This window comes from Myxine glutinosa, chromosome 12 (assembly GCF_964187855.1).
Source record: "Myxine glutinosa chromosome 12, kmMyxGlut1.1, whole genome shotgun sequence".
Taxonomy (NCBI): Eukaryota; Metazoa; Chordata; class Myxini; order Myxiniformes; family Myxinidae; genus Myxine; species Myxine glutinosa.
The window spans coordinates 27,843,985-27,972,150 of NC_136272.1; the positions used below are offsets into that span (position 1 = coordinate 27,843,985).

At 48.0% G+C, this 128,166-nt stretch overlaps 1 protein-coding gene and 1 long non-coding RNA gene across 2 annotated transcripts; one reads left to right on the forward strand and one right to left on the reverse strand.

Annotated features, from left to right (window-relative positions):
* Window positions 1–59,199: 59,199 nt before the first annotated feature.
* Window positions 59,200–98,662, reverse strand: LOC137438050 (transforming growth factor beta-2 proprotein). Its single transcript, XM_068132926.2, has 7 exons — window positions 97,615–98,662; window positions 82,765–82,928; window positions 74,247–74,379; window positions 68,650–68,760; window positions 66,030–66,186; window positions 65,595–65,748; window positions 59,200–61,352 (listed from the first exon to the last, which is right to left on the reverse strand). Exons 1-7 carry the CDS (start codon window positions 97,952–97,954, stop codon window positions 61,194–61,196), a joined length of 1,218 nt encoding a protein of 405 aa, XP_067989027.1. The 5' UTR covers window positions 97,955–98,662; the 3' UTR covers window positions 59,200–61,193.
* Window positions 98,426–107,622, forward strand: LOC137438051 (uncharacterized). The gene is made up of 3 exons (XR_010986636.2): window positions 98,426–98,515; window positions 105,580–105,747; window positions 105,900–107,622. It is a non-coding gene; the product is annotated as an uncharacterized LOC137438051 (long non-coding RNA).
* The last annotated feature ends 20,544 nt before the right edge of the window (window positions 107,623–128,166 follow it).

Below are 128,166 nucleotides of genomic sequence, written 5' to 3' on the forward strand. Positions count from 1 at the left end.
CTAAATTGGGAAACCAACTAGTTTTTGAGGTCAAAGCTCAACTCAAGGTCAAACTTATATAATCATCAATTTTCATCTGAAAAATCATCAATTTTCATCCGATTGACCTGATATTTTATTAAGATTGTCAATTTTAATCTTAATGAAATGGACAATTTGATGTATCCACGGCAACTTTTTATTTTGGGGAGGGGTAGATTTTGCAAGTGCAGTATCGTGCTCTGCATGACGTCTTCTTTGTTTCTTTGTCTGTCTGTCTGTTTGTCCGCATAGAATGTGAGTCTGATTTTCTCTGCAACCATTGGCCCAATTGCCAATAAATTTTCACCATAGGAGCGCTCCTACTGTAGAGTTTTAAAGTGATAACTATGACGTTATAGGTCATGTGGTATGGGCGCCATCTTGGAAAAACTGAGAAAATTTCCACCTCTATATCTCTGAAACGACTCCATGGAAAAAAATGGAACGTGGCTCATTGTCAAGTACTCCCCACGGGGAACAATATATATGTATATATATATATATATATATATATATGTATGTATATATATATATATATATATATATATATATATATATATTGTAACGGATTTGGGAAACCATGCACTTTGTGTAATTTATTGTAAATATACCCCCTTTGTGTAATGTAATGATTCGTGTAAATACCTCCATTCGTTGTGTAAAGATCAAAGGTCGTCCCCTAGTTAGTCCATCGCACCACGTAGCAAATCATAGGACATCTCCATAGTTATATCGTTATTCTGTGTTTCAGTTAAGGCCATGTGTCCAATAGTCGATCTTATTTTGCATCAAATAAGATAGAGCCCCTTTTCCATAGCGTTTGCCTCCATTACCAACTGCATTCGCCGCCATTGCCCATGTGCTCCAACTCGGAGAAGAAGGGCGTGGCCCGCCCATCGTCATCAAGAGGTGGAGTCAGGAAGCCCTTACGACCAACCAGGAATCGGTGGGCATGGCTTGGTAGGGCGTGGCTATATAACCCGTCACGGGAAGCCCCCACCGCCAGATGAGCGAGGGGCCAGATGAGAGAGTTCTGAGGAGTCCTGTGGAGAGGTGCTTGCGCAAGTGGCGGTTCTTCTGAGAGAGCTTCGGAGACGCATGAGAAAGAGAGCACAGGAGGCGGAGGACGCCTGAGAAAGCTGCCGGTGTGAAGCCGAATACGTCGAGCTGCCGCCCTGCTCGCTTCCAGCCCGGAGCGGACCTGCTTGCTGTGTTTTCCCGCCGCACCTTCCAGCCCTGTCGTTCTGCACGGACCCTTCTCTCCATCCAGCCAATCCAACCTGCAATTCCCCATTCGTGTGAGTCTGCCCGTCTGTCATTTGTGTTGTCTGGGGTATAAGTAAGCCTGTATAAGCTAAGGATTGCCCTGTGTATCTGCTTCTTCCTCTTCACTGTAAATTACCTTCGTTCCTCCTCTTTCTTTGGGTTCGTGTACATAATAATAAATCCTGTTATTTCTTACCTTTGGCTTCTTCTTTCTCATCCGATTGCTTTCGTCCTGTCCCCTATTGAGTATACATGGCACGATTTCGGCCGACGCTTTATAATCGGGTTAGTCATTGCTAACGGCTCGAACTTCGGACTGCTAACCCGCTCGGCAAATACCATCTTGTCCGTGGTTTCGAGCAGTACTTGTCTCCCTGTTTTGCGGAGGGATTGGTGAAGGTATTCGAGAGAACACCTTGACCAATAACCCTGATCAATCCCACCTCGCAAAGGAGCGTTACAGGTACCAGGAACGGAGACGGCCAGCTTAACAAGACGAGGGGATTAAACCCCCCTCGGTAAGGGGAGTGCCGTCGTCAGATTCCGTAACGATATATATATATATATATATATATATATATATATATATATATATTTATGATGATGTCATCGGTGCCTTCATTTATGACGTCATAATTAGGCAAGTAGAATGCCTGATCCGATGAGTTTGAATCTTGAGCGCGATCTACAAAAAATTGTATGGGAAATTTTTTTTTTTTTTTTTTTTTTTTGTATACTGAATCGAGGCTCGTGAAAGAGCTTACGACGTCATTAATCTCGTGGTTCGGCAGCCATATTGGATTGAACATAAATCTACGTCGTCAATAAACCACACAAATACAGCAGTGCTACACACTACACAAAATACACCACACAAACACGTCCTGGCGAGGGTCTGCAATCTCTGATTGCTCTTTCTTGTTTATTTGTTTTTCTTTGAAGCATCAATGTTTACGTCAGGCAAACACTGGATGAACATTTCCAGAAGTTCAGACATTTTTTTTATTGTATCAGTGCCATTGATGATGTTTGTATTTACTTTCTGTGCTATAATACTCGTATTAAAAACATGATAATATTCATGACTTAGAGTGAACTTGAGTCCGTAATTTTTTGGCGACATTCTAGCAAAATCACGCTATTTGGCATGACGTATATTGGCGAGTTATTGTACTAAATTACATAAACACCAAAGTACCAGGACACTAACGCTCCTTATTTTAAAAACTTTTGTTTATTTTGTTATGCATGTATTTTTCCTTGAAAACAAATACATAATAACTATTTTAATGTGTTCTGTTGTCTGTATTTATTTGGAACTCTTGGGGTCAAACTTTGAGTTAGGGACAGGGGATCCTATGTAGTGGAGTCTCCCATAATTACTTGATTTACTCATATACAGCAACCAATTGTGCATAGCGTTGGGATATGCACACAGACTGAGTGTTTGGTTTATCATCAGGTTTAATTATATTTTACATTGTCTGTAAATATTCATTATTAAATTTATGATTATCATGCTTTTGACAAGTCCTTAAGAAATCTGAAATTGATTGGTGCAATTTTGGGGATTTGGCTCATGGACTACATTGAGGGTTAGGGGTAATTGCTGCTGAGGAGTTGAGGGATGGGCGGAGAGGGGGAGGTAGCGGGATGGGGCTGTCCAAATGGATTGTTTGACCACTTTGTGCCAGGGAATGTGCAAGAAACTTGGACACATGGCTGTCCATTTAGCTCATCATGCCTGTGCTCTATTAACACCTATTTATTTGATCTATCAGTTTATTTACTGAGCTTTGAATGGGAGGAGAAGGAGAAGTGGTGAGAAGAACATTAGGGTAGGTCGGCACATTCAGGCACAGGGATATCACTAGGGTGTTTTTATTGTTATATATTTTATTTGTTGGGCTTACATGTCAGAATGCATTGTCACAATATATACACAAACCACCGGTCCTTCCCTCGAATGTTGGACAACATTGGATGATCCTCATCGTGCCATCAGACACATAAGGTTGCTGAGGAACTTTCATTGGCTAGGGGGCACAATCCTGGACGGATCACCACTCCGACACATGATCCTTACCAGTCTCACTCCCCACTCCCAGAGGGTGGGAACTCATTTTTCCAACCTCGGAACAATGACAGGCTGAGTCAACCCCCCATGGTGTTAATTTGTTATGGCTGGGGATTGAACTCTCCTAAGTCAACCGTGTTAACTGTTAAGGCACTACCTAACTACAGAGGTTTTCACTTAAGGTAGCACATTGTTGGTACAGATTCTCAGGAAACAACTAACTTTGAGACAAGTCGCAAAGACAACACTGTTTGTCACAGACTCCTTAGTAGCACAGATTGTGTTTCAAATCTTGTTGCTTTTCATTAAACGTAACACTTCGGTTGCCATAGCACAGTGATGTCACAAAGGTTGGAAATTCAGAGCTTTTATTGATCAATCTGATATATCTATAAGAACAATAAATGTCAGTGTGTGTGTCAGTGCGTCTCCTCCAAAACTCCAAAACTATGAAACCTAGCGGCCCGAAACTCTGCTTTTATACGAAGGGAACTCCAAGGGAGTGCATGAATGAAAACTGGGTGTTTTGGGTAAATTTAAACACCTCTTTTGAAGATAATTAATGGGGTGCTCATCTTCAATTTTCTCATTTAGCTCATCCTCATCATGAGGAAAACAAAGGTACATTTTGATTACAACTCATAGAGGCAACAAGGTAATGCATGTTTTGTTGGCAGTGATCGTGTGGTCTCATATACAATGCCCAATGAAGGTTCATTCTCATAATGCAGAGGAAAGAAAATAGTGAAGTCTTTAATAAATAAAAATAATGATTTTTGCCCGACCTTTCAGGGCTGGAGCAAGTACAGGATATATAAACCGACTGATGGTCATGTAATTTACATATTACGTGAAGTAAATTGACATTAGAGGCGCCAGAAATCGGCTTGGTAGGGTGAGATGCCTGCATATTTGGGAAGTTCTTGAGATATATTTTTTCCTTGTTTCAGAAGTCATGTACAAGTAAAATTAAAGAAGTTATATACAGACTTGGCATTTAATATGGAATTTTTTTTTTTCTTGACTTGGGTTTACTTTCTGAACTCAGTATATCAATCTGGTGAGTTTCTTTTACCCTTCGGTGATGTCTTTGTTGAAAGAACCATGTCACTGATTGTCTTTCACAGCAAGAAGTCAATAACAGGATTATATCACAGGTGGCGTGACAAAATGTAAGGACAGGTACATTTGACGATTGGCTTCACAATCGGGTATATAAGGGTTGCTGCGTTCTGTATTAGTGGAAAACAACTGCTGCACGTCTACAAAAGTTATTGCCGCTTCCTCTGGAGATGGTCCGTCAACTTGACAAAGCTGTTTGTCATGGAGTGCTGGCTTTACGAAATTCTGGCATGAAACAGCGTGCTATTGCTCGGCAGTATGGCATCACTCAAGGTCAGGTGTCAAAGATCCTGAAACAAAATGCTCAGAGGGGTGTCCCTACTCCAATACCGAGGCCAGGATGTCCACGCAGAACCACAAGGAAAGATGATCGCCAGCTGCACCGGTTAGTCTGCAATGGCCGTACCAAGTCAGCTAATCGGCTTCGGGCTGAGTGGCAGCAACTGACAAATGTGCCGGTATCCAGAAGGCTAGTCAACCAACGACTGGTTCAAGCAGGCTATCGTGCCAGGCGTCCCCTGAGAAAGCCACGCCTGACCAGACAACACAGCCAGCGCCGATTGCAGTGGGCCAGAGAGCACCGTCAATGGCAGCCAGGACACTGGAATCACGTGACCTTCAGTGACGAGTCTAGATTTCTGGTCTATCATCAAGATGGCCGCGTCCGAGTGCGCAGACAAGTGCATGAAGCCCACAACGAAGATTGTATAGTGCCAAGAGTCCAAGCTGGAGGTGGCGGGGTGACCGTTTTGGCTGCTTTTCATGCAGGGGGCAAAACTGACCTGGTTGTTCTGAATGGAAACCTGAACCAGTTCAAGTACAGGGCCATTCTGGAAGAAACATTGCTTCCATTTGTTTGTGCAGCCTTTTGAGGAAACTTTGTCTTCCAAGATGACAATGCATGACCTCATCGTGCTCGCATGATCCAACACTTTCTTGCTGACCGTGGTATCGAGCATATGGAGTGGCCTACCATGTCCCCGGATATGAATTCGATAGAGAACTTGTGGGCAGAATTAACGCGTCAAATCGACAACTTGGACCAGCAAGGTCCAACTTGTACACGTGCACTTTAAAGAAGTTTTGTACACGTGCACTTTAAAGAAGTTTTGTACATGTGCACTTTAAAGAAGTTTTGTACACGTACACTTTAAGGAAGTTTTGTACATGTACACTTTGAAGAAGTTTTGTACATGTGCACTTCAAAGAAATTTTGGACACATGCACTTTAAATAAGTTTGAACACGTGCACTTTAAAGAAGTTTTGTACACGTGCACTTTAAAGAAGTTTTGTACATGTGCACTTTAAAGAAGTTTTGTACATGTACACTTTAAATAAGTTTTGAACACGTGCACTTTAAAGAAGTTTTGCACACGTGCACTTTAAAGAAGTTTTGTACACATACACTTTAAAGAAGTTTTGTACTTGTACACTTTAAACACCTTGAATCTAGGGTGACCACACACCTCAAGTCTTGTTCTTCACTTCTCTCGACCATGTAATCAACTGTCTGAGGATGTTCTCACCCACTTTGGTCTAGCGCTTACACCAGGCAGTGCACTCTCTCAACCCAAACCATACCCAACGATCTATTCTACCCCCAATCAACCCTATCTAGCCCAACCATCTTTCCTGCAGGTCATTGAGTTTACTCCACTGCTCTTTTCCTGTTTGTTCTTTCCCTCGTTTGTGGTGCCACACTTTCAGTACGTTGCTGTCTTATCATATGTCCATTCATACAAAATCAAAGTTGCAGCAGAAGTGTAGAAGGGTTGTTGGTTTCCTCGCCATCGTGGGCCATAGCCGACGTGTGCATGGGTTGAATGTTTTAGAGAATTCCAAGTGTTGTCGCTTAATTGGACTGCTTGCCTCCGTTGCTCACGAGACTTGCATTGCCCACCTGACCGCGATTGTTTCGAACCAATCGGATGTCATATTCCCCGAGTTGCTGATGCAAGACCAAAGTCACAAATATACCTGGGCTAGACTAGACCTGGGATCCTAACAAGCTGTTATTCATGCCCAACCGTGTTTATGAAAAACAAGCAGAGCAGAATCAACATAGCGGAAAGCACCTGCGTTTTACAGCTATGCCATGTGCAAACCACAGTCATATGACAGGTTTTGCAGGAGTGTGCCATAATCCTGAGAAAACGTCATCAGGATATGAAAATAAAATTGTGGTAATGAACAAAATATGAGCACTTCCATTAAAAAGACAATCCATAAAAGCATTTTCATCCTTGGAACAACCAGGTATCTTGCTTTAATGAGTTTAGCGTGGCACAATATGGACCTCTCCACCCCCTCTGATCCTAAAATGAATTCACTTCAGCATAAGAACTGGAACCATTAAACGTAGAGTCAACATTCTAATGTGTTCTGTGCAAGCGTGCGATTATGAGAGAACTGACTTCTTCATGTCGGCCGACTCAGCAAGACTGTTTCTCTTCCTGAGACCAACCGTTGAGCGAGCTGTTTGTACAGCACCCTGCCCTGGCCTATTCATCTCTGTAAGCTGCTCTATGAAATACTCACCCTCAAAATCATTTCCAGACATGCAGGTGTGAGCTGAGCCCTCCCAGAACATCCTTCTTTCCTCGATCCCTACGACCTTTCGTTGCCAGCAGTGGCAAATGGTCTATCAATTTGTTTCCAAATATACTACCCCTGTTCTCTGCCAATTTTGCTATGAATTGAGTCAGCTGTACGAGTTTCACCAGCTATTTATTACTTAGTTTCCACTTTGCTATGCAAAATACTACTAATATATAGATACACACATACACATATATATATTCGAGAAAAATCACAGACTGTCAGAAAACATCCATAAATGAAAATTTACGTAAAAAACCGTAACTCTATTCACGTAAAATTTATTGAATTAAAAACTATCGATATCTAGCAGGATGTTGGTGATGCTTGCCTATAATCATAAAGCTTCTATTTATTATGTACATTTGTATGAAGCACTGTTTGTTATTCAATGTGTAGGCATAACCCACAAGTATATACGTGTGTGTCTGCGTGCGTGTGTACTGTGTATGTATGTATATGTATATTGTATATACACCACATGACCAAACGTATGTGGACACCCGAACATCACACATCTCATTCCAAAATCATGGGCATTAATATGGAGTTGGTCCCCCCCTTTGCTGCTATAACAGCCTCCACTCTTCTGGGAAGGCTTTCCACTAGATGTTGGAACATTGCTGCGGGGATTTGCTTCCATTCAGCCACAAGAGCATTAGTGATGTCGGGCACTGATGTTGGGCGATTAAGCCTGGCTCGCAGTCGGCGTTCCAATTCATCCCAAAGGTGTTCGATGGGGCTGAGGTCAGGGCTCTGTGCAGGCCAGTCAAGTTCTTCCACACTGATCTTGACAAACCATTTCTGTATGGACCTCGCTTTGTGCACGGGGCATTGTCATTCTGAAACAGGAAAGGGCCTTCCCCAAACTATTGCCACAAAGTTGGAAGCTCACAATCATCTAGAATGTCATTGCATGTTGTAGCGTTAAGATTTCCTTTCACTGGAACTGAGGGTCCTATCCCAAACCACGAAAAACAGCCCCAGACCATTATTCCTCCTCCAACAAACTTTACAGTTGGCACTATGTATTAGGGCAGGTAGCGTTCTCCTGGCATCCGCCAAACCCAGATTCGTCCGTCGGACTGCCAGATGGTGAAGCGTGATTCATCACTCCAGAGAATGCGTTTCCACTGCTCTAGAGTCCAATGGTGGCGAGCTTTACACCACTCCAGCCGATGCTTGTCATTGCGCGTGGTGATCTTAGGCTTGTGTGTGGCTGCTCGGCCATGGAAACCCATTTCACGAAGCTCGTGACGAACAGCTGCTGTGCTGATGTTGCTTCCAGAGGCAGTTTAGAACTCGGTAGTGAGTGTTGCAACTGAGGACAGATGATTTTTATGCGCTACATGCTTCAGCACTCGGCGGTCCCGTTCTGTGGGCTTGTGTGGCCTACCACTTTATGGCTGAGCTGTTCTTGCTCCTAGACGTTTCCACTTCACAATAACAGCACTTACAGTTGACTGCGGCAGCTCTAACAGGGCAGAAATTTGATGAACTGACTTGTTGGAAAGGTGGCATCCTATGATGGTGCCATATGGAAAAGTCACTGAGCTCTTCAGTACGGCCCATTATACTGCCAATGTTTGTCTATGGAGATTGCATGGCTGTGTGCTTGATAATATATACCTGTCAGAAATGGGTGTGGCTGAAATAGCCGATTCCACTAATTATAAGGGATGTCCGCATACCTTTGGTCATGTAGTGTATATATATATATATATATATATATCAGTAAATGTGCGACTCCATACTGTGAGTGGAGAACTGCCAGTAAAGTGTCCCATCCAGCCCTTGCTGCATCCCTACCAGGAGCGATAAGCACTGCCTGCCACCTGGTACATTATCTCTTGTTTCAACCCACTACATGGAGTCGACCTGGATGCAGTTGGGAGTGGTGAAATTGAATGAATGAATGAATGATCGTTTTAAGGCCATTTTCCCCCACTAGCGCGTGGGATAGCCTTGCGGGTCCCATGACCTCATGGTTCCCTTTTTGAGGCAAAGTTTTTATGGCCAGATGCCCTTCCTGACGCCAACCCTTAGTCGCCTCTTATGATGCTCAGGGATAGGGTGTACCTATTCTAAATCGGGGTACACATTCATCCCAGCAAGCTGGTACGCAATTTGCCACCCGACTTCAGAAGGATGACAGGCTGAGTCAACCCCCCTGGCGTTAATTTAGCGATCGACTGGGATTCGAACTCAGGATCCTAGGATCCCAAGCCTGCACCCTAACCGCTAAGCCAACACCAGGTTAGTAGCGAAATTACTATATATAATTTGGTTTTCCAACCTAATGAGCGAACGCCGTGACGTCACCGCCACGTACGCCCTGTCTGCGAAGCTCGTACGTGGCGGTGACGTCACGGCGTTCGCTCAATAGATTGGAGCACTAAATTATATATAGTAATATATAGTAATATACAGTAATATACAGCAATATATATATATATATCTCCACACATACATACCAGGAAGAGTACACATCCCAAGTGACGAGAAAAGCTAGCGAAAGTATCCCCTCCTCTCTCTCCCTCCCCTTCTCCTCTCTCTCTCTCCTCCATCCCCAACTCCTTTGTTTCCCCACTCCCCTATCTTTCCCACTCCCCTCTCTCCATCCCCTTCTCCCGCTCTCTCTCTCCTCCCTTCCCCACTATATTTTTCACCCACTCCCTCCATCCCTCCATTCCCCTCTCCCTCCCCAATCCCTCCAATCCCCTCTCCCTCCACCACCCCGCTCTCTTTCCCACTGCCCTCCCTCCCCACCCTCTTCCCCTCTCTATTTGTCCATGCTCTATCCTTTTTAAACGGCTATAATCCCCTTGTAAGTTTTTTTTCCACTTTCGATATTCAGTTGTATTTATATTTGATATCTGATGTACCATAGTCGTTGCTGATTGTCTGTGTCACCAAAGCAGCCTCTTGAGCAATGGTTATACTGGGTGGTTTGCTGTTGCCTTCCCAGCAGTAGTTCGGGCAGGAAGTTGTAATTTGTTCAGGTTGCCAGCGGTAGCTCACCTACACTTCACGAAGGACACCATGGGGATCTTTAATGCCCATCAACTAATGTCGGAAGACGGGACATCCAGTTTAACGTCCATCGGAGGGACGGCACACACATTGATGATTCACCCAGTCTGTGAAACACCGGGATGATCGTTTATAGCTCGGTCGGGATTCAAACCCAGGCGAGACAGCTTGGAGGAGAGTGTGCGAAAAATGACGTCATCCTGTCTGGCGAGGTAGTACCTTAACATACTGTTCATAAACAAACTGTGATTCCATGTTGTATCTATTACTCTCCGTCAAAAATGTATAATAAAAATCGAATCCGAATAAATAAATAATAATCACAACCGATGTCCCTGGATGGTGTAAAATAAAATCAGACGTACAATAATTACCTTTAAAAGAGCGAACAAGTACAAAAAGTTTTAATTAAAACAAAAGCCGCGTCGATGTTACACAATGCCTAGATGCAGCTGTGCCTATAACGTCGATGTTATAGGCACAGGACATTCCTATTGATTCGATTACTTGATGTTATTTTTGTGCAAAGTGAAAATATATCTCGGAAATTTCCCGTGTGTGGCGACGAATTTTTAATATATCTCGGCATTTTCCCGTCTGTTATTTCGGGCGGTGTATGACTGACCATGCCGCGATTTAAAAAATATATATCTCGGCAATTTCCCGTGTGTGGCGACACGTGAACGAAGCTATGCTCCTCTCTCCACATTATTGTGACGATGTATAAATTAAATATTTCATCGTGACGATTGTCATCAAATGGACGAATTTTTAATATATCTCGGCATTTTCCCGTCTGTTATTTCAGGCGGTGTATGACTGACCATGCCGCGATTTAAAAAAAAAAATCTCGGCAATTTCCCGTGTGTGGCGACACGTGAACGAAGCTATGCTCCTCTCTCCACATTATTGTGACGATGTATAAATTAAATATTTCATCGTGACGATTGTCATCAAATGGACGAATTTTTAATATATCTCGGCATTTTCCCGTCTGTTATTTCAGGCGGTGTATGACTGACCATGCCGCGATTTAAAAAATATATATCTCGGCAATTTCCCGTGTGTGGCGACACGTGAACGAAGCTATGCTCCTCTCTCCACATTATTGTGACGATGTATAAATTAAATATTTCATCGTGACGATTGTCATCAAATGGACGAATTTTTAATATATCTCGGCATTTTCCCGTCTGTTATTTCAGGCGGTGTATGACTGACCATGCCGCGATTTAAAAAATATATATCTCGGCAATTTCCCGTGTGTGGCGACACGTGAACGAAGCTATGCTCCTCTCTCCACATTATTGTGACGATGTATAAATTAAATATTTCATCGTGACGATTGTCATCAAATGGACGAATTTTTAATATATCTCGGCATTTTCCCGTCTGTTATTTCAGGCGGTGTATGACTGACCATGCCGCGATTTAAAAAATATATATCTCGGCAATTTCCCGTGTGTGGCGACACGTGAACGAAGCTATGCTCCTCTCTCCACATTATTGTGACGATGTATAAATTAAATATTTCATCGTGACGATTGTCATCAAATGGACGAATTTTTAATATATCTCGGCATTTTCCCGTCTGTTATTTCGGGCGGTGTATGACTGACCATCCCGCGATTTAAAAAAATATATCTCAATGGACTTGAAGTTACAGGCCTTTGAGAATTCATTTCGTTCTATAAAGGGCAACTTTCATCGGATTTTCTTCCCGTTTTTTTTCAACCGAGTCTAAAACTATGTTAGCGACTGTGAAAAATGGAATGATATATCGAATTTGATTTGAAATAAAACTGTGTGAGAGAGGAAGACACCACGGGCCTACAAAACAGGCCTCAAAGCTATGCGAGTTAATAAAATGGTGGATATTTGTTTATATGAAGGCTCTCCCAGAATGGGTGGAGCTATGGTTCCCAGAATGGGTGGAGCTTTGAGGTTTTGTCTTCTCTGCAAGAACAAGAAGAAGAAGAACAACAACAACAACAACAACAACAGCAGAGGGCACTCTATGAGCAGCGTCTGCGACGCGGCTAAAAAAACATGTTTGGAGCCATTTTACCTCACGACTTGTGGAGCCTATTATGTACTTTTTTTATGGAGAAGAGATGTTTTAAAAGGTTTAAAAACTAACCGTAAAAGACTAATAAAAGAGCCTCACATTTCAGGTATAACCCCTTGTCAAAGTAAGGGAAAAACGAGGACGAAACGCTGTATTAAAGCGCGGCCTCCGCGACGGCGGCTGGGTCGACAGGCTCCCCTGGGTCCTGCTGGGCCTCCGGACGGCGCCCAAGGAGGACCTGCACGCATCCGCGGCCGAGTTGGTCTTCGGGCAACCGCTGCGGGTGCCGGGCGAGTTCCTCCCCGACTCCACAGCACCATGGTCCGCGGCACAGCAGCGCTCCGCTCTGCAAGAGACCGCCCAGAGGTTCGCCCCGGTGCCAACGGCATGCCACGGGCACCCACCGACGCACGTCGCCCCGGAGCTTCGCACGGCGGAGTACGTCTTCGTCCGCCACGATGCCCATCGGACACCACTGCGGCCCCCGTACGACGGGCCTTTCCACGTGCTGGAGACCGGGGCGAAGCACTTCACCCTGGACATCGGCGGTACTCCTGACCGCGTTTCAGTAGACCGCCTCAAGCCGGCCCACCTCGATGTGGACCATCCACCGCCAGTGGCCCGACCCCCACGTCGGGGCCGCCCTCCTGCGGGCGGACCCCCGGCACCGCCCAGCCCTGCCGCCACGCCGCCCCCCGGTCCTGCACCCATCCCAGGGGCAGCCAGGGGCATCCCACCTGGCATCCCTGCACCCCGGACGCCGCCGATCGCCAGGGGGCGCTTCGGCCGGGTCATTCGTCTGCCCCGCAAACTGGCCCTCCAGGTGCGCGGGAATTCTGGGGGGGCGCGTGTGGCGGACACAAAAGCCCACTGGCGTGGTGACAATATAGTTTCACTAATTAGTAAATGGTGTATAATTGTTATAAGATTTGACAATAATTAATGAGGTGACGTATTAGGATAAGAAAAAACCCAGAATGTAACGTTCATGCCTCGAGGGTGTACAGTATATAGTAGTAGTATCCAGCTGAAATATGACTTTCTCCTCCAAACACGATCTCTTTGTAGAGAAGGGGTTGATGGTGGGGGGGGGGGGGAAGGGGGGGAAGCACAGAAAGAGGAGATAATGCAAGAGCAGAAACAGAAAGGAGGTGGTAGAAGCAGAGCAGGAAATGGTGGTTGGTCAGGTCAGAATGGTAGAGGGGATTAGGGCCACACCCAGGGTTGCCAGAGGATTAATGAAAGTGGGCTAATTAGGAGTTGTTGTTTTTTTGTTTTTTTTTGTATACAAGATCGAGGCTCGTGTAAGAGCTAACATTAATCACAAAAAACAAACTGACGCTTAAAACATAAGATAAAGGGAGCGGGAGACAAGATGGGGAGAGAGCCGGAAGCACACAAGTACAATAGCAGAGAACTGGGACATCGGGGGGGGGGGGGGGGGGGAGATCTGTGGGAGGGAGAGGGCTTGGGGGGGAAGGAGGCATGGGAAGGGGGGGGGGGGAGGTGGGAGAGGTATAAAACACATGGACACTGCTAGAACTTCAAGGAAAGAAGTTGGTATTTCAAAAAGTGGATCTGGGGTGAAATTAACGGGGGTGGAAAAGATCAAGGTTTTCGATGGGGGAAGATAAGAGATGGTGGTGAACACCTGTTTTAAAGACCTGGAGGGTGGAGTGTGATTGAAGAGAGTGAGGGAGTTTGTTCCAGAGGCGGGAGAAAAGAGGAATGAAAGAGGGAAGGTGAGCAGAAAGTCTTGATTTTGGCAGTTTAACCATAAGAGGGTTGCAGGCAGATCTTGTGTGACTTGTAGGAATATTTGGGGGACAGAGCACAGAGAGAGCTGGGGGGGAGCAAGGCCGGAGAGGAGTCGGTAGAAGACAAAGACCACCTACCTGCCTGCGGTGAGTGAGTGAAAGGCCCTCGGAGTTAGTTTCATCGCGGGAGATTCCAATGATTCTGAAAGCTTTGGTTTTAACAGCGTGAAGCCGAGCTAGGTGTGAGTAATGGAAATAGCACTACTTTGGGTAATAAACTAACGTGGGCCATAAAGGACAGAAGACTAACATATGACGGCCAAATGGTTCCAAGCTTCATTTTCTCTGGTGTATTTGGCTACATGGGCCAGGAAGACTCACCTTTAGTTGAGGGGCCACATGAGCCCTTTGTGCATTCTTGGTGTGTCCTTCTAGGCCAACAACTCTAGTTGTGGAAAGGCCATTTGAGCCAAGGTGAGCACAGGATGCTGGAAAGTCCTGTGTTCACCAGGAACGCTTGTTGAGCCGGAACACAGGGCCCTGGTAGACAGCGTTGGCGAAGTGGTCTGTTATTAGGTACGAGGGGCCAGACAGCCATAAACTTCATAGACTCTAAAGAGGAAGAAGAAGAGGCCCTCCAGGTGCATCCATCTCTTTCCCAACCACACGTTGTTAACGCACAGGTTGTAAACCTGGTGCGTTATAGCGTTTGCCTGGGAATTTCTGTCTCTCCAAAAGTGAAGCTCCATTTCTGTCGCTCAGATGTGTAGCCAGTTTCTGTCGCTCAGATGTGTAAACATGACGTCATCAAATCTATATTTAGGCTAACCATGGGCTACCCCTTTGGCTGGTACGCGGCCGCTCGCTAGTACATAATATAGGATATATTTGTTATATGTTATGTTATAGGATATATAGGATATATGTTATATGATATAGGATATATATAGGATAGGTTATAGGATATATATGTTATAGGATAGGAATATAGGACCCAAATGACCCAGAGGACCCAAATGACCCAGAGGACCCAAATGACCCAGAGGACCCAAATGACCCAGAGGACCCAAATGAACCAGAGGACCCAAATGACCCAAATGACCCAAATGACCCAGAGGACCCAAATGACCCAGAGGACCCAAATGACCCAGAGGACCCAAATGACCCAGAGGACCCAAATGACCCAGAGGACCCAAATGACCCAGAGGACCCAAATGACCCAGAGGACCCAAATGACCCAAATGACCCAGAGGACCCAAATGACCCAGAGGACCCAAATGACCCAGAGGACCCAAATGACCCAGAGGACCCAAATGACCCAGAGGGCCCAAATGACCCAGAGGACCCAAATGACCCAGAGGACCCAAATGACCCAGAGGACCCAAATGACCCAGAGGACCCAAATGACCCAGAGGACCCAAATGACCCAGAGGACCCAAATGACCCAGAGGACCCAAATGACCCAGAGGACCCAGAGGACCCAGAGGACCCAAATGACCCAGAGGACCCAGAGGACCCAGAGGACCCAGAGGACCCAGAGGACCCAGAGGACCCAAATGACCCAGAGGACCCAGAGGACCCAAATGACCCAGAGGCCCCAAATGACCCAGAGGACCCAAATGACCCAGAGGACCCAAATGACCCAGAGGACCCAAATGACCCAGAGGACCCAAATGACCCAGAGGACCCAAATGACCCAGAGGACCCAAATGACCCAGAGGACCCAAATGACCCAGAGGACCCAAATGACCCAGAGGACCCAAATGACCCAAATGACCCAGAGGACCCAAATGACCCAGAGGACCCAAATGACCCAGAGGACCCAAATGACCCAGAGGACCCAAATGACCCAGAGGACCCAAATGACCCAGAGGACCCAAATGACCCAGAGGACCCAAATGACCCAGAGGACCCAAATGACCCAGAGGACCCAAATGACCCAGAGGACCCAAATGACCCAGAGGACCCAAATGACCCAGAGGACCCAAATGACCCAGAGGACCCAAATGACCCAGAGGACCCAAATGACCCAGAGGACCCAAATGACCCAGAGGACCCAAATGACCCAGAGGACCCAAATGACCCAGAGGACCCAAATGACCCAGAGGACCCAAATGACCCAGAGGACCCAGAGGACCCAGAGGACCCAGAGGACCCAGAGGACCCAAATGACCCAGAGGACCCAGAGGACCCAGAGGACCCAAATGACCCAGAGGACCCAAATGACCCAGAGGACCCAAATGACCCAGAGGACCCAAATGACCCAAATGACCCAGAGGACCCAAATGACCCAGAGGACCCAAATGACCCAGAGGACCCAAATGACCCAGAGGACCCAAATGACCCAGAGGACCCAAATGACCCAGAGGACCCAAATTCTATGTATGTTTCTATGATGATGTATGTTTTGGTGAAAGTACATAATGTGAATACTAGTAGCAATTTTACAAAAACCATGGCATAATTTCAAATCTTGACCCGAGATGATAATTATGCTACATCATAATTTCCATGTGCCAACCTGGGCGGAATCCAAGTGGATTCACTTGACTTGTTATTTACAGAAAATGCATCCGCATTTAGTGCTGTTAAGCTGCGTGTTTTAGTGGATGAATGAGTAGCCTTAGAGGAGTGACGCATTGGACTAGGAATTGAATATTTTGATTTTTGTTGTACATGTGGGGTTTTCAGACGAGGGTGGGGAGTAGTTCTGTATGGTAAATGGGGTCATACCTGGCATTGCTCCTCTTCGGAGCACAGCCTCGGAAAAGACTGAGGGAGGAAGGTGGGGGTAGTGTTGCAGAAATGCTTCCTCAGGGTTAATAAATGCTTAATGTAGCGTAGTTATTTCCTTATTCAGTGTTTAGCATAAGCGTAGAAGTAATTAAATGTAGCTTCAGATCCGCATCAGCAATTTGTGTTGTTAGAAATGTCAAACCCACCATGATGTCTGTATCTAAAAATCGCCATTCCTTCTGACCTTTTATTTATTGTATAAACCTTTGGAACCTGTCTTAAATGTGTATTTAGAGCGCTCACAAGGCCCCGAGTTTAGGCACCAAAACATCGACCCTGCCAGGGAACCATGACTTGAGGGGGAAAGGTGTACGCCCCACACACCAGCTGGGGTAAGAGCCAATGGTGAGGGGGAGGAGAGGGGAGCAAGTCCTCACCAGTGACATTGGTGGGCGAGGGCATAGGTATGCATACCCAAAATATGGGCGGAGAACTCGTCGAAAGTAATGCTGAAAGTTTGACAAAATCGAGCTTACAAAGCGGAAGTTGTACCTATCCAGCCGACGACATGCCTCAATCCGCTAACTCCACACCCACTCCGCCATGTCGTCCCTCCATCCTTCTGCCGCGGTGCCGGGACAATTTACACACTCAAGCAGGGTGACCCTGAAAACAACTTAACAGCTTTGAAACAACTCTCTCATTGTCTCGTGAATTCCCCCCAATCCATCTACTGCGGTATGCATGAAGACCTACAGTCACGTGAAAAAGTAAGTACACCCCATGTAAAGTTTTGACTTTTTCAACATATTTCAACATACAGCTATTTGATATTCATTTCAACAATATTGATAGATAAAGGTGATATAATATAACAAATATCATGAAACATTTACATTTTGTAGTCCATTGTATAATTTAAATAAACATAAATGCAAATTTCGCATGTGGAAAAAGTAAGTACACCCTTGGCTCTAATAGGTGGTATTGTCCCCTTTGGCAGAAACAACCTCAAGTAGGCGTTTCTTATAACTGTCCACCAGTCTCTGACATCGACTGGGAGAAATTTTTGCCCACTCCTCCATGCAGAATTCTTTCAGCTGTGCGATGGTTGAGGGGTTTCTTGCATGCACAGCTCGTTTCAAATCCCCCCACAACATCTCGATGGGATTTAGATCCGGGCTTTGACTTGGCCATTCCAGAACCCTCCATTTCTTTCTTTTCAGCCATTCCTTTGTGGATTTACTGGTATGCTTAGGGTCATTGTCATGTTGCAAGGTCCACCTTCGGTTGAGCTTCAACTTTCCGACAGATGGCCTCACATTATCCTTAAGCACCCTCTGGTACAATGAAGAATTCATAGTGGATTCTATGATGGTGAGCTGCCCAGGCCCTGATGCAGCAAAGCTGCCCCAAACCATAATATTTCCACCACCATGCTTTACAGCTGGTATCAGGTTCTTGTGGTCAAATGCTGTCTTTGGTTTTCGCCAAACATGTCTTCTGGTACTGTGGCCAAATAGCTCTACCTTTGACTCATCTGTCCAGGCACATTGTTCCAGAAGTGCTGGTCTTTGCCTCGGTGTTCATTGGCAAACATTAGTCTTGCCCTGACGTTCTTTCTGGACAGCAAAGGTTTCCTCCTGGCACACCTCCCATGTAGATCAAATTTGTGCAGCCTCTTTCTAATGGTAGACTCGTGCACTTTGACATCAACAGTGGCAAGAGCTACCTGTAGGTCCCGTGATGACATTCTGGGGTTCTTAAGGACTTCTTTCAGCATCTTGCGGTCTGCTATCGGGCTGAACTTGCTGGGGCGGCCTGGCCTGAACAAGTTGGCAGTTGTTTGGAATCTTCTTCACTTGTCAATGATCTTCCGGACACTCGAATGATTGATTTCAAATTGTTTGGAGATCTTTTTAAATCCCTTCCCAGACTCGCAGGCATCTATAACCTTCTTTCTGAAGGCCTCAGAGAGCTCTTTTGATCTCGGCATGGTGATGCCGCACACTTCAACAACAAAGAGCAAACCAAACTAAATGTCTGAGGTTTAAATAAGACAGCTTCCTCCAAGATCCTTTCTAACGATGTTCTAATCATTTGCACCTGAGCTGGTGCACCTGATTCTAATTTTAGGTATTTGAAGTAGTGAAAAAAGTCGGGGTGTACTTACTTTTTCCACATGCTAAATTTGCATTTATGTTTATTTAAATTATACAATGGACTACAAAATGTAAATGTTTCATGATATTTGTTATATTATATCACCTTTATCTATCAATAATGTTGAAATGAAGATCAAATAGCTGTATGTTGAAATATGTTGAAAAAGTCAAAACTTTACATGGGGTGTACTTACTTTTTCACGTGACTGTATTTAGGATTAATTAGTTATGAGTTATGACTCTTCGATCCTTCATCTAGTTAATGGGTGTATATGGGGGTTTGATCATTGTTAAACTATTTTGCTTGTTTTGTATTCCCGTCTCTTTTGATGTACAAATACACTTCACAACCATGACTTGGTCTTTGGGTCGATTCAGTTTGTTCTGGCAGTTTTGTTTGATGGTTAAATAATCCCGTTGAAGGCCGATTGAATGCGGTTAGTGATGTTCGTGTCACGTGACTCGATTGCTCGGCCAAAAATGAAGATCTGCCACGCGATCTCCTATCAGCACTACACTAGCCCGATTCAGGGACTTCAATCTGCATGGTAACATGGCTTCAGACGCAGGATCTGGCAGGAAGGACTTGAAATGGGTGACTGTCGTAGTCATTTTAACATGCCTCGCCGGACTCGAACCGGGAAACCGGAACGGTCTGGCGGCTGGTAAAATATATGTATGAAGAGGATGTGGAAAAGTATGGGATTTATTCTTCTTTTCCATTTAATGTAACTTTTCATGTGATTCATTCCTTTTTCTACTTTACTCAATTGCCTTTTATCTATTACTTCCTGGTCATCGTAATCTCTAAATCTGAGGTGCACAGCATACCACCAATGCTATGCTCACATGACGGTAAGAAAAGCTATCATTACAGGACAAAAGTTACACTTAATCTTTGAAATCTGCTTGCGCCCTCACAAAACATCTGACATAGAAAATAAAAAGCCGAGACAAAAAGGAATCTGACTTGCACCCGAGATGTCTAGTCTGAGTCGCAGATCCTGACCCAACTCCTGCCAGATCCTGCAGATCCTGACCCAACTCCTGCCAGATCCTGCAGATCCTGACCCAACTCCTGCCAGATCCTGACCCAACTCCTGCCAGATCCTGCAGATCCTGACCCAACTACATCTGTCGGATTGGTGCTTCACAGATGAGTTATCGCCAACACCCTGAACAAATGACAAATTCCTGCCCAAATCACCTCCAGTCAAATGTCCTGAAAGAATTGGACTAAAACTGTCCCCAGCCAACTCCACAAGAAGGTGGGATTAATTGTGACTATTAAAGAAGTAGTAGGAAGCAAAAAGCCTAAACACAGTCTTGCTGGCACGGTGGTTGTTCTTTTGCTTTTTCCAGAAAAACAACCAGTTTTTATTGGATATTCTCCACTTGGCATTCTCTTTCTGAGAGCACTGGGTTGAGCTAATTTAATTGGCACAACGAGTGTGATGGTCTACCGTGGAATGGAGCCTTTATGTCAGCCTTTTTTTCGATACAAATGTTCGTTTGAATTCCACCTGTGAAAACTTTCCTCTTATTAGCTTAGCCCAAAGGAGAGAAGTTATTGTAATCGGTCTGTGTGTCAGTCAGTGAGTGTGTGAGTCCACACGCAGATCCACTTTAATATAGATTGTACATTGTGAGATATAATGTAATCTCGAGACCCCGGCGACATTTGGTGTTGATGTGTCGCTAATGAGTCACATGTCTGCAAGAGCTTCTCATGGTTGTTGTTGTTGTGGCTCCTGTTGGGGGTAAATTTTTGAAATGTGCACCTATTTGGTCGGCAGCTGCCGGAGCCCACCCACATTTGTCGCTTGACTCCACCCACCATAGTACACAGACAGAATAATTTGGCCTCAATCTTCGTTTTTTGGTGGGCCTAAGAAATCAGGCCTGTAGGCTTCTGGGGAGCCATGATGGTACATGTTTCTTGGGGATCGCGGACCTTTGCTTCCCGGTGTGCCTATTGTGTTTGTCCTGCGCGATTTTTCATTTCTCCATCTTGTCTGGATGTTATTTTCCTTTCTTATCCTTGTTAGTCCTGTGTTTTCATTCTTCTCTCGCTTCCTCATTTCCCCTGCCCTTCCTCCTGTCTGGTGACCTCACCTCCAGGCAGGTAGGGAGCCTAGCACGTCCCTGCTACCACCTCCTTCCCTTCCCCCCTCATTCCTAGTGTTGTCCCATCCCAAGGCCACCGGCATGGTGAGCAGGTGCCATAACTGTGTCCAGTTTGTGTGTGCGTAGGAGAAACATATACCGTCAAGTGAGGTATTTGGTCAGGCGGTATTGTTGAGCGTGTTGAGGTTTTTTCTGCCTCATCTCCTTGTCCCATGGGTTTGATGTGTCCTTCCAGATCTCTGGAAGGCTTGTCAAGTTCTGGGTGCGGTGGACTGCCATGTGGTCAGCTGGGTCCTGGCTAATTGGGCATTCGAGCCCCTCTCTGATCATGAGAGTGTTGTGATGGTCCTCGCTTCTACAATGAGAGTGTATCTGAGTTGCATGTTAAGTTTTGGTTGGCTTGTTTTGTCAATATAAAGACCTCAAAACAGTTTATCCAAAATGGTCTGGGTATGTAGACTGGAGCTCGACAATATTGTGTCAACTTCTGGCTCAAGGTTGATAGCACAGTCACCCACATCCCTAATGGGATTGTCATTGGGTTGGACCATGGGCAGGTTTTTTATGCAAGTCAGCCCAAAGTGTGCTGCAGGTGTGGACAATTGTGTCACCTTGTGTCTGGGTGCAAAGAACAGTTTTGTACCCAGTGTGGCCAGTTGGGACATTTAAGGGAGTGCTGCAACGATCAGGTGCATTGCAACCTTTATGGTTCAGTGGGGGCATACCTCTTGCTCCTGTTCGCAGTGCTATATGAGCAGGATGTGTGTGTCGTTGGGTGGGGGTGATGGTGTTGCCCCGGAGATGAATATGGGTGCAGTGTCTCCCTTGCCTGGTTTGGTGTCCCTCTGCACAAAGGAAGTGGAGCTGAGGAAGGAGCAGAGGAAGGAGGAGAGGAAAATAAGAGAGAGGGGACATTAGAGGGGAGGTGAGCAAGGAGGAGGCCGCAGTCCCTTCACCCTCAGCAGCCAAGGACCTGGATGTGGTTACGTCGGGATCCGGGCCCACTGAGGTGGGAGGGGAGAACACCTTGGAAAAGGTTGTTATGCACCTCCATTGAAGAGATGCCGGGGACTGGAAGTGATGGCTCCTTCTCCGATGACGCCGGTAGAGACACTGGTGAATGGACAATGAACAAGTGCTGGAGGAGGAGGCGGCAGTGTCAAAGATCTCCTCCTCTGGGCAAGGCCTCACAGGAAATTTATCATCAACAAATGATAGTGAAGAAACCTGTGGGGAGTAGAGCCCCCCAGGCATTGGACAGCCCATTCAGGGCCAGAGTAATCCCGGGAAGGGACACGTCATACTGTGGGGAGGGGAGTTTCCCCAGACATTCCCCCACTGTTCCTTCCTGTTCCCGCTCCCTTCGGAGAAGCTCCCCCACCCCTGCCATGTATTCCCCCTCCAAGGGGCAGCGTAGGCCATGGGGAATGGGGATGGAGAGGGTAGGCAAATGAGTTTTTTTATTTCCTCGCTTTGTTCTCCGGTTTTGATTGCTCCTCAATTTGTTTTTGATTCACCTTTCTTGACTTTTGCTTCTGATTCTTGTTTTGATTTATTGTTATTGACTCGGATTTGATTATACGAGTACACCCGCTAACTATGGGAGGGGCAGAAAGGGTCATTCCTCTTTGGGGTACATAGATTACAGTCGATCTATGGTCTGGTCTCAAGAACATTGGGTGTGTGTTCATTTCCCAAGTTTCTTGTGGAGAGATCGCCAAGTGGTTTAAGCATTCGGGCAAGCACTCCATTCAAAACCGTTAATGAACGGCTGGCTTGGCAAGCGCTAGCTAACAGCTTGGTAAATGAGCACACCCCGGGCTTCCTCCCTTTCAGTTTCGTGTGAAACAGAAGGAGCGAGTTTCAAAAGTTCACTACGAAAAACGCCACTTTAGCGCCAGGGTGGGTCATGTTATTGACCGAACACTAATGGGGTACCTCGAGTACAGTAGATCTTCGCTCAGTTCTGTAAGTAAAACTTACCTTGAAGCGCGGTGCTACGCGCGCTTACTTGTACAACAAGAAGGAAGCGGACAACGCGGTAAGTTTAAGAGTCTTTATTATGAGAGCTCAACTATAGCACTGGAGCGCTCCGGGCTGCGCGCCCGGTGTATATCCCGCGGCCACGCCTACCCCTCGGGCGTGGCTGCCGCCCACTTGGTGCGTGGAATGATGCCCTCACACCAGTGAGCTTTCGTGTCCGCCACACGCGCCCCCCCCCCCAGAATTCCCGCGCACCTGGAGGGCCAGTTTGTAGGGCTAACGGATGACCCGGCCGAAGCGCCCTCTGGCGACCGGCGGCGTCCGGGGTGCAGGGATGCCAGCTGGGATGCCTCCGGCTGCACCCGGGATGGGTGCAGGACCGGGGGGCGGCGTGCCGGCGGGCCTGGGCGGTGCCGGGGGTCCGCCCGCAGGGGGGCGGCCCCGATGCAGGGGCCGAGCCACCGGCGGTGGGTGGTCCACGTCGAGGTGGGCCGGTTTGAGGCGATCCACCGAGACGCGGTCGGGAGTACCGCCGATGTCCAAGGTGAAATGTTTCACCCCAGTCTCCAGCACGTGGAAAGGCCCGTCGTACGGGGGGCCGCAGTGGTGTCCGGTGGGCGTCGTGTCGGACGAAGACGTACTCCGCGGTGCGAAGCTCCGGGGCGACGTGCGTAGGCGGGTGCCCGTGGTGCGCCGTCGGCACCGGGGCGAATCTCCGGGCTGTCTCCTGCAGCGCAGAGCGCACCTGCGCCGCGGACCATGGTGCCGTGGGGTCGGGGAGGAACTCGCCCGGCACCCGCAGTGGTTGTCCGAAGACCAACTCTGCCGCGGATGCGCGCAGGTCGTCCTTGGGCGCCGTCCGGAGGCCCAGCAGGACCCAGGGGAGCCTGTCGACCCAGCCGCCGTCGCGGAGGGTGGCCCGGAGCGCGGCCTTCAACGAGCGGTGGAACCGCTCGCACAGGCCGTTGGCCTGGGGGTGGTAGGCCGTGGTTCGGTGCAGCTGGACCCCGAGCCCCCGCGCGACCGCGCCCCAGAGCTCCGAGGTGAACTGGGGGCCGCGGTCGGACGAGACGTCCGCCGCCGTCGTCGCCGCCAAAGGCATGGCCTCCGGCCACCGGGTGGTGCGGTCCACCATTGTCAGGACGTGGGTGAAACCCCGCGAGGGGGGCAGAGGTCCCACCAGGTCCACGTGTACGTGGTCGAACCTTCGTTCCGGCACCGTGAACGGGGCCAATGGGGCCTGGGTGTGCCGGTGCACCTTCGCGCGCTGGCACACGAGGCACGTCCTGGTCCAGCCGCGGACAGCCTTCCGGAGGCCATGCCAGACAAACTTGTCGGCGACCAACCTCTGGGAGGCCTTTGTGCCCGGGTGGGACAGGCCGTGGATGGCGTCAAAAACCTGGCGCTGCCAGCCCGCGGGCACGATGGGGTGAGGCCGCCCGAGGGAGACGTCGCACAAGAGGGCCGCGCCGTCGAACGGCACCTCGGTGACGCAGAGGCCCGCGACGGCTGTCCGCAAGGCCTGGACGCCGGGATCGGCGGCCTGGTCCGCCGCCATCCGGGCATAGTCGATGCCAAGGTGGACTGCGTGGGCGACGGACCGGGAAAGGCAATCCGCCACCGGGTTGTCCTTCCCCGCGACGTGCCGGATGTCCGTTGTATATTCCGACACGGCCGAGAGGTGACGCTGCTGCCGGGCCGACCACGGCTCGGCGACCTTGCCCATCGCGAAGACCAGTGGCTTGTGGTCGACGAAGGCCGTGAACGCACGGCCCTCGAGCAGATGGCGGAAGTGCCTGACCGCCAGGTGAAGCCCGAGCAACTCGCGGTCGAAGGTACTATAGCGGCGTTCGGGCGGGGGAAGCTGCCGGCTGAAGAACGCCAGCGGTTGCCAAGCACCACGCACCCATTGCTCGTGCACCGCACCCACCGCATAGTCCTAGGCGTCGGTGGTGAGGGCGATCGGTGCATCGGGCGCCGGGTGCGCGAGCAGGGTGGCGTTAGCCAAGGCGAGCTTCGCGCCTGCGAACGCCGCATCCATCTGCTCGGTCCAGGTAATTTCACCTTTGCCCGGCTTCCCTCGGAGGGCCTCGTGCAAGGGGCGCAGGAGCTGGGCGATGCGGGGCAGGAACCGATGGTAAAAGTTTACCATGCCCAGGAACTCCTGGAGCCCCTTGATCGTGCGGGGGCGCGGAAACCCCTTCACCGCCTCCACCCTGGCCGGTAGGGGGACGGCCCCGTGCCTGGTGACGCGGTGCCCCAAAAAGTCGATGTCGGCGACGCCGAACCGGCACTTGGCGGGGTTCTCGATGAGGCCATGCTGGCCCAGACGTTCGAAAAGCGTGCGGAGGTGGTGTAGGTGCTCTTCGCGGGATGCGCTGGCGACGAGGATGTCGTCCAGGTACACGTAGACGAAATCCAAGTCGCGCAAGACGCTGTCCATTAGTCGCTGGAACGCCTGAGCCGCATTCTTCAACCCGAAGGGCATCCGAAGAAATTCGAAAAGTCCGAACGGCATGATGACCGCCGTCTTCAGGATGTCCTCCGGCCTGATGGGGACCTGATGGTAGCCGCGTATGAGGTCCACCTTCGAAAAGAAGGACATGCCCGCCAACCAGGCGGAGAAGTCCTAGATGTGTGGGACGGGGTAGCGGTCGGGGGTGGTGGCGTCGTTGAGGCGCCGGTAGTCCCCGCACGGTCACCATCCCCCGCCGGGCTTTGACATGATGTGAAGCGGCGACGCCCAAGCACTCTCGGAGCGCCGCACGATGCCGAGCTGCTCCAGCGTAGCGAACTCCGCTTTAGCTACCGCGAGCTACGTCGGCTCGAGGCAGCGTGCCCGGGCGTAGACCGGTGGCCCGGCGGTGGGGATGTTGTGTTCCACCCCATGCTTGACGGCCCCCGCCGAGAAGGTGGGCCGCGTAAGGGCCGGGAAGCTGGCAAGGAGGCGGGTGAAGTCGTCCGCTGCCGGAAGCGTACAAACTAACCTCGCCGGGACCGAACCGCTCAGCAAGCTGCTTGGCGAGCCGCTCGGTGAGCCGCTCAATGAGCCGCTCAACGAGCTGCTCAGCGCGCAAGCAAGTGAGCTGAACGTTTCAGCCTGGACGAGACATCTGTTCTTCACATCGACCAACAACCCGTGTGCACAGAGGAAGTCCGCACCGAGCAGTGCCATGGGGACACTAGCGGTTACGAACGTCCACGTGAAGCGTTGCCTTCCGAACCGCAGGGAGAGGCAGCGCTTCCCTCATGTGCGTATGGGTGTTCCGTTCGCGGCAAGCAACGCGGGGCCCCGGCCCGCGGTGTGCTTGTCGGACGTAGAGGCAGGGATAACGCTCACCTGTGCCCCCGTATTGCATAGGAAACGGTGCCCGGACAAGGTGTCCGTTATAAAAAGAAGGCTGCCGGAATGGCCGACGCTCAGGGCCGCTACCGAGCGCCGGCTTTGTAGTTTCCCGACTTGCCGAAGGAGCACGGCGGGCAACAATTCCTCGCCTTGTGGCGAAACCTGGCGTGGAAATGGCACCAGGTTTGCGGCGAAGGCGGCGGCCGCGGTTTTCGCGGTGGTGGTGGGCGTGGCGTGGCGGCGGCCACGCGGCGTGCATCAGCCTCGAGATCCCCAAGGTGTGGTGCATCAGCATCAGGGTCAGCCTCGGGATGCGCGACGGCCGCGCCAAAACTCGCCTGCGCGTCCAAAGCTGCGAAGAACCTGTTGGCCTCGGCAGCGAGAGCGCGGGGTTCCGTCGTCACAGAACCGGCCAACGCGAGGCGGACTCGTGCCGGCAGCTGGCCTCGAAATAACGCCCGGAAAAGAGCGTTCGGGGTTTCGTCGCCCATCAACGACAGCATATAGTCCATGCGGACCGACGGTCGCGTGTCACCGAGCTCGGGGAGGTCCAGGAGGCGGTCGGCCCGTGCGTCCACCGTGAGGCCGAACGTGGCGAGGAGGAGACGCTTGATCGCCTCGTACCTGCCGTCGGCCGGTGGGTTCCTCAGGACCGACACGACGCAGGCGGCCGTGCCGGGCCCGAGGGAGGCGACCACGTGGTAGTACCTGGTCTCGTCCACCGTGATGCCTCGAAGTCGGAACTGGGCTTCTGCCTGCAGGAACCAGACTTCGGCTTGCGTATCCCAGAACTCGGGGAGTTTCATTTGGATCGCGTTGGTTGCCATTGCTGTGGCGGGTTCGGGTGGTCAGCGACGGCTGACCAGAACGTCGGAGTGTCACCAATGAAGCGCGGTGCTACACGCGCTTACTTGTACAACAAGAAGGAAGCGGACAACGCGGTAAGTTTAAGAGTCTTTCTTATGAGAGCTCAACTGTAGCACTGGAACGCTCCGGGCTGCGAGCCCGGTGTCTATCCCGCGGCCACGCCTACCCCTCGGGCGTGGCCGCCGCCCACTTGGTGCGTGGAATGATGCCCTTAAAGCGCGGCGTTACGCGCGCTGCTTGTGAGCAAGGAGGAAGCGGACAAGCGGTAACATATAAACGCCTTTATTGTAAGACTACACTGTAACACTGAAATGCTCCGGGCTGGTCGCCCGGTGTATATCATGAGGCCACGCCTACCCCTCGGGCGTGGCCACCGCCCACTTGGTGCGTGGAATGATGTCACCACGCCAGTGGGCTTTTGTGGCCGCCACACGCGCCCCCCCAGAATTCCCGCACACCTGGAGGGCCAGTTTGCGGGGCAGACGAATGACCCGGCCGAAGCGCCCCCTGGCGATCGGCGGCGTCCGGGGTGCAGGGATGCCAGGTGGGATGCCCCTGGCTGCCCCTGGGATGGGTGCAGGACCGGGGGGCGGCGTGGCGGCGGGGCTGGGCGGTGCCGGGGTCCGCCCGCAGGAGGGCGGCCCCGACGTGGGGGTCGGGCCACTGGCGGTGGATGGTCCACATCGAGGTGGGCCGGCTTGAGGCGGTCTACCGAAACGCGGTCAGGAGTACCGCCGATGTCCAGGGTGAAGTGCTTCGCCCGGTCTCCAGCACGCGGAAAGGCCCGTCGTACGGGGGCCGCAGTGGTGTCCGATGGGCATCGTGGCGGACGAAGACGTACTCCGCCGTGCGAAGCTCCGGGGCGACGTGCGTCGGTGGGTGCCCGTGGCATGCCGTTGGCACCGGGGCGAACCTCTGGGCGGTCTCTTGCAGAGTGGAGCGCTGCTGTGCCGCGGACCATGGTGCTGTGGAGTCGGGGAGGAACTCGCCCGGCACCCGCAGCGGTTGCCCGAAGACCAACTCTGCCGCGGATGCGCGCAGGTCCTCCTTGGGCGCCGTCCGGAGGCCCAGCAGGACCCAGGGGAGCCTGTCGACCCAGCCGCCGTCGCGGAGGGTGGCCCGGAGCGCGGCCTTCAATGAGCGGTGAAATCGCTCACACAGGCCGTTAGCCTGGGGGTGGTAGGCCGTGGTTCGGTGCAGCCGGACCCCGAGCCCCTGCGCAACCGCCCCCCAGAGCTCCGAGGTGAACTGGGGGCCGCGGTCGGATGAGATGTCTGAGGGGGCGCCGAACCGGGCGACCCAGGTGGCGATGAAAGCCTGCGCGACATCGGCCGCCGTTGTCGACGCCAAGGGCACGGCCTCCGGCCACCGGGTGGTGCGGTCCACCATGGTGAGGACGTAGGTGAAAGCCCGCGAGGGGGGCAGAGGTCCCACCAGGTCCACGTGGACGTGGTCAAACCGGCGTTCCGGCACCGTGAACGGGGCCAACGGGGCCTGGGTGTGCCGGTGCACCTTGGCGCACTGGCACGCGAGGCACGTCCTGGCCCAGCCGCGGACGGCCTTCCGGAGGCCATGCCAGACGAACTTGTCGGCGATCAGCCTTTGGGAGGCCCTCGCGCCCGGGTGGGACAGGCCGTGGATGGCGTCAAACACCTGGCGCTGCCAGCCCGCGGGCACGATGGGGCGAGGACGCCCGAGGGAGACGTCGCACAAGAGGGCCACGCCCGCGCCGTCGAACGGCACCTCGGTGACGCGGAGGCCCGTGACGGCGGTCCACAAGGCCTGGACGTCGGGGTCAGCGGCCTGGTCTGCTGCCATCCGGGCATAGTCGATGCTGAGGTGGACTGCGTGGGCGACGGCCCGGGAAAGGCAATCCGCCACCGGGTTGTCCTTCCCCGCGACGTGCTGGATGTCCGTCGTGTACTCGGACACGGCCGAGAGGTGACGCTGCTGCCGGGCCGACCACGGCTCGGTGACCTTGCCCATCGCGAAGATCAGCGGCTTGTGGTCGACGAAGGCAGTGAACGCCCGGCCCTCGAGCAGATGGCGGAAGTGCCTGACCGCCAAGTGAAGTCCGAGCAACTCGCGGTCGAAGGTACTGTAACGGCGTTCGGGCGGGCGAAGCTGCCGGCTAAAGAACGCCAGCGGTTGCCAAGCTCCACGCACCCATTGCTCGTGCACCGCGCCCACCGTGTAGTCCGAGGCATCGGTGGTGAGGGCGATCGGTGCATCGGGCGCCGGGTGCGCGAGCATGGTGGCGTTAGCCAAGGCGAGCTTCGCGCCCGTGAACGCCGTGTCCATCTGCTCGGTCCAGGTAACGTCGCCTTTGCCCGGCTTACCTCGGAGAGCTTCGTGCAGGGGGCGCAGGAGCTGGGCGATACGGGGCAGGAACCGATGGTAAAAGTTCACCATGCCCAGGAACTCCTGCAGCCCTCTGATCGTGCGGGGGCGCGGAAACCCCTTCACCGCCTCTACCTTGGCCGGCAGGGGGACGGCTCCGTGCCTGGTGACACGGTGCCCCAGAAAATCGATTGTGGCGGCGCCGAACCGGCACTTTGCGGGGTTCACAATCAGGCCATGCTGGCCCAGGCGTTCGAAGAGCATGCGGAGGTGGCGTAGGTGCTCTTCGCGGGACGCGCTGGCGACGAGGATGTCGTCCAGGTAGACGTAGACAAAATCCAAGTCGCGCAGGACGCTGTCCATCAGTCGCTGGAACGCCTGAGCCGCATTCTTCAGACCGAAGGGCATGCGCAGGAACTCGAAGAGTCCGAATGGCGTGATGACCGCCGTCTTCGGGACGTCCTCCGGCCTGACGGGGACCTGATGGTAGCCACGTATGAGGTCCACCTTCGAGAAGAAGGACCTGCCCGCCAAACGGGCGGAAAAGTCCTGAATGTGGGGGACGGGGTAGCGGTCGGGAGTCGTGGCGTCATTGAGACGGCGATAGTCCCCGCACTGTCGCCATCCCCCGACGGGCTTCGGCACGATGTGCAGCGGCGACGCCCAAGCGCTCTCTGAGCGCCGAACGATGCCGAGTCGCTCCAGGGTAGCGAACACCGCTTTTGCCACCGCCAGCTTCGTCGGCTCGAGGCGGCGTGCCCGGGCGTAGACCGGTGGCCCGACGGTGGGGATGTGATGGGCCACCCCGTGCTTGACGGCCCCCGCCGAGAAGGTGGGCCGCGTGAGGGCCGGGAAGCCGGCGAGGAGGCGGGTGAATGCGTCCGCTGCCGGAAGCGTACAGACCAACGTGGCCGGAACCGAATCGTTCGGCAAGCCGCTTGGCAAGCCGCTCGTTGAGCTGGGCAACGCACAAGCGAGCGAGCTGAACGTCTCGGCCTGGACAAGCCGTCTGCGCTTGACGTCGACCAGGAGCCCATTAGCGCACAGGAAGTCCGCGCCAAGCAGTGCCATGGGCACGTCGGCGGTGACGAACGTCCATCGGAAAACCTGCCCTCCAAACCGCAGAGAGAGGCAGCGTTTTCCGTACGTACGGATGGGCGTCCCGTTCGCGGCAAGCAGCGCGGGGCCCCCACCCGCGGCGTGCTTGTCTGACGTGCCGGCGGGAATGACACTCACCTGCGCTCCCGTGTCGCACAGGTAACGGCGCCCGGAGAAGGTGTCCGTTATGAACAGCAGGCTGCTCGAACGGCCGGCGCTCATCGCCACTATTGAGTGCCGGCCCGGGCGTTTCCCGACCCGTTGAAGGAGCACGGCGGATGACACCGCCGAGCTTCGTGGCCGAACTTGGCGTGGAACCAGCACCAGGTGGTGGAGCTGGAGGAGCACGGCTGGCTCCGCCCGGCCGGTGGAGTTGGCGGGTTTCCCCGTGGTGGCGGTTTTCGCCGCGGCGGTGGGCGGGGTGTGGCGGCGTTCACGAGGTGCGTATCAGCATGCTGCTGAACATCAGCGCGCTGTAGAAGCTGATGCTGTGGAACATGCTGCTGAACATCAGCGTCGAGGGCCGTGACGGCCACGCCGACGCTCGCCCGCGTGTCCGAAGCGGCGAAGTACCTGTCCGCCTTGGCGGCCAATGCTCGGGGTTCCGTTAGCTCGGTCCCGGCCAACGCGAGGCGAACCTGCGCTGGAAGTTGGCGCCGGAAAAGCGCCCGGAATAGCGAACCGGGGGCTTCGTCGCCCAGCAGTGACATCATATGGTCCATTCGGACCGACGGGCGCGTCTCACCGAGCTCGGGGAGATCCAGGAGGCGATCGGCCCGTGCGTCGTCCGTGAGGCCGAACGTGGCTAGGAGTAGCCGCTTGAGTGCCTCGTACTTGTGGCCGTCCGGTGGGTGGCGAAGGACGGACACAACTCGAGCGGCCGTGCCGGGCCCGAGGGAGGCGACGACATGGCAGTAGCGCAGGTCGTCGTTGGTGAGGCGCCGAAGCTGAAATTGGGCTTCGGCTTGAACGAACCAGACTTCGGCCTGGGCCTCCCAAAATTCGGGAAGTTTAATCGCCATTGCCTTGTCGTTGGCCATTGCAATGGCGTCGTGTTCGGAAGGATCGCTACGGCAGATCCAACGTCGAGGGTCACCAGTAAAGCGCGGCGTTACGCGCGCTGCTTGTGAGCAAGGAGGAAGCGGACAAGCGGTAACATATAAACGCCTTTATTGTAAGACTACACTGTAACACTGAAATGCTCCGGGCTGGTCGCCCGGTGTATATCATGAGGCCACGCCTACCCCTCGGGCGTGGCCACCGCCCACTTGGTGCGTGGAATGATGTCACCACGCCAGTGGGCTTTTGTGTCCGCCACACCCTCACGCCAGTGAGCTTTCGTGTCCGCCACAACCTCATGGACGTCTGGATTCCTCCAAATTTCTTTGTTTAATGTTATAAACAGCATTAGTGACTGTTAAAAAAACTAATCATACGTGTTTGTGGTTCATAATATTCATTACTGTTCATTAATGATAATGTTCATTACTCCTGGCAGAGGCCGTTGCTCCCACGAAAACGCCATGATAAGCTATTTATGTACGTTGTCGTTGCCTCGCCGGAAAAACCCCTTGGGGAGGTGGGATATTATTGGTATTAATATTGTTTTGTAATAACATTAATATTACGCTAATATCGTTAGTTTTCTTATTCGAAGCGGCCTTGGAAAAACGCCACGATAAAGCGAACTTAATATGGCTATACACCTCAACACACAACCCATTGACGGCAATGGCAGGGAAAACCCGCCCGGGGGAGAAAACCCCCTTGGGGAGGGGGGCAAATGAATGCGCTACAACCTTCATTATGTAACCCTTGGTCATCCTGTCAAGTTTGGTTGAGATTGGATTATATTTATAAGTAACGACAATGTATTGGCGTCAAAAATTCATCAGACAGACAGACACAAATGGCGTATTTTAGTATGATGGCCTTTGTTTTCCTGCTTTGATCTTTTGTTTATGATTCCATGTTATTTTGTTTATCGTAGAGATTTTTTTACCTTAAAAATAGTTTTTTCCGCTGTGGCCATTAAGCTGATTATACACTGCCCAGGATTGTTATGATATTGATCCAAACCATGATTACCCTTGGAGATTAATTGTATAATACCTTCAACAGTAAAGATGAGGGAGTTTAGTCAGGTTCACTATGTTTTTTCGTTCAAAATTTTGGTAGATTAGCAAAACTATACATTTTTGGAATATTCAGAGCATGAGGAATCCAAAAATTAATGTTTACATTTGCGTAGACACCTTTGCGAAAATGACACTCAGGACAGTGATGAAGATCTGTAAAAGCATATTCCTGAACGGTATAGACCTCGTAGATCCTGTGTATTGGACTTATAGTTCAATCTGATACTACCTATAACTTCCTATAACAACCTATAACTTCAAAGGACTTGCAATATCATGTATTATGGAATACAGTTATATTGAAGGAGCTGTGCTCCAACGCGAGTCGAAAGGATTGACGCGACAAAAGACGGAAATTCGTCCGAGTTGCTTTATTGCACAAACCAAACTCGGGTACTCTGAAAAGCCCGTTTATCGGGCAGCAATATATATACACATCATGCCGGAGCGTTTGCCCGGGAAAGGCGAGACCGGGCGTGCCCGGGCGTTCTGGGCGAGCCCTGGAAAGGCGAGTCTGGACGTGCCCGGGCGTCCTGGGCGAGCCCTGGAAAGGCGAGAGCGGGCATGCCCGGGCGTCCTGGGCGAGCCCTGGAAAGGCGAGGCTGGGCGTGCCCGGGCGTCCTGGGCGAGCCCTGGAAAGGCGAGGCTGGGCGTGCCCGGGCGTCCTGGGCGAGCCCTGGAAAGGCGAGTCTGGACGTGCCCGGGCGTCCTGGGCAAGCCCTGGAAAGGCGAGAGCGGGCATGCCCGGGCGTCCTGGGCGAGCCCTGGAAAGGCGAGACTGGGCGTGCCCGGGCATCCTGGGCGAGCCTTGGAAAGGCGAGTCTGGGCATGCCCGGGAAAGACGAGACCGGGCGTGCCCGGACGGCTCAGGCGAGCCCAGGAAAGGCGAGTCCGGGCATGCCTGGGAGAGGCGCGTCTGGGCCTGTCCGGGCGGCCTGGGCGAGCCCGGGCATGGTGATCGCTCCCTGGCTGCGTCCTCGGCAGGTGCAAGGCGATTGTGTATACCCAGCGGTAACCGCTACACACGCCCCTCCAGAATCGACTTGCACCGGCAGGGTCAATTTAAGGGGGGTCCTGATGACCCGGCCGAAGCGACCCCTGGAGGGTCGTGGGGGGGGGGGGTCCGGTGTGGTGGTGGGTGGTCGAGTGGGGGGCACCGTGGATGGGGGGCGGCCTTGCCGCGGAGGAAGGGCCAACCGTGGTGGTTGGTCGACGTCCACGTGCGCCGGCTTGAGGCGGTCCACCGAAATCCGGTCCGACCTGCCGCCGATGTCGATGACGAACGACTTGTCGTCCCGTCGCAGGACCCGGAAGGGCCCGTCGTACGGCGGCTGGAGTGGCCCCCGGTGTGCGTCATGACGCACGAAAACGTACTCCGCTGTGCGAAGCGCTGGGGGACGTAGGACTGGGGGCCACTGTGGCGGGACGTTGGCACGGGGGCAAACCATCGGGCGGCCTCCTGGAGGTCCGAGCGCTGGCGAGCTGCGGACCAGGGACTGGTAGCGTTGGGCACGAACTCGCCCAGGACCCGTAGCGGCTGGCCGTAGACGAGCTCGGCGGTGGACGCCTGGAGGTCCTCCTTGGGGGCCGTGCGGAGGCCCAAAAGGACCCACGGCAGCCGGTCGGCCCAACCGTCGTCCTGAAGGCCGGCCATGAGCGCGGCCTTCATGGAGCGGTGAAAACGCTCGCACAACCCATTGGCTTGGGGGTGGTAGGCCGTGGTACGGTGGAGCTTGACTCCCAGGTTGCGGGCGACCGCGCCCCACAGCTCGGAAGGGAACTGCGGAACGCAGTCCGAAGAGATGTCCGCCGGTGCGCCGAAACGGGCGACCAAGGTGGCGATGAAAGCCTGCGCCACATCGGCGGTGGTGGTGGAAATGAGGGGAACGGCCTCCGGCCACCTGGTGGTCCTGTCCACCATGGTGAGCAGGTGTGTGAAACCCCGCGATGGGGGAAGGGGGCCCACCAGGTCCACGTTGACGTGGTCCAAACGCCGTTCGGGCATGGTGAAAGGTGCCAGCGGGGCCTGAGTGGTATAGGCCAGGCGGCCAGGCGAACGGCCAGGTATAGACCGAGGAGCTCGCGGTCAAACGTGCTGTATTTTAATTCGTTCGGTCGGAGTTGCCGGCTGAAAAAAGCGAGTGGCTGCCAAACCCCGTTCACCCATTGTTCATGTACGGCGCCCACCGTGTAGTCGGAGGCGTCCGTAGTGAGGGCGATGGGAGCATCGAGCACCGGGTGAGCCAGCAGCGTTGCGTCGGCGAGGGACCGCTTTGCGCTCGTGAATGCCGCGTCCATGGCCGCGGACCAGACGATGTCATGCTTGCCCGGCTTGCCCCGGAGGGCTTCGTAAAGGGGCCGCATGAGCTGAGCAGCGCGGGGCACGAAACGGTGATAAAAATTCACCATGCCGAGGAACTCCTGCAGGGCCTTGATGGAGCAGGGACGCGGGAACCTGGCGATGGCCTCGACCTTGGTCGGCAGCGGCACGGCCCCGTTATTGGTGATGTGGTGGCCCAAAAAGTCAACGGCCGTCGTGCCGAAGTGGCATTTGGCAGGGTTGACGATTAAGCTGTGCTCGCTGAGGCGCCCGAACAGTGTTCGGAGGTGGAGGAGGTGCCCAGCCCGGGATGTGCTGGCGACGAGGATGTCGTCCAGGTAGACGAAGAGGAATGGCAGGTCGTGCAGCACGCCGTCCATCAAGCGTTGGAACGCCTGGGCCGCATTCTTGAGGCCAAATGGCATCCTCAAGAATTCGAAAAGGCCGAACGGCGTGATGACGGCCGTTTTCGGGACGTCGGCCGGCCTGACAGGTACCTGGTGGTATCCCCGTATCAGGTCAATTTTCGAAAAAAATGACCCGCCCTGCCAACCGGGCGGAAAAGTCTTGGATGTGCGGGATCGGATACCTGTCGGGGGTGGTAACGTCTTTGAGGCGGCGGTAGTCGCCACACCGGCGCCATCCGCCCCCCGGCTTTGGCACGATGTGCAGTGGTGAGGCCCACGCGCTGTCGGAGCGCCGCACGATGCTGAGGCGCTCCAACACGTGGAACTCTGCTTTGGCCACGGCGAGATTGGCCGGGTTGAGGCGGCGGGCTCTGGCGTAGACCGGCGGGCCCGTAGTGGGTATGTGGTGCTCGATGCCATGTCTCACTGCGACGGCCGAAAACGTCGGCCGCATGAGGGCCGGGAATTCCGCGAGCAGGCAAGCGAACTCGTTCGCCGCCGGAGGGCGCATGCTAGTTCGGTCGGCGCGGAGCTGCTCATCGCACATGCCAGGGAGCTGAAGGTCTCGGCGTTGACAAGGCGACTCCGTTTGACGTCGACCAGCAGCTCGTGCACACAGAGGAAGTCGGCGCCCAGCAAAGCCATGGGCACGCTTGCGGTCACAAAGGTCCAATTAAAGCGCTGGCTGCCGAAGCAGAGGGTGACGTTGCGCGGGCCGAAGGTACGTATGGCCAATCCGTTGGTGGTGACCAAGGAGGGGCCGCAAACGGCAGTCTGCTTGTCCTGCTCGGAGGCGGGTATGACGCTCAGTTGGGCGCCGGTGTCACAAAGGAAACGCCGCCCGGATGCTTTGTCCTTGATAAAAAGCAAGTTGCCTGAGTGGCCGGCGCTCATGGCTGGTAATGAACGCCGGCCCGGCAGTTTCCCGACTTGCCGAAAGTGCACGGGGGTCGGCATGTCCGAGCCTTCTGTCCGAACCTGGCGTGGTAATAACACCACGCCTGGTCAGGTGGAGGCCCCGGCCGTCGTGTCGGAAGCGGTCGGCGTGGCGTGGCGGCCGCCAGTTGCACCGGCAGTTCGGCCTCCAACCGCGCAAGGCGCTCCGGTGCCATGGGCGTCGCCTCGGACGGCGGCGGGCTCCAGGTAGCCGCCCCGATGTGCTGGCCTGCTGAGGAGATCTTGTCGGCTTCCCTGGCGAGGGCACGGGGATCCACGATCTGCGTGCCTGCCAGGGCGAAGCGGACCTGGCTAGGCAGCTGGCGGAGGAACAGCTCCCGGAAAAGAAAATGCGACGAGTGCGTCCCGAGCAACGAGAGCATGTAATCCATTTGCTCGGATGGGCGTGTGTCGCCGAGCTCGGGCAGGTCGAGCAGGCATTGTGCGTGTTCCGCAGGCGGGAGGGCGAATGCGTCGAGGAGTAGCGTCTTGATCGCGCCATACTTGTCAGCGGCTGGCGGGCGCTGGAGGAGGCTCAGGGCGTGGGCCGCGGTGGCAGAGTCGAGAGCCGCTACCACATGGTGGAAGCGGGTGTCGTCGGCGGTGATGCCTCGCAGGGAAAACTGGGAGTCCGCCTGGGCGAACCAAACCGCTGCGCGAGCCTCCCAGAAGGTAGGCAGTTTAAGGGCAACTGCCTTGTCCATCACGTCGGGGTCACCAGTGAAGGAGCTGTGCTCTAACGCGAGTCGAAAGGATTGACGCGAGAAAAGACGGAAATTCGTCCGAGTTGCTTTTTTGCACAAACCAAACTCGGGTACTCTGTAAAGCTCGTTTATCGGGCAGCAATATATATACACATCATGCCGGAGCGTTTGCCCGGGAAAGGCGAGATCGGGCGTGCCCGGGCGAGCCCTGGAAAGGCGAGTCTGGACGTGCCCGGGCGTCCTGGCGAGCCCTGGAAAGGCGAGTCTGGACGTGCCCGGGCGTCCTGGGTGAGCCCTGGAAAGGCGAGAGCGGGCATGCCCGGGCGTCCTGGGCGAGCCCTGGAAAGGCGAGGCTGGGCGAGCCCTGGAAAGGCGAGGCTGGGCGAGCCCTGGAAAGGCGAGTCTGGACGTGCCCGGGAGAGGCGCGTCTGGGCCTGTCCGGGTGGCCTGGGCGAGCCCGGCATGGTGATCGCTCCCTGGCCGTGTCCTCGGCAGGTGCAAGGCGATTGTGTATACCCAGCGGTAACCGCTACAATATCACAAATATAAAGACAATGGTTTTCAACTACCTTTGTTTGTTGCTTTTCTATAATCCTGAGCACTATTTTGAGGCCTTTATTGGATTCCTTGTCCCAGAAAACATAGGATTAGCATCTTTAATTAAGTCTCTAGGTTGACTAGAAGCCGAGATCGCGCAAAATATGTATTTTATGGCGGCCATTTTCAAAATCCAAAATTGCGGCCATGCAGGTGTCTGTGCAAATGCCAACATTGATTTTCAGATTCTCCATGCTCTGAAGATTCCAAAAATGTACAGGTTTGCTAATCCCAAAATTTTGAAAGAAATTATATTTGTTAACATAGTGAACCTGACTATCTTCATCACTGTCCTGAGTGTCATTTTCGCAAAGGTATCTACGCAAATGTAAACATTAATTTTTGGATTCCTCATGCTCTGAATATTCCAAAAATGTATAGTTTTGCTAATCTACCAAAATTTTGAACGAAATTATATTTGTTAACATAGTGAACCTGACTAGTTGAGTGGACAGAGGAGGCAAAAAATATATATTTTGTGTCGCAGCCGCAGGTTGTAACCACAGTGTGGTCAAACTTGTTATGTCTAATATAACCACAAGTTGATTTTATACCTTGAATGTGGATTATGTCAAAGTTTTCTCTGCCTGTTCCTGAGGGTGTGTTTGGCTGCACCGAGATCGACTGCACTGACTATGTTTCATTCCATGCATTAAAAAGGATGACGTCACACACACACACACACACACACACACACACACACACACACACACACAGCTTTGTCCAATAATGAAACATGGTTGTATGTCTTGAATTACAAATATTCTAAAATTATACTTTTTATTTAAAAAAAAAATTTTAATCAATAAGGATGCCACCCATAGTCATTTGTGTGAAAAGGGTCACCCAAACAAAACCACTGTCCAAAGGGAGTGACTCCACACTGCTGTTCAGATTTACTGTAATGTAGAAACCCTGGTGAGTATTATTGAATGTTCTGACTTGTTGTTTATGGAAATCTGAAAAAAATGCTACAGCTAGTATAGTATGAAAATACAATATGCAAAATAAATACTAATTTGTGTAATCAAGTTATTTTACTGCCAGTTGTTGCATAACCCCAGACAGTTCTTTCAAAGAAGCCTATATATATACAGTGCGTATCAAAAAAAAGGTCATCCGAATTCAAGGGGTTAACATGCAAAGGTTATTTATTTTGACAATTTACATGTGGTTTACTAATTAAGAGATCCTCAGCTTTCCATTGATACCTTCCATGCATCATTGCTGTCACACATCACCGAGGACATGTTCATTGAAAATGACAAGTTCAAATCGCATTTTTACAAGTTTGGCTAATCGATGCAAGTCAGGATAATTGGTGCAAAATGAACGTCAGATGTGAACTTTTCTCAGGAATGATTGGCCTTTATGCACCCACACCTTCAACATGTCCACCTACCCTTTCAACACATAGCTCACAGCGGCGGAGCATGCCCTGAACTGCTTGTCTCATCATAGCTGGGTCATTGCGCAAAGCATTCACTTCATGTCGAATACGGCCCTGCAATTCGTCAAGATCACAGGGAGGAGTGACGAACACCTTGCTCTTTAAATGTACCCAAAGTAAATAATCACATGGTGTGAGGCCAGGTGATCTTGGCGGCCATTCCACTGCATGGTTGAGGGCGATGACTCGGTCTCCAAAGAGTTCCCTCAGTCGATCTTGGACAGCGATAAGACAATGTGCTGGGGCGCCGTCTTGGGCCCACCAGAGATATCTGAAGACACCACGAACCACGTCACTCAAAGTTCTCCTCCAGCTGCGGTAAAACTTCATCATTGATCATCTGCAGATACCTGTTACCATTGTTACGGATTCGTCACTTCCGCTGGGGGTGGTTTTCACCCACTGGACATGTTTCTGATATTATGTATTATTATTATTATTCTCAAAAGGTTTAGTATTCAGGAACAGCTATCTAAAGTTAAAAAAGGTTAACGTAAAATGAGACAGAAAATCGGATCGTGACCCGGAAGAAAAGGCGTTAAAGAAGAAGAAGTCGTGAGGAAAAGGTGGAAGACGAAACGTGTCTTGAAGCTCCGTTGCGAGTGTGGTCGAACGAACGGCGTCCAGGGAACTTTGAGTCCGGGAAAGGAATCTCAGGCGATTGGTGATATAGCCGGAGTATTGTGGAGCCTGCATAGTCGGGTATCGGCATTGAGATTCCGGAGAATCCTTGCCAAGAAGCTCCGGCTCGAGTGAGAGCCGTCCGCCATTTCGCCCCGCGCGCTTCCTTCATCGGAAAAGGTTTTTTGTCACGTCGGCTGGGCTTATCCTCCGGTGGTTTGCCGGGGACGGCTGTGCAATAAAGCGGCATTTGAGGAGTACACAGCGATTCGCTGATTGAACGGCAAACGTGTACGTCGGCGCGCATCTTTGGAGATTTTCCATTCTACCGCGAGTTTGCTGGGTGTTGGACCACGTGACTTCTGTGTCGCTTCGACCATCTACGCCTCGGTTGTTCTTGATCGGACATTGTTCCAACGATCGCCAGAGCGAATCAACTTCGCCTTGAAGGTTATAGAGACATTGAGAAGGGCTCGGTTTCAGTCCCTGGGGGGGTACCGTGAGTTTGAGCTAGGTTACCCTCTTAAGATCTTGATTGAATGGTTGATTGCCACCATTGTTGTATGGTTCTTCGGGTGTGCTTTTAAGATATTATTTGTTCATTGACAACCAAGGGTGTGGTTTCCTTATTGATTTGATTGTTTCATTTGATGGTTTCATGGATGGTTTTATTAGTGATTGATTTTGAAACTGAAAAACTATTCTTTCTGCCGGGGTTCCTCTCGGGGTTTGGAGGTTACCGAGACCAGGAGATTGTAGAGGACTCCGTAACACCATTGACATTCCTTTGAAAGAAAAATGGTCTGATCACCTGACCACTTCCACAAAGACCCAACCTTCCTTCCTTCCAAACCCAACCAAAGACCCAACCAAAGACCCAAAGACCTTCCACAATTCAAACAGTCCACTTTTGTCGATTCATGTTGGTGTCAAAATTAAATTCTGGGGGTTGTCCTGTCGGTGCATATTCAAGAACATTATGGATATTGACCTTGCGGTCCATGGCGAAAGCAGCTTCGTCCCCGGTAACGAGATACCGCAGGAAATTGACATCTGCTTCGCAACGTGCTATCAACCATCCGGCAAGCTCCAGGCTCCTGGCAAAATCCCCTGGCGTAAGTTGATGCCGGATGTGAATCCGATATGGATGTTGGTGGAGGTCCAGTCTTGTGATTCGGTGAATGTTGCCGAAGGCAATCCCATCCCATTTCGTCTTGCGCTGGTATCCCTAGGATGCTCCAAAACTTGCTGCCTTACTGCTGCAATGTTCATTCCCGATCGCCCAGTGCGCCTCCTACCAGAATTCTCCTTGTTGCGGTTGAGGCTAGTGCCGTGCTCTTGGTATTTTCTAACATTCGCACAGATGGTTCTGGCTGTTGGAGGCTCCCGTTCTGGGAAACGTTGCCTGAACGCATCACGAGTTCGCTGCAAACTTCCAGTTTGGTGAAAGGTTGTAACCACGAAGGTCAACTGTTCAGTCATAAGTTGAACCATCTTTTCAATGACTCAGACTGTCTCGAAACCCATACACTGTAGGCCCATCTTAAATACCCATCTTAAACAAAGGATGACGCGACCGATGATTACCAGACCAGCTTAACAATTTTACATAATCAACTTGGCAGTCGACAAGTAATGCGTTCATTTCAAACTGTCTTGCACCGATTAGCCAAACTTGTAAAAATGCGATTTGAACTTGTCATTTCCAATGAACATGTACTCGGTCATGTGTGACAGCATTGATGCATGAAAGGCATCAATGGAAAGCTGGGGATCTCCTCATAATTGGTAAACCACATGTAAATTGTCAAACTAAATAACCTTTGCATAATACCCCTTGAATTTGGATTACCTTTTATTTTGATATATATATATATATATATATATATATATATATATGTTTTGATATACAGTCACGTGAAAAAGTAAGTACACCCCATGTAAAGCTTTGGCTTTTTCAACATATTTCAACATACAGCTACTTGATCTTCATTTCAACAATATTGATAGATGAAGGTGATATAACATAACAAACATCATGAAACATTTACATTTTGTAGTCCATTGTATAATTTAAATAAACATAAATGCAAATTTCGCATGTGGAAAAAGTAAGAACACCCTTGGCTCTAATAGGTGGTATTGCCCCCTTTGGCAGAAACAACCTCAAGTAGGCATTTCTTATAACTGTCTACCAGTCTCTGACATCGACTGGGAGAAATTTTTGCCCACTCCTCCATGCAGAATTCTTTCAGCTGTGCGATGTTTGAGGTGTTTCTTGCATGCACAGCTCGTTTCAAATCCCCCACAACATCTCGATGGGATTTAGATCCGGGCTTTGACTTGGCCATTCCAGAACCCTCCATTTCTTTCTTTTCAGCCATTCCTTGGTGGATTTACTGGTATGTTTAGGGTCATTGTCATGTTGCAAGGTCCACCTTCGGTTGAGCTTCAACTTTCCGACAGATGGCCTCACATTTTCCTCAATCATCCTCTGGTACAATGAAGAATTCATAGTGGATTCTATGATGGTGAGCTGCCCAGGCCCTGATGCAGCAAAGCTGCCCCAAACCATAATATTTCCACCACCATGCTTTACAGTTGGTATCAGGTTCTTGTGGTCAAATGCTGTCTTTGGTTTTCACCAAACATGTCTTTTGGTGCTGTGGCCAAATATCTCTAACTTTGACTCATCTGTCCAGAGCACATTGCTCCAGAAGTGCTGGTCTTTGCCTAGGTGTTGTCAAGAGCAAACTTTAGTCTTGCCCTGATGTTCTTTCTGGACAGCAAAGGTTTCCTCCTGGCACACCTCCCATGTAGATCAAATTTGTGCAGCCTGTTTCTAATGGTAGACTCGTGCACTTTGACATCAACAGTGGCAAGAGCTACTTGTAGGTCCCGTGATGACATTCTGGGGTCCTTAGAGACTTCTTTCAGCATCTTGCGGTCTGCTCTTGGGTTGAACTTGCTGGGGCGGCCTGGCCTGAACAAGTTGGCGGCAGTTTAGAATCTTCTCCACTTGTAGATGATCTTCCGGACAGTGGAATGATTGATTTGAAATTGTTTGGAGATCTTTTTAAATCCTTTCCCAGACTCGTAGGCATCTATAACCTTCTTTCTGAAGGCCTCAGAGAGCTCTTTTGATCTAGGCATGGTGACGCCGCACACTTCAACAACAAAGAGCAAACCAAACTAAATGTCTGAGGTTTAAATAAGACAGGTTCTTCCAAGATCCTCTCCAACGATGTTCTAATCATTTGCACCTGAGCTGGTGCACCTCATTCTAATTTTAGGTATTTGAAGTAGTGATAAATGTAGGGGTGTACTCACTTTTTCCACATGAAAAACTCACTTTCCACGGGCCCGCGAAATTTGCATTTATGTTTATTTAAATTATACAATGGACTACAAAATGTAAATGTTTCATGATATTTGTTATATTAAATCACCTTCATCTATCAATATTGTTAAAATGAAGATCAAATAGCTGTATGTTGAAATATGTTGAAAAAGTCAAAACTTTACATGGGGTATACTTACTTTTTCACGTGACTGTATATATATATATATATATATATATATATTATTGCAGTTTTGAGAACCCACACTTCTTGTAAATATCACATCATTAAAGGTAGCACCCCATAGGTCGGCCACAAGCAACACGTAGGTCACCATAGGACATCAGTTATTTCTTAGTATGTGTTAGATAAGGCATTTTCCAATAGTTGAATCTGCGTTGCGTCAATCAAATAAGAAGTAGGCCCTTTCGTCCATTTTGCCAGCCTCCCCTTCCAAGCGACGCCATTAAGCGCTAGTCATCGCCCTCGCCCTTTAGGGCCAGCGGCGTTTGCAACCTCGCTGGGCTTCCGCCCAAACCAGCCTTCGCTGCCCTTGAGCTTGCTCAACACCGCCATAAGCCACGAGGTGAGGCCCGGAAAAAGGGGGCGGAGCACCAGGGATAAGGTGTGGCCACGTCACCCAGCCGTCAGGGCGGGGCCGGTAAGCAATAACCAGCCAACCAGGGCTGGAGTGACATCGCCTGACAGGGCATGGTTGGGGCTCGCGAAGCATTCGCTGGCTTAACCTATAAAAGTGCGAGCGCAAAGCCCTTCACGAGGACTTACAATGCACGCTTGTGCTGAGGACTTGGACAATTGGCAGCGTGATACAGGACTTACTCGCTGGCGCTGATTACAGAACTGTGCACAGAGGAAGCTTATGCGCTTGATCAAAGAGGGCTCGCTGGCATTGGTATTTCAAAGCAGGGCATTGGAGAGGGGGCGTTTGGCGCGATTCGTGCGCATATTACGTACGCAGTATACCAGCCTTCCCCCGTCATTATAACTGTCCGTTCGCGTTACGCTACACGAAGAGCTGCCTGCCGGGTTTCGTCCGCTGGACCGGAGCCGGACTGGAGCCTGGACGCGCTGGTGACCTTCCAGCCTGTTCATCTGCAACCCCCGTGTGAGTGTCTGTGTGTGTGAGACGAGCCCGTTTGTCCAGGGAATAAGTTAAGACTGTAATTAAGACTGCCCTGTGTACTTTTCCTTCCTCTTTCTTTCTTGTACATTCTTTCGTTTCCTCTTCTTTCTTTGTACATAATTAATAAACCCATCTGTTCCTCCTATTTTCCTGGTTTCCTCTCTATCCGATCGCATCAGTCTTTTCTCTAATTGGGTAAGTGTGGCACGATCGCAACCGCTTAGAATCGGGTCTAGTCACCTGTTAACAGCTCGGATCGCGGATTGCTATCCGCTCGGCATTTTCCATCCATATCCGTGATTCGAGCGGGAGTTATTCCCTCGTTTCTGGCCGGTGTTAGTACTTAGGTAGTAGCGAATCCCTAGGCCTAACAAACCCTACCTAACGCCGTGCCGGGAAGGACGTTATAATTTCCAGGACTCGCATCGGCCAGATAAAATGACAAGGGGATTAACCCCCACCCCTTTGATAAGGGGATAGCCGACGTTTGAGATCCGCAACAATTGGTGTCAGGAGTGGGATTTGGAACCTGGGACTAAATATTTTAGACCAAATTTTGGACACCAATTGTGCATATTGGCCGCAACAATTGGTGTCTGGGGGTGGGATCTGGACCCGAAGTGCGCCTAGCACACTCCAAATTACGAGCGGCCAAAATTTTATTTAGCATCTAAATTAAATCATGCCATGGATAGCCAAGGCGATCGGATGCCGGTGGGGGTAGATGAAGAGGAGTTAGGGTTAACCCAGGACCCCCGGGAAGAAGTGGGACAATTGGGAAGAATGGAAGAGGGAATTGGAGAGGATGCAGCAGTAGGACAACAACAACAAGTAGGGGTTGCAGGCGCACAAAATGGTGGCACCTCACACATGGCGGCGAGAGCCGAGCACGCGGTGCCAGCGGGTTGGGACCTGTATGTGCTCCTAGAACAACTACGAGCATCTATAGAAATGCAGAGAGACGAAGCAAGGGGTACCAGTGAGCAATTGAAAAATGAGATGGGAAACCAAATTGGGGGATTGAGAGACGGGTTAAGTAATTTTGAAAATAGAATGGGGGAGCAATTGGGAAGTCAAATTGGGGGGTTAGAAAGCAAATTGGGGGGATTCGGAAGCAAATTGTGGGGATTAGAAAGTAAATTGGGGGGATTCGAAAGCAATTTAGAGGGCCAATTGGAGGACGTGGGTAGCCAAATGAAGGAAATGAAGGACGGGTTAACGGGGGTGGAAAACAGGATGGCCACACAAGAGAACCAAATGGAGGGAATGAAGAATGGGTTAACGGGGTTAGAAGACAAGATGGTGGGCCAATTAAGGGAACTGGGGGATCAATCCGCCTGGGAAATAAAACAAATGGGGGATCAGATAGAGGAGGTAAAGAACGGGCTGGAAGGCAAAATGGACGCCCAAAATAATGAGTTGGAACAAATGAGGGCGGCATCAAAAAAAGAAATGGGAGAGATGGGGGAGGATATAAGGCGCGGGGTGAGCGAAGAGGTCGCGGGGGTACACGGTGAGGTAAAGCGGGGTGAGGAGTGTGTGGAGAAGGAGGTGAGAAAGAACACGGCTAGGTTACAGGGGGGTATAGAGGAGTTGACGCGGGAAGTAGAGAAGCTGACAGTGGGACAAAAGGAGTTAGGGGAGCAAGTGAGTAAGAACACGGATGCGATAGGGGTGCTGAAAGCAGCACAAAGGGAAATAAAGAAGGAAATAATAGCGACAAAGAAGGAATGTCAGATGGTACACGAGAGGCTGACAAAGAGGTTGGACGAGGTGGTAGAGACATTGGGGGCGAGAGAACGAGAAGTTAGGAAGCATATAGAGACGACCAAGGTGGCCTTAGAAGAAGAAATTGTGGGGGCGCACTGGGAAATAGAGGGGGTGAAATAAAAGTTGGAGGAGGTAGAAGAGGGGGTGAGTGAAATTAAAAAGAGACGGAGGGAAACTAAGAATGAAATAAAGGAGGAGGTGATGGAATTGGTACAAGGTCTGTGCTCACATCGTGATGACGTACTTGCAAACCAAATAAAGAGTTTGCAGGTGGCAGTGGAGGAGCGAAGAGGAAGAAGCGCCGAGGTGAGTGGCGATATGATCGGAAATGTATATGGTGTGAGGGGAGGTTCAGCGAGCTTTGGGGTTGGTATAGACCTGGGCGTTCATGAGAGGCCAATGGTAAGGTGCGCGACTGGTCCGGAGTGTGTGGAAAGAGAGTGTGCGCAGGGATGTCCGACCATGGGGAGTGTGAGAGGTGTTGGTGAGCCGGGGTGTGCGAGAATGGAGTGGGTAGCGGGTTGCGAGGAGGCGACCCAAGCATCGACACCGACAAGGGTAGTCTTTAGAGGGACGGGGGACGCATGCGAGCCCCCCGGGAATAGTGTACTGTGGGGGCCCGAACAGTTCGGCCCCGCGTTAATTCCACGGGGAGCGACGCACGGGGTCCGGCCTTCGGGCGGCCATAAGGTGCCACTCACGCCGTATGATGGCAAGAGCGATTTGAGGGCGTACCTGGCGCAGTTTGAACATGTGTGTAGGGGAAACGGTTGGAATCCGGACGAAGGTGGAGTACACCTCGTGGGGGCACCGCGCGGCGTGGTGGCGGAGGTTCTGACAGCCTTACCACCGGGTGCTATCATCTTGCCAGAACTCCGCGTGGCCTTAATTAATCGATTCAGCGTGGAACAGCAGAGCGAGCTTGTTAAAGCTCAGCTCGCGGTGCGAAAACGAAAGCCCCAGGAGACCATCGGGGAGCTTGTTTATGACATTCGCCGTGCAGTCGGGATTGCACACGCGGACATGGCGGCGGCCTCCCAGGAAAGCCTGGCGCTGGACCATTTCATCCAGGCCTTCCCGGACCCTGAGCTTCGGCAACAACTCGCCATGTGGCGCCCGTGGACTTTGAGCCAGGCGGCCGACGCTGTGGCCCGTTGGGAAGCAGCGAGGCCCCTGGCCCGGGGAAGCGAGCGCCATGCAGTGGCGGTGCGCCAGGTAGGGCCCGTGGCTGGTGGCGGCCCCCCGAGGGGGCCCGCCCCCGAAAGGGGCTCTGACCTGGAAAGCATGGTCCGAAGGCTGGTGGACCAGCGCCTGGCGGGACCTGGACCATGGCAGGCGGCTCCGGAGGTGGCCCCCGGTAGGCCACGGACAAATGCCCCAATTCGGACTTTTAGGGGGGGGAATTTGGAATTTAGGAGGCAAGCACCTTACCAGGTGAGGTGCTTTAACTGTAGGCGGCTGGGTCACCGTGCGTGGGAGTGCCGAGCTCCGCGCGGGTACGGACCTCGGCAGCCGAGACCATCAACTCCACCTCATACGGGTCAGACTAGCCGACCCCAGACACCCCCCCCCCCCCCCCCCCGCCAGGGCCCGGGAAACTAGAAGGTGCCGAGCATGGCAGGGCCGTGTTCGGTAGTAGGGGATGGTGAAGCGCCCTCATTGATGCGACAGATCATTCATTGTGGCCAAATTGGTACAGGTAGCTTGACAATTCGGTGCAAAATTGCCGGCGTGGGGGTAGACGCCATAGTGGACACAGGGGCTAGCGCTACGTTCATCAGCCCTGTGATCCTTAATTCGAGTGCAGACGGCTGGGATAAAATCCAGCGTCTCGAAAATTATAGTTTCCAGCTGGCTACCGGGGTAATGGCCCCCATCAATAATAATAATAATAATAATAATTCATTTATTTTGTATAGCGCTTTTCCAGAAGCCCAAAGGCGCTTTGACAGAGTGGCAAACATAATGCATAACAATACATGAAAACAACAATTGCAAAAAGACAAGAATCAATAGGGAAATATTTAAAGCAAAAGGAGGGAGAAGGAGAAGAGATAGTCAGGGGTTAAATGCTGTGGGTTGAATGTTGAATGCAGTGTTGAATAGGTGGGTCTTTAGTGATGTTTTGAATGTGGTGAGTGAGGAGGAGTCTCTGATGGTGTGAGGTAGTGAGTTCCAGAGGGTGGGAGCAGCGATGGAGAAGGCCCTGTCCCCCCAGGATCTGAATTTGGTCCGGATGGAGGGGGTCAGGAGGTTGGTACCAGCAGAGCGGAGGTTGCGGGTGGGAGTGTGTCTGGAGAGGAGGTCAGCCAGGTAGGATGGGGCCAGGTTATGGAGGGCTTTGTATGTCAAGAGGAGGATTTTGTACTGGATTCTCTGGGGGATGGGGAGCCAGTGGAGCTTGTAAAGGACGGGGGTGATGTGGTCACGGGTCCGGGAATGGGTGAGTAGACGGGCAGCGGAGTTCTGAATGTATTGGAGTTTATTGGTGATTTTTGAGGGTGAACCATAGAGGAGGCTATTGCAGTAGTCCAGACGGGAGGTGATGAAGGCGTGGATGAGGGTTTCTGCAGCCGTGGAGGAGAGGGATGAGCGGAGACGGGCAATGTTTTTCAGGTGAAAGAAGGCTGACTTTGTGATCTGTTTAGTGTATTTGTCGAAGGAAAGGGTTTGGTCAAAGATGACGCCAAGATTCCGGATGTGAGGGGAGGTGGATACTGGGATACCGTCGATGTTGAGGGCAAAGTTATGGGTGGATTTTGTGAGCGTTTTTGGGCCAATGATGATTATTTCAGATTTATCACAGTTAAGCTTGAGGAAGTTGATTTGAAGCCAGGATTTTATTTCAGTGATGCAGTTTGTCAGGATAGAGTGGGTGTCGGTGGAGACGGACTTGGTGGAGATGAAAAGCTGGATGTCATCGGCGAAGCAGTGGAATTGGAGACCATGACGGCGGATTAAGTGACCGAGCGGGGACAGGTAAAGGATGAAGAGGAGGGGGCCAAGAACTGAACCTTGGGGGACACCTTGGGGGAGGGGAGCAGTGGGGGATTTGCAGTTATTGATGGAGATGAACTGGCATCTGTCAGAGAGGTATGATTTAATCCAAGAGAGGGCAGTGCCGGTAACGTTAAAGGTGGATTCAAGTCGGGTGAGGAGGATAGTGTGATCGATGGTGTCAAAGGCAGCGCTGAGGTCGAGGAGGACGAGAATGTTGAGGTTGCCAGCGTCAGAGGAGAGGAGAAGGTCGTTGGTGATTTTGAGGAGAGCAGTTTCAGTACTGTGGTTGGAGCGGAATCCGGATTGGAATGTTTCATACAGGTTATTGGCAGAGAGATGATGTTTGAGTTGAGTGGCTACAGCGCGTTCCAAAACTTTTGACAGAAAGGGTAGGTTGGAGATGGGTCTGAAGTTGTTTAGGGTGTCAGGGTTTAGACCAGGTTTTTTTAGAATGGGGGTAACAGCAGCAATTTTGAGGGAAGGTGGGACGATGCCTGTAGACAGGGAGGAGTTTATTGTTGCAATGATAAGTGGAGAGAGAGCAGGGAGGGAGGCTTTGACAAAGCTGGAGGGGATGGGGTCAAGAGTGCAGGTGGCAGTTTTCATTCCTATGAGGAGTTCAGAGAGGTCAGTAGGGGAGATTGGGGAGAACCGAGACAGGGGATGGCAGGACAAGGGGGGGCAGGTGGTTGGAGGGGGAGCGGGTGCGGCGGTGGTCAAGCTGTTGTAGATGTTGTCAATTTTGCGTTGGAAGAAAGAGAGGAAGGAGATGCAGTTGTCTACTGTGAATGACTGGGTGGTGGTGTTCAGGGGGCGGAGGAGTTTGTTTATTGTAGAGAAGAGTGCTTTTGGGTTTCCGGAGCCAGAGTGGATAATTTGAGAGTAGTAGGCAGAGCGGGCGCGGGAGAGGGCATCTTTGTAGTGTTGTATGTGGTCCTTGTAGGCTTGGGAGTGAACTGTGAGACCCGTTTTATTGCGGAGTCTTTCAAGTTGGCGAGCACGAGTTTTCATCAGGTGGAGTTCAGGGGTAAACCAGGGAGCAGAATGGGTGAAAGAAACTGTTTTGGTTTTTACAGGTGCAAGCTGGTCAAGGCAGAAGGAGAGAGTGTGGTTGTAGTAGTCAGTGAGGTCGGAAGGGGTGTGGAGGTCAATGAAGGGAGAAGTGGACATTTTTTCAGAGAGGGTGGATGAGAATGAGGTAGGTGAAAGAGCGTTTAGCTTACGGAAGTTGATTGTGCGATAATGCCTTGGTGTTGGGGCGGGGATGTTGATGGTCAGAGTGATGGCTAAGTGGTCAGAGAGGGTGAGGTCGGAGCCATAGAGATGGTGCAAACTTAATCCAGTGGAGCAGACAAGGTCCAAAATGTGACCACGGATATGGGTAGGAAAGTCGACGTGTTGAGTGAGGTTAAAGCAGGTGAGTAAATCAGTGAAGTCAGTGGTTATTGTGGAGTCAGTGGAGTCCATGTGGATATTGAAATCACCAAGGAGGAGGATTGAGGGGGAGAGGGAACATAGCTGGGTCAGAAAGTAGGAGAAGTCAGACAGGAATGATGGGTGTGGTTTGGGAGGGCGGTAGACGACAGCCATGACTGACTGCGTGTGACCAGAGAGTTTTAAAGCCAGGTGTTCAAATGATGGAGCAGATGAGATGGAGATGAGGTTGGTCTTGATGTCTTGACGGTGGATAACGGCAATTCCACCACCTCGGCCCTCCGAGCGTGGTTTATTGACGTAGGAATATCCATTGGGTGTGGTGAGGTTAAGTGTGTAGTAGTCCAGAGGTTGTTGCCAGGTTTCGGTGAGACAGAGAAAGTCCAGTTTGTTATCCAGGATGTATTCGTTCAGGATGAGGCATTTGTTGTTGAGGGACCGGGTGTTGAACAGGGTGAGCTTGATGTTGTTTTGAACAGCAGGGATGAATTCAGGTGATTTAGCCAGGGTTCGTAGGCAGGAGGTGCGATCGTGTGGGTTGCTGTGACCAGGTGCGCTGGGACGAAGAGTGAGAGTGCGCTGAGCCGACCAGAGGACGGGGATGGAGTGACCTGATTGCAAATAAACAAACTTACGACCGGAGCCACGGTGAATGTACCTGGGTCGTCGGAGGAGTCCATTTGATTTGATGGCAGAGATGCATGATGGGGTGGAGCGGGTATTGAGCAGAAGAAGCCTTGCGGCGGAGTACCTCAGAGCCATGCCAGGCAGGAGCGAAGGGACGAGTACGAGGCCAAGGTCGAGGAGGCAAAGCGGAAAACGCAGCGGCAAACGCAGCGGCAAACGACTGCAGCCGCTAATCAAGACCACAGCGGCAAACAGCCACCGCCGCAAACAACGGCCACAAACAACGGGAGCGGGCCTGAGGAAACAGTGGAGGAGCCGGGCAGGCGAAGCCAGGAGCAGAGCCGGGACCGAGCAGAGGGCAGACCCAACGGTCAAAAATCCGCCACGACCACCAGAAAAGCAAACTATGTACAATAGCCCAGTCGGAGAAGCGGCGAACAAGTAACGCCAGCGTCCTCTCCAGACCGGACCGGAAGCGGATCAAAGCGGATCAAAGGGCGTGGTTTTGTAACCCTCAAGTTAGGGTCGATAAAGAGGGAAATAGAAGTTTGGGTGGCGGAGGTGTGCGACCCATGCTTAATAGGGTTGGATTTGTTGACTGCCAGCGGTTGTAAAATCGATTTGTGCCGGGGGACCCTGCAAGTGGGAGTAGATGAGCTACCATTGGATGGAGTGAGCACGGCCGAGAGGACGGAGCTGGAGGCTTCTGAGGCCGTGACCATCCCTCCAAGGGCCGAGGCCATAGTGCCGCCCCGATGGTTAGCTCGCCCAACATGGCAGGAGTCCTGCGGCCTAGTCGAACCGGTGGCAGCGCAGTCCATCCCGGGTTTAATCGTGGGCCGCACCCTCATAAAAACGGACGGGTGGTGGCCGTCCGAGTAATTAATATTAGTGCAGAACCACGCACTATAGTAAGGGGCACGAAGATAGCCGGCTGCACCCCAGTTAACGAAGTCGCGCCAGTGAGGGACGAGAACGTCCAGCCGAGCCGGCCCCAGAGGGAGCCTTCAAAAAGTACTAGGAATTGGCCCGATCCCATTTGTGAGATGGTAAATCGAAGTAGCGTAGAGTTGGAGGGTACCCAGAGGGAGGCCTTACACAAATTAATTGAATAGCATTTGGATATCTTCTCCTTGTCCTCCCAGGATATTGGACGTACGGGCCTGGTGAAACATCAGATCCACACCGGTGAGGCCCGGCCTATTCGTCAGCCCACCCATCGGCTCCCTTGGAGCAAGAGGGAGGAAGCTAACGAGCAGGTAGAAAAAATGCTCGATGCAGGTGTAATCGAGCCCTCGGGAAGTCCTTGGATGTCACCTGTTGTGCTGGTCAAAAAGAAGGATGGGACCACGCGTTTCTGCGTGGACTATCGCCAGCTGAACAACGTGACACTCAAAGACTCATATCCCCTGCCAAGAATTGATGACACCCTCGATGCCGTTGCGGGCTCAAATTGGTTCTCAACTTTGGACCTCAAGAATGGGTATTGGCAGGTGGAGATGGATAGGGCAGGGAAGGAGAAAACGGCATTTTCCACAGTTAAGGGGCTGTATCAGTTCACTGTGATGCCGTTTGGTTTGTGTAACGCCCCCGCCACCTTTGAAAGATTGATGGAGAATGTACTGGGCGGCATGCCATGGCAGTCATGCCTGGTGTACCTGGATGACGTCCTGGTACATGCTAAAACATTCCCCCAGGCAATAGCTAATTTGGACCAGGTGTTTGGGTGCCTCAGACAGGCAGGGTTGAAATTGAGTCCAAGTAAATGCACTTTGTTTGCTAGAGAGGTGGCCTATTTAGGTCACGTTATCGGTCGCGAGGGGGTAAAAACAGACCCAGGCAAAATTACAGCGGTAGAGGAGTGGCCCGCACCACATACCATCAAGGAGGTGCGGGGATTTTTGGGACTCTGCTCCAACTACCGGCGTTCTGTGGCAAAATTTGCAGAGTTGGCCCGGCCCCTTCACCGGCATATGGAGAAGGGGGCGAGATTTAATTGGACAAGGGAGTGCCAAGAGGCCTTACTACCATTGAAGGGGTGTTTGACATCCGCACCCGTTCTAGCTTACCCCACTAGTGATGGGACATTAGCCCTGGACACGGGTGCAAGCCACGAAGGATTGGGCGCAGTTTTGTCCCAGACACAGGAGGGCGTGGAGAGAGTGATCGCATATTATAGTCGGGCCATGAGTAGGCCCGAGCGAAATTATTGCGTCACTCGCAAAGAGTTATTGGCTATGCTGGCTGCCATGCGCCATTTCCACCCATGCTTGTACGGGCGGAAATTTCTGGTTCGAACTGACCATTCCTCCTTGCAATGGCTCCTTTGGTTCAAGGAACCGGAGGGCCAAATTGCAAGGTGGTTGGAAAAGTTGCAGCAGTACGATTTCAGTGTGACCCATAGGGCCGGGAAGGCCCATGGGAATGCCGATGCACTCTTTCGGAGTCCTTGTTTGGGGGAAAAGTGTAAATTTTGTGCGAGACACGAGGAGAGGGAACAATTGGCCGACTCCACCCCTACCCTCGTAGTCCGTGCAACCCGGGTGAGAGGGCCAATTTTGCCACTAACCGCAGATGAAGAATTTGGAACTTTGGCTTGGAGCATGGCCCAGCGCGAGGATCCCGTCCTGGGACCGGTGTACGAATGGGTTCGATTGGGACAAAGACCTAATGGGGAAGAGGTCACCCCCTCGGGGCGCCAAAAAAGGCATATTGGGCTCAGTGGCAAACCCTGGAATTGAAAGACAACATCTTGTATCGCAAGTGGGTGGAGGTTCCCTCTGAGAGAACTTCCTGGCTGGTGATAGCCCCAGACAAATTTAAGAACGTCATATTACAGCAGGTGCATGGTACCCGCTCCGGCAGCCATTTGGGCAGGACAAAGACAACATCTCGGGTCCGCCGGAGGTTCTATTGGGTGAATATGGGGTGTGACATAGAGGACTGGTGTCGGAGATGCGACGCCTGTACTGCCAAAAAGGGACCAGCACAGAGGATGAGGGCCCCCCTTCAATTACACTAGGTGGGGGCCCCCCTTGAGCGGGTGGCTATGGATATTCTAGGACCACTATAGGTATATATATATATATATATATATATATATATATATATATATATATATATATATATATATATATATATGTATATATATATATATATATGTACCCACCAAGGTAACAAGTACATCTTCGTTGTAATGGACTATTTCACCAAGTGGCCGGAAGCCTATGCCCTCCCCAACCAAGAAGCCGGCGTGGTGGCACAGGCCTACATGGAAGGATTTGTATGTTGGCATGGGATTCCGGAGGAGATGCACACCGACAAGGGTCAAAATTTTGAAAGTCAATTGCTAAAAGATGTGTGCAGACTCCTGTCAATTCGAAAAACAAGGACAACGCCCTTGCGGCCACAATCTGACGGGATGGTGGAACGGTTCAACCGAACCTTGATCCAACAATTGGCATTGTTCACCACCACCCGCCAGGATGACTGGGACGAACATCTCCCGTATTTGTTAATGGCCTACCGAACCAGCCAGCACGGGGCCACCGCATGCAGTCCAGCGTTGCTCATGTATGGGTGGGAGTTGCGGGCTCCCGCCGACTTGCTATGCGGTCCCATGCCAGACACCACTGATATGCCGCCGAGGGAGGGCTATGCACGTCACCTGGAGGAAGGCATGGAGAGGGTCCATGCCTTCGCCCGCCGCCAGCTCTAGCTGGCGCAGGCTAAGATGAAGCGCAGGTACGACCACCGGAGCCAGGGGAGTCAGTATGCTTCGGGGATGAAGATTTGGTTCTTCAATCCCCGGAGGCGGAAGGGTAGGTGCCCCAAACTCACCTCTCCCTGGCAAGGCCCGGGGGTCGTCCTGTCGCAAGTCTGTGACGTGGTCGTTAAGATCAAAATGGGGCCACGAGCCCTCCCTCGGATCGTCCACACCGACCGGTTAAGACCCTACACCGGCGAGCAGGTGCCCTCATGGATCGCCTCGGCAGGACCCAGTACCTCACATGACGGGGGCTCATAGTGCGAGAGGACTGGGGGTGGTCGTGGGAGATAATGCCCGATGTAGAGGGATGGTAAATCTACCATCCCTCACATCTCTTTGGGGCAGAGGAGCTATAGATTAATGGGGTTTGGCGGTGAGAACTAGCCAGGGAGGGTTAGGATAATGGTTAGGGACCCAGAAATTACTTTAGGAGAGTTCAGATTTAAGTAGTGACATTGTACAAGTAGTGGGGATGTCGAGAGATTAGATGGATGATAATGACGAGGGAGTGCTTAGTACAAGGGATGACGGGAAGCACTAGTATTAGAAGGGAGTAGATAGCTAGATGGTGCTGTGTGTATGAGCTTGAGGTTTAGGCGGAAATGAGGCATTGTGAATGGAAGTCTTTGTAGTGCTGGTGAGCAAATGAGGCAATGCTCGAGAGGGATGTGTGTGTGTGTGTGAAAGTGTATGAGTGGAGTATTGAGGATGTGTGTCATTGTGTGTTGAGTGATTGACTTGCATGGTGTGCAAGTGGAGAATGGTTGTGTGGAATAAATGGTGTGAAGTGAGTAGTCTGGAATGAGTGGAGTGGAGTGTATGGTGCGAAGGAGTGAATGGGGGGAGGATGGACCCCTTCACGAATACCCGGGGAGGGTAGTTTAAAGTTAGGTAGAGGGAGTAGGTAAATTGGTTGGATATTGACATCTGTGGTGCGGATAGTAGCAGAGTATTGCTTGGATGGGTGCATAAGTGAAGTGGAATGGCTGGGCGTGTGAGCCTGTTGGTGCGTGTGGTTATTGAGCAATCCACCACTGGTAGTCTGTCGGCCAGCTGAGGCCGCAGCTAGGCTCTGGGAGCCAGGTAGAGTTCAGTAGCGTTCAGCGGGGCCCGAGGATCCTAAAGAGAGGACCGAGGTAGCCCAATGCCAGAGGGGGCATTAGTGGGGTGAGAGCGCCAGGAGGGCCTTCCCCAGGTTAGGGTTGTGAGGAGCTAGGCAAGCTCGGGTGGCGACATTCAGTGGCGGAGGTGCGCAGGTAAGTAGACCTGCTGGGAGAGCCACACGACCCAGCCCCGAAATTGTGCGAGTGCACAGATTGAAAAATGGGGGGAGTGAGACCCCAAATTGGTAGAGCACCACAGTATGGGCAATGGGAATTGGTTTTTGGAACCACATAGTGTAATGATGGCCAATGGATTGGCAGGGCAAGACCCCGGGTAGTTAAAGTGTTAATGTCAATTAGAGTATAGTTAGGAGAAAATCTCTTCGCACCATCCACATCCACTCACCAAGGTGAAAGGACTCCACACCAGGTTTTGGCAAATGTTTGAATGGTAAAGACGCATATTGACATGGGTGAGACATTGTATGTGATTCCATCCCTTCCTTCTTGGGAGGGATTGGGTGTACGAATTTGGTTTAGGGGAGATATGGGGGACGTGACAGTAGAGACGGAATTTGTAAATTGTGTAAATACAGGGCAGGGCAAGGGTAGTGTAGATGGACATGGGGGGTGACGTACGGCTAGGGAGGAGCTTTCTCAGCTCGTTCTCCCGCGCCCTTCATGTCGCATTGCCTTGTGATTACGTGTACCCTTGCGCCCTTGCCCCCCCCCCCCGCTAACCTCTGCTTTGTCTGCCTCCCCACTCATGGACCATGGTCTTTTGTGCGAGGGGAGTGTGCAGGTGTCCTGAATTGTGCGGCCGCACTCTTTTTGCCTGCACCCCGCTGCCTGCCTGCCTGCCTGCACCAGTACACCCTATGAACCACATGTTCTATGGCCTGGCACCTATGGACCACACGTTCTGTGGCCTGGCATCTTTGCTGGGACAGACCATTGCTGCCAGCAGTATCTAGCTTGCGGACCACTGTTTTAAGTGGCATCGATGCCATGCAGGTGGACCACCAACGTTGGCCCTGCTGGCCATAAATAAAAAAGTGGACGCGGTTTGTGCGCTTTTTATTAAATAATCCTTGGTGTGAAGAAGAAGAAGATCCATCGGCCAAGCCAAGATCCATCGGCCCAGCAGACAAGGACAAGATGTCATCATTTATAACTTTGAAATGTGATGATTGTGCATGTCAGGTGATGGTGCTTTTCATGCATGTTTTTTTTTTTAATGGTGCATTTAATGGTCCCTATGGGTGTATGGTGTATAGGTGCAGTGCATTGCAATTGGCATTTCCTCTTTTCAAAAAGTCTTCTCTTTTTCCCACAAAAGACAGATCCTGGGTTGCAGTTTTGTAAATAATTAATTCGCGTCTTGTAAATAATGCTCCCCACCGGCTTAAATGTTTAGATTGAAAACCATTCCGTAATTCGGTTAATTGTGGGCGTGAGTCATTTAGGTAGGACACAATGCAGCAGGGGGGACATATCTAGTGTTAAAACTGTCGCACTCAGGGTGAGGTTAAAAGTAGAGGGTAACCACAACTAAGTGTCACACTAATTGTTAAAAGATAGTCCTGATGTTTCGGCTCGGAACAAGCCTGGCAAAATTAGGGGTGCATTGTTGTGGTTTTGAGAACCCACACTTCTTGTAAATATCACATCATTAAATGTTAAAGGTAGCACCCCATAGGTGGGCCACAAGCAACACTTAGGTCACCATAGGACATCATTTATTTCTTAGTATGTGTTAGATAAGGCATTTTCCAATAGTTGAATCTGTATTGCGTCAATCAAATAAGAAGTAGGCCCTTTCGTCCATTTTGCCAGCCTCCCCTTCCAAGCGACGCCATTAAGCGCTAGCCATCGCCCTCGCCCTTTAGGGCCAGCGGCGTTTGCAACCTCACTGGGCTTCCGCCCAAACCAGCCTTTGCTGCCCTTGAGCTTGCTCAACACCGCCATAAGCCACGAGGTGAGGCCCGGAAAAAGGGGGCGGAGCGCCAGGGAGAAGGTGTGGCCACGTCACCCAGCCGTCAGGGTGGGGCCGGTAAGCAATAACCAGCCAACCAGGGCTGGAGTGACGTCGCCTGACAGGGCATGGTTGGGGCTCGCGGAGCGTTCGCTGGCTTAACCTATAAAAGCGTGAGCGCAAAGCCCTTCATGAGGACTTACAGCGAACGCTTGTGCTAAGAGGGCTTGGACAATTGGCAGCGTGATACAGGACTTACTCGCTGGCACTGATTACAGAACTGTGCACAGAGGAAGCTTATGCGCTTGATCAAAGAGGGCTCGCTGGCATTGGTATTTCAAAGCAGGACATTGGAGAGGGGGCGTTTGGCACGAGTCATGCGCATATTACGTACGCAGTATACCAGCCTTCCCCCGTCATTATAACTGTCCGTTCGCGTCACGCTACACGAAGAGCTGCCTGCCGGGTTTCGTCCGCTGGACCGGAGTCAGACTGGAGCCTGGACGCGCTGGTGACCTTCCAACCTGTTCATCTGCAACCCCCGTGTGAGTGTCTGTGTGTGTGAGACGGGCCCGTTTGTCCAGGGAATAAGTTAAGACTGTAATTAAGACTGCCCTGTGTACTTTTCCTTCCTCTTTCTTTCTTGTACATTCTTTCGTTTCCTCTTCTTTCTTTGAACATAATTAATAAATCCATCTGTTCCTCCTATTTTCCTGGTTTCCTCTCCATTCGATCGCATCAGTCTTTTCTCTAATTGGGTAAGCGTGGCACGATCGCAACCGCTTAGAATCGGGTCTAGTCACCTGTTAACAGCTCGGATCGCGGATTGCTATCCGCTCGGCATTTTCCATCCATATCCGTGATTCGAGCGGGAGTTATTCCCTCGTTTCCGGCCGGCGTTAGTACTTAGGTAGTAGCGAATCCCTAGGCCTAACAAACCCTACCTAACGCCGCGCCGGGAAGGACGTTATCATTTCCAGGACTCGCGTCGGCCAGATAAAAGGACAAGGGGATTAACCCCCCCTTGATAAGGGGAGAGCCGACGTTTGAGATCCGCAACAATATATATATAATTTTTATAAACAGGAATCAAATTCCTGTGAGGGGCTAAGTGTGAAAAAATTCTGACTCAATGCGAGGCTCGAACCACGGACCTCCGTTGATAATTATATATATATATATATATATATATATATATGTTTTTTTGTTTGTTTGTTTTTTTAACAAGGCTGCCTACGGAATAACAACATATTTACAATTGTGTGTGAAACGTTTTTAATAGGTATAAAGCAACAACGTATTCATCAACTATCAACAATGTTCTTTGGAGATGTATTTGTTGTGAACAACGTGGTCAACATGACATCCATTTGCCACTTCCTCCAACGAATGAATGAAATTATTCGCTCTTCAGGGGCACGATCCTCATCGATCGAGTTGTGCAATCCCACAACTTTCGTCGTTAGCTCCATGAGAGTTTGTGACCTACTTGACTCTTCAAGTGTCCACCGGGAAAATAATCACATGGATTGAAGTCTAGGGTTAAGAGCGGGTCATGTCATTCCAAATTGGCGACCGTCTGGAAATTGGCAAAGGTTTCATGAGCAACGTGAAGACCAACTCTCACTAAGGGGAGTTGTACCATCCTAACTGACCTGTCGTGTGCCCCTAGCTTGGTCCTTATTCCACAAACATGCCAAAAGGTCATTTGAAAACATGGCAAGATCCCATGTAAATCAACTGTCTCTCCTAATGTGTTGTAAGTGCACCAAACCCTAATGTTTTCTCACACACGTGCTTTTGAATGTTGTATGGATTTTCCTGAATCCCAAAACCCATCACCGTATGTTTAACGACCTTCACTTAAAAGGATACGAGCCTCATCTGAAAAGCAGATGTTGTGCAAGACTTCAGAATGTTCATTGAAATACGACAATCCTTCATCAGCAAAATTCAAACCGATGAAGCTATCTTGTGTCGATTCTTATGCAACATGCAACACGTAAGAGTAAATTTATCGCTCTCATTTCAACATCTGTTGGGCAGTTCTGCAAATTCTCAATTGCTGTTTTGCCTTTCCATTTGATTTACCAGCACTGCGATTCAAAGCAGTTTGAAGCGCTTCAACCCATTTTTAGCCTGCATACTGATGGTCGTTCAAGGCCTCTCTTGGGTTCAAGCACATGCGTTTCCCTTGAAATGATCTGTGAAATCGAATAATTGTTTTCCGCATGATGTTTTCCTCATGCCGAATGAGGCTGTGAAGCAACATTGCACCAGAGTCACACTTATTCTTAGTGGATCGGGTAAAGAAAGCTATAACACCTTTTTGTGCCATTGATAAACGATCTTCGGTCGCCAACTCCGAGAACGCTCTGGACACTATTCCCATAAGATTCTCCTGATATACGATGAGATGTTTGGCGCTAACACTCACTGCTTACCAACCTGCAAAGAAAAGAGAGCCATCGCCATTTTACCGTCCACCCTGTACTTACATCTTTGGTATCAACTCTCCGTGAACCAGGGCTCACCCCAACACCTTCTTCTCCCAACATCAATAACTGCCCTGCCTCTTCCAGTTTAGGAAGCACTCTTCTGGAGAGGTATGCAGGATAAATGTACATGTAAATGAAACTCGTGAATATGGAATATATCAAAGAGTTGTCCATGAAAGGGTGCTGCAGTGAGATTATGTACAGCGGAGCAAAAACGATTTGGCACATCCTGATGCTGCACAGGTCTCGGCATGGAGGCTGGAAAGATGAAAGGCGAACGGGTCTCAAGAAGCCTTTTGTTAAAGCAAATAAATATCTGTATCGGGTCTGATGTGTGTCCAGGGCCACGCAGGCTAAGAGCCGTCGGGGAAGACTCAAACCCCGGCCTTGGCAGGGATTACAAACGAGGAGAAATGCGATAAAGTTCAGAGCCTGTCGAGCGGGAAAGCCAGAAATATAGAGGGAATATTACAGATGGAAAAATGATCCTCCAGTTAGTATTATACATCTCCGCTGTGCCGGTGCGGAAAGATTTCTCGCAAAAAAACAACAACGTAATGTGTAAAACATAATGTCACTTCATTTCCACAAAAGTCAGCAGGCGAGGAAGTAGAACGTCTGCGATGGAGAGTAACAAACAGCACCTTCAGTACAGTTTGGCTATAGGCCATCGGTCGAGGGCGTTTAACTGGGTCCGCTGCGCAGCCCAAGAGGACCGTCTTTTCCTCTTGCAGAGACTCGTTGTGTAGGCAGTTCAACTGCACTTGCAGGATTTAACCACCATGTTGGATAGCTGCTCGACGCGTGGGCGCCGTCGTACATAGTACAGAATGGTGAGCGGCTCCAGGTCCTGCGGTACGCAGCACGGTGACACGGATGCCTCTGGGTTCAGCGTGTTGTACAAGCTCAGCACCTGGCATGACGACACAGTACATTTGTTATTGTGGTGATAGACTACGTCGGAAGTGAGAATAGACAACTGGTCTTAATCGTAAAGGCTCGACGAAGGGGTAACACCTGAAATGTCAGCTTCTCTTTACCCCCCCATCACGGTTAGCAAACTTCGACATTCTGTCAATACCATCAGTGGATCGTAGGTTAACCATTGGAAAGTCAGAGGGGTGAAGATCAGGAAGGTTATTTAAAGCCATGCTTGTAGCACCCCCTTGATCTTCCCACCTTTCTCTGGCTTTCTCAAACCCATTTTTGGTAATAAACTAATAATGTCTAAAAAAATTGGTACTCCGCAACAGTTGCCAGACAATTTTAAATAGGATCAATGGCTTGTAAAGACCCAAAGGCCCTTCACGTATCATGTACTCAATAATACAGGTACATTGTGTAGGACACACGGGTTCAATGACTTAATGGTACATTGTTTTGGAATAACCTGGAATATTCAACGACGGGACTGTATCCTCAGCAATGACCTCATGCATTAGTTCAGTGTTTCTGCCGATTCTCATTTAAGTGAGCCTGGCTTTGCTCAGCTGAACATGTGCAGCACATGGCCATAGACTGACTTGCCAACAGAGCCATTTAGGAGTAGTTTCTTGGCTGGAATTCCAGAGGAAATACAAGTTGGCCAGATCTGGTCTCCTAATAAATATTAGCCAGTGATTCAGAAGGTAGCTGACTTATTCCTGCAACTACATGAAAAACATGTGCAGAAATATTCCTGCATTTTGGTGCTTCAAACCTACACAAGACTGTGGCTCATTAGCATGGCGTTCGTTACCACCGCCACCAATGGTGGACGCAGGTTGTGTTTTCACCCCTATCTGTTTGTCCATGTGTTTGCCTGTGAGCAGGATATTAAAAAAAGTTGCGGACAGATTCGTACGAAATTTGGTGGACATGTTGGGTGTGTAACAAGGATGAATTGATTTGATTCTGTTGAAGATCCAGATCCGATTTATTTTATTTTACAAGTGATTCTTCACCATTGAGATAGGACCAAAACGATACATAGCACAATATCTCAAAAAGTTGTGGCCGAGTTATGATAAAACTTGGTGGATGAGTAGGTTAAGTGATAAGAACAAGCCGGTTAGACTTTGGTTCAGGTCTGAATCCAGATCCGGCCTACCAGTGGAATACAAAACGTAAACTGTTTAGCCTGGCGGAGGTACGCGCTCTACCGAGTGCCCTTCTAGATTTACTGGAAGTGGTATCTCACTTTAACTATTGCAACAAACATCTATTCACTTGACATAAACTAAAAGGGTTGGGTTTGGACAGGTTAATGGGTCTAATATGGGTCAGGATTGGCGAGGGGGTTGGGGGGTTGATAAGAGATGGCTGTGCACTGCCTGCTTGAAGCTGTGTAGCAGATGGCTACGTGGAAGAAAAGTGCCTGGGTTTCCTAAGTTTATTCAGGAGGGGGTTATGGGATAACATGTGCATTTTGGAGTTGCTGAGTAGGATTGGAGGATTGAGAGAGTGGAGGGAGAAATGTTGGAGAATAGATGGTAGAAAAGAGAAAGACCACCAACCTGCCTGTCAAGCCTGCTGTTGGTTTAGCAGTTCGGGCGCATGCTTGGGATCCTAGGATCCTGAGTTTGAATCCCGGTCGTCGTTGAATTAACACCAGGGGGGTTGACTCAGCCTGTCATCCTTCAGAGGTCGGCAAATTGAGTACCAGCTCACTGGTAATTGGGGCACTGCATCAGCGGCACAAAACACGCTTCCAGAGAAATTATGCAAACCAGCAGCCACAGGCTGCATACAAAACAACAACAACAACAACAACCAACCTGCCTGTGATATGAGAGCAACAGACCTTGTGCCTTAGCTTCTTCATGGCCGATTCCAACAGTTCTTAGAGCTTTAGATTCCACAGAATCCAGAAAAGGCAGATGTGATGCTGGAGTGCCAGCTCATAGCAGATAACAGTACTCCATTGAGCTATGGACAAAGGCCTTGTAGATTGTGAGTGTCTCCGATTTCCCAAGGAAAGACTTGGATCAACAGAGGATGCCACCTTTGCTATGTAATTGGCCCAGGAAAGGGCATGGTTGATGGTGAGACCTAGACGTTCAAGAGACTGAACATTTCCCAGTTTATGACCAAGGAAATAGGTGGGTTTGTTTGAAGATCATTCTGAAGTGATCGGGTGAGACTGGGATTTTCCAGGATTGAAGGACATGTTCCATTTATCGGACCAGAGCATAATAATTTCCAGAGAGAGAGAGAGAGAGAGAGAGAGACAACTACTGTCTGCCAGGGTTCGGGGTACTGTATGACAATGTTGAGTCGTCTCATGCAAAAAAGGAAGAGAGGGTTTTTCCAGAGTATCAGAAAGGTCATTAATAAAGGTGAGGTACAAGACTGGGCCCAAAACACTGCCTTGGGCAACTCCAGCTTCAACTGGGAGATGGGAGGAGATGGTGCCATTGATGTATGGCAATACATTGACTGCATGAGTGAAGGTAGTGAGAAATTCAAGAATGAAGATGTCCAAGGAGACTGCCTTATCCTTTTGTTTGAGACTGAAGGCATCTAGCCATTGCTGAGGGAGGAGAAGAATCATGTCCAGAGGTGAATGTCTGAGGACAGAATCCAAAGTGATGGCCGGAAATACAGTTTGAAAACAGGAAAGATGACATCCATGACATGATGATGACATCCTGACATCCTGATGACATGATGACATCCAGCAATGATGGATTCCATGACTTTGCTTGTATTTGGAAGCGAACTTACTGGCCTATCATTGGTACGGTCTGTTTCTTGCAGATGGGAGTGATGTTTGTTGATATCCCTGCAGGGGACAATCAAACGAGCGTGACAGACTGTATATGCCAAATGGGGAGGGGGGGGGAGCTAGGTAGACAGTGGGTATGTTGGTATAAGATAGGGAAAGAGCAGGATGGGTCGGTTACACGCAATTTGGAGGCAAAGACAGAATTTAGACATTCTGCCTCATCTTGGCCAAAGTCTGCAGTAGGCTATAGCCATTTGAGGTGAGGAATGGGATTGAGGGGAAGGATACATCAGAGACAGATTTGACAAGGTACCACCATGATCTGAAGGAAGGAGCCTAGTTGGAGAGTTCAGACCTGAGATTTGGGGTGGTCTTGAGCGGGATGCGCAGATGGAGGTATGGGACTCGAGCGTGGTACAGTACATTGTTAATGTCCGTGTGCTGGCTAACTCTGCAGACTGGACTTCTCATGATCCCCAGTTCTAACAAACAAAGACAGACTTCATGACGGGGGTGAAATGAAGGGTTATTGAATGCATGGACTAAAGTGGTGCTGCAATTGTTCCGAGAGATGGTTGATGAATCGATCATTTGCAAGATTGGCAGATTTGGGGAAAAAATTGTGCGACGAAGAAGAGGAAGAAATTGAGATGAGGAAGAAGAATATGTGTGGAATTCATGACAGACAAATTCAGAAAATGAAGCTTTTAAAAAAGTTAATAAAAGCCCTTAAAGAACGAATTATTGTTCGAAGTTGAAGATTGTTCGAAGAAACGAACAAGATTGGCAGATTTGGGAAAAAAAATTGTGTGATGAAGAAGAGGAATAAATTGAGATGAGTAAGAAGAATAAGTGTGGAATTCATGACAGACAAATTCAGAAAATGAAGCCTTAAAAAAAGTTAATAAAAGCTCTTAAAGAACGAAGCAATATTAGTTCTGGCAGGAGCTATTGAGAATGATTCGAAAGCTTTTAAAGTCTGATGAAAATTTGTCAGAGGAATGAAATTTGAAAGAATGAGTGAAGGAAGAAAATATCATGCAGAATGAGTTTGTGTTTAAATTCGTGATAAAGTTTTTTGGGGGTCTTTTTTGAAATGAAGTAAAATAGAAACCCAGGATAGAAGAAACGTTAGGAGGCCCGTGTCGGTCTCCCTAGCTGAGGTTTAGGCTACAAGGCCTGACACAGGAAGTTGGGAATGCAAATGAATGGGAAAACATGGCAATGGATTCAAAACACAATTAAGAACATAGGGATGAAACAAAAGCATAAAAACTGAACAGATCCGGTGTGGAATTCTTAGCTTTGAATAGTTTCAATGAAGAAGGCAAGACCCAACGTTTCAGCAATATGAGACCAGAACCGGAAGTTTCCGGAAAGAGTCTAAAGTCTAAACCAAAGAGGCTCTAATGGTTGAGGATGATCGCCTCTCCGCTCCTGGAATCTCACCTCGCTGTACTGCGTGTCAGAACTCCACATGTAAGGGCACAGACCGGAGCAGAAGTTGGCATGATAGCCTTTTGGTTCGTGGATCCAGTTCCAACCGAGGTCCTTGCGGAACTCAATATAGAGCTTTCTGAGGCAGCAGCTACGTTGAACATTTCTGCACACACGCAACGTCCAATAGCATCCTGCGGCCTGATGATGGTTCTTTGGAAATGTCAGCAGGTCACCTGCACCTTTTTGGCATAACATCAAAATTATTGTACAATCCGTAAAAATGCTGTTGTATCTGTGGGATTCTCCTGAACCGTCTGGTGGTCGTTTGCAGGTGCGAAGTTTGCTTAAAACAAAAGTGTTCTACAGATTGTTCTCAAGGAGACTTGTTTACTTTTGTTGGTTTAATCCACCTCAAGCACTAATGGACACTTCACCAGGACTCACCTCAAACAGAATGCCGCGTCCAGAGCACGCTTGTGCCGGCTAGCTGTCGGACTGGACTCCAACCGATAAGAAGGAAGCATGAGCAGCAGTAGATGAGGTGCGCGTGCTATTCCTGGTGCTCGTTGGGCCTCACCTCGACTCCATTCTTCATCCAAACCTGCCAGACAGGCCCGATACAAAGCTTTTGGAGTGTGGAGCAAAGCGATCCAGGAACCGTGAACTTTTATTCGATACAGCACGTTTGGTCATCGACACATAGCCTACTTCGGTACTTTATCTCCTTTTTAAAAGGAAACCGCGATGAAGCTAACTTCGAGGGCCTTTCACTCACTCACCGCAGGCAGGTAGGTGGTCTTTCCGTCTTCTACCGACTCCTCTCCGGCCTTGCTCCTCCAGCTCTCTCTTGGCTCTGCCCCCCTAATATTCCTACAGGACGCACAAGATCTGCTAGCAACCCTCTTATGGTTAAACTGCCAAAATCAAGACTCTCTGCTCACCTTTACTCCTTCATTCCTCTTTTCTCCCGCCTCTGGAACAAACTCCCTCACTCTCTTCAATCCCACTCCTCCCTCCTGGTCTTTAAAACAGCTGTTCACCACCATCTCTTATCTTCCCCCATCCAAAACCTTGATCTTTTCTACTCCCACTAATTCACACCAGATCCACTTTTCTAAAATACCGACTTCTTTCCTGGAAGTCCTTACAGTGTCCACGTGTTTTTTTTTTTTTTACCTCTCCCCTCTCCCCCTTCCCACGCCTCCTCCCCCCAAAGCCCTCTCCCTCCCACAGATCTCCCGATGTCCCCGCTCTCAAATGTTGTTTGTTTGCTTCCCTCTCTCTCCCCATCTTGTCTACCGCTGCCCTTATTATATGTTTTATGTGTCTGTTTGACTTTTTGTGTCATTAATGTTAGCTCTTACACGAGCCTCGATCTTCTATACAAAAAATAAAAATAAAAATAAAAACCTACAGTGACCATCTATTTGTTATGCATGCAAATATGGCGGAATCTTTGACTCCCCCCTCCTTCCAATATGCTCCTTGCATGCATTCCCTCTTCACCTCGCAAAATGCGCTCTTCATGCATGCACTCGCTCCTCTCCTCCAAAACTTCCCTGTTTCCTCATCCCCCGCTCACCCCATCCACCCGTACTCCTTTTTCCTCCGCCACCAAAGGTGGATGGAGGTTATGTTTTCACCTTTGCCTGTTTGCTGCGAAAATCGAAGATTTTTCTCGTATATTGGTTGGTCTTGTGCATTATTCTGTCTGCTTGTCTGTCTGCCTGTCTGGCTGTCAGTCACCTACAGGTCACAACTTTAAACCAATCTTTACAAAACTTCACCAAATGGTGGAGTTGGTCATAAGGAAAAGCCTGTTGATTTTGAGGTCAAAAGGTCTAAAGGTCAATAACTTAAAGAGGAATTTCTAAAATTCTTAATATTCATCAAATTGACTTGAAATTTGAACAGGATTTGCATATCCGGTCACTTAATTCAACCACCAATTATAATTTGTGAGGTGTAAAGGTGAAAAGGTCAGCAGAGGCCAAACTTCACAAAAATCATAAATTTTCATCTGATTGACTTGAAATTTGAAGAGGATTTGCATATCAGATCACTGAATTTAACCACAAATTATTTTGAGGTCATCGTAGGCCAAAACGTCAACATAGGCCAAAGGTCAACAACATATTTTTGGGATTTTGCAAGTATTGTGCAATGCACGACATATTTCTTGTTTGTTTATCTGTCTGTCTGTGAACAAGATATCTCAAAAAGTTGTGGACGGATTCGGAAGAAATTTGGTGGAGAGTTTGGGTGTATGACAAGGACGAAATGGTTAGATTTTGGTGGATTCGAATGTGGATCCGGATTGAAAATTTTAAAAGTGATTCTTCACTATTGAGAGATAGGGCTAAAAACGATATATAGCATGATATTTCAAAAAGTTGCGGTTGAGTTATGACAAAACTTGGTGGACGAGTTGGTCAGGTGACAAGAACAAGCCAATTAGATTTTGGTTCAGGTCCGAATCCACTGTTCAACCTAGCGGAGTTATGTGCTCTACCAAGTGCCGTTCTAGTTTCTTTTGCAGCCTCCATCTTCTTTTCTTTTTTATGTCGACAAAGTCGCTGGAGGAATTATGTTTTCGGGTTGTCCGTCCGTCCGTACGGGCTAAACCTAGTTTTTCTCAGCGACCGTATGTCCGATTGAGACGAAACTTTCAGGGTAGGAGTGACACCGGTGCAGAATGTTTTTATGATAATTGTGACGTCATAGGTCACGTGGTATGGCAGCCATCTTGGATTAAAGGGAAATAATTAAAATTTTATTTCTTGGAAACCGCTGAATGGAAACATTTGAAACTTGGCACATTGTCAAGTACTCCCAATGTGGAACAAAAGCATGATAATAATGACATCATAGATGAAGTGCTGTACCAGCCAAAAATGTTTTAATCGAATTCCTTATCCTAAAAATCTTAAATTGCATGCACATGATCTAATTTACTACGTTAATCCTAATCAGTCTGATCAATTGTGACGTCAGCACTGCTATCGTTATGAAATGCGATCGGACCAGCTCAGTTGGAGACACTGGATGGATGCATCAGGCTTACCTGCAAACCTGGTGGCCAATTCCTCGCTCTTATTCGGGATGACGTTGTTTGTGGAAGTGACAAAAGTGCAGCAGGGACAATGTACGCTGATCTTAAAGCCCAGGTTCTTATCTGCACAATGGGATAAGGAGCAGCGTCCTGCCATTATTACTGTCATACACGACACGTTGTGTTTCAGTTTGGCTTTGTGTACACAATATCACAGGATTAACATGGAAAAATCAACTTATGTTATCACACTTTACATCATTTGGCTTGTGTGTGCGTGTTTGTTTGTTGTTTGACTTGGCAGTCCTGCACCCGCTGCACAGAATAACTTGTAAACAAGAAGTTATCACTAAAAAAGAAACCCAACTCCTGAAAGTTGTACAAACCATTCTAAAATAGCCAATTCTCGATGTCATTGTATAATGAAAACTATAGTTATCATAGATGTGGTTGGGGGTTAGGAGTGCATTGAAACACATGTGTCTGTTTGTTTGTTGGAACAAAGCTTTGAAACCAGGCGGTTGTACTTGGGTGTGTATGCTAATGTTCTCCTAAGCTGGGATGGCCACTTCCAGCTAAAAGTTACCCTCCCTTGCCATTCCCTTAGGGAACGTGTGCTTATGGTGACTAAAATCAGCAAACATTCATACATCTTCCAAATATCCATGAATCTGTATTCATTCATTAACTTCATACGCAGCTTTTTGGCTGCTGGTGGTGTAATTGTTGAGCAGCACAGCTGTGCCGCTAATGCAGCGCCCCCTGGGCCCTGTAGGTTACAACAGGAATTTGGAATTTCTTCATGGTGCCGGCGATAGCTCGCCTACTCTTCGCGAAGGACACCATGGGTTCTTTAACGTTAACCAACTATTCCTGGCAGACCGGAGGCCCAGTTTAATGTCAATCCAAGTGACGGCGCACACACTGATGCCTCGTGAAGTGAAACACCAGGATGACAGTGTATAGGTGTGTCGGGATTCAAACCCAGGTGATAGACAGCTCAGAGGCGGGTTTGAAGCCTCTAGGCCATCCTGCTCGCCCTATGAATCTGTATTAATATGGGTCTGTCACACACTGCATTAGCACGTGGGCTGAGGGGAAATCTACATAATACATATGCAAAATGATGGAATTTAACTTAATGCCTTGTATGTCATGTATGTTACCCCTTTCCTCTTCCCTGCACACCTCCCCCCACCTCCCCACCCACATCCACCATTGCATTATGTGGATGACCCCACAGCCCATGTAAAGCTACAGAATTTACTACATTTTTCAGAGTCGGATCTCAACATCTAATACAATGATCCCAACATCTAATTTTCATTGTATTAGATGTTACACCATCATTCAGAGCGAATGTTAGGTTAGCTGCCCTGTTTGCTCTTATACGAATGAAAAATATTCCATGAATTTGAATTTCCATGAAATTCCAAGAAAAAAATTCCATTCTATGAAAAAGTGAATGTGTTACTCTGGTTGCATCATTAATACGGCAAGGACGTTGGAATAAGATGGCCAACTCCTTTCGAAAGGCACCTTGAAATCTTTAACGTCCACTTGTGACTAAATGCCTCCAGAAGGAACACCCGGCTAGAAATCAGTGTGACGGACACTGAGTGACAGGTAGCACAATCATTGGTGCAACGCCATTACATGTCTGTGAAGCACCAGGTCAGGAATAAAACCCAGAGCAGGCAGTGCAATGGTAAGTTCGCTATCTCTGAGGTATCCCATCAGCTTAGGACAGCACCAACAACACCAACAACAAAAAACTACTTCGACTACAAGTACAAAAACAATGTTTTTCAAATGTTGAAAACAAAATGGAGGATTTCATGACACCAAAATATCAGTGAGAGGACAGAAATGACTTTCGGAGAAAAGAACGGTCAACTTCATGTTGAGGACAGAGAGGAAGAGGACTTTAGGAAGAAAGACAGTAATAGATGTGATAATGGCCAGGAAGGAAATTCGCAATTAGGGACATTAAGGGGCCGAGGACATGGGGGCAGAGAAAATGGAAAAGTAACCACAAGCTCTCTCATTACCATTTATAATAACAACCACTACTTTACTTCTACTTATTAAATGGTACCAAATACGTTTAACTGAAGGTGCACGAATGTTCAATTTGCTCAGGGGGCCGGAGATAACTTGCCCATGAACGGCATTTACTTTGATTGGTCACCCTGCATGTGAAACACCAGGGCGGCAGTTTATAGTTGGGACGAGATTTGGACCCAGGCTCGATAACTCAAAGGCTGGCGGTGCCATTGCTGAGAGAATGCATCGATTTGTTTCGGATAAGGACTTCCTTTCGGATTCAAGATCAACACATCATGAGAAACCCTGCTGTTGTTAGTTTTCCATGTGGATTAAATTATTCTTGGGAAATAAGGAAGAGGTTTGGAACACTTTATAATTCTCTGTAACATCAAGAACGCTTTCAATGTAAAACATGAAAATAATCAAATATTTTAAATTATCATGGGAATAAATCAGACAAATGGAAACTGCAATGTATTGTTATTATTAGGCTTCCAGTGACGTTCCCACTGGAAGCCTATTGTTACGTTTGTGGGGGTAGGCATGGAATACCTTAGGAAAGTTAGAATTGTGTAGATTAGAATGCTCCGTATGCCGCGAAGGAGCCATCTCGATGTACATAAGTAGGCCGTCTGTACAGGTAAGAGCGCTTGCATGTCGCCACAAGGGGCGTGGCTTTGTGCTCATTAATTCTTGGGCATAAAGATTAATTCCTCAGTGTGTATTTGCCTCCTGTGGTCTTCCCTTCAGTTTTATTACATTCGGCCAGCCAAGAAATTGAGGGCTCAGTAAAACGACTATAGCGCTGTAATGGGACTCATGCGCTGACAACGCCGTCAGGGCCGACAGAAAGAGCATTTGCCGATTGGCAAGGAAACTCCGATGTCATCCGAACATTCCCGTATGACGACTGGACTCCGCCCCAACGACTCATGGCGGGGAGGCCGCGCCCGGCCTTCATGATTGGTGGAGGCGCAATAGGATGATTGAGTAGCGCTCGATGATTGGACAGAGTGTGACGTCAGCGTGGAACATTCGAGAGCTGGAGGGAAAAAGACACGGTCTTGCCATCTTGGTCTCTCTCTTTTTGTGCTGGCGGTTGTTGGAGGCGGTCGCATTCCTTTGTCTTGTTCTGGCGTTTGTTGGAGGCATTTTTATTGTGCTTGCATTATTTTCATTAAATCATTAGTTGTTGATTTTCAATTTCTTGTCTTGTTTCGTTCTTTGTTTGTGGGTTCGGATTAACCGAGTGTCGGCCGTCCGATCAGGTAAGACTTCGAACTTTCCCGCATGCGTGAAAAGAAAATCTCGCCAAGTTAGAAATATGCCTCGGGGTTAAAGCTCGTTCTGGTCATTCGTCCTCTTGGGGTGTTAACCCTGGGAATGCGACACTATTGTTCTTGTAAGGATTATTATTCACACACATTTTTGGAGACGATTCCAAGAAAACCGTTAGAGCTAGCTCCACAAAACTTTACTCATTATAGATACCAATGCAACTTGGTGCATCATGAGTTTTGTTTTTGCAATTTTGACCTGCATTGGCTGCCATTGCCTATGACGTAATTATCTTTAAACATCTTCTTCTCCAGAACTGCTGAATGGATCAACGCGAAATTTTACAAATACGATCGCCTAGCCATGGGGACAAACGTTTGCGAAAAAAACAATGTCATGGTTTGGCGTGGTTTGGCGGGCATCTTGGATTTAAGGGAAAAAATATTTGAAAATCCATATCTCCAGAACCAGTCAACGGATCAATCCGAAACTTCATGAGTATCATTGAATACACATGAGCATTTCTTTTGCAAACTATGACATCATCAGTCACATTGTATGGATTTAAGGAAAAAAAGTGAAAATATATATCTCCAGAACCACTTAACCGATCCAAACCAAAATTTACAGATGTGATCAAGTACCCATGATGAAAATTTATTGACAATGATGACGTCTCCAGTCACGTGGTGGCCATTTTGCCTGGAAGCCTATCATCATTGCTCGCAGCTCTCGTTACCCTTGCCTGAGGAGAGGGTATTGCATTTGAGTCCGTTTGTTTGTCAATCTGTTTGTTTGTTTGTCCGCACAGAATAAATATGATTTTCTCTGCAAATGTTGCTCCGATTGACACGAAATTTTCATCATAGGAGCACCTCCTCCTGTAAAATTGTTGAATAATAATTATGACGTCATAGGTCACGTGGTACAGGAAAAACTGAAAGATCTTGAAAAATTTGGAAAGACCAAAACACTTTTAAACACGAAACACTTTGTCCCTCGGTATGCCATTTTGTAGCTGGGCAGGTATTCTAACCAGGGAAATAAGTCGAGACAGCTCTTGGCTATCCTGCCAGTCAATAATATGAATATTGCACAACAACAACTACTACTACTACCACTACTACTACTACTACTACTACTAATAATAATAATAATAATACTGTAATTAACAATCTCCAGTAATCTATCTATAATTCCAGTAATCTCTGTCTGTATGTTTGTACGTTTGTACGTTTGTCTGTGACCGCTGTTTCTCGACAACTACCGGTCCGATATACTTGAAACTTGCCAGGTATATTGCTGGGGACCCGAGGATGTGCCTTTTCAAGGTTTGAAATTAATCGGACAAGTACTTACCGAGCTATGGCGATTTAGCCGTTCGCCGTTCGCTTTGGCGTTGCGAATGGACCAAACCATTCATGTAAATAGAGGGGGGGGGGGGGTTCTGTGGTCGTTCGCTTTGGCTTTGCGAATGGACCAAACCATTCATGTAAATAGAGGGGGGGGTTCTGTGGTCGTTCGCTTTGGCTTTGCGAATGGACCAAACCATTCATGTAAATAGAGGGGGGGGGTTCTGTGGTCGTTGCGAATGGACCAAACCATTCACATCGAATCATCGAATCACATCGAATGGACCAAACCGTTCGCTTTGGACCAAACCATTGCATGTAAATAGAGGGGGGGGTTCTGTGGTCGTTGCGAATGGACCAAACCATTCATGTAAATAGAGGGGGGGGGGGGTTCTGTGGTCGTTACTGCCACGTGGTTTCAAAGTTTTTTTTTGTTGTTGTTGTTTGCACGCATGTTTTTTTGCACCCACGTACGGGCACGCCCTAGGATGTTTACACACACACACCCCTACACAATTTTTTTTTTTTTTTTGGCAAGGAACGGGCACCCACGTACGGGCACGTCCTAGCTTATATATAGTACGGGCATGCCCTAGTATATTAAATGTCTGGTAATATGACCTGATATACACATCCTTGTATTGAAGGTAACACAACAAAGTATAACAATTGTGATTTTTACCATCATGGGTTGGGAACCACAATCATCAGTTATTGCTGGAACAACATGCTAAAGAGTGCCGATTGTGAGTGACAAATACCAGGATCACAAGCAAGTCATTTGGACATTTCCATGAAGACGTTTGTGGTTGTAAAAAATGTGCATAACTCTGTTATTCTTTAATTAATTCTGTTGATAGATCCATTTTTAGAGACGACTGCACACAAGTGAGAAATGAAAAAGAGAAGAGGGCGCATTGTTTGCTGTACCTCGGTGAGCCAGCCACTCCGCCACAGTGTCAGTGACGTCAAAAGACAACCACTCATCCTTGGCTTTGACTCTGACGACCTTGCTGGCAATGTATCGCTGGGATGGAGATCCTGGGTGTTTCTGCTGGAGGACCTGCAGTGGTGATGCATGTGGATTAGGGTTGATAAAGCGCGGACATCCTTAACACACCATTATCTTACCATGTGGTCATTTTCGACTACTTGGGGCGGTTGGTTCTGAATTTTGTTGCAACTCTTTAACCATTCTAAGGTGGGCTACGGTTGTGGATTTGAAAGACCAGAAAATGATGTTTCGATAAGAGTAGACGATTAGGTGATGGTACCGTGACCACATTCCAAATTTCTGTTCTAATTGATGGCCGTGTCGAGAGTACCATTCGAAAGAAGGCCACCCAATCCAAGTTCCATTCTCTGCTATTAAACATTCATGACTTGCTGTTGGTGTTCTGATGCCTTTCAGGGGTTATGGGATATCTACAAAGGCGGGGAGGCCAAAATCCACAAATTTGGCCACAGCCAAATACAATCTGAATGAATAGGACCATTACACCACCAAAATAAAGAGCGGGGAGGAAATAAAACAGACATAGGTCTTGAAAGACAGCAATAAAGATAAGCATCTGTACAAAGACAGGAAGGCCTAAAAAAAAAAAAAAAAGACCGTACAGGTGTAAAGGTGCTTTGCATGGGCTGTCAGGTAGAAACGTCTCAATTTAGTTTTTACATCAACCATTTTTTACTCTATTTCCAGCAATTCCACTGGAGACTTCAGAGACATGCCACGCGGAAAGATCTGTCGAATGAAATCGAGAAAACGCACACAACCTGAAACCGGTGGATGGGAATGGATGAATCCTCAGCGTAAAGCCAGGATCCGAGAAACACTGTGAGCAAATCAACTTTTAGGTCGCCCGACTTGTTCAATTTAATTACTACCGCCTCCATGTGGAGTCCTCCATTCGTGGGAATGTGGCGAACATTAGAAAAAAAAAATGTAGACAAAATAAACCGAGTATGAAACAAATTGCCCCACAGAGTCTTTTTGTCTCAATTAAACCTCCCCTTACATTCCGGGTCAAATGACAACAACACATTCATGTTTCCCACGAGTTTGTGTATGTCGTTTATATCCATCCTGACACTTTTGACCACAATATCTCCCCCACCCAGCCTCCCCTCCCAACCCCCTTCCGCACTGGCAAGCTATGGTTGAGTGACAAGTACAGCGATGTAAGGATTGTGTGCCGCAGATTGGAACTTAACTGAAAAGCAGGCCACTTATGAGAAACAGAGGAATATTTTTCACGCACTAAATCCGATTGCACGTGTGTACACGGCTTTTGGAAGTGGGATCTATGAAGAGAAAGCAAAGAAAAATAAGACTTAACCAATGCCCTGCCAAGCTAGTGGGGTTATCATCCTAATCGTATAATTGCGGTAAGGCAGAGCAAAGTTTAAATCAATTCTGCAGCACAAGCATTGGCCTGCACTCCACAGCCATTCCACAGTGGGTAAAGAAAGTCTATTTTCACGGAATAGCTCAATTGAGCTCGCTAATTTGGGGCTTGTAATAGGATCTGTTGCCTTAACCGCAGCGCCAAGAGGCCAGACCAGTCTCGACGTATGAGAAGATGCAGGCCTGAGTCTGGCCTGGACAGAGAGCAGGCTCACAGTGACTCAGACAGGCAGACAAGAGCCAGGACCGCACAGAAAATAAAACAAAAACACTTGTCTTTTTTGGTTTGTCCACATTTAGCCATTGTTTCTAGCTCATTATTACAGGAGGATGCTCCCCACAGCTTTCTTATTCTTCTTCCTCATTGTAATGAATGTTCTAACTGAGCAAGTGAGACAGGAAGTGCCATTGTCAATGGTGTTTGCAGATGAGATTGAGCTAGATGGTGGGGATGATGAAAATATGACTGAGTATCTGGAGAAATGGAGAGAAATGCTGGAAGATATGAAGATCAGTAGACCAAAGATTCAATATACGGTTTGTCAGTTTGAGCCGTGGGAAGAGGATCGGCTGGAAGTGTAACGATTATTGGTGAAGATCTGGAGAAAGTGAGTAGCTTCAGGTATCTAGGGTCGGTGGTGGCAGAAGATGGAAATATGGAAATGAAGCAACGGATTAGTATTTCTGCTTGGAATAGTTGGAGGAACTGCAGCGGAGTGTTGTGTGATAGAAAAGTATCACTGAACCTGAAAGGAAGAATTTACAAGTGTTACGGATTCGTCACTTCTGTTGTTGTGGTTTTCATCCACTGCAAATATTTCTGATTCCATGTACTATTATTGTTTTCAAAAGGTTTATTGTTTAGGAACTGTTTTCAAAAGGTGAAAAAGTTAGAGTTAAAGGAAACCGAAAACCGGATCGGGAACCGGACGACGACGAAGAAGAGGAAGAGGAGAAAAAAGAAGGCGGAGCGAGTGGAGTCAGACAAGAAGCATAGTTGCTTTGCGGTCTGGAGCGAACGTTGGCGAGCAAGGGTCACGAGTGAACTTTGGGTTTCCCAGGAAAGGGATTCCTGCGACAGAGTGAGTTGTTCTCGCTGTGACAGATCAACCTGCGTGTCAGGTTTTGCGGTCGATTCCGAAGAGAATCGGTGGACTGCCGTTACGTCTCGAGTACGGCCGCCGGCCATTTTGACTCGCGCGCTTTGTGCGGCGAGCAAGGTTTATTTGCTTCGCTTCAGCCTTTGCGCGTCGCGCAAGGTTTTTCTTTGCTTCACGTCAGCCATTTTCACCGCATTCAGACGTATCTGGTGTGTGTGTGTGCAAGGCGGATTGTGAATGTAAATCGGAGGTTCGCCGACTGTGAGCCGTGGAAGGTCCATACCCGAGGGTGTGATTTCCCAGTCGCCTGGAGGGCGCCTTTGGATTTCCCAGTCGCCTGGAGGGCGCCTTTGCACAGCTTTGGCAGCAAGGACTGTAACTGCCAACCCAACGGGATTCTGGTCTCGATTGGACATTGATCTGTCGATCGCTGGAGCGGATCGATTTTGGCTTGAAGCCGGGGATTAGAGACATTGGGGATGTTCTTGTTTCACTCACTTGGAGCACAGTGAGTTATATATTACAAAACTGATGGTACCATCATAGGATATGGATTGTACTTTTGATTCATATTATTGTTGTACTGTTATTCTTGTGTGATCTTAATACAATATTTGTTTGTTGGTAACAATTGGTGTGGCTTCACCATTGATCTTTGACATACAGAATAACACATTTTTCTGCCGTGACTCCTCTCGGGGCTCGGAGGTACACCGTGACCAGGGGGTTGGGGAGGAGCACGTAACACAAGACAGTTGTGAGACCGGCATTGGTATATAGTGCGGAAACTTGGGCAACATCAATAATAGAGGAATATAAACTGGATGTAAAGGAGATGCGGATGCTGAGATGGATGTGTGGAGTGACAAGAAGGACAAGATTAGGAACCAGGACATCAAGGAGTCAGTGAAGATTGTGGAAGTATCGAAGAAAATAGCCGATAAGAGATTAAATTGGTTTGCTCATCTGATGAGGAGAAAGAGAAAGAGAGAGAGTATGTGATGAGGCGAGTGATGGAGATGGGACTGCCGGGAAGAAGGAGAAGACGATGGCCGAAGAGTAGATGCCAGGATGTGGTGGCGAGATGTTTAGAAGTTGTGGGATTGAAAGAATAATGGTTGACTGATGAGAGGAGATGGAGAAGCGTGATCAACTAGCATTGTGGTGACCCCAAGAAAAAATGGGAGAAGCCAAAAGAAAAAGACGAAGTAGAAGCTCCTCACAGTTTTCTTACATTCTTGCGAACACTTATCCTTTATATATTTGTAAAATAAAAAAGGTTTGTCCTGAGCCACAACGACACCAATGAATATGCTAACGTTTACATATATGGGGTGGATGCTTTGCAAAGGAATTAGAAGTTTATTTACTCAGTTATTATCATCATTTAGTGGACACTGGGATGATTGTTTATTTGCAGAACGAGAACGGTATTTGGAAGAGCGCATACCTCCTCCAAGCTGAACAGTTTACGTTTTGTATTCTACTGATAGGCCGGATCTGGATCCGGATCTTCACCAAAATATAATCATTTCATCCTTGTCACATACAATACCTCTCCGCCATATTTCGGCCGAATCCGTCCACAACCTTTTGAGATATGTTGTTCACAGACAAACAAACAACCAAACAAACAGACAGGGGTGAAAACATAACCTCCACCACCTTTGGTGGCGGTGGTAAAAAAAAAAAAAGTACTGTCTGTCATTCAGGGTTGACATTTTCGAGACATTTTATTCGAGAATATTGATGAAACTACACCTATTTCTGGAGGTATCCCCTGACTACAAGTACACACTTGAACCATTGATGTGATAGTGCCTTGACACTATCTGCATAGAAATATTTTCGGTGTAGGGAGGCATCCACTTCATCGTTCGTAAACTTTAAGCCATTGAGATGTTGCTTTAGAGGTTCAAAGAGATGAAAAACCACTCGGTGACTAGTCTGAACTGTATCGGTGAATGATTTAGTACCTCACTACCAATTTCCGCATAAATGCCCGGATGCTTTAAGTTCTGGTACAGTGGAGGTCCATTGATACCCACGTTGCACTAACCCAGGTGAAATTAAAAATAAGAATGAATTATTGTTTCCAAACATAAACCATTGACATTCAATTCAATTTTTTAGCCGTGCTGGGGTTTTGTTAAAATTATAAGTGTTGCCATCGTGTTCTGAAGATGAACGGCAAATTTATGGAACAGGGAATCATTATCAAATTTTTGGTTAAACTAAACGAAAGTGGTACGGACATTTTTGACAAGTTGAAGCTGGTATACGGGGAAGATGCAATGTCAAGATCACGTGTGTTTGAGTGGGCAAAGGGTTTGAGGAAGGGAGAATGGACGCGAATGATGATGTGTGGTGAGGACGCCCACCGATTGCCAAAACGGACGAAAACGTCGAAAAGGTGAGAATGTTGGTCCAATCTGACCGATGTCTGAAACTCCAATGAAAGGAACTCATTTTGCATCAATATAAGAGATCCAGAGAGCCTTGACCAATGAGCAAATGGCCTTTCAGTCAACGACTACAAAGGGTGATTTGAAGCATGGCAGCAACATTAGCAAGCGTGTATATAATGGCAGGGAGATTATTTGAAGGTGACCACAAAACATAATTGGTAATTTTACAATAAAATTTTCTATTGCCTCAATCCTGGAACTTTATTGCGGGACCTTGTATATCAGTATATATATATATATCCATACATATTGTTGCGGTTTTGGGAAACCACTGAGAAGTAATGGCAACCACCATACAGGTCGCTAAGAATAGTTATTTCATAGCAGTCCATTATCTTAGCCCCTTCCGCTTATTTCGGCTGAGTATGTCTTTATGTGTTGGGGAGGGAAACACAGGTCCTCCACTCATAAGGGATAATTTGCCAGGCAGTGCTTGCAGGCTCAAAGGCGCACCATCCAAGCACCAGGTAAAAGTTCCTTTGAGAAAGTTTGTGGGGGCAGGGGAAGCGACACTCCACCAATCAGGGCCTGAGGAACTTCCGGGGAGCTTGTGGGGTGGAGTAACGGGCTCCACCAATCGGAACCCAGGACACCCTCCAACACCCCCCCCCCCCCAACCCTCGGCGAGGGTGGGCAAAAGGTGATTCAACACGTTTTTGCACTCTCTTGGCTGTTGGACTCTGCTGGCAGAGCACGTGTCCATCCGCTCTTGACCGGATCCCCTCGCGGGCCTCTACACGTGTTTTGTTATCTTCTCTCTTCGCCTTGGATTTTGTGGGATGCACATGTGTTTGGATACACTCTCTCTTTGTTAGCTATGCACACGACTGGCTCTTTTCACATTGGACCTTGATGGAAGCACACGTGGTTGGATTCCATATTTTGGTCGGATTCTCTCACAGGCCTCAGCACGTGCCTGCATTACTCTCTTTCACACTGGACCTTGTGGCTGAACACGTTTTATTGGCACTCCTCTTCGCATCAGGCTTTCTTCACCTGCACATGCCAACGTTCACCTACCCAAGTCCGTGCTGACAATCGACATTCACCTACCCAAGTCCGTGCTGACGATCGACACTCACCTACCCAAGTCCATGCTGATGATCACCACTCACCTACCCAAGTCCGTGCTGATGATCGACCTTGCCTGCTCGTGTTCGTGCTGGACTACCTGCTCGTGTTCTTGCTGGGATCACCTTTACCTGCTCGTGTTCATGCTGGGATCACCATTATCTGCTCATGCTGTTCGGTGGCGACACTAGGGCCAAGGTCGTCGTGAGGAGAGGCATTTGGAACATGGTGGCCTTTGTGTTAACAGGTTTCCAACGTTCGTTTTCCCCTCCCCTTCCCACGTGAATGTGTGCTGGGCCCATGTAGTATTTATTTGTTGTAATTGTAATAAGGCGTAGAATAAGCTAAGTTTCTGCTTCTTGTCCCTTTTTTCTTTCCTATTGAATAGTTTCACCGTAAATATTTGAAAATAAATCAAATCGTTCAACGTTTCCTTTTCTTTCTGTCTGTGAATGTCTTTTCCTCCATTGATCCGCCATTGCTCGCACACAGATTAAAGATCGGCCGTAACAAAATTTGCATTACTCTGGCGGTTACCAACGGTTTTTGCTCAGCCGTCTAAAGTGGTGTACCACTGGAGGGAACATACGTTCCCGGATTGAAACCGTCACGTGGTATAGGTATCACACGACGGTCCAATCGGCGTTCGTAGTTGCTGGTTTGCAACCTGCTGAAGTACAAATTTATTCGTGCGCAGCAGCCGCAGGTCTGGTAAGTTCGGGAGGGAACAGAGGCTAACCCCCTCGTAGTTGACCCGAACCCCGGACCGTAACATTTTTGGTGTTCAGGAGCGGGGTTTTGAACCTCCGGCCACCATAACAATATATATATATATATATATATATATATAAATACAGTGCCGAAAGAAAGTCTACACCCCCTTTCAAAATTTTCACCTTTTGTTGCCTTATAACCTGGAATTAAAATGCATTAAATCAGACGTTTTCCACCTTTATTTGCACATCGTAACCCACAACTTCCAAGTGAAAAACAAATTCTACAAATTTCAGAAAATAAATTAACAATCCAAAATGAGAATATCTTGGTTGGATAAGTGCCACCCCCTGAGTTAATACTTGGTGGAAGGACCTTTGACAGCAATTACAGCTGTGAGTCTGTTGTGATAGGTCTTTATCAACTTTGCACACCTTGATTGGGCAATATTTGCCCATTCTTCTGTACAAAACTGTTCAAGCTCAGTCAAGTTGCGTGGGGATCGTTGATGGACAGCAATCTTGAAGTCATGCCACATATTTTTCATTGGATTTAGGTCAGGGCTCTGACTGGGCCACTCAAGGACATTTATCTTTTTGTTCCTCAGCCACTCCAGTGTACCTTTGGCTGTATGCTTTGGGTCGTTGTCATGCTGAAAGGTGAACTGCCATCCCAATTTCAGTTTTCTTGCAGAGGGCAGAAGGTTTTCCTCTTGGATTTTTCTGTATTTTGCTCCATCTATTTTCCCTTCTATCCTGACAAGTGAACCAGTCCCTGCTGATGAGAAACATCCCCATAACATGATGCTGCCACCACCATGCTTCACAGTCAGGATGGTGTTCTTGGATGATGTGCTGTGTTGGGTTTGCACCAAACGTAACGTTTTGCATTTTGGCCAAAAAGTTTCATCTTGGTTTTGTCAGACCACAAAACATTTTGCCACATGACTTCAGAATCTCCGGAGTGTCCATCCGGTGTGTGTGTATATATGTCCCTCACAAATGTCAACGAATCAGAGCTGAGGATCTGGTCACATGACAGGGGAACAGCAGATCCTCCACTCAGCAGATTCAAGCCCGGCTACGCAATTGTTGGACTATCGGTCTTGTTAAATCATGATCAATGTCATTGAATTCGTTTTGTGTTTGAGCCATTGGCTGCGTTCTTCTCTTCTCGTTATGCCAAGACCGCAAAGGGACACCGTGAACAAATTTTGAAGCACTTCATCCGTTTGCTTAAAATTAATAAAACCATTCTGAATTCATCAGAGAGAATTCTGAAATCTGCTAATAGAATGAATGATTGTGTGGGTGATCATGACATCATGATCTGAAAAGCTGTCAAACAGTAACTTGAGATGATCATGGCATATCAAATGTTTTACAAGATACTTGTGTACGAAACTTCTCAAATATTATCAGTTTTTTAGGCTTAAATAATACACTTGTGTTTCTCTTCTTAGATGCAATAAAGACTCCGATAGCATCAAATATTATAATAAGAACGTTCACAGTTAGTTCCGCTTTATCCAGAGTGGTGGCTACGGTGGTTTGTGATTGGCTTGTTAGTGTCCCCGCCAGTTTCATCCACATTTGCAAAGCCTTGCGTTACAAATGCAGCAAAACGAAAACATCCCCATTGAAAGGCCAGACATCATAGGTAAGCTCAGTCTGCGGTTTCGAGCACACCTGGTAAAGCTCAATCCTCTGCTCGGCCTGCTTGGCGTAGTAGTTAGGGATGCGCAGGATCCGAAACTCAGCTTTCACCAAGTTGGACGCGTTCTTTTCCATGGTGGAAACGTCGAACTTTAAGAGTCGGAAGTAGAAATTGTTGAGGTTCCTCTTGACTTTGTCTGTGGGTGCCAAGAAAAAAAAAAAGGAAAGAAAGTGCTGTATATGTTACTAGCAGGAGCACCCGGCGTTGCCCGGGGGGGGGGGGGGGAGGGGGTCGTTTGGGAGGAAGCAGGAGAGGGAGTGGTGAGGAAGAGAATGGAAGGGGGAGGGGAGGGGGAGATGATGGGAGAGGGAGGGGAAAGATATACTATATATATATACATCTTTCGGGGAGGTGGGGAAGGGAAGGTGGAATTATTAAATTGTAATACCCTCTGCCACCATCACCAGGTGGCACGACACGGTACACATTTACATAGATAATTTACGCCCCTCTCCCGATCCCCCACAATACTCGCATGTGGCCACGGCCACATAGCCTATGTTACCCAGACAAAGTTGTAGTTGTATTTGTATTTCTACCCCGAGTAAAGTATAAAAGCGTTTATAGCTGGAGTACCTGGCGTTGCTAAAGCGAATAATCAACGTTAACATATTTGAAATGAGGGTAAATATAATGGAAAAGCAATTACATCCAAATCAGAATCCATCACAAATATCAAATCATCATTTTACCTTTTCCTTGAGTATATGCTGCTGAATGTGCCATTGATCACGTTTCTGAGTTGAGTATGATGACTTTCAGGAAGAAGAAGAAGCCTTACCACCAACTTCGACCCCTTCCAGAATTGTTTTATTATTTGTGTTCAAATGTCTGGTGATTGTTTTGTATTTATTTATGCGAATGTGGACTTGTATATAACTGTCATTAATCCAAAAGGCTTCGGCACTATAGAGCGATTTTTTTTTTTTAATCAAAAACGAGCTTTTATTTTTTAAAAGAATTTATTTTTTGCCTGAAACACTCCCAGGTTCTCACTGATGAACCTCTGAAAGTTTGACGAAGATCCGTTCAGCCATCTCTGAGAAAAATGGCGACACACACACAGACCAACGGCTCTCTTATGTAGTAGATTGACAGCATTGCTCGATTGGTATGTTTGGAAAAAAACCCCAACAATATGAAGAACTTGTGGAATCAACGGGAAGGGAATACATGGAGGTTCACAAGTGTATCCTTTCACTAAGTTAGAAATCAATATTAGTGAGAAACAGGTTTGGTGTTCCCACGTAAGCACTTGCTCATGATGCTGGGATCCCAGGTTAAAATCCCATATTCTGTATCAGTTGGTCCCATTTCTATTAACGTCCTTGTGGATTAAAACCCAGGCGAGACAGCTTAGAGGTGTAACTCTAGGCCATCCTGCCAGCCATCGTATATAAATACACTGATGTGTCCGATGTCCTTGTCCAACTTTTTTTTTTTTTTTTTGTATACAAGATCGAGGCTCGTGAAAGAGCGAACAATAATCACACAGAAAGACAAACAGACACACAAAACAAATAACATCGGGAGCGGTAGACAAGATGGGGAGAGAGGGGGAAGGACACAAACACAACATTTGAGAGCAGGGACCGAGAGACATGGAGACATCGAGAGAACTGTGGGAGGGAGAGGGCTTTGGGGGTAAGGCATGGGAAGGGGGGGGGGGGGGGGTGGGAGAGGTATAAAACATATGGACACTGCCAAGACTTCCAGGAAAGAAGTTGGAATTTCAAACAAGGTGGATCTGGGGTGAATTAGCGGGGGTAGAAAAGATCAAGGTTTTGGATGGGGGAAGATAAGAGATGGTGGTGAACAGTTGTTTTGAAGACCTGGAAGCAGGAGTGTGATTGAAGTGAGTGTGGGAGTTTGTTCCAGAGGCGGGAGAAAAGAGGAATGAAAGAGTGAAGGTGAGCAGAGAGCCGAGATTTCGGCAGTTTAACCATCAGAGGGTTGCTGGCAGATCTTGTGCGACCTGTAGGAATATTTGGGGGACAGAGCACAGAGAGAGCTGGGGGAGCAAGGCCGGAGAGGAGTCGGTAGAAGACAGAAAGACCACCTACCTGCCTGCGGTGAGTGAGTGAAAGGCCCTCAGAGATAGCTTCATCGCGGGAGATTCCAATGATTCTGAAAGCTTTGGATTCAACAGCGTGAAGCCGAGCCAGGTGTGAGGCAGGAGCACCAGCCCATAGGGGAGAACAGTGACGTTCTTGAAAACTTGCAAAATATTTGAGTTTCCTCCACGAGGCCAACAGAATTATTTAACCGACAAGGTAAAAACAGATCTACGTGACTGCAGTGTGCTCATAATCTCCTCTGGAAGGCAGGAATGTTGTACATTTCATCCAATGGACTCCTTTGATGGAGTAATGCTTGGAATTCCGCAAGTGAGCACACGAAGGTCATGTTTTACTGTACATGGAGTAAAGCAATAATTAGGATGAGCTCTGATGCATTTTAATTTAATGCGAGTACACTTTGGGGTGAGGAAGTGTGGCATATAGAAATATCCAGTATTAGACCGGGAATAGAGCGGGAATCCCACGGAGATTTGTGCAAAACAGTCAGGAAAGGTCGTCAACTCAAGGTTGGCCCCGCTTCCTAGTCTGTAACCGTCGTTGGCCGTCCCACAATGGTGATATCCGGTTTAAACTGCCGTCCTGGCATGGTGTGTTAAATCTGGGAGCACGTCTTGAGAACGAGGATGTAAACCCGGCTATCCCATCTATATTTATGTTCCGAGTGTTAAAACGCTCATGCATCTTTCAAAAAGAGTATGCCACTGTGTGTTGGTATCCTCGATAAATTCCCTGCCAAAGAACAAGTTAAATATATATATATATACAGTATACATGTGGATTTTAATGATAAGAATGTTGTTAAATGGCCCTGAAAATAAAACTCTAATTCCATATTTGGGAGACGAAGACACAATGTGGATGATGTTAATCGTCGTTTCTTTGCTAAATGAGGTAGAACATTCTTGAGGATTTCCTGCCTGGTCATTGTGACGTCACAACGACATCCTTTTTTGGTTTTTCTTCCATTGGCTGATTGAAGTCAACGTGGCTATTATGATCGTTTTAAGGCCATTTTCCCCGCTAGAGCGGGGGCTAGCCTTGCGGGCCCCATTACAATCATGGTTCCATTTTTTTGAGGCAGTGTTTTTATGGCCAGATGCTCTTCCTGACACCAACTAGAGGGGTCAATATATGGTAGAACCCCCAAAAAATTGATACAAAAGGTTTTTCAATGGATTCAGGTACCATTGGGCATGCTAAATAACATACTAAAAATCTAGTAACATCTGACTTCCGGAAAGGGGTCATTTTCAAGATGGCGTCCAATATGGCCGCCGGGAGCTTAAAATGGCCATATCTCAATTATTATTCAACCTAGAAAGGTGGTTTTGGTGTCTAACCCTAGGTTTTAGGGCCCAAGGAATCCAATTGAATCAATAAAATAACTTCAGTTAATTATTTATTGACAAGTCCAAGATGGCATCCCAAGGTGACATCCTGATCCACTAAAATGGCTCTGTCGAATAGTAGTCAACCTAGAGAGATTTTTTCAGTGTGTATACCTAGGTTTAAGGCACCCAGGAAATCATCAAAATTACTTAAATAAGCACAAAGTAACCAGGTAATCCAGTAAGCCAGGTTTACCAGCCCATTAGGCATTTGTTGTCTTATACAGTTAGTCGCTATTCATCGTCATCCTCCGACTCACCAGCTAATGAACCAAGTGTGTGTTTCAGATTGGAGATAAGAGTGTAATGTGTCTACACCACTGCCACCTGTGACTCCAGTCCACAGTATTCAGTGATCATTACAGACAAAGGTTTGTACAAAGCTTGAGAGGTTATGGCAAGGGACAGACTATTTTATATTGGGGAAGGGGGGGGGGGGGGGGGACTGAAAAATCTGACAAATATTAATTTTCATCTCAAAAGGAATAAGTATATTATTTGGTACGTGTATGCATAAACAAAATCCATATTTTTTAGACATTTCCAAAAGAAATGTACACAACTTTTCCCAGCTATAGCCTGGGGGGGGGGGGGGGCAGGGGGGAGGGCACTCCATGTGTTCAGGGTAGTAGGACTGTGCCACCCATAAGGGTGGCTTGTTGGCAATTTGAGTATATTCAAGGGTGTGGAAAATTCCATGTGTTGTATATTCAAATTTTGTCAGAGTTAACTGTCAGTTAACTGTCAGTGGCCATCTTCAGGAAACAAAAAGAATTTGGAAGTCAGAGTTTTGTACTAATTTGGGGGGGTTAGGTGGTTACTTTCCATATGACCATTCTAGAGGCTATTTGCATTTCGTTATGATTTTGTAAAGGCACTAATCATACGTGTATTAATTTCTTCTTTTTTTCTTCAAGGTACAAGATGAGTGCATCCTGCAGTGACCAGATCTGTCCCATTTGTCAAGGCAAATTGGAAGATGGAGGTGATGTAGGCAAGATTCGCCAAAAGAGTGCTGATGGGATCAATGAAGCTAGTGTTCGGAGAGGTGACACCATTGCTGTGACTGCTGGCTGTGAAGTGCATTTGAACTGTCACAAAATGTACACAAACAGTATAGAAATTGATCTTCATTTAAAGAGGAAACAGAGTGGTGAATCAATGCACCTGGAGATGCTGACGTAGATATAGCAAAGGCTGCAGTGGAGGCATCTCTTCTACACACCACTACACTGATTGGAGAAGATACTGATATCCTTGTCTTACTCCTTTACTATGCTCCTTTATCCCTGGTGTTGGGCTAGCGGCTAGGGTGCCGGCTTAGGATAACCTAGGATCCTGGGTTCGCAATCCCGGTCAATCGCTGAATTAACGCCAGGGGGGTTGACTCAGCCTGTCATCGGACCTTCCGAGGTCGGCTAATTGAGTACCAGTTCACTGGTAATTCCCTGTTTGTCGTTAAAGGCGGCACGAAGGGTTGGCGTCAGGAAGGGCATCCGGCCGTAAAACATTGCTTCAAAAAGGGGACCGAAAAACAACAACAACCACAGTTCCCGAAAAAGGCCAACCCCCGCTTGCGGGGAAAAATGGCCTCTAAAGGTGGTTTTTTTTTTTTACTCCTTTACTATGCGCAGGGAGACAGTAAGAGCCTTTATTTCAGATCAGACAAGTCCAAAGCTGATGGCAGTTTTAAAGTGTATGACATCAACCGTCTAAAAGAAATCCTCGGACATGACATGTGTTCTCAGTCGATATTCATCCATGCCATGACTAGTTGTGACACGACTTCTCGGATTTTTGGTGTTGGCAAAAAGACTGCTTTCCAGAAGCTTGTAAAAGGAGACCCTGTCCTTCGGTCTTGTGCCAACACATTCACCATCCCAAACCAGACCACAGAGGTGATCGATGACCTTGGATGCCGAGTAATGGCTATCCTCTTTGGTGGCAAGTGCAAAGATTCCCTTGCAACAATGCGATATAACACCTTCAGCAGGAAGGTTATCTCTGCTTCGTCTTTCGTAACACCCGAACGTCTGCCCCCAACTGAATCTGCTACCAAACTTCACTGTCGTAGAGCGTACTACCAGATCATGGTGTGGATGGGAAAAGAAGAGGGTATGGATGCCATGAAATGGGGGTGGAGCCTGCAGGATAATCAGTTTGTCCCACTTATGTCAAGAATGAACGCTGCTCCAGACAGTCTCTTGAAGGTCATTCATTGTAACTTGAAGACATTCCTAACTCCAACTTGAAGAATGTGACAATCCACATAACAAGTTTCTTCCAGAGGAGTCGGAGGATGACGATGAATAGCGACTAACTGTATAAGACAACAAATGCCTAATGGGCTGGTAAACCTGGCTTACTGGATTACCTGATTACTTTGTGCTTATTTAAGTAATTTTGATGATTTCCTGGGTGCCTTAAACCTAGGTATACACACTGAAAAATTCTCTCTAGGTTGACTACTATTCGACAGAGCCATTTTAGTGGATCAGGATGTCACCTTGGGATGCCATCTTGGACTTGTCAATAAATAATTAACTGATGGTAATTTTATTGATTCAATTGGATTCCTTGGGCCCTAAAACCTAGGGTTAGACACCAAAAACACCTTTCTAGGTTGAATAATAATTGAGATATGGCCATTTTAAGCTCCTGGTGGCCATCTTGGACGCCATCTTGAAAATGACCCCTTTCCGGAAGTCAGATGTTACTAGATTTTTAGTATGTTATTTAGCATGCCCAATGGTACCAGAATCCAATGAAAAACCTTTTGTATCAATTTTTTTGGGGTTAGGTGAGTTTTTTTCGTATATTGACCCTACTAAACCCTCAGTCATCTCTTACGATGCGCAGGGATACGGTACCTATTCTAAATTGGGGTACACACCGGGATCATTCATCCCAGCAAGCTGGTACTCAATGTGCCGACCCCGGAAGGATGACAGGCTGAGTCAACTCCCCTGGCGTTAATTCAGCGATCGATCGGGATTCGAACCCAGGATCCGAAGATCCCAAGCCAGCACCCTAACCGCTAAGCAACGTGGCCATAATGACGTTTGTAATCACACCATAGTGTTTGCAACCATGACGTCAGATAGCACAGGGTTAATGGCCAACGGCCGTGAAAATAACGAATTCTCTTTCATTGCCTAAAGCACAATTTATTTCAATGGTGTTACGAGTTTAATGACGCTATGACGTCAGCAAAAGGAATTTTTCTTTTCCTTCCAAGATGTTTTCAAATATTAAAGACACCACAAGCATTTAACGAAGACCTCATGTGGCTTCAGAACATTACAATGGGCCGGTGCATAAAAGATGGCAGAAAGTCCATTTTCTGACTACGAAGAGACGGAGCGCTCGCTTCTTGCTCGATATTCTTCCATAGAGATATTCTCACGCCCTCATACGGTGCCACAGGGACGCAGGCCATACCTAGTGCGAGGTAGGTCCAGTCTGTATTGTTCGGTGCTAAGAAACCTTCACCCGGAGATGTCGAAGATGCGACCGCACGAGGTCGAGGTGGTTTTGTCGCCAAAAAAAATGGGTCTGTTGGGGGCAAGAAGTTCCGAAAGCATGTGACCTCAGCTCTGGTCAAGACCCATAGGTCGTCCGTTCAAGGGATGTCAACGGTTAAACTTGCTCAACTTTTGCACGCATTGTTCAAACAAAATATTGTGATTTCTGGCACGACATGGCATGCATCTGTTTCCAGAATTAAACCCATTTCCATGAGGTCATGATGTTTGCTCCTTTGATCCAATGAGGCTGCTCGATGGTTGAGCCAATGAGAAAGAGTCAGTAAGTTAGGAGGAGGGTGATAGGTTCCTTCCTTGTTGGACTTAAAACCGGAAAATGATGATTTACCTGCTCCATGCTCTCTCGTGAGCGAACGCAGAACTCTCGACCTGTGATGAAGAAGCCAAATGTTTTCAAACAAAATGGCAAAGACATGGAAAGAAAAACCTTCAACAGCAAAGCGCAGCAGAAACTATCCGAAGCGTGGACACATAAATCAGCGTCGTGGAGAAAAAGTAAGCACCCCGACTCAATGATCGCGCCCACGGCCCATTAGTGAGGACACACATGCTCGCCATATATCTTCTCGCTGCTGCACTCACTGCAAACACCAACTTCCCTCACTGCCCTCACCCCCATCCCCGAAAAAAGAACAAACTAAATATTTCGACTGGCATGCGTTCACCTTCCCCTCCCAGGGTCTTCACAAAACTGACAACGAGGTGCATAGGTAAGCAAACCTCTCCCGTTGGTTGTTATCTCCAAATGCGGGTTTCAGAAGGTGGAACGGAGCCCTCCCAAGTACCAAAGTATTACCATATATACATATATATATCTACACACACACACACACACACACACACACACACACACACACACACACACACACACACACACACACACACACACACACACACACACACACGTGTGCACATATATATGTGCATGTTTGTATATATATTATTATGTACTGTATGTGTGTATATATGTATATATATATATATAAGTTCAAAACACTTCTTTTTTCTTTTCTTTTTTTCACCTGGTCACAAGTGTGCCGCACTGACCGAGTCCTCGGTCCTCAGCATCATCCCGTTTCGGCCCTTCAACCTCGATACGGTCAGCTAAGGTGGGCCAGCAGGGGCACATACACATCCACATGCAGCAACTACACTTGGATGCGTACATACCCCCACCCCCAGCCAGTGCGAACGCAGACTACAACAACAACAACACCTCCGCATCCAGAATCCACAGCACCAAACAAACACGGTGGAACACTCAAACACCCACCTTTATACCCTTCACCACTCACCAACAAAACACACCAGATCATTCATACACACACATACACACCCATACACACACACACAACACCAACCAACCAACCACCTACCCTTACAACATACACCACTCAACATACAAAAACACACACTCATGCAAAAATTAATTCATGCAAAAAACACACACCCTCACCCAACACTCACTCATATACACAAAATAAGAAATAATAATAGTAACAAACAAAACAAACAAAAAAAACACAACCAACCTACACCGTTCGACGTGCCTCCATAAACTTCCTCCATATCCAAAATGAGCCTTTCAAGGCAACCTGGGCCACCTTGTCACACATCCTCCTTCTTTCTGTCCCACACACTCCTAGCCTAGCAAGAAATGCAGAAAAGGAATTGCCAATATACCCTCTAAACCCCACCTCAAATGGCTGACACGAAACTCGCCACCCCTTCTCCCGGCACTCTGCCTCCAGCTCACTGTACTTTCCTCTCTTCCTCTCGTGCACCTCCTCCATGTTCTCTTCCCAAGGTACCGACAACTCCCCTAAGATGACCTGTCTTGTTGCACTTGACCAAATGACAATGTCAGGCCGCAACCTTGTCACAGATCTCCTCTGGGAATACCAATTGTGGCTTTAGGTCTGCCACCACCTGCCAATCACAAGCATCTGACAGCCCTCTTGCTTTCCACCTCCTCCTCTTTCCACCTCTTACCACTTGGCCCTCTTTGACAAACCACACCTCTCCCCCATCAGTCTCCTTCTCCACTCTTCTCTCTCGATCTCAGCACCTCTTGTTGCACCATCTGCACCACCACCACCAGATCATGTCGCCACCTGTATCTTCCTGCTGCCAATGCTACTGAGCATGCACTCAGTGCATGCTGCACCGTTCCCACAACTCCACACAAATAACATCTCTCGTCCTGCAGCAACCCCCACAATCTCAAGTTTACTGGTTACGGAAGCACATCATACGTTGCCCGCAACAGGAAATTCAACAATATTGGCTCCATCCTCCAAATCTCTTGCCACTTCAATATCCTCACCCGCACACCTTCCCACTTAGTCCAAGCACCTTGCTGTGCCTGACCGACTACTTTCACATATCTCCCCTCCTCTATCCTCTTCCTTTCTTCTCACCTCCCTCTCAACCATCTTCCTCCTCTCTTTCACACATGCCTTTCCCCATCGCTCATGCTCCATCCACACCAAGCCATGCTTCCCATGCTGTACCATCCCCATGACCTCCTCCTGTTGCAACCGCTCCTCAATCTCATCCACCTCTGCTCTTGCAATCCACTTCCGACTTCCCTTCTTCTCTGGGAGAGCATTCTTTACCACTGCATCTTTTGAATCCCGCAACATCATGAACCCCCGCACCCTCACCACCTTAAACTCCTCGGTTAATGATGTCAAGGGAAACTGGAGTTTTCCACCCTGACCATAAAAGGCAATGTTCGTCAAACAGCATGGCACTCCCAACCACCTCCTCACAAACCCACTCACCACAACCTCCATCCTCTCTACATGCCCAATTGCAATGTCATACATCATCAATGGCCACAATACTCGTGGCATCAACCCAAACTTCAAACACCATACCTTCAACTTACCTGGCAAACCACATCCATCAATCCTCTTCAAACCTCTCAAAAGCTTGTTTCTGACCTCCTCCACTCTTCCCACATCATTCAACTCCACTGTATACCATCTTCCCAAACTCTTCACAGGGGCCTCCACCAATGATGGAACCACCTCCCCTCCCAGCTCAAACCTGTGCATGTTATCCACCACTCCTCATCTCACGACCACACTCCTCGAATTTCTTGCTTTAAATCCCATTCTTGCCCACCGCATCCACCTTTCCAGTCGTCCCAGTACCTCTACTGCTGCATCAGCGGACTGTTGGACAACTGTCAGGTCATCCATGAAAGCAAACATTGCTGGCAACCTCTGACCAGGGGCTAACTCCACTTCTTTCCCATGTCCACTCACCGCACGTATCAACAACTCCATAACCAGCACAAACAAAATCGGGGAGATGGTACATCCCATCAGGATCCCCACTTCCAACTTCTGCCACTCTGTTACATTGGACTGTGTCGCAAACGGCATCCAAAACTGATCATAATATGCCATCAAAAAATCCATAAATCTCCGTGGCACCCAAAAGAAATCCATGGCATGCGGCACTGACCCATATGCATTCTCCAAATCCAGCCATACCACCGCCACATCCTTCCTTTGCCTCTTTGTATGTATATATATATATATATATATATATATATATATATATATATATATATACATATATATATACATATATATATACATATATATATATATATATACATATATATATATACATATATATATACATATATATATACATATATATACACATATATATACACATATATATACACATATATATACACATATATATATACATATATATATACATATATATATACATATATATATATATATATATATATATATATATATATATATATATATATATATATATATATATATATATATGTACACACCCATATGGGAGCCACTCCTCAGTGAAAGACACATGAAAGCCCGCTTGGAGTTTGCAAAAAAGCACCTAAAGGACTCTCAGACTGTGAGAAACAAGATTCTGTGGTCTGATGAAGCAAAGATTGAACTGTTTGGCTTCCGTCTGGCCACCCTGCCATAAAGCCCAGATCGGTGGAGTGTTGCAGTGATGGTTGTCCTTCTGGAAGTTTCTCCCATCTCCACACAGGCCACTGTGCTCTTGGGAACCTTCAATGCAGCAGAATTTTTTTTGTCGGCTTCCCCAGATCTGTGCCTCGACACAATCCTGTCTCTGAGCTCTGAGCTCTGCAGGCAGTTCCTTCGACCTCATGGCTTGGTTTTTGCTCTGATGTGCATTGTCAGCTGTAAGACCTTATATAGACAGATGTGTGCCTTTCCAAATCATGTCCAATCAATTGAATTTACCACAGGTGGACTCCAATCAAGGTGTAGAAACATCTCAAAGATGATCAAGAGAAATGGGAGGCACCTGAGCTAAATTTCAAGTGTCATAGCAAAGGGTCTGAATACTTATGTCAATGTGATATTTCAGTTTTTTCTTTTTAATAAATTTGCAAACCTTTCTAAAATCCTGTTTTCTCTTTGTCATTATGGGGTATTGAGTGTAGATTGATGAGGGGAAAAATGAATTTAAACGATTTCAGCATGAGGCTGCAACATAACAAAATGTGAAAAAAGTGAAGGGGTCTGAATACTTTCTGAATGCACTGTGTGTATACATATATATATGTATGTGTGTGTATATATTATTATGTACTGTATATGTGTGTGTGTGTGTGTGTGTGTGTGTGTGTGTGTGTGTGTGTGTGTGTGTGTGTGTGTGTGTGTATATATATATATATATATATATATATATATATATATATATATATATATATATATAATGTACTGTATGTGTGTGTGTGTGTGTGTGTGTGTGTGTGTATATTATGTACTATATGTATGTGTGTGTATATATATTATTATGTTCTGTATGTGTGTGTGTGGAAGAAGTTCAAGGAGTGGCAGAAGGCGAAGGGTACGGGAGCAGAAAAAGCAGAGCATGAAAGTTATAAGGCAGCCAAGAAGGCTGCAATAAAAGAGGTAGCAAAGGCGCAGGAGGCATGGAGGAAAATGTTTGGAGAACGCTTGGATTTGGAAGAGGGTCAGAGAGCGGTATTCAGGATTGAATGGCAGATAGCGAAAGAGAGGTGTGATGTGATGGGGGTGAGTTGCTTGAAGGATGAAGTGGGACAAATCGTTGTGGACCCAGATGGAATTAAAGGAAGATGGAAAAGATATATGGAAATACTGTTGAATACAGAGAATGAATGGGATGGCAACATAGAGAGTAACCCAGTTTTAGGACCGCAGAGAAGATAACCGAGAAGGAAGTTGAGGAAGCGATAAAAGCAATGAAGAGTAGAAATGTGGGAGGGCTGACGGGAGTTGTGGGAGATATGTTTAAGGCTGCGGGAAAGTGGGGTGTGAAGAGAATGACAGAGATCTACAATCTGGAGGTGAAAGAAGGCCGAATTCCAGTGGATTGGGAACTGAGTACCCTCATCCCTCTATACAAGGGGAAAGGTGACCCTCTGGACTGTGGCTCATATCGAGCGATAAAGTTATTGGAGCATGGAATGAAGGTATTGGAAAGGGTGTTGGAGACGAGCATAAGGAAGAAAGTGAAGATTGACGAAATGCAGTTTGGATTTATGCCAGGAAGTGGAACGACAGACGCACTTTTTATTGTGAGGCAGTTGCATGAGAAGTACATGGAGAAGAGTAAGAAGTTGTTTCTTGGGTTTGTTGATCTGGAGAAAGCATTCGATTGGGTTCCACGTGCAGTAGTGACATGGGCAGTGAGGAAGTTAGGAGTGGAGGAATGGTTGATCAGAGTAGTGATGGCAATGTCCAAAAGAGCGCGCACAGCTGTAAGGACGAAGGATTGGAACAGTGGTGAGTTTGAGGTGAAGGTGGGAGTGCATCAGGGGTCGGTACTAAGTCCACTACTATTTGTAGCTGTGATGGAGGTGCTGGCTCGGAACGTAAAGGAGGGTTTACCTTGGGAGTTGTTGTTTTCAGATGATCTGTTGTTGATTGCAGAAAGTATGGATGGACTGAAGGAGAAGATGAACAAGTGGAAGGAATGTATGGAGACAAAAGGTCTGAAGGTGAATATCGGAAAAACGAAGGTGATGGCAAGTGGTAAAGCATGTGGTGAGGTGGAAAGAACTGGGAAGTGGCCGTGTGCTATGTGCAGGAAGGGTGTCAGAGTGAATTCCATTCAATGTACAATGTGGGCTGAGTGGGTTCATCAAAAATGTAGTGGTCTGAGAGGGTCATTAACCAGTGTGGCAGCTACATTCAAGTGTAAGGTGTGCACAGAGGGAGCTGCAGATGGAGGAAATGTTGAGTTGGATCTTGGAGACGGCATGAAGCTGGAAGGTGTGAAAACATCTTGCTACCTCGGAGACATGCTGAATGGAGAAGGTGGATCAGACTCGGCAACGGTTGCTCGAGTGAGATGTGCATGGAAGAAGTTTCGGGAACTGAGTGTCGTTCTGACAAGGAGGGGAGTGTCATTGAAGCTGAAGGGAAAGGTGTATGCTGCATGTGTGAGAAGTGTTATGATTTATGGGAGCGAGACATGGGCAATGAACGTAGAGCAGCAACGAAGGCTGGAAAGGGTGGAAATGCGAATGGTACGGTGGATGTGCGGGTATCGTTGAGAGAGAGGAAGGCAAATGATGAATTGCGAAAGATGATGGGAATAGAGCCTGTGATTGATGCTGTGAAGAGGAACAGGTTGAGATGGTTTGGTCATGTGTTGAGGAAGGATGAAAGTGACTTGTTGAGAAGAGTGATGGAAATGAATGTTGAAGGAAGTAGAGGATGGGGAAGACCAAGAAAGACTTGGCGAAAGATGGTGGAAGAAGAAATGCGGGCAAGGGGGTTAACAAGGAGAGATGCAGAAAATAGGGCAAAATGAAGAATATTGTCATGGGGACCGCAAGGCTAACCCCGCTCTAGCAGGGAAAATGGCCTTAAAATGCCTGTTGTTGTTGTTGTTGTATGTGTGTGTGTGCATATATTATTATGAACTGTATGTGTGTGTATATATATTATTATGTACTGTATGTGTGTGTGTGTGTGTGTGTGTGTGTGTGTGCATATATTATTATGTACTGTATGTGTGTGTGTGTGTGTGTGTGTGTGTGTGTGTGTGTGTGTGTGTGTGTGTGTGTGTGTGTGTGTGTGCGTGTGTGTCTGTGTGTGCAAGTTGCTGTCTTTACGTTGCTATCTTCACACGTAGGTAGGTTTCAGATGGAGTTTTCGATGCTGAGCTGCATGACATTGGCTTCTCAGGCCTTGATATCAATGGTTAAAAGCATCAACGGAGTCATCTATATATTATGTACGAAAGGAGGGGGCGGGGCTAAAACTAAAAGGATATATAAATTAATATGAAGAAAAATAAGGGAATGGGGGGGGGGAGATTTGGGAGATAAAGAAGGGTCGGGGTGCGGTAGGGAGAGAATATAAAGAAGTTTGAAAGGGAAGGGAAGTACATGGAAAGGGGAGGGGAGTACATGGAAAGGGGAGGGGAGTACATGTAAAGGGGAGGGGAGTACATGGAAAGGGGAGGGGAGTACATGGAAAGGGGAGGGGAGTACATGGAAAGGGGAGGGGAGTACATGGAAAGGGTGGTGGGGGCAGTGATGGGCACGTAGACGAAAGTGTCGTATCTGATATATAGATTCCTTTATAACAACACAATTCATGAATGAACTGACGACACCGAATGCAAACCATTTTCATGACCTTCAAAAGTAATCTCGTGATGACGTCACTGTTACAATACGTATTAATAAATGTGTTTCTTTAGTAACGTCGCGAAGAGGATCAGCATGGTCGAAGCAATTTCAGGCGTGAAAGATCTAAAAGACGCGCACTCACTATCCGTGTTCATGGCGATCATGTGCACCTCCTTGGCGTAATATTCCTCTTCACTTCGCTCTCGTTCGCAGGTGGCGGCGCGTTCGTTCGCCTGCTCGGCGAGCATGTCCCGGGTGCTGTTGTACAAGGCGAGCACCTCGGCGGGCACAGCACCCCCGCGGGGTCCATCGTCCGCCGGAAGCTGCGACAGGCGAAGCTTGCTCAAGATCTGCCCCCGGATGGCCTCGATGCGGCGGCGTTTCATCAGGTCGGCGTCGAGCGACGAGCAGGTGGCCACGCTCAAGCACAGGTCGATGCTCGACTGCAGGAGCACGAGGGCGAGGAGGATAGCCGAGTTCATGGTCGATGCGTTTTGTCCCCAAATAGCGGCGTCCTTTCGTCTTATAGCGGATGTACCCTCGGGGTCACCGTCGTCCTCTCCGAACTCCACCCCTATATATCTCGGTGAGTTCCCAAAACCAAGCGCCAGTTGGTGCAAGGAACAACCATGGAGGTGCTCTCCGTGCTTACCTGTCCTCTCGTCTTATATATATATATATATATACACACACCTGATCTTCATCCGCGACACTGCAGGACACAGCGGCCGTCTCTATCGCAGACAGACATGGCGCGGTTTCTCGTCGTGGAGGTTCGACCGACGACCTCGGACACGTCTCTGAGCCGGTAACGCGGAATGGAAAATGTTTACTCTCATTTGGCGCCAAATTGTTTCCTCGCGTCTTTCGCTCAACAGGTACGGTGAACGGTGCCCGCGCGGCTCCTGAACCCGAGTGTGCACCTGGGACAGACGCGACTACTCCCTCGGTCGCACACCCAGGATCGAATCACATCCCGTCATGGCGGCGCACACCAGATTACGGCGCTCGGGGCCCGCGTGCATGGCGGTGCCGACCTGTAGGTGAGAACGCTGCCGGGACTCGGCGACGTGTGTCGGATGGTGATGCCGGGGAAAGCGGTTTTGTATGGAGCTCAAGGGCTGGCCAGGGCGGGAGGGACCGGAGAGGGAGGAGAGCGTCGGGGGACCTAAGCGTGCCGTCTCTTGAACTCCACCCTGGAGCTCGAACGTCAAAAAAACAGAAACCAGGGGAGGGGTCGCTGGTTGTCCGCCCTGCGGCAGGTTGAGGGCGCAACGCCCCCTAGTAGTACCACGGAGCGATTTGAAATGGGAACGCTGCACCGTGTTTCGAAGACCACACACACCATGATGACAAGAAAATAGACGCGATCGTCGGATACGCGGTCATGGATAGTCAGATACGCGGTCATGGATAGTTGGATCCGCATTCATGGAAAGTCAGATATGCGGTCATGGATAGTCAGATACGCGGTCATGGATAGTCAGATACCGGTCATGGATAGTCGGATCCGCATTCATGGATAGTCAGATATGCGGTCATGGATAGTCAGATCCGCATTCATGGATAGTCGGATCCGCGGTCATGGATAGTCGGTTCCGCATTCATGGATAGTCAGATACGCGGTCATGGATAGTCAGATACGCGGTCATGGATAGTCGGATACGCGGTCATGGATAGTCAGATACTTGGTCATGGATCGTCGGATACACGGTCATGGATAGACAGATACGCAGTCATGGATAGTCGGACCCGCATTCATGGATAGTCAGATACGCGGTCATGGATAGTCAGATACGCGGACATGGATAGTCAGATACGCGGTCATGGATAGTCGGATATGCGGTCATGGATAGTCGGATACGCAGTCATGGATAGTCGGATACGTGGTCATGGATAGTCGGATCCGCATTCATGGATAGTCAGATATGCAGTCATGGATAGTCAGATACGCGGTCATGGATAGTCAGATACGCGGTCATGGATAGTCTAATATGCGGTCATGGATCGTCGGATCCGCATTCATGGATAGTCAGATACGCGGTCATGGATAGTCGGATACGTGGTCATGGATAGTCAGATACACGGTCATGGATCGTCGGATCCGTATTCATGGATAGTCCGATCCGCGGTCATGGATCATTGGATCTGCATTCATGGATAGTCAGATACGCGGTCATGGATAGTCGGATACGCGGTCATGGATCGTCGGATCCGCATTCATGGATAATCGGATACACGGTCATGGATAGTCGGATACGCGGTCATGGATCGTCGGAACCGCATTCATGGATAATCAGATACGCGGTCATGGATAGCTGGATACGCGATCATGGATCGTCGGATCCGCATTTATGGAGAGTCAGATATGCAGTCATGGATAGTCGGATATGCGGTCATGGATCGTCGGATCCGCATTCATGGATAATCAGATACGCGGTCATGGATAGTCGGATACGCGGTCATGGATCGTCGGAACCGCATTCATGGATAATCAGATACGCGGTCATGGATCGTCAGATACGTGGTCATGGATAGTCAGATCCGCAGTCTCAGATCGTCGGATCCACGATGTCAGATCATCGGATTCACGGTGTCAGATCATCGGATCCGCGGTGTCAGGTCATCGGATCCATGGTGTCAGGTCATCGGATCCACCGTGTCAGATAATCGGATCCGCGGTGTCAGATAATCGGATCCGCGGTGTCAGATAATCGGGTGCGCGGTGTCAGATAATAGGATCCACGGTGTCAGATAATGGGATCCGCGGTGTCAGATCATCGGATCCGCGGTGTCAGATCATCGGATCCGCGGTGTCAGACCATCGGATCCGCGGTGTCAAATCATCGGATCCGCGGTGTCAGATCATCGGATCCGTGGTGTCAGATCATCGGATCTGCGGTGTCAGATCATCAGATCCAGGGTGTCAGTCTGTCAGATCATCGGATCCGCGGTGTCAGATCATCGGATCCGCGGTGTCAGATCATCGGATCCGTGGTGTCAGATAATCGGATTCGCGGTGTCAGATCGTCGGATCCGCAGTCTCAGTCAACGATCTCGACTCGAGTCAAAAAGTTTCAAAGCTTAGAATATCGCACATGGACCACATGGACACCTGTCGGGCTTTACCAGCGCACCACCAACTTCGGCACCATATTCTCACCACTTTCACTCGTCGGAATTCTGCGCAAACGAGTTCTCTCTTCCTCACCTGGATGTACCTTTAACTGGGAGTCCCGCATGTTAGCATTAGTTGCTGGATGTTAAAGACCCAACGGGGTCTTTCTCGAAGAGTAGGTGAGCTATCGCCGGCACCCTGATCAAATTACAAATTCTTGCCCCAACTAGTCGAACATCAGGCCGGGCCAACTGGTACGTGAAAGACTTGTGCCAAGCTTTCACCAGCCAACCATAGATGTGTGAATAAGTGTGCCGTTAAAGAAGAAGAACACGAAAGTGATGACGATGCTGATAACGCTTTTACAGATGTTTTTTGGGGACTTGTAACACATCATACATAATCATCTATGACGTTAGAATCACGACGCAATATTTACGCAATACATGAAGAGTTGAGATGCAAAAACAGATAAATCCATTTTTCAATTTTTGGTAAATCAACATTTAAAAAAAAAGTGCTTTCTTTGTATAACATATCAATATTTCAAAAATGGTGGTCCTAAATTGATATAAGTAAACTAACACAAGGCCAGAATTTCACAAATCTAAATTTCATAAAAACATTATATTTTGATACTTTTGAATTTGTTTTGCGTCAAAAGCAGATAAATCCACAACCTGATTTTTTGCAGAAGAAGCCAAATCCATCATAAACTTTCTTTGGTATTAAGGCTTCACGGAATGACATCGTACAGGTATTTATGAACAAAAGTTTTATTCCCACAGAGAGATAGCAGGAGAGCGGAAACTTTTGATGTTCTGAATACACTTCTGATGTTCTTGAGGCCCGAGCCTAGATCTACTGCAGTCTATATACCCCAGAAAGGATAATAGCATAAGCCTTCCTGCCACTCCTGTTCGGAGTGGGTACACACTAGTTTCCTGAGACCGGCAAGAACAAGCCAATTCGATTTTGGTTCAGGTCCGGATCCAGATCTGGCCTATGAGTGGGATACAAAACGTACATTGTTCAGCCTGGCGGAGGTATGCTCTCTACCGAGTGCCGTTCCAGTTGCAAATGTAATCTATGTACAAGCTCCTCTATTGGCCTTACTGAAGGAAAAAGAGAGTTATAGGAGGCTCAGAAGAAAAAACACAGAATTGCTTTGACAAACGAGAATGTAAGACAAATGTGCAAACCCAAACTATCATGTCGTTTACCTACCTTCTTCAAATATGCCTTGTATTAGTTGTGCTGCAACTATGGGAAACATACAAGTCCTACAATCCCATGAGTTTTATTTTTGGTGTCATGACGAGATGATTCGGCCATCATTTGAGAAACTGTTCCTTTGACAAGTCTGGTGGCACCCTTGATGTAGGTCGGCTTTTCTTGATATTTTATTGAGGCTGTTCTTGATCTTCATCGATGCTGACCTCCCTGGAATGATCCCCAGCATGCACAATGAGGAGGTGACTGCAGATCGCTCACTATAACTGCAAAGGTACTAACATGAGGAACTCGACGGTGGAGACTCAATTTTTGGCTGGTTCTGTGCTAATCAGGAAACCGTGGAAGGATGTTGAATCAAGTTGGCCAAAGTAATACAGACGTGGGTGCTTTTGGCCACCATGAGTCCACATGGCCTGCCAAGCTGGCTCTATTAAAGCATTCCACGGGCATCGGATAGACAGCCTGCCCGCTGGGGGCAAAGCTTGTCTTGGGACTGACACCCAGCTCCAAGATCCGATGCTGCTTTTGTCGACATTTTCAACAATTGTCCGAGTGTATCCCACTTGCCACGGCCCACAGGCGGCCGCCAAGGCCTGTCAGCACCCTTTGCTTCCACGTACAAAACCACCCCCTCCCATGAGCCTTCCGTACCCAGCACAAGGCACCTCATCCAGACACGAGCCTTCCTGTTTGCTCAAACCATGCCGTGCCCCGGCGAGATTTCGCGATTGGGGTTCGTAGAAGGCCAGCCAAGGTGCTCGCACCCTGCGACCACCGCAGGGAAATCGGGTAGACAGGATCTGCCTGCCATGAAGAAAAAGGTTTGATGTGGTCCGTGCCACAAACGATTCTGTCTATAGACAGCAGAAGTGTTGCCACAGTCCTCAAAATAAATCTGCCTTCCTTCTCACCTTACCAAGAGCCTGATTTACACAACGGAACTTTCCCCTCTGTAAGGTTCATGCCCGGAATCTTGTATCGAATGACCATCAAAAAGGTCACCCAAAGCAAGTGGTCATCGAACGCAGTTCCCTCCTTAATCCATGAATTATCAAACCAGTTTCGTAATTACATTTTGTTATTTACTTCCACAAATGAATTCCTGTTGATTTCCTCTATGATGGTTCATGTGCGGGTAATCACCTATTGCACCTCGAAGTGTGAAGAAGCCCCTCTCTTAGACATTATGGTTGGACATCAATCTGGCTGTTTGTTGTTGTGTGAATTTGGAAATTGTGTCGAATGCCCACGACAGCACGCCCATTCTTCGTGAAGGGCAACATAGGATCTTTAACATCCACCAACGATTGCTGGCAGGTGGGACACCCAGTTTAGCGGAAGTGGTTCGGGTTAGCGTTAGGGTTAGGGTACACACATCTATGAATCACTCTGCCTGTGAAACACCGGGATGACAGTTTATTGCTGGGTCAAGATTCGAACATAGGCCTCGGACCTAGGAGTGCATGCAGAATGTGGGAGCAGAAGGTAAAAGTGGTGCAGTAAAGTATTAGGACCGATTTTGTTTCATATATTTTGCTGCAAAATAAACAGCCACAGTATGAAAGTTACCGCAGCCTTCTCATCGCAATAACTCCAATCGGTGCGTATCAATGGAAGCATGCTGTGTGCGCAGAAGCTGTTTTGCTTTTTGCTCTCGGCCACGGTACTTTCAGAAACATCCGCCGCATTGTGTGTGCTCAGCTCCAGCGGTAAGATTGCCGCTTCCGCTCTGTCTCCGCACGTACGCAGTGCTCCCGGGGACTCTGTAGTTTGCCTAAAAAGGGGCTGAGCGGTGTTTAGAGACATTAAGGCCTTTGAAGTTCTTCTCGGTCCCTGCCCACCAGATTCTAGTCGGAAAGCAATTTGAAAAGGCAATACGGATTACCGAGGACATTCAAAGTCTCCATCAGAGGTGTGAGTTGGAGAACTGCCCTTAATCCCATTATGACCTAACGAAATTTGTATGTAAAACAGCATATCCATACTATAAAGACCCCATAGTTTTCATTTAGCATGGACTGTTACTACATGTGATCTGACAATGTAATCATTTATTTACTTTTAATTCGCCAAATGATCCCACTAGAAGTAGTCACCACATACGAAGCATAAAGGGCTGCCCAGTCACTCAGACCACTTGACCATTGAGAGGTTCAAAAAGATACTTGCGATACATCAAAGGGTTTGACTTTAAATGACTACGTCGACCCTGAAAACTACAGCAAGATAGGTGCAGCTGTTCCAATTACAATAACATATTTTACTGACGAATGAAGGATTTTGAGAGTTGGAAGAAAGCAAAAGACATTACGGTATTTTGATTGTTAAAGATACTGTCGCGAAAAGGGCCCTCGACTTACGGATCAAAAATGACTGTTAAAAGTAGTGGTGTATGTAGTCGAACTTGGGGTCATTCACCCTATTAATGCATCATGACATTATTAATACTAGCAACGGTACCCGCGCTAAGGGAGGGGCTTCAATTTGGAGGCCCAAATGAAAAGGCAAAATATCAGAAATTGAAGGCTTTTTTTATTTTAAAAGATTCATATAAACATCCGTTAAATCGTATCACACGCAAATCATCAAAATCTAAACAGAATTTCAATAAAAGCCACATCACTGTTCATATCGGTAAATATTATTCCATAGTGTTTGGAAAAACTGGAAAATTGGAAAAATTGGAAAATTGGGAAAACAATATAGCCTATTTTACTCCAGGGGGTCCCAGGATTACCCAACCAAAATTTCGTTGCGATCAGTTCAGCCGTTTTTGCGGGAACAGACGGACAGACAGACAGACAGACAGACGGACAGACATTGGGTGAATTATAGTAAGATATATCAAGTAGTTTTTTAGCGAACGCATGCCAGACTGCGATCCAATCGTGAATTCAGCCCACTAGTTGCATCATAACTAATGTGTGGCTGTTCTGCTGCGCTGTCCCTGTACGTTCGGGCCTGAATTTGCAATTTGATAATTGAAGGTGCCGGCAATATGCCAACTTCCTCACCTTTCCTTTTGTAGGCTCTCTCCTTCCTTTCTCTCCACTGCTCTATCCTCCCAACCATTGCATTACATAACATGTACATTGTACATGGCCACTAAGTGGTGTTTATTTAACCCAAAGGTCATTCCATGACTATTAAACCAATTAAAGAGATTGGCCATAAATATGGTGACCGGCGATACAATTTGAGTAGGTTCGCCCAGACTGTTTCAACTGTCCTTGAGTCAGAGATGAATAGAAAAATAGTTAGGAAAGAGGAATTTGTATCTTTGGCATAGCTAAGATAACTTCATTTCCTCCTCACCAAGTTCAACGATGCACGGACTGAAGAATCTCGTGAGACGCCGTGAAGATCGGTCGAACTGTCACGAAAAATGAAGAAACCCATAATAACAGTAACGGACGCGATATAACAAACATGGCTAAAGTGAGTTGGACTTGTGAGAGGAACGTCGTGCGTTTTAAAACTGTGCTTCATTGGTTCTTGCTTCGAAATTACACCATGTGATTAGAAATTACAAATTTCAATTAACATCCTGAAATCAAACCTGGGTGTGTCAAATTGCTGACAAGTCAAATTGCTCACAAACCGTGACCCGGTTATCTGTTTCCTCCGCAAGCTGTCGGATGATTATTAAATGACGGATATAGACATTTATAAAACATTTACAAGCGTCCTAACCAATGTATAAACAATAAGTATGAACATTTCGCATGTATCGAATGAATAATTTGCCCGTAGCTATTCAGGTTGAGTCGCAGCTTAATGGAGTACTGCTCTCCTCTATGGGTTGGCGCCCCAGCATCACATCTGCCTCCTGGATTCTGTGGAATCTAAAGCTCTCAACGTTATTGGATATCGAGTGACAAGGCCGAAGCACAAGGGTTGTTGCTCTCACATCCCAGACAGGTCAATGGCCTCTCTTTTATTTTTACCCTTTCTCCTCCAGTTTAGCTCCCTCTGCTCTCTCCGTCTTCTGGTCCTTCCCGCTTCCTCCACTCCCAACGTTCAGGCTGACTGCACACCTTCACACTTTTGTTTGTCTTTTCTCCCAACTGTAGAACCATCCTGAGAATGTTCAATCCCACGCTTCTCTCCAGGACTTCAAGCAGGTTGTGCAACACCATCTCAAGTCACCCCCTATCCTTACCCACGATATTTATTACCCCCATTAACCTTATCTAACCCAAACATCTTGCTTTCAGGTTGCTGTGTTTCCTCCTCCCCTCACTCTCTTCTTTTCCTATTTGTTAATTCCCTTGCTTACTATATCCAAACATTACCCCACTGCTCTAGGGTCAGTTCAAGGCTAACCCCCGCTCTTGCAGGGAAAATGGCCTTAAAATGCCTGTTGTTGTTGTTGTTGTTGTTGTTGTCTAGGGTCAGTTCATACCCTGTCACCTTTGCTGTTTCATCAGCTTCAGTATTGTAGAAAAACTACATCACAGCTGGACACATCACTTATTAAGCAACATGTGCTCTGGTTTTCTCAAAATGTGAAGGGAAGGTTGCAATAAGTGAGCTCGAGAATGGAAAGGCCACGAAATTCCAGCAGAATTAATTAAAAACATGGGAAAGCAGCCAACAAACGACCTTGTGGATCTGTGTAAAAAACATTTATTTGAAAGGAGAATGGCCAGACGATTTATTTAAACTAATCAAAATCCTCCAGAAAATAACCAAATGTTAGCAAAAATGAGTTTTGTACAATCAGAATCACTCCACATGCCTCAAAGATTATGCTCCGATTACTTATATGACAGTTAATAGAAAACACGGAATAATGTCTTGGCAAACATTTTTTGGGGGATTCGCAGAGGGTGTGGAACAAGAAGATTACATTTGCTTCGTATATCTTGAAATAGCCTTTGGTATAGAGTGAACTGCATCAATCTATAATGAAGGTACAAAATTATATTAGTGTGGATTATGGCTGAGATTGACAATCTGTAATGAAAGTATGAAAGAATATTGATGTGGATCGGAGGGACACGAGTAGATGCCTGATAAAGACTGCATAGGGGAGAGTGGGGTAAGATGAGCCATTTTTCAGTAAAGCCCTTCTGGACATCAAATATAAAGTGCTGTGCATCAGAGCCATAGTGATTATGATGGTGTAAATACTTGCTTCTCCCCTCATACACATGTTACCATTTCATTTTCATGTAATTAATTAGCAGAGGCCTTCAAAAAAAAGTTGTCTAATGGCTCATTTTGCCCCAATGATGGGGCAAGTTGATCATGGGTTCAGGGTAACTTGGGCCAGTGGGTAAGTTGAGCCACAAGAAAAAAACAGCATGAAACATTTTGTGTCCCATCAAATTCACCGGCTCAATACAGGACAGAACAGCAATAAAACAAGTTTGAGACAAAAAGTTTAAGTCCAGATCCACTGGAAAAGCTTATTATTGATAAAACACTGAGAAAACCCATTGAAACTGGGAATGCATGAAGTATTAATGAATACACTTTTTTTTTAACAATCACGCAAAATCTGTTGCTTATAGCTTTAACAATGCAAAACAAGACAAAGTAGTTTCCTGTAAATGTTCACGTTTTTCAGATCAGATTTTTCAGTTCAATAATTGAAACTTGATAAATGCTCCTTTCCCTTGTGTGAAATTTACGCACATGTAAGAAGCACCTCGTGTCTATTACAAAGTAACATGATGTAATTGATCTAATGAAATTTAACAGTTTGAACTGAAATAATTATACATGTATTGTGTTCTGATTATTAGTAAGACACATGAATTATCAGTAAACTTTGGCTGAATGTTCATACATATGTAATCGTCAAGATTTATCAGTCAGATATGCTGATGAACTGGTTTGTATTTCAAATAATTATGAAGAACAACCACGTGCTGTCTTCCTTTTATAGTCCCAAGGCATTTTTCCATTTACCTGTGATTAATTCATTTACCTGTAATTCAACATGCAAAAATATTTACATAAATCATTCTTAGGAATAGGATTTAGATCTATACACAAGTATCAGTTACAAGAACTACAGTTTTCAACTCCAACTTGCGTATAAAGCAGTAACTTTATCTTGCACAAATGTTCATGGGGTAAGATGAGCCATGGCTCAACTTGACCCGACCCAATTGATCATCTTACCCCACGGGCGCCACTTTGAATATAAACATGCTCATTTCACGTATTGATTCAATTTACAATTCATACTCTCAGGTAAATAATCTACACCATTCATGTTCACATTACTACATAAACAATTCATTAAGCTTCCATTAATTCTATTGTTATCACCCTCAAAATACCATAACTCAAAGTTTGGGAAATTCCGAAAAAAATACAAATTTCATTAGATCTTACTTACCCCTGCTTCATATTCCTCGGCATGTGTACTCAGGAAGAAAGACTGTTGCTATGAAAGTATAGATGGCGCTCTCACACCTTCAAATATTTCACTTTCTAAGAAACATGGGGTGGCTCAACTTACCCTTAGGCTCAACTTACCCCACTCTCCCCTATGGGACAAACTGAAATTTACCCTCTTACTTGCAGATTACTATATTGCCTTCCCTTCTCTTTTCTTGTTACCAGGAATTCATTCTGTTGCTTATTGTGTTCAAGTTTCCTTGCTTATAGGTCCATATACCCTCCATCACCTTGCTCTTCCATGAGACTCGATCTTGTACAGAAAAAAGGATCACAGATAACCGTTTGAGGTTTGCAGTCAGCCTGGATTTTGGAAGGATAGGTTATTGGAAGAACACATGCATCCTGGATTTGCAGGGGAGGCTTAGAGGGCCAACAGCAGATTGAGGAGGCTGGATGAGAGGTGGTAAGAAAACAGAGAGGCCATCGATTGTCTGTAATGTGAGAACAACAAGCCTTGTGATTCGGCCTCGTTGCGGGGAATTCCAATAATTGTGGGAACTTTAAGCCTGCCGCACACGAGCCTACTTTCGCTGACGCGACGCAACAAGACCGTCGGTGACAAATCTTGTACAATCTCGTTTTGTCGTAGGCTGCCACACACTACATGACTGTCAATGACACAATTGTGGGAAAACTTCATTGTGATGAAGAATAAATAAAGGTGGAGAATGAGAAGGATGAAAGCTCTGAGCAATACTGCTTTTGCAATTGAACCCATTGATTTTGGCCTAAACAACACAAATCAAGAAGATGACCAAATACCAGGATCTCAACAATGAAGTCATAAGATCCTGGAAGCTGAAAAATGCCAAAATTGAACCAGGGATATAAATTGGAGCAACGGTAATTATAACGGAGATCTTAAAAAAACATCCCTGGGAATACTACTGCAAACATACTACAGTTGGAAGCGGTCCAGGGCTCGGTGATGATCCTGAAAAGAGTCCTCTGAACAAAACTTTGAGAACAAAGATCTGGGAGGACTCCGTTCCAGCCAATGATACATGCAAGCGCACACACACACACAAACAAACACACACACACACACACACACACACACACACACACAATAAGATGGCGAGACCAGAAGATGGCGGTAGCGAGGGAGGTGGCATGCCTTGCCGGTCATGCTGCCTTTCGCCTGGGACGTAGAGGATCAGGATCTGTGTCGAATAAATCAGTTTCAAAGACAATAAAGACTGGCTTGAAAACGGTGGCTTTGATGGGACGAGATGGTGGTCGGTGTCGCACCGTTCAACGTGCATTTAGTCGGCCTGGGTCTGGAGTTTGGTGGGACGTGTGGGCCCTGTATGCTGTCGGGTGGGAAGGCTCGGGCTTTGATGGACCTTCTCCTGTAAAGTTCTGTCCGTTGAGGATGTGAGAGAGCGAGGTGAGATTGAGGATTCGTGCCGTGTGTGGTGGCTTCGGAGCGTGTGGCCTAGCCTCTGCCGGCTTGCTGAGTTTCTCTGACCTCTTCATGCTGGGAGCGAGGGCTCAGGATTTGGCGACTCCTTTTATACCATGTTATGCCTGCAGGGAACCAAGCTCCGTGAGCGGGCCCAAATGGAAGGGAGGGCCTGAGATTTGGCAAACCTGAGTGGAAGGGGGTGCCTGAGATTTGGAGAACCCGAGTGGAGGGGGGGGGGGGCCTGAGATATGGTGGACCCGAGTGGAAGGGGGGCCTGAGATATGGTGGACCCGAGTGGAAGGGGGGCCTGAGATATGGTGGACCCGAGTGGAAGGGGGCCTGAGATTTGGAGGACCCGAGTGGAAGGGGAGGGAGCCTGAGATATGGTGGACCCGAGTGGAAGGGGGGGCCTGAGATATGGTGGACCCAAGTGGAAGGGGGGCCTGAGATATGGTGGACCCAAGTGGAAGGGGGGCCTGAGATATGGTGGACCCAAGTGGAAGGGGGGGCTGAGATTTGGTGGACCTGAGTAGAAGGGGGACCTGAGAAAGATGAGGACCGGTGTTGTGATCGAATGAGTCCATTTACAGTGTGATCGTTGTAGTTATTGTGGTGGCCCTTTGTGATGCAATAACAACGAATGGAAAAATCACAGGGCAATTACACACTGGGGATTATCCTTAAGCCCTACCTAATTAGCATAGCTCCACCCCTCATATGGAGACTCATATACGATCTTACCCGGACAGTCGGCCTAACTTAATTTACATCGAGGTGGGTTCTTCTTCTTTGCAACACTCGGAGCATACTAAACCTACACGATTCTATCTCGACTAAGGTATTTCATCCCTACCCCAAAAACATAACAATATATTGCGCCGTCTTGGCAATCATCATAGACCGCCGCACACTTCACAACAGTGCACGACTGTTTCCGACGACTCGTAATAAAAGTTGAACATGCTGCTACTTTTACGATGATCGCCGATGCTCCTGAAAACGTCTTTGACGATGGTCGTCAACTGCTGCACATTACACGATTATCAAAGACTTTTATACACTAAACTGTAACGGATAGTCTTGTTATGTTGCACCAGCTAATGTGCAGCAGGTGCTAGGTTCCACATAATCCAGGGGGAGAGAGAGAGAGAGAGAGATGTGATGCTGGATCCACAGCTCATAGTGGAGAGCAGCACTACATTAAGCTATGGCCAAATTCCCTGTAGGCTACGCGTAATCATATCAATTTGGTAAGGAACTCCACTAATCTATTTGAGAGCAGTTGCGTGAGCAGCATTGCTATTTGAGGTGTCAATACCCAGTGATTTAACAGCAGAATGAAGAACTCATCCTGCATATTTCTGTATTTTATGCAACACAAAAAGTGAAGGCAACATAGTGTTTGGCCCTGCTCTTTACATTGGTTCCGTGTTTGGCTCTGCTTGCAGACTCAATGACAGAAGACGCCATTTGCATTTTTGCTGCCTCCATCCCTACCCCGTTTATAATCCTGAGGGCACGGGCAACTTGCTAGTCTGAATAAGTCAGCTAGCACGTGGTCAAAAACAAACACCGTAAGATAGGAGATCAAATCATGAACCACATTGTCGACAGAGCGGCGGTGCTGCCAAAGCAGTTTCTATGGCTCGGGTTAAAATCCTGGATGGGTCGCCACTTGACCAGAGTCAGGGCAGGAATTTGTAATTTGGCCAAGGTGTCTGCGATAGCTCGCTTGCTCTTCCCAAAGGATACCGTGGGGTCTTTAATACCCACTAAATAATGCTGGCAGACTGAGCACCCGTTTAACATCCATCCGAGGGACGGCTCACACATTGATGACTAATCCTACCACTGAAACACCAGGATGGCGGTTTATACCTGTGTCGAGATTCAAATCCAAGCTAGACAGATTAGAGGAGAGTGTGGATACCTCTCGGATACCCAGTAAGATTTGCCTTGATCCAAAATGACCAACGTGGTTATAATTGGAACTCATCAATAACAAGATATTGCATTTTCGAGGTATCAGTGAGTTAAATGACATAAGGATGAGTACCTTGCTCACCTATGGTTGAGAACTCAAGAAGGCCCCAAAAATTCTCAGTGGTAATTTGCATGTAGATCACATGACGGATCACCTGACACACATTGCCAGGCTTGATTTAACAGCAAAATGAAGAACTAGTCTTTCTGGTGAAGGCCACCGTGTCGACCTGTATTGACGGACAGGTAGAACAGTGGATGGAATCGACAGGACGTTGATCGAGGAATGCAAAACACAGTGGAGAAGCTCACGATTCGGCAGTAACCCTTCATCGGAGCTAAAAAGCTCTTTTCCTCCGACGTCGTGTTAACGGCCGAAACGTCAGCTTCTCCTTGCTTCCCAAGGCGGTCCTCCCACACCATCTTGACCGTCCCGTAATCTTTGTAACCATCTTGACTGGCCTTGTATTTTCCGGGTTATCCGGCACGCCGTGCTCCATCCCGGTCGTTGCCTTTCTTGGCCGTGAAAACAAATGCGGTTTTTTTCCAGGGGCGAAAGGGCGCCAAATCGTCTGCCACTGGGATTACAAAATACTTTTCTTTACTCATTGTTGACAAAGTGGGATATTCAACTATCCGACATTCATTTATGGAAACAGCCCGGTGGCTGAAAGTCTGAAACGGAAATAAAATTTCAATATGTGCAGCCACGTTGAGAAAATTGTGCCTTTGCACATTTAAGGATGAAAGATTCTCTCAAATAACCAGGAATGACGAGTTCTGATGTAGGAGGAGCCCCTTCGGTCTAGTCTAGTCTATCATTCCTGCACTAGGCCGATACCACCACCAGACCAAACAAATCAGTTTTAGACCACAAACCAGTACTCTCAGTGAGGGTAGGAGATGCCATATATGCAAATAAATGAAATTTTGGATTGCAAGCATTTTATTATTATTATTTCAATAGAACCACCTTTGGAGGCCATTTTCCCCCGCAGAGCGGGGGTTGGCACTTTTTCGGGCACCGTGGTCCCCTTTTTGAAGCAATGTTTTATGGCCAGATGCCCTTCCTGCCGCCAACCCTGCTAGTCGCCTCTTGCGTAATTTGGCCAAGGTACTTTATCGTATAATACAGCACATACAGGGAATTACGAGTGAGCTTGTACTCAATTTGCACGACCTCGGAAGGATGACAGGCTGAGTCAACCCCCCTGGTGTTAACTCAGTGATCGACCGGGATTCGAACCCAGGATCATGGGATCCCAAGCCGGCACCCTAACCGCTAAGCCAACACCAGGCTATTTATTATTACGATAAATAAATGTTTTTGTTGTTTTTTGTTTCGGTCAGGGGAGATGGGTGGAGGAGGAAGGCAGTTGTCGAGTGAGGAACTTACCCTTCGATAAGACACTCCGACAGACATCACAATCACTGCACACATGAACTATCTATCACCCATCCACGTGGAAGTGTTACATATTTATGGGAATGTATGTGAATTACTATTCAGGTCTTTGCTTATCAATGTGTAGTCGATTAAGGGTTGTTGTGGTTGGAGGGTCAGGAGCCCTTCTGGAAAAAGAGACCGGAAACGGAAGAAGAAAAGACACGAGGTCGAGAGAAGCGACGAGGATTCTTCTTCCTCGCCCCGCTCCGACGAGAGGTGGGATCGATATTGAGCCGTGTGGAAAAGCGGCGTTCCCAAGCCCGTCTGGCGAGAGGAGTTACCGGGACGGGTACCTACCCGGTGGACACGTCAAGCTGCCGTGGGGCCGTGCACCGACCCAGCGTCTGGCACCGTTCGCGGCACCGTCTACAAAGACGCGTATGGGTCGCACGTTGGGGCCTAACACGCGTTGCAAGCGGCGTGTGGCTTTTGCCTGCTTTACAGTACCCGCTTCGCGTGGCCAGGAGGGGGCTGCAGCCGTGGTTCCCGGTACGATACATGCCCGGTGGAAAAACGTCCACCCGGGGTTCGTTCAACCGCCCGAGTGCGGCAAAGCCGACCATCATCTTGGTCAGGAGGGGCCCAGAGACATTGTGAGGGACAGAGACCAAAGGGGGTCGTGAGTACAAAAGGGGACACACGTATGTAAGATGGCCATCTTAATCATCTAGGGGATTGATTGTTGAGTGTGAATTGTGGATGGTGGATTGCTCGGGGAATATATCCTTGATTGTATCATTGAAATTGTATGGTATCATTACCATTGAAATATATCATTGAAAATCGGTTTTCTCTTGGGTGGAATTCATAGGGATTGCGTTGCGAAAGCGCATATATAATACCACTTTCTGGCGAAGTTCCTCTCACGGTCCGGGGGTCACCGAGACCAGGTAGTCACCGAGGGGACCACGTAACAGAATTGGGGGCTCGTCCAAATTACGATTTGCGGATTCGCAATTGGGTCTACGTCCGGGATCTAAAATTGTATAAAATAATAAAATAATATTTTTATTAATTAAAATTTATTAATTAAGTATTAATTGGTAAATTTTTGGGGAAATTGGGGGTAAAGTATTGGGTGAAGGTTAACAGGGGTTAACGATAGGCACCATGGCGTTTGTGGCACAGAACTTTGCGGTAACCCCGAGTGAGGCACAGTTCCGAGCGTTACTAAAGTCGGACCTCTTGAAATTGGCCAAACATTTTAACTTGGAGGTCCGAACTAATTTGAGGAAGGCAGAGTTGCAGGCCACGGTGATACAATCTATGGTGGGATTAGGAACATGGGACGAGTTAGCCTGGGAGTGGCTACCCGAAGAACCAGAAGACGTTGAGCTCCGGAAACTGGAGTTGCAATTACGGAGCCAGGAACGGATCAAAGAAGAAGAAAGGAAAGCAGAAAAGGAAAGAGCAGAAGAAGAAAGGAAAGCAGAGGAGAGGAGAGAAGAGAAACAAGCAGAGGAGAGGAGAGCTGCAAGGGAACTCGAAGCAGAGGAGAGAAAAGCAGAAAGGGAATTAAAGGAACATGACATGGAGCTTCGGCAGGAAATTAAATTCAAGGAGCTGGAGTTAATGAGAGAACGGGGAGAGGCACCACCCTTGCTGACGGGGTCGACACCTAACCAGAAAACCTGGGATGTGGGCAGACATGTGAGGCTGGTTCCACCGTTCAGTGAAAAGGAAGTCGCGAAATTTTTTCCACACTTTGAGAAAGTGGCTCGACAATTAAACTGGCCGGAGGAGGCCTGGACCATACTAGTGCAAAGTGTGCTGGTGGGAAAAGCTCAAGAGATTTATTCGGCGCTACCAATGGACCAATGTGCAGATTATGAGGTACTGAAGAAGCACATCCTCAAAGCCTATGAGTTGGTTCCGGAAGCTTACAGGCAAAAATTCAGGAATGCCAGGAAGAGGGAGAGTGAGACCCATGTGGAGTTTGCCAGAGTGAAAGAAAACATGTTTGATCGGTGGTGTGAGTCAAAAGGAGTCGGGAAAGACTTCGAAACATTGCGTGACTTGATCCTGGTGGAGGAATTTCAGCAGTGTGTCCACGAGGACATCAAAGTGTACCTGCAGGAAAAGAAAGTACCAAAGTTGTGGGACGCAGCCACCATGGCAGATGAGTATGCCTTAACCCACCGAATAGGGGTCCACAAACCTAACTCCTCGCCTAGACTTCAGCAGGGGAGTTATGGAACACCCGGTGCGGAGAACGACCTTACATGGCGGCGGCCTCGAGATGATTATGGGGACAACTATGATACCCCAACTGTTAGAAATCAGGGGGCTACGGGCCCAAGACAGACTTATTTCCCGGGGGGCCCGAGGCAGACCACGAGTTTTTCCTCCGGGCCTACTTGCGCCTTTTGCAAAACAACCTGGACACTTGATGTCCAGTTGTTACCTCATGAAAAGGGACAACCCAGATTGGAGTCCGACTATTACAACTCCGAATGCGATGGCAAGCGTAAGAAATTGCCCACAGAAGAGTTACCAACCATTCATTTATGAGGGGTTGGTCTCACTCGAGGGAGACTTGACTAACCCAAGACCTGTTAGGGTATTGAGGGACACAGGAGCCCATCAATCCTTAATGCTTGAAGGCATTTTGCCATTGTCAAAGAGTACCGCAACTGGTGATAGGGTTCGGTTACAAGGGATCGGTGGCTGTGTTAGTGCCCCACTTCATGTTATCCATTTGGAATCCGATTTGGTGTCAGGACCGGTCACCGTCGGTTTACAAGCCACGCTTCCTGTAGAGGGAGTATCTGTGATTATCGGGAATGATTTGGCCGGGGGGCAAATTTATGGTAACCCGAGGGTGGGTAAAGAGCACCGCAGGGGAAATAACACCACCCCAGCTCGGGATGGCGACAAAAGTGCCAAGTTATTTGTAGGGGGACTGAACTTCAACACCGAGGAAGAAGTTCTGACCTCTGTCTTCAACAGATATGGGCCGCTGGTGGAAGTGCGGGTGGTAAAAGACAGGGAAACGCAACGGTCAAGAGGGTTCGGCTTTGTCACGTTTGCAAGCACAAAAGACGCCAGGGAGGCAGAGAAGAATTGGAATGGTAAGGATTTGGAGGGTCGGACCATAACAGTAGGGAAGGCATTTCGTAGGCGTCGAGAGGTCTACAGAAGAGGACCACTTGGCGGTAGTTTTGGTGTTGGCAGCAGCCGATATTACTATGGAGGCTCCCAGAGTTACGGCATCTCCCGAAAGAATGATTGGCAGAGGACTGGCCGAGAAGGAGACCGCCAGTCAGGTGACTGCTGGGACAAGGGGTCCCACCGTAACTGTTAGGAGTCCGGAGAAGTTGAAGCACTCTATATACGGCGGAGCCGCCGAGCCTGGTCTCCTACACGGGCTAACCGTGGACGCCACGTTCTTAAAAGGCGTCCCGGTAGGGAACGTTCCTGCACGGACTAACCGTGAACTCCACGTTCTTAAAGGCGTCCATGTAATGAACTTTCCTCCCCGGACTAACCGTGAACCCCACATTCCTTAAGGCGTCCATGTAGTGAGTACTCAGCTGGGCCTCCATCCTAGAGCAACTAGAAGTTGTTGACGCATGGTCTAGAGGGAATTACCTTGGAATCTCTGGGGGGTTTTGGTGAAAGTTTGTTGCTTTATTTTTGAGATGCGATAATTGTGCCCGGGGGGAACTGATGGGTTGAGTTATCTGGTTTGTTTATCCAAGTTGGCCGGCAAAGAAAGTTTTCGCTGGGTTCAAACTTTCTTTCTTGAAGGGGGGGAGTGTTACATATTTATGGGAATGTATGTGAATTACTATTCAGGTATTTGCTTATCAATGTGTAGTCGATTAAGGGTTGTTGTGGTTGGAGGGTCAGGAGCCCTTCTGGAAAAAGAGACCGGAAACGGAAGAAGAAAAGACACGAGGTCGAGAGAAGCGATGAGGATTCTTCTTCCTCGCCCCGCTCCGACGAGAGGTGGGATCGATATTGAGCCGTGTGGAAAAGCGGCGTTCCCAAGCCCGTCTGGCGAGAGGAGTTACCGGGACGGGTACCTACCCGGTGGACACGTCAAGCTGCCGTGGGGCCGTGCACCGACCCAGCGTCTGGCACCGTTCGCGGCACCGTCTACAAAGACGCGTACGGGTCGCACGTTGGGGCCTAACACGCGTTGCAAGCGGCGTGTGGCTTTTGCCTGCTTTACAGTACCCGCTTCGCGTGGCCAGGAGGGGGCTGCAGCCGTGGTTCCCGGTACGATACATGCCCGGTGGAAAAACGTCCACCCGGGGTTCGTTCAACCGCCCGAGTGCGGCAAAGCCGACCATCATCTTGGTCAGGAGGGGCCCAGAGACATTGTGAGGGACAGAGACCAAAGGGGGTCGTGAGTACAAAAGGGGACACACGTATGTAAGATGGCCATCTTAATCATCTAGGGGATTGATTGTTGAGTGTGAATTGTGGATGGTGGATTGCTCGGGGAATATATCCTTGATTGTATCATTGAAATTGTATGGTATCATTACCATTGAAATATATCATTGAAAATCGGTTTTCTCTTGGGTGGAATTCATAGGGATTGCGTTGCGAAAGCGCATATATAATACCACTTTCTGGCGAAGTTCCTCTCACGGTCCGGGGATCACCGAGACCAGGTAGTCACCGAGGGGACCACGTAACAGAATCTACCTTCGAGTCCTGCCAACAACCCTTTCCCCTTTATCTCCAATACATCCTGGACTCCAGGTACCTGTCTAATTGCAAATAAAACCTGTTTTCTCTTTCTGCTGCCACTACCTTTCCAGGAAGTCTATTCCATGCACATACCTCTACCAGGCCGAACAGTTTACATTTTGTATCCCACTGATCTGGATTCGAATCTACACCAAAATTGAATCAGTTAGTCATTGCCACACACCCAATCTCTCCAACAAGTTTCATCCGAATCCGTTCACAACTTTTTGAGATATTCTGCTCACAGACAGACAGACAAACAAACAGACAGGGGTGAAAACATAGCCTCTGTCCACCTTCAGTGGCAGAGCCCACATAGGTAACTAATCTCCCACTGAAAGACCCTTGCCTTAACTACTGTCCTATCTATCCTCTTCTTTACTCAGGCTATGTCCGTGGTCATAACCTTTGCTTCCATCGCTTGTTTAATTAAGTTCTAATTTATGGTCGATTTTCAAGACTATTAATTTATTACTTGCAAAATCGAAGATTTTTCAAGTATATTGGTCGGTTGTGTTTGTGGTTCTGTCTGTCTGTTTTTTTTTTTTTTTTTTTTTTTTTTTTTTGTATACAAGATCGAGGCTCGTGAAAGAGCGAACATTAATCACACAGAAAGACAAACAGACACATAAAACAAATAACATCGGGAGCGGTAGACAAGATGGGGAGAGAGGGGGAAGGACACAAACACAACATTTGAGAGCAGGGACCGAGAGACATGGAGACATCGAGAGATCTGTGGGAGGGAGAGGGCTTTGGGGGGGAGGCATGTGAAGGGGGGGAGGCATGTGAAGGGGGGGAGGCATGTGAAGGGGGGTGGGGGGGTGGGAGAGGTATAAACATATGGACACTGCCAGGATTTCCAGGAAATAAGTTGGAATTTCAAACAAGGTGGATCTGGGGTGAATTAGTGGGGGTAGAAAAGATCAAGGTTATGGATGGGGGAAGATAAGAGATGGTGGTGAACAGCTGTTTTAAAGACCTGGAGGGAGGAGAGGGATTGAAGGGAGTGTGGGAGTTTGTTCCACAGGCGGGAGAAAAGAGGAATGAAAGAGTGAAGGTGAGCAGAGAGCCGAGATTTCGGCAGTTTAACCATCAGAGGGTTGCTGGCAGATCTTGTGCGACCTGTAGGAATATTTGGGGGACAGAGCACAGAGAGAGCTGGGGGAGCAAGGCCGGAGAGGAGTCGGTAGAAGACAGAAAGACCACCTACCTGCCTGCGGTGAGTGAGTGAAAGGCCTGTTTGTTTGTTTGTCACCGGCCTACAGGTCACAATTCTAAACCGATCGTCACAAACTTCACCAAGTTGTATAAGTCGTCCCAATTGAGAAGCCTATTGATTTTGAGGTCAAAGGTCAAAGGTCATCTGGAGGTCAAATTTCTAAAATCCTCAATTTTCATCCAATTGACTTGAAATTTGAAGAGGACTTGCATATCTGGTCACTGAATTCAACCACCAAGTATCTTTGAGGTCAACATCGGCCAAAAGGTCAACATAGGCCACATTTCTAAAATCCTCAATTTTCATCCAATTGACTTGAAATTTGAAGAGGACTTGCATATCTGGTCACTGAATTCAACCACCAAGTATATTTGATGTCAACATAGGCCAAAAGGTCAACATAGGCCAAATGGTCAACATAGGCCGAATTTCTAAAATCCTCAATTTTCATCCGATTGACTTGAAATTTGAAGAGGACTTGCATATCTGGTCACTGAATTCAACCACAAAGTATCTTTGATGCCAACATAGGCCAAATTTCTAAAATCCTCAATTTTCATCCAATTGACTTGAAATTTGAAGAGGACTTGCATATCTGGTCACTGAATTCAACCACCAAGTATATTTGAGGTCAACATCGGCCAAAAGGTCAACATAGGCCACATTTCTAAAATCCTAAATTTTCATCTAATTGATGTGAAATCTGAAGAGGACTTGCATATCTGGTTACTGAATTCAACACCAAGTATTTTTGAGGTCACCATAGGCCAAAAGGTCAACATAGGCCATCATGTATTATTGGAAAACTTTTGGGGGAGGGCGGATTTTGCAAGTATCGTGCTACGCATGACGTCTTCTTGTTTGTCTGTTTGTCTGTTTGTTCGTCACCGGCCTACAGGTCACATTTTTCAACTGATCTTCACGAAACTTCACCTAATGGTAGAGTTGGTCAAAAGCAAGAAGCCTATTGTTTTTGGGGTCAATAGGTCAAAAGGTCAACATAGGCCAACACCAACTTTGCTAAATTTCTAAAATCCTCAATTTTCATCCGATTGACTTGAAATTTGAAGAGGACTTGCATATCTGGTCAATAAATTTAACCACCAAGTATTTTTGAGGTCAACATAGGCCAAAAGGTCAACATAGACCAAATTTCTAAAATCTTCAATTTTCATCCAATTGGCTTGAAATCTGAAGAGGACTTGCATATCTGGTCACTGAATTCAACCACCAAGTATTTTTGAGGTCAACATAGGCCAAAAGGTCAACATAGACCAAATTTCTAAAATCCTCAATTTTCATTTGATTGACTTGAACTTCTAAGAGGATTTATATACATGGTCACTGAATTCAACCACCATCTATTTTTGAGGTCAACATAGGCCAAAAGGTCAGCATAGCCCATGTTTCAAAAATCCTCAATTTTCATCCAATTGACTTGAAAATTGAACAGCATTTGCACATTGAGTCACTAAATAGGGAAACGAACTGGTTTTGAGGTAAAAAGGTCAAAGGTCATCTCAAGGTCAACCTTCCAAAATCATCGTTTTTCATCTGAAAAATCGTCAATTTTCATCCTGTTGACCCGAGCTTTGATCAAGATTGTAAATTTTAATCTTCATGAAATGGACAATTTGCTGTATCAATGGAAAACTTTTGGGGGGGGGGGGGCGGATTTTGCAAGTATCGTGCTACGCATGACGTCTTCTTGTTTATTTATTTGGATACTATAAATTTATTTATTTGTATATATTTATTTGTATATTTGTATATTTATTTGTATATTTGTATAATATATATATATATATATATGTATACAGTCACGTGAAAAAGTAAGTACACCCCATGTAAAGACTTTTTAAACATATTTCAACATACAGCTATTTGATCTTCATTTCAACAATATTGATAGATAAAGGTGATATAATATAACATATGTCATGAAACATTTACATTTTGTAGTCCATTGTATAATTTAAATAAACATAAATGCAAATTTCGCATGTGAAAAAAGTAAGTACACCCTTGGCTCTAATAGGTGGTATTGCCCCCTTTGGCAGAAACAACCTTAAGTAGGCGTTTCTTATAACTGTCTACCAGTCTCTGACATCGACTGGGAGAAATTTTTGCCCACTCCTCCATGCAGAATTCTTTCAGCTGTACGATGTTTGAGGGGTTTCTTGCAATCACAGCTCGTTTCAAATCCCCCCACAACATCTCGATGGGATTTAGATCCGGGCTTTGACTTGGCCATTCCAGAACCCTCCATTTCTTTCTTTTCAGCCATTCCTTGGTGGATTTACTGGTATGTTGAGGGTCATTGTCATGTTGCAAGGTCCACCTTCGGTTGAGTTTCAACTTTCCGACAGATGGCCTCACATTATTCTGAAGCACCCGCTGGTACAATGAAGAATTCATAGTGGATTATATGATGGTGAGCTGCCCAGGCCCTGATGCAGCAAAGCTGCCCCAAACCATAATATATCCACCACCATGCTTTACAGTTGGTATCAGGTTTTTGTGGTCAAATGCTGTCTTTGGTTTTCGCCAAACATGTCTTCTGGTACTGTGGCCAAATAGCTCCACCTTTGACTCATCTGTCCAGAGCACATTGTTCCAGAAGTGCTGGTCTTTGCCCAGGTGTTCATTGGCAAACTTTAGTCTTGCCCTGATGTTCTTTCTGGACAGCAAAGGTTTCCTCCTGGCACACCTCCCATGTAGATCAAATTGGTGCAGCCTCTTTCTAATGGTAGACTCGTGCACTTTGACATCAACAGTGGCAAGAGCTACCTGTAGGTCCCGTGATGACATTCTGGGGTTCTTAGAGACTTCTTTCAGCATCTTGCGGTCTGCTATCGGGCTGAACTTGCTGGGGCGGCCTGGCCTGAACAAGTTGGCAGTTGTTTGGAATCTTCTCCACCTGTAGATGATCTTCCGGACAGTCGAATGATTGATTTCAAATTGTTTGGAGATCTTTTTAAATCCCTTCCCAGACTCGTAGGCATCTATAACCTTCTTTCTGGAGGCCTCAGAGAGCTCTTTTGATCTAGGCATGGTGACGCTGCACACTTCAACAACAAAGAGCAAACCAAACGAAATGTCTGAGGTTTAAATAAGACAGGTTCCTCCAAGATCCTCTCTAACGATGTTCTAATCATTTGCACCTGAGCTGGTGCACATGATTCTAATTTTAGGTATTTGAAGTAGTGATAAATGTAGGGGTGTACTTACTTTTTCCACATGCGAAATTTGCATTTATGTTTATTTGAATTATACAATGGGCTACAAAATGTAAATGTTTCATGATATTTGTTATATTATATCACCTTTATCTATCAATATTGCTGAAAGGAAGATCAAATAGCTGTATGTTGAAATATCTTCAAAAAGTCAAAACTTTACATGGGGTGTACTTACTTTTTCACCTGACTGTATATATATACTGTATATATATATATATATATATATATTATAAAGTAGATATAGTCGTACTTTATCTATATATTGTTACGGTCCGCGGATAAGGATGTTGTTTGCCGAGCGAAGGCACCGCGGCCGAACAGTTGTTCCCCGACTAAACCCGATTCACCCAAACGTTGGCCGTATCGCGCCACAGATACTCAATGTGGGAAAGACTAAGACGACGAATGCAAAGAGGAAGAAGAAGAAGACGTACAGAAGAGTAACGGGGTTTATTATTATTTACACACATAAGCAAAAAGAGCAGTCACGGGTATTTACAACGGACATGAAAACGCAGGTGACACAGTGAAAATTACTAGCTTTTACAGACTTAGTTACTACCCAGGACAGCACGAACAAAACAAACTCACGTACGCAAATGGGGAACTTGCAGGCAGGAATGGCTGGAAAGGATGAGCAGGTGGGATCACAGGGCACAGCGAGCAGGTCCACTCCGGGCGGGAAGCGGGGAGCCGGCAGCTCCTTGTATTCCGCTTTACAGCGCACGCCGGCAGCTCCTGGTATTCGGCTTTACAGCGCACGCCGGCAGGGTCACTCACTGCCCCGTCAGGGCTTCACGCGGCTGGTTGAAACGGGGCTGGACTCATCTGCCGTATCTCTTTGCAACTCGTTCGTAAAAGTTCCTCTGCTTTCTCTTGGACCCTTTCTTTGTCGTGTCCCTCTCCACGCCGCTCAGCTCGTATTCCCTTCCTCTCACTTCTCTCCAGCGCGGGACTGACACGCCCTCTCCCCCGTGCTCTGTTTCGTGACCTTGTATGGTAATCCCACGGGCTTGTCTCCTTATTTGGGCATGGCGCCGACAGCACGCCCCTCGTGGCGAGCCACGGGCTTGTTTCCTTATTTGGGCATGGGGCTGAACAGCCCCGCCCTTCGTGGCGCGCCCTGGGCTTGCCTCTCCCGGGCAACCCCGCCCTTCCTGTTCAAACAGAGCACGGAGCACATATTCACTATAGCAGCGAAATGAGAGGGCGTGCACCCCACGCTTGTGAACTGCTTTACCCGCAGATGGAGAGTTTGGCTGGGAAATGGAAGTATTGAAGGGGAGCTATTCTTAATTGATTCGGTGCAATGGAGTATTATACTAATGGAAGACAAGGCCTTACTCTAAAACACATAATAAGATATAAGCTACTGAACAAGGGTTTTATCGGGTCCTGCAATGTGGTGTTTCATGGAATTAACTACCGGGACGCCCTTTTTACCTTTACACAACTCTGGAGGCAGGAGGGGCCATATCCAACCAATGTTACACAACAATTTACCACTACAATACACCCAATCAAAAAAATGCAATCCTCATATCCGCAACAATATATATAACACAGTTTGTGTGTGTGTAATGTTACCGATAGACTCATAAACGGAGAGGTTCACATACTTGATATTTGGCACAGACATGGCCATTGAGCCTGGGAAGAACATAGCCGACCTAAATAAAAATATTTCATAATATTTTTTTAACCATATTTTTACCTCAGCGCATTTCAGCGAGGAATATTATACACGGAATCTGACCGGTGGCAGAGCAGCGCGCTGATTCGCTCAGAGCGATCACGTGATGTTCCTTGCTGCCATAAACTCAGCAAGTAGCATAGATTTTAGCATGATTAGCATTTAGCATGATTTAGCATAGATAGTAGCATGTTTCACAAAGATTTTTTTTCAGGGAGGAATATTATACACGGAATCTGAACCAGAGGCAGAGCAGCGCCCTGATTCGCTCATTCGCGACGATCACGATCACGTGATGACGTGATCACGAATGATGTTCGTGACGTGATCACGTGATGTTCCTTGCCGTCATAAACTCACAGCAAGTAGCATAGATTTTAGCATGATTAGCATGATTTAGCATGATTTAGCATAGATAGTAGCATGTTTCACATAGATTTTTTTTCAGCGAGGAATATTATACACGGAATCTGAATCGGTGGCAGAGCAGCACGCTGATTCGCTCAGAGCGATCACGTGATGTTCCTTGCCACCATAAACTCACAGCAAGTAGCATAGATTTTAGCATGCTTAGCATTTAGCATGATTTAGCATGATTTAGCATAGATAGTAGCATGTTCCACATCGATTTTTTTTCAGCGAGGAATATTATACACGGAATCTGAACCAGTGGCAGAGCAGCGCGCTGATTCGCTCATTCGCGCTCATTGATGACGATCACGATCACGTGATGACGTGATCACGAATGATGTTCGTGACGCGATCACGTGATGTTCTTTGCCACCATAAACTCACAGCAAGTAACATAGATTTTAGCATGATTAGCATTTAGCATGATTTAGCATAGATAGTAGCATGTTTCACATAGATTTTTTTTCAGCGAGGAATATTATACACGGAATCTGAGGCGGTGGCAGAGCAGCGCGCTGATTCGCTCAGAGCGATCACGTGATGTTCCATTCCCGCCACCAGACCATTGAACATAAAACACAGTTTGTGTGTGTGTAATGCTACCGATAGACTCCTAAACGGAGAGGCTCACGTACTTGATATTTGGCACAGACATGGCCATTGAGCCTGGGAAGGACATGGCCTACCTAAAAATATTTGACGAGATCCATATTTTTTATTCATATTTACCTCAGCACATTTCAGCGAGGAATATTATACATGGAATCTGACCTGGTGGCAGAGCAGCACGCTGATTCGCTCAGAGCGATCACGTGATGTTCCATCCCCACCGCCAGATCATTGAACATAAAACACAGTTTGTGTGTGTGTAATGTTACCGATAGACTCCTAAACGGAGAGGCTCACGTACTTGATATTTGGCACAGACATGGCCATTGAGCCTGGGAAGGACATGGCCTACCTAAAAATATTTGACGAGATCCATATTTTTTATTCATATTTACCTCAGCGCATTTCAGCGAGAAATATTATACACGGAATCTGACCTGGTGGCAGAGCAGCGCGCTGATTCGCTCAGAGCGATCACGGGATGTTCCATCCCCGCCGCCAGACCATTGAACATAAAACACAGTTTGTGTGTGTGTAATGTTGTAATTTGTGTAATGTACGGGTCTCCCTTCCCCCGCCCGGCAACGCCGGTACTGGAGGGCATCACAGGATCGGTGAGTCTCCAAAATCCGCTTCGTGCTGTTGCGAAGATGCAGGACTATGTCACGATTGTTGTGCTGCTCTCCGACCATGAGAACTGCAACGTCATTGTTGACTGGCCCTCCCCTTCCCCCCCCCCTTCCCCCTCCGTCCTCCCCTCCCCCTCCCTTCCCCCTCCACCCTACCCCCTCCCCTTCCCCCCTCCCCCTCCCTTTTTTCCCCCTCCCCCTCCATTTTCCCCCTCCCCCTTCCCCTCCCCCCCTGCCCCCTCCCGCTCCCCTCCCCCACCCGGCAATGCCGGGTACTTCTGCTCGTACTTTATAAAGTAGATTCCATCTTTGTGACTAAACTACTTGTAAAGTTATCCAAGATAGACGTCCTTGAAAGGTCTGACCTCTTTTTAGGATAACATCCTTCGAAAGATTGATTTTGTGGGTGGGATGCATGGCCGTCCTTTGGAAGTCAAGACCAGCTCTGTACGTGGGTGACATTGACTACCCTTCGGTGTCTTTCACGAAGAGCACGTATACCATGATGATGACAGTGATGATGATGATGAAAACAAAGAAGGTAGCTCTGACGTCATATATCCATGGAAGCATATGATTATTTGCATTGTTCTTGTTGTTGTTGTTGGGGAAACTTATCGAGATGAAATCAATTTTGATTTCCTATCATTCAGTTGTCTCAGCTAGGAGCGAAATGAAATTCCATTCCGAAATTTCAAATACATTCATCCATATGTTATTCAACAAGCAATATAAACAGATCCCAAAACATCTCACCCTTATAGTTGAAAGCAATTCACCCTCCATCATATTAGGCTTCAGCAAGACAGTGTCCATGTTTTTTAAAAACTGAAACCGTCAAAGATCTCCCACATTTTAAGGGAGGCTATATATATATATATGGAGGGCCTTAAACCCCCTCCATCATACAGCCTTTTCTAACGTCGGCCACGTCCTCTAAAAGTCCTTTCAATTCCCCATTTCCTTTACCCATCCTTCCAAAGTCGAGCAATCGAGTTTCTGGCAGCTGTAACTGAGAGCGCTCGGGATGGCCGCGGTACAAATGTCACATATGGAAAGAATCAACCCGCTGAACGCGAATGACTTGCAACGCAATCAAGTTATCGGATCTAAGAACACGATCACTGTCCAAATAACTTTCAGGTTGATTGAATCTTTGGCTTATAATCTCGTGTTGTTTACTTTATTGTAGGAAGCATGTAAGAATTGAGGCTTGGAAGGCTGATATCCGAGCAAGGAAGTTGATAGTTCTGCGGTGTATTAGGATTCAAGCTTTTGAAATTGCAGACAAGTGTTTTCTCTCGCTCCTTCTCCTCTCCTCCCTATGCAGTATTCACTTTGGAAGCTTTCAGAAAGCATGCCACAATGGTTTGTTTTCATGCCTTCTGTTATCCAGCTGCCTCCACAAAGTTTTCTTTAGCTCGAGGCTCAGCCTCGGTATGCCACGATGACCAAACACACAACTCCTCCATCTCACTCAAAAACCTGAAACACATTCCCTTCCCATACAATTACTTCTTCACTTCTCGATCCTTTCCATGCTGAGTGGAAATCACGGCAGAACTGAATGTTGTGCAAAGCCTGGACATGAACAGAGACTGGAAGACATCACGAATGTTGCTCAGAACTCCTGCACAGACTCCTGAATGTTGCCTGAAGCCTGGAGACGGAATGTAAGGCATCACGAATGTTGCTCAGAGCTCCTGGACAGAGACTCCTGATGCTGTGCAAAGCTTAGACAGAGACTGGAAGGTATCATGAATGTTGCTCAGAACTCCTGCACAGACTCCTGAATGTTGCCTGAAGCCTGGAGAGGGAATGTAAGGCATCATGAATGTTGCTCAGAACTCCTGGACAGAGACTCCTGATGCTGTGCAAAGCTTAGACAGAGACTGGAAGGTATCATGAATGTTGCTCAGAACTGGACAGAGACTCCTGATGCTGTGCAAAGCCCAGACAGAGACTGGAAGGTATCATGAATGTTGCTCAGAACTCCTGCACAGACTCCTGAATGTTGCCTGAAGCCTGGAGAGGGAATGTAAGGCATCATGAATGTTGCTCAGAACTCCTGGACAGAGACTCCTGATGCTGTGCAAAGCTTAGACAGAGACTGGAAGGTATCATGAATGTTGCTCAGAACTCCTGGACAGAGACTCCTGATGCTGTGCAAAGCCCAGACAGAGACTGGAAGGTATCATGAATGTTGCTCAGAATTCCTGCACAGACTCCTGAATGTTGCCTAAAGCCTGGACATGGAATGAAAGGCATCACTAATGTTGCTCAGAATTTCTGGACAGATTCCGGAATGTTGCTCAGAATTTCTGGACAGATTCCGGAATGTTGCTCAAGGTCTGGAGAGAGACTGGAAGGCATCACGGAATCCTGCAACTCATTGGTGGCTAATTCCATATGATCCAAGTAGCTTTTGAAATCCACCTTTGACAGATTTGGATAATAACATGCTATGAAACATTTTGTTTCAGTCTTTTCCTTTTGTTTCCTTTCCCTTTGCCATGGACAAATCTTCAGTTACCCCATCTGACCAAATAACCAGTTTCCAAGAATTCCATAA

Excerpts from the sequence above, each read along its gene's own strand:
- LOC137438050 (XM_068132926.2), bottom strand. The coding sequence starts at position 97,954 with ATGAACTCGGCTATCCTCCTCGCCCTCGTGCTCCTGCAGTCGAGCATC. Across the intron at positions 66,187-68,649 it reads ATTGGCCACCAGGTTTGCAG|GTTTGGATGAAGAATGGAGT; the intron begins GTAAGCCTGATG and ends CCTGTCTGGCAG. Across the intron at positions 65,749-66,029 it reads GACGCGGCATTCTGTTTGAG|AAATGTTCAACGTAGCTGCT; the intron begins GTGAGTCCTGGT and ends GCGTGTGTGCAG.